Below are 142,322 nucleotides of genomic sequence, written 5' to 3'. Positions count from 1 at the left end.
CTCTTTCCCCAGAAACAACATCACCAAATAAATGTGGCTGAGGAGGGATCTGACCAGTGAGGACGTGTGCCGTGCACCATTACACAGACACGCATACAAACAAACTGATGTTAAGTTTATTTTCCTTATTGAATAAAATCAAGTAGCGGCCTATTACTGTTGTGTGTGTAAAGAATGTTGTTGTTGCTTTTGACCCTGAATTTATGTCTACAATGATTATAATTTGTTATTTACATACATTAAAGATTTGACATGACTTTGTCTGGTTTGTTTACAGATGTTTGCAGCATGTGAATGCTTGCAGTTGAAGGTACATATCTGACTAGTAGTGCTGAGCGATTAGTGCTTTTTGAATTTGGATTTGGTTAGATTCTTTAAAAAAATAATGTTTTTCAGTTCTTTTTATTTTTGTACACATGCATTATGAAATGACATGTTTTGAGCTTCAAAATCCCCAAATAGTGAACATTCAATTGCCAATGTATTGCATTGTCTCTGTCAGGTCCATATAGGATTTACTATAAAATACAATTATTTCAGTTGTGTATATTACGTAGTTTTATTTAATGACATTGGTTGTGTTTGTAAACTCAATCTGGAGCGTGCTCTGGGTTTACGTAAATTCAGAGCGTTCTGCTCTCGGAGCGTTCGGAGCGCACACTGGACGCTCTGCCTGGGGAGTAGGGTTGATAGCGTTCTGACCTCACAACGGCAGTCAAGCGCCCAAGTTAACTGGCTAACGTTGGCTAGATTGCTAGCTACTTCCAGACACATGAGAAAACCCAGTGGTGGAAAAAGTACCCAATTATCATACTTGAGTAAAAGTAGATACCTGAATAGAAAATTACTCAAGTGAAAGTCACCCAGTAAAATACTACTTGAATAAGTCTTTTGTTGAATAAGTATTTGGTTTGAAATATACTTAAGTATCAAGAGTACATGTAATTGCAAAATATATACTTAAGTATCAAAAGTAAAAAATCACTTAAAATTCCTTATTAAGCAAACCAAGCGGTGCCATTTTACATTTTACGAAGCGGTGCCATTTTACTTTTAACGGTCCCAGACCATTATTACCCCTCCACCTAACTTTACAGTATGCATTCAGGCAGGTAGTGTTGTACTGCCAGATGTTGAAGCGAGATTCATCATTCCAGAGAACACGTTTCCACTGCTCCAGAGTCTAAATGGGGGCGAGCTTTACACAGCCGGCGCTTGGCATTGCGCATGGTGATCTTAGGCTTGTGTGCGGCTGCTCTGCCATGGAAACCCATTTCATTAAGCTCCCAAAAAACAGTTATTTTGCTGACGTTGCTTTGTGAGGCAGTTCTGAACTCTGTGAGTGTTGCAACCAAGGACAGACAGTTTTACACGCTTCAGGACTCGATGGTTCCGTTCTGTGAGCTTGTGTGGCCTACCACTTCACGGAATGAGCTGTTGTTGCTCCTAGACATTTCCACTTCACAATAACAACACCTACAGTTGACCGGGGCAGCTCTACCGGGGCATACATTTGATGAACTGACTTGTTGGAAAGGTGACATACTATGCCGGTGCCATGTTGAAAGTCCCTGAGCTCTTCCGTACGGAACGTTATAATGACAATGTTTGTCTATGGAGATTGCATGGCTGTGCGCTCAATTTTATACATCTGTCAGCAACGGGTGTGGCTGAAATATCTGAATCCCCTGATTTGAAGGGTGTCCACTTTTGGACACCCCTTTTGGGCCTCACAATTGGCCTCGGGAACTCATCATAGTATTTTTGTGCATTCAAATAGCCATCGATAAAATGCAATTGTGTTCGTTGTCCGTAGCTTATGCCTGCCCATACCATAACCCCACATCCGAGATGGGAATCTCTATTATCAAAATGTTATGTCAGGGTAAGCCTACACAAAACAGCCCTTATTTTAAGTTTCTAAAATCCCCTATGAGCAAAATTAATGGTTGAAAAACAATTGGAACCATTTCCCTGTTTGACCGCTAGGTTTTATGGGTATTATGACACCACCACTGAGGGCCTGAGCTTGGATACTGCTGTTGAACATCACTCAACGCTAGCAGCTGATGGCGATAGAGCTCGCCAGCTTGTAGTCCTAAAACCAGAAAATAAGTTGTCTCCGGTTTGTTCAGCCAACCCTATGCGCAAAATGAATGGGGACATAATACGGTTTTGGAATAAACGCCTAAAATATGGTCTGAGGTTAGGAGATATTATGCTTTTTGTTCTATGAGATACCAGTTAACATGACCTTTATGAATTATGAAGCCTTTGTGATTTGTTTTTATTATTACTTAAATTCTTCAAAGTGGCCATTTGCTGATGAAGAGTATCTCAAAGAACAAAACGTATAAGATCTCCTAAACCTGTTTACCACAGACCTTATTTTCGGTGTTTATCCAAAACCGCCATGAATTTTCCTCATGGACTTTGTCCAATGAACCATGGCGGAGTTTCTACCTACTAAAAGACGCAATTACTATGTAGTGGACTTTGTCCAATGAACCATGGCGGAGTTTCTACCTACTAAAAGACGCAATTACTATGTAGTGTCGGAGGGGTAAAAGTGTATCCACAGTCTAAACCCATAAGCGCAGCATCGTGAAACAGACCGGGTGGCGTTTGGGGTTGGAGAACTGAAACATTATTCTTTAGTTATTAATTTTCTCGAAATCTAAAGGCACAACCTAGATTCGAGCCAATATCTTAACCAGTTGAACATGTTATTACTCCAACCTCGTGGTAGTGACAAACTGACACATTTTCGTCAAAAAAAAAAATATAATCTGAAGAAGTAGGAACATCCGTGAAAATGGAGAAAACCTCGAAAAAATGGCCCGCTGGAGGACGTTTGTGAATTACCAAGTATGCTCCCCAAAAGGCAAAAGGTTGAGATTTATTTGCTAAATGATTATTATAAGTATATTTACATTATACAATATGGGAAAGTGGAAAATTAACATTTATGAAACATTTTTTAAATTGAACTTCATGAACCATAACAAGAAGTAACGGAATCGGAAATAGCACAACGGACGGATAAGGAAGTGATATTGGAATTTGTGAAAACGTACATTGATCTCATACACAACCAGTGAGGTAGCTACCGTCTTCGTGGTTGGAAACGGGTACAACCCGTATACCTTCAGAAACAAGGTAATAAATCAACCTTGATCTTGCTTTGTTCAAGAGAAGCGATTTAAAAAAACAAGTATGCTATTGTTTTAATGTTGTAAACGTCTACGCTTGATCTAAATCTCAAATTGGTGGCACAGGAGGAGACCGCGGTGCAGGTTAACGTTAGGTAGCTAGTTGGCACACAATCAGTTTTACATGAGTAAACATTTAATAGCCATGCGAGTTTCGATTTAAATTGTGATCCAAACATTTGCGTAGCTAGAAGCTAGTTATTTCGGACTGTTATCACACCCATTTGTTAGCTAGCTATGCTAGTTGTTGTGTGCTTGCTAGTTAGCTAATGTTAGCTAGCTAACTCTTTTTGTTCGGCGCGCAGTTTCAGACTTTCAAAAAATGTGCGCATGCTGACTATTTAGCAAACTAGCAATATAGCTGTGCATGCGTTTAATTAGATATTGATCCTGGGCCCGGTGTTTCCCATAACCATCGTTATTAACGTTGCACGTAAACGCTCGGAATCTAACGCTTGTTTCAGACCACTCGTAGAACAGCTGTCATTAGATGTTTTTTTGCCTTCCTGCGCCACATTACGTACAGATCTCCGCTAAACAGCACAATATTGGATTGAAGGAGCAGGGCCGGTTCCAGGCATAAGCTGTCGCTTAAAAGCGTCCTCATGCTTCCCAGTCAAATGTCGGGTTTTTAAGGCGGTTGGCATCCAATGTTAATGGTGCATTACCGCCACCAACTCAAAAAAACATTGCGGGAAAGGGGGACAACGACATCATACAAAAACCCATCCCACTTATTCAATCACAGTCCACTCCCAAATACATCCCGAAGGCAGCACATTCACCAACAGGATCTTTTGCACAGCCTCGGCTGTGAAATCACGGAGGCCCCAAAAACCTCATGCAGCATTCAATGATTCCAAATGTCTTATTCTCCGCTTGGGCTGTACAGTTTATGACCATTGCAATAAATAATAAACTTCACATTTTTAACATAGTATTTCACTATCCCTCTGTTGGTGAGAGCCCTTCACTGGTTGTGGTGGCTCTATCATTGTTTCTTCCCTGTCACTTGTTCCTTCCAATCTTTTCACTGTCTCCAGATAAGAAACATGTTGGATACTCCTTACCCTTGCCACCTCGTTCTCCTTCACCCTAATAGGGCACTCCAGGAATTTAGGTGCATGTTCACCTTCACAGTTGCAGCGTTTCATTCCATCTGGCATACAATACTCTGCACACACTCGACACATGACCAAATCTTCTACAATTATGTTGCTGAAGGGGCTTGTGCACAAAAGCTCTTACAGGGCATCTCATGAATCCTAACATTATATGAGAAGGGAGAGACTCTTCATCAAAGTCCATCCACCATACAGGTCAGTTGACGTGCACCAACCACTCCATCAATGTCTTTAGTAATATTCTCTGCCTTGTTCCTTGTGCCACCCCAAATAGCCCCTTGATAGGTGCCCAGCTACGAAAAATCCATACAGGAAACATTCCACTCCGATATCTTTGAGTCTTAACACTTGCTGCTCTGCGGACACATAAATAAATAAGACGAGCACTTGTGACTCTTGCCGACTACACTTTCCTCCAACACATTCCAGATTTCCCAAGTAGCATTGATCCAAAACCACTACTCAGACTAAAAACTAGTCTAATGGTTTCCAATTTTCCGCCACAGATTTACTTGTGTTCGCCATTCATTCTCACTTTCGGTACTATTAGCAACACCCGACTCACTTTCCGTTTCAAACTAAATCAGTTTCTGTCTTCTCCACGATCAACGTCTTCTAGCCAAAACAGTTCGGAGGAGTTTGTGCATATATTGTGGCGTGTTTGAACTTCAGTACGGGTTTTTTGCACTGTTTGGGCACTTTTCTTGGGGTAAATTTAAGCCTACACCTCTTCATCAGGGATTAGTCAACAGTAGGGATTCTTAAGTCAGTCAGTCAATGAGAGTTGACACTTCATGACTTTTTTGAGAAATACGCAATTTTAGATGTAAAATTGCATGACAAAACTCTAATTTTGAAATATCTTAGATTAATTGTAACTTTTGAGTGTATACTGGCTACAGGATTTCAATGAATAAACAGTACCATTGCTGCTTTTCCCCTTGTTTTTCAAGCGAAAGTTATGAGAGTATGCGAGCACACTCAGTTCAGCTGCAACATGCTGACACCTCAATCTCCACACAATATCCCATAATGGCACAGCAAAAACAGGTTTATTTTTGTGCTAATTTCTTAACTTACGGATCATTGGGACGCTAGTGTCTCGCCTCGACAACATCCTGTGACATTGCAGAGCGAGAAATTCAAATTACAGAAATTCATGAAAATACAAGTGTCATACATCATTTAAAAGCTTAACTTGTTAATCCAGCCGCCTTGTCAGATTTCAAAATGGCTTTACGGAGAAAGCACACCATGCGATTATCTGAGGACAACGATCCCCGCACACAAGCATTATACATTTCCAACCAAGCAGAGGTGTCACGAAAGTCAGAAATAGCGATTAAAATAAATCACTTACCTTTGAAGATCTTTTAATCTGGTTGCAATCACAAGGGTCCCAGCTACATAACAAATGGTCCTTTTGTTCGATCAAGTCCTTCTTTATATCCCAAAAGTCAGTTTCATTGGTGCGCTAGACTCCGTAATCCACCAGTTTCCCTCGTTCAAAAGTGCAAACAAATAGGAACTAGGAACTGCAATCTTGGAGGTCTTCCTTTTTATATTCCCATTGATAGCCATAGCATTCAAGGCTGAATTTTTATTTTTTCTGGATGGATTGTTCTTGCTTTTTGTCTGCCATATCAGATCTGTTATACTCAGGCATTATTTTAACAGTTTTGGAAACTCTTTTCTATTCAATACTACCAATTATATGCATATCCTAGCTTCTGGGCCTGAGTAACAGGCAGTTTACTTTCGGCACCTCATTCATCCAAACTTCCAAATACTGCCCCCAAGCCCAAAGAAGTTAAATAAAACTACTTTTAAATAAGTATTCAGACCCTTTACTCAGCATTTTGAAGCACATTTGGCAGCAATTCCAGCCTTGAGCCGCCTTGGGTATGTATTTGGTGAGTTTCTCCCATTCTTCTCTGCAGAGCCTCTCAAGCTCTGTCAGGTTGGATGGGGAATGTCGCTGCGCAGCTATTTTCCGGTGTCTCCAGAGATGTTCAAGTCCGGGCTCTGGCTAGGCCACTCAAGGACATTCAGACACTTGTCCCGAAGCTACTCCTGCATTGTCTTGGCTGTGTGCTTAGGGTCATTGTCCTGTTGGAAGGTGAACCTTTGCTACAGTCTGAGGTCCTGAGCACTCTGGAGCAGGTTTTCATCAAGGTTCTCTCTATACTTTGCTCCGTTCATCTTTTACCTGATCCTGACTAGTCGCCCACATTTACATTACATTTAAGTCATTTGGCAGACGCTCTTATCCAGAGCGACTTACAAATTGGTGAATTCACCTTATGACATCCAGTGGAACAGCCACTTTACAATAGTGCATCTAAATAATTTAAGGGGGGGGGGGGTGAGAAGGATTACATTATCCTATCCTAGGTATTCCTTAAAGAGGTGGGGTTTCAGGTGTCTCCGGGAGGTGGTGATTGACTCCGCTGTCCTGGCGTCGTGAGGGAGTTTGTTCCACCATTGGGGGGCCAGAGCAGCGAACAGTTTTGACTGGGCTGGGAACAGCGGGAACTGTACTTCCTCAGTGGTAGGGAGGCGAGCAGGCCAGAGGTGGATGAACGCAGTGCCCTTGTTTGGGTGTAGGGCCTGATCAGAGCCTGGAGGTACTGCGGTGCCGTTCCCCTCACAGCTCCGTAGGCAAGCACCATGGTCTTGTAGCGGATGCGAGCTTCAACTGGAAGCCAGTGGAGAGAGCGGAGGAGCGGGGTGACGTGAGAGAACTTGGGAAGGTTGAACACCAGACGGGCTGCGGCGTTCTGGATGAGTTGTAGGGGGTTAATGGCACAGGCAGGGAGCCCAGCCAACAGCGAGTTGCAGTAATCCAGACGGGAGATGACAAGTGCCTGGATTAGGACCTGCGCCGCTTCCTGTGTGAGGCAGGGTCGTACTCTGCGGATGTTGTAGAGCATGAACCTACAGGAACGGGCCACCGCCTTGATGTTAGTTGAGAACGACAGGGTGTTGTCCAGGATCACGCCAAGGTTCTTAGCGCTCTGGGAGGAGGACACAATGGAGTTGTCAACCGTGATGAAAAACATTCCCACAGCATGATGCCGTCACGAAAGCTACAATGTAGGGATGGTGCCAGGTTTCCTCCAGATGTGACGGTTGACATTCAGGCCAAATAATTCAATATTGGTTTCGTCAGACCAGAGAACCTTATTCTTCATGGTCTGAGAGTCCTTTAGGTGCCTTTAGGCAAACTCCAAGCGGGCTGTAATGTGCGTTTCACCGAGGAGTGGCTTCCGTCTGGCCACTAACATAAAGGCCTGATTGGTGGGGTGCTGCAGATGTTGTCCTTCTGGAAGGTTCCATCTCCACAGAGGAACTCTGGAGCTCTGTCAGTGACCATCGGGTTCTTTGGCCTTGGTCAGGTAGGTGACCTTCCCTGATTGATCAGTTTGGCCAGGTGGCCAGCTCTAGGAAGAGTCTTGGCGGTTCTAGATTTCTTCCATGTAAGAAAGGAGGCCACTGTGTTCTTGGGGACCTTCAATGCTGCAGAATTGTTTTTGGTACCCTTCCCCAGATCTGTGCCTCGGCACAATCCTGTCTCGGAGCTCTACGGACAATTCCTTCGACTTCATGGCTTGATTTTTGCTCTGATGTGCACTGTCAACTGTGGGACCTTATATAGACGTGTGTGCCAATGCAAATCATGTCCAAACAACTTTACCACAGGTGCCTCAAGTTGTAGAAATGATCAATGGAAACAGGATGCACCTGAGCTCACTTTGTGTCATATCAAAGGGTGTAAATACTTAAGGTATTTCTGTTTTTATTTTTTATAAATTTGCAAGCATTCCTAAAACAAAGTTTTGCCATTATGGGTATTGTGTGTAGATTAAACTCTGTGGATTCAACATGGCGAATGACAACTTCGAGCATCGATTTGACCGAGGAAACTACTTCTATACCTCACATTGCGATTCTAGCCACGCACTATATAAATGCCAATTCATGTTGGGAGATTGCGGAGACGCTGGAGTCCGACCCAACCACTAGTTTGAAAAAGTGGGGTAGGGTCCGCGACCAAGTTGGTCAAGACAAAGAAAAGAAAGGGCTGCAGTGGAAAGAAAAGCTACTCCAGAAATGTTGCTGCTGGCTTGTTTGGCACGTGGAGCATGAGAAGACTGAAAGCAACATGCCGTCTTCACCAAAGAATGAGGTATGTTGTATTTTATATTGTTGTCGATGAAAAGAGTTGCTAACAATAGCTAGCTACTTGGCTGGCTAGTGGCTAGCTAGCTTAGCTGCATACTGTATGTGTGCAGAGAAAGCAAGCCAACCAACTAAACTAAAGATATTTACTACTTTTGATCAAACATTTTGTCATAAAGAAAATCATAAGCTTCCCACATGGGTAACACAAGTTAAAGTTAGCAAGGTCCAGCAAGTCAATGTTTCTAATGTTTGAGCAGAGTTGAGTAGCTAGGCCAGGCCTACTTAGCTCAAACCTTTGCAACATATGATCAATTGTCGTCTCTGTTAATGATTTTAGGTTAATTGTTAATTTTGGATGGTTTGGATATGTACTGAATAACCCTCAACTTTTTTCTTTCTTTGACAAGGCTCAAACATCAGTGAATGGAGACAGCACCTGGTTTTGCTGCGCCCAAGCACTACCTCAGTACTGGGGACAGACTTTTCATTGGCCCCTGCACTAAGCTGCAGTGTAAAATTAGAAGCCATCTCCATGCAGGACCCGGGAAGCTCTATCCTGGGCTCACCTCCAATACCTATTCCACTGGCTTGCTCCTCACTGATGCCACAGAGCAGTAGCAGGGGTGTGAGAAGGGAGAAAAGAGCTGCAGCCCCTTGACACATCGTCTGAGACCAGCCACCTGGACAGCTGATGGAACAGGAGTATTTCCATCTAGTTTTTCAATTGACTGATTTTTATATGAACAGTAAAGTCAGTAAAATCTTTAATTGGTGCGTTTAATTTTTTGTTCAGTATAGAAAAAAAATACAAATTTCCAGGAACTATAAACTAAGTTAATAAATGGATTCCAACATTTTAAGGGCGCATGAGGTTCTCATGTAGGGGGAAAGCTGCGTCTCCCAGGAAAACAAGGACTTGGCGTTGTGGTACCTGACAAGACAGCTGGTGGTAAATTGAGAGTCTTCGGTGGCAATTTGTACCCAAAAAGAACTCTTGAAACACCTCACCATAGCTCACTAGGCCTTATGCCCCTACATCCACCACTGTGAACCTGTAGCAGGCATCTTCTGTCTCTGTATCTCACCTATCCATATGTATTGCTAGGTACATAAATCTAGTAGATCCCGGGCAATTCACACAAGTTTAGTTTTGTCACCAGTCAAGTGTCTCTGTGTACACTTTTTAAAATTCTCCCACACGTCTTTCTTGTTTGGCCATAGATGGCTATTACCAGCTCTTCGCCCTCTACTGTCCTAGAGTAATATTGACAATTGTTTTTATTTTTCAAGCAAATGTCTTTTTCGGTAGCATGCGAGTGCACTCATTCAGTTTGCCTAGCCGCCAGTCGAACTGAAGCATGCTAACGCATTTATGGCCCCCGGCCGCTATGAGATCCTGCTAGGTACTCTGTCTGGGTCTCAAAATTCGGTTGTGCATCACCAGTTTCTCTCATGTCAGTCACTGACAGTCACTCAATTATCCATGTCACAATTTTTGGATTGGCAGTTAGCTGGCTAGACTATCTAAACTTGTAGTAATCATTTCCAAATACCGACCAGGCACATGCCCACCCCCCACCCATCTTGATGTTAGTCATTCTCACTATCATATTAATATGGCATGTCATGGCAAAATGTATAAAATTGCAGGAAATTAGCTTTAATACTGCACAATAAATAAACTCAAATGTTTTGACGTGGTGGTGGAACTGACAGTCATGATCAAGGCTACGCTGAACATGGCTACAATTACATGGTTTATTTGTATCTCTGACAGCGATAACTTAAACAAAGTTGACCACAAACCCGAAGTTGCCAATGTCTTTGCAATTGATACAAACAAGCGGCGTATAATAAGATGTGCCGATTCGGTGCATTGGGTAAGCATTTAAATAAGCCGCCTCAATATTTACAACCGTAGGTGGTAGATAACCCCCTCAGAGCTGATCTGTCATCAGTATTGTGAAATAATGTTAAGGTAAGATTTGAATGGAGAAGGTTGATCCAAGAGCAGCACTCCCTTTCTTTCGATCCTATCATTATCGACACATGCTCCAACAAAACACTTAGAGATCGTTCTCTCTGGGTGATGTGTCATGGTAATTTCCTGTATTACTGAATGAGGAGAGTTTACTAAACACAAGTCAAGAGTTATATGTTCAACTTCATCTTTAATCAAATGAGCTTCACCATAGCCCTTTGACTCTCAGTTCAATTCAGTGTGTCTAAATGAATTCTGAGTCCCAACATAATGGCAACAGATCTTTTTATAGCAAAGATCCACCACTCTCAACTTACATGACAAACCACAGATCTCAGGAACTCTTCACAAAGGGCCGTTTACTTAAGAAAGGAGTATCCCATAGCCAGATAGCATTGGCTATAAATTATCGTTCAGTTTGGTCTCTAAAACGAGATTCTAATCTCGTTCCTGGTACTTCATAGTGAAGTAATGTTTTGGTACAATCTGGAATACTCTTTAGGCTTTATTGGCCAAAGACATTGTAAATATCCTCTGTCAGTGCTATCTTAGAGGCCCATCCTCAGTGGAACACTGAACACACAATAGTCGACCGATTCTATTCTGTCGACTAAAACAACCATTCTAATGCAATACAAAGATTATAAAATAATCTTACAAGCACTATAACAATCTTGCAATTTTCCACGACATCTCCCCATCACATGGTTTAACAGATACATTCACATATGAAAAAAAGTTCAAATCTGACTTTTCCCTTTCTGATAATCTGCATATTAACAGACATGTAAAAGACAAGCCTGACCTCTCCCCTCTCTGGGCTCCAAGTGACTTTTCCCTAGAGAAGAAAGGAAGATGCAACTGCCGACAGTATAGTCCCAAAAAAGACATCCTAATGACAAGTATCTCACACAAGCATATTATGAAAGTAAATAAAACATCTTATCTATTTTACCGAACTAATGATTCAGCTATGACAGGTGTTATGGGTAACATGGAAAGATTTTGGTTTCAGTTTTTTTAGTTGATAATGTTACTTTGGGGTCATAGGGCACTCCAGTCCCAAATACTGTGTGTTCTAAACAAATTGTGACACTACTGTGAATCATGTTTACCTGATGTATCCTGTTGGATACAGCTACACCAAATATGATTGTTTCCTCTTTCTATGGTTACACCATATTGGTGTAGATAAATTGTGTGCCTCTGCCTCAACATTTTCAAATAAAAAACGTGAAATAATAACCAAACATTTTAGTAAATTGCTTAATTTTCTATTCAGTGTCCTGTGTGAAGGTACTTAAGGTGTTCACTGACTGAAAGCAGGCATGTCGTCAACATCCCAGAAACACAAAGAGTTTGTGGCAGAACCCATGGGGGAGAAGCCAGTCAATGCACTTGCTGGCATTGGAGAGGTGCTTGGCAAGAGACTGGAGGAGAAGGGCTTCGACAAGGTGATGCAGATTTTTTACTTATTTGTTGGAACTTTTATAATGGAACATTGTTTTGTGAATTTCTACATTTTAGTCACGTCATAGTAAGGACAGCAAAGTGAAGAGGACAATGCAGTTGTGCAACTTTTACCTAGTGTTTTAAGTTGGTGTATTGTCATTCATGTTCTTTTTCACTTTTCCTACTCCGTTCCCATTTGCATACATCTCCAGGCTTACGTGGTCCTGGGTCAGTTCCTGGTGCTGAAGAAGGATGAGGAACTATTCCGGGACTGGCTGAAAGACTCATGTGGGGCCAATGTCAAACAGCAGGGTGATTGCTATGGCTGTCTGCGTGAATGGTGCGATTCTTTCCTGTAGAGAAGGTTTTGTTTTTTTCCATTTTATATAACGTTTTCCCAAACATCTATTTACTTCTGGTCTCACATTAAATTTCACTTCATATGGGAACACTGCACATGAGGCAGTTGAGCAAAGTCATACATTGGAACACCTGGTTATTTTATTCGAGTCACAATTCAGAGACCTATGGATGCTTAAAAATTAGTAAGACATACTTTGCTGCAGTCATCCATGGGGTTGTTTCACCCAACTGTGTAGATCTGTAATCCTGACCTTTTCTATGATTAATATCTTTGGCTGTACAGAAGCCTTGGATGAGTTAATTTGTTTTCCTGCACTTTATATTTAAAATTTGTTCTGTCAAATAACCACTTTTTATAATTACTATCCCTTCATAAATGTATAACTAATGCTTGTACTTATCTCCAACTCTGACAGTTTGCCCCTGCATTTAGTTAAATGAACTTGTCGCTAAATTAATTAATAGCATTTTAAACCATTTGACACCACATGGCTTTGACATCTATAAGATGTTGCACTGTTCATTTTACATCTGAGTTTACAGGAAACCGTTTTAAGATTTACATTTGTAATTGCCCCATGTTATCTTATGTGTTTGTTTTAAGAGATGTTGAAGCGATGCCTTAACGTTGTAATGCTCAAGCAACATGTATCTGTAATGTACCTTGAGTTGTGGAGCAGTGCATGCGGATTAAGAAGCTAGCTACTACAAATCACCTCATTTTCTAACTTCACACAAATGAAAGCCTGAAGTAAAACCACAGTAAGTAGCACTTTTTCAGGAATTCATTTATGAGCATACTTGTGTTGCTCTCTGTTTAATTGTTGAAGGATGGTTTTACTGAAACACTGGTTCATGTTTTTGCATATTGACAGTGAAAGCATGTTAGTTTTTTTCTTTTCTTTTGAAATAAGCAACTGCAAGATCTGGACAATTCTGACTTTGTTTTGTTTTTTGAAGAAAAAAAAACAATAAAATTACATGCACAAATATTTTTGGTGATAGGAGTGTTTCATTTTGTCTTTGATTCCCAAGTCCCCTTTTATTCAAAGCTCTTAATTTGTTTTGGTAAGAAATATTGACAGTAAAGGTTTCAGTAACACTGATCTAAAAATAGTAATAACATTTCTGAACTTGATCAGATAAGCAACCAAAAAAACTGGTCTCGACAAGAATACCATACAAATTGCTGTTATGTATTTATTAAATGTACTGCTTATTTTTGTTAATGTCATATAGCCTTAGACATCCACCTGACAAAATTAAACTACTTATTTATCAAAACAACATTGATCATTGTATTTGGAAACCCGTCATTATAGACCGCTGATCTTAAGGTGGCTGACCACCTCTTGTACATACAGCGCCAGTGGAATTATTTGGATTAGTGTGTATTGACTTGTCCTCATACTGTCCTACTGGTCCACAGTGGCGCTTACACCTCACGCACATTTCTGCAACAGCTTAAAGTGACATACAGGACTTTCAAGACATCACACACATTTTATTTTTTAACAAACTCAGATTAGGCAATGACTAGTGTGTATTAAAATAATTACAATTTATGTGTAGTTGTCACCCCTCCATCTATTTGAAAAATGAGCTAGGACTATGAGCTGTTTTACATATTGTATGTATATCCACTTTTATGTTGTGCTACAGTTCATGATTCTATAAGCTTCGATGTGTTTTAGGTATGTATACGCATAACTCCAAATATGTTTTAATGGTGTATGTAGATCTAAATGTACATTTTGGTTGAATTAGTCTTGATTTTACTTAGGAGGATATGTACATCTGCAGCCTTTCATAAGATAAAGCAGGCTACATGAATAAGTTATATTTAGCTTTGTGTATGTGGTGAATGCATGTACATACACTGAGTATACAAAACATTAAGAACACCTGCTCTTTCCATGACAGACTTGACCAGGTGAAAGCTATGATCCCATGTTGATGTCACTTGTTAAATCCGTGTGTAGATGAAGGGGACGAGACCGGTTAAAGAGATAATTGAGACATAGATTGTGTATGTATGCCATTTAGAAGGTCAAAGGGCAAGACAAAAAGTGCCTTTGAACTGGATATGGTAGTAGGTGTCATGCACACCAGTTTGTCAAGAACTGCAATGCTGTTGGGTTTTTCACGCTCAACAGTTTCGCGTGTGTATTAAGAGTGGTCCACTATCCGAAGGACATCAAACCAACTTGACACAACTCTGGAAAGCATTGTAGTCAACATGGGCCAGCATCTGTGGAGAATGCTTTCAACACCTTGTAGAGTCCATGCCCTGACGAATTAAGGCTGTTCTGAGTGCAGGGGGTGGGTGCGTGCAACTCAATATTAGGAAGATGTTCCTAATGTTTGGTATACTCAGTGCACGTTATGTTCTATCTGGACAGTATTTTTCCCAACCATCCTGTGGTTTGTCTCAAAGGAGTGCACAGAAGAACTTCTTCTCCCTGAATGGGTTCTCCGAGGTGGGCACAGGGGTGATGAGGGGGTCCTCAATAGCGTGGGCATCACAGTATGCCATCAGGTCTGCAGCTGCCTTTGATACCTGAGGATGGCAAGTAGTGGGAATCAAGACTGGAAATGAGGGTGTGGATATTTAGCGGAGACTTACCAAGGCGCGTACAATGTTTCAATGGACATGATGCCTCTGGCAAGGCTTACCTTGATCCTGCAGAAACTGGCTTCAATCTTCAATTGCTCCACCAGCTTCCTGGCTTGGCCGACACTCATGGTGCTGTTCACTGGGGTGTCTCCTTTCATCCTGTCAAGAGAGCCAATGAAACATATGGCGCATGAGTCACACTAACACATTCAATCATTTTATTTTAGAAAAAATACACCACTGACAGCTGGAAAGGCAGATGTACAGCGTGCTGTATTGCCTGACATTAAACAATTTCACTGTATTCGTTCTAGGTAACTTACATTTGTATGGATTCTTATTAATGGAAAATATACACTGAGTATATAAACATTAAGAACACCTGCTCTTTCCATGACAAACTGACCAGGTGAATCCAAGTGAAAGCTACAGTATATGATCTGTTATTGATGTCACTTGTTGAATCCACTTCAATCAGTGTAGATGAATGGGAGAAGACATGTTAAAGAAGGACTTTTAAGCCTTGAGACAATTGCGACATAGACTGTGTATGTGTGCCATTCAGAAGATGATTGGGCACGAGACAAAATCTTAAGTGCATTTCAATGAGGTATGGTAGTGAGTGCCAGGTGCACCAGTTTGTGTCAAGAACTGCAACGCTGCTGAGTTTTTCATGCTCAACAGTTTCCTGTGTGTATCAAGAATGGTCCACCACTCAAAGCTAATCGAGCCAACTTGGCACAACTCTGGAAAGCATTGGCGTCAACATGGGGCCAACAACTCAATATTAGGAAGGTGTTCCTAATGTTTGGTATACTCAGTGTACATTTTTATGAATCACTGACTGTGTCCAATTTCACCCTCCTAAATTTGACACACTTATTTTTTTTCAGCTCATTCACTTCAATCTTCCTCTGCTCTCCTCCTCCCCCTCCTCTGTCTGTCTGTCTGTCTGTATCTCTAGGGACCAATGGTGTAATTTACTACTTACTTGTTAAAAGCTCTCTGCCCAAGAAAAACTATATCTCACCTTGATATAAAAACATATTTAAACTATAGGACCATTTATACTGTATACATTGATTATATGGACAATTTGATTATATGGACAATTTATTTGCCTTCTTAGTTTGTTCGTTAAAATGTTTTTATGCACTGGCTAGAAGAGAAGTACAATACACTTATGTCCAGAGGCCAGGTATGATTTTCTCTACCATACCATGCCACTCTAACTGTAATCTATGAATAACATAAAAGTGGTTACATTCTAATAAATTCCGTCATCAGTATGTCTCTTACGTGTTCAAGCAGACCGAATTATGACCTTCAATGGCAGACATAAATCTCTAGAGCTTGTAGAAGGTACAGGAAAAAAAAACTTGCTGAAAACGAATAGTTTTAGGTCAGGCTAATAGTATGATAAAGACACGTTTTGTAAATCTATTGGATATGGTCAGCTTTTTATGGAACCTCGTTTGATGGGAGCACACTATTTGAATGGCTGAAGCAACCAAAAAACTGGGAGAAATGCACAGATATATACACTTGCCTCAGCACACAGATACACCCAATGTGAGTGAATATCATCAAATCACATCAAATATGCAAGGGATATAAAGCAAACCACTGCCTGCTTAATACAAATTCAGTTGAACTGACAGCATACAGAGAAGGTTCAACAGAAAATAAATAATGAATGGACAAGAAGTGTGAGGAGAAATGGATAACCGGAGAAAGAGAGAGAAGCAACAAGACCAGTCCATATAGGAGTCTATTTCTACCATTCTGGTCCTCTCTCTCCCCTCTTAATATTCCTTTCCTTCATCAGCTCCTTCTCATCTTCTCCCTTACCCTTGTTGTATTCCTCTTCAGGTGCTTTCTCTCCCTCCTCTTCTCTCCCTCTCGCTCTCTCACCCTCTATCTGCCTGTGTTTGTGATTTTAGTGTAGCTGAACCCCACCCCTCATAGACAGTGTATGCTACACTGTTCTGTACAGTCCAGTGCACTGCAATTCTGCTACAATGAATATCAGACTCCTGGTACATGCATAAGAACCCCCTCTGCAGTGAGTGGAACATTCCAGGCAAAGGGAGGAAGACTCCATTGGAATCGTTTTTCTTCTGAGAGCTGGATCATACCATCTTTACATGAAAATAGAGGGTAATTAGGCAGATATGGAATCTCACAAAATAATTCCTTGTCATAAGAAAATATGAGCATGCAGTTTTATGTTGTGTGTCCAAAGGGAAGATACAATGTTCACTATGTTTGATATGCACTGTTGGAATTTAAATGATGTTTGTTATTTGCATCAGTTACCCCCCCTCCCTCTCTCTCTCCTCTGTTGCCATGGGAACTGCTGCAGTCTCTAGCTCCTTGTCTTTTACATTCTGTCATCATACTGCCCTCAATGGTTTCTCCCACCTTGGCAAGATACAGTATCTTTGTAGTCCCGCAAACCATTACTGCCCATCACTTGCCCCCTCTTGTCTCCACTCTCTCTCCCTTCCCCCATCATGCCCTCTAATGTTACAGTCTCTCTCTCTCTTCTCTCTCTCCAGACATCTTGATTTAAACTGGAGAGAATAGAATAAGTGAAAAAATGACATGATAATAACATGGATAAAATCTCTTATCATAATGGGAAATTCAGTTGAATCATTTTGAGTAATTATGAACAAATTAATAATAATTTATTTCTACACTAGGAAGCAATGAGATTGTAGCATAGACCATGGTTTTGACCACATAATTTCCCCTTTTCTAATCTATGCTATTTATCTTGTTTGAAATGTCTACACCAATCTCCATGGATAAAACCTTTCATGGTTACAGGTGGAGGTTTGACATCATGTTCTTCTCAATGTCAACCTCTATGTGCACCCTTTACTTATGAACGCGTTGCTTTGCTCTTGAAGTTTGTCCTGTCGTCCGTATCGTAGTTACAGGTTTCCTGTAGTTTTTTTCCTTTAGGAAGTAGCAAGCTAGATAGAGTAAATATAATTGTGTATGTCCATAACTATTGTAAGACTTTTTAATTTTAATGATCACAATTACGTGCATGTTAATTGTTAATATATAGTGCTGCAGCTTTACTATAGACGAAAATGTGAGTATGAGGAGTGTTGCAATTTTGGATACATTCTAGCCAAGCACTTGCACCACTTGTCTTGGGCGAGTTAGCCAGTTGTTAGCATGTAGCTAGCTAGTCAGCTAACGTTAGCTTGCTACCTTTGCAGGTGTTTTACTATAAATGTAGTTGTATGTCAACTGAATCTCAGCTCAAATGACATTCTGTTGAAATATATTGTTAACTAGCAATGGCATTCGTCGTCATTTTGAAATGTCGTTGTCATCCTCAATGTTTTAGCTAGCTAGCAGCAGATGAGCCTTCTAATAATGTTATTAAAAAGGTCAAATGGCTCAGGCCAGCAGCATAGCTAACTAACGTGAGGAGGCTGGCTGTACTATTTTTTTGTGTCATTGATAGATTAAGTCCTTGAAGCTTTTACAGATTACTCTGACATACGTATCTCTAAATGTTCTCTTACGTTTCCGTTGGCAGTAAAGAAAAAAACTCGTAGAACACATTGTTTGAGACACTAGAAATAGTTTATTGTGAATGATGTAGATTTGAATGGTGCCTTTGAACTCAGAATTCATCTGCATTAAAGTCTCAATGCTTTTCTCTTCTATTTTACAGCTTGCTACAGAAATATTAAAGGCCCAGTCAACAGCTCATTATCAGATATGACCCGCAGTAGACAAAGAACGTGAATTAGCTAAGTAATTAATGTCAATTTAAGGGCATGTGGAATAATATATATATATTTGTCACAAGGGGTTTTCTTCAGGATGAGCAGGCCAATGTTGGAATTGTTAAGTGGGCTTCCTCCAATTAACAGGGAGCCATAACCCTCAAAAGAAAAGCTATTTTTTTCCAAGGAAGCAGAGAGAGGGGCATTTGGCAGGAGCCACAGGAATAGGGCAGTGCGATTTCAGGGAGTGGTGTGAAACGTCAGGACCAGAGTCAGTGCTAGGTCAGTCACCATGGGTGGTGTAACGGGACCAGTTTTCCTGTGGCTACAGGATGTGTTAGGGGTAACTCTCCTCAGAGCCCGCAGGACTCTACTGCAGGCTGCCATCCTCTCCTGCGTTCTAGTGCTGCTGGTCTGGGTGGCTATCTTCCTCTATGGCAGCTTCTACTACTCCTATATGCCCACCGTCAGCTTTTCTACACCAGTGCACTACCACTACAGGTACCAAGAGACATTGAAAGTTTGTTTTGTGCCTTTTTGTCTTCAAACTGAAGTTAAATCCACTCTTTACTCTCCTTTCATTCACCTTTTGAATGGTTTATTTAAAAAATATATAATTGCTTTTGCATGAGCATTTATCTACACTTAACAAAATACTCATATGCTGTTGCACCTGATTTTTGTTTTGAGCTATTAGTACCATGACAAGGTAAAAAGTGGAGGCCCATAACATGTCACACTTTTTTTCCTGACTACTATTTGTTCTAGTACCGATTGTGATGCTTCCAATTCAGTCCTCTGCTCTTTCCCCATGGCTAACATCTCGCTGCTAAAGAATGGCAAAGACCAGGTATGCTCTTCACATATTAACCATTATTTTCCTCACCCCCTCTATCCTGAGCTAGATGCTAATATAATTTTAATATGCAAAGAAATTATCGCTGTAGGCAGGTATGCTCACTGTCTCACAGTATTCTACCCCTCATTGTCTTTCCTAGGTTATGATTTATGGTCAGCCATATCGAATCTCTTTAGAATTGGAAATGCCTGAGTCGCCAGTCAACGAACATCTTGGCATGTTCATGATTAAGATGTCTTGCTACACCAAGGACGGCCAGACAGTTGCAGCTGTGGCGCGCTCTGTGAGTGATACAGTGCTATGTTGATTCTGTTTGGCCTCCTACTACACCAATTTCTCTTCTGAGCTTCTCCAAACATTTCAGTGCCAGTTTGTGCCATGTGGCACATAACTGGATTCTCGACATAGCTCACTGTAATACATCTACTGCTGTGCATACCATTCTTAGTATATCGTTTTGGTATATATACGCATAGATTGCATTTGGATTACTGAGTGTTATTTGGGTTGTTAATTGGATTTGTTCTGACGTTTAAGATTTCTTGTTTCTAGTTTTTGACTATTATTTGTGTACGTGTTTGACATTTTGGCTGCACTGTTAGGAGCTAGTAACACAAGCATTTCCCTGCACCCGCTATTACGTCTGCTAAACTGTGTACGCGACCAATACACTTTGATTTGATTCCTTGAGTTTCCTCCAACATAATATTTCCTCTATTACTTTACAATGTTAGAAATAAACATGGACATTTTTGTTATTTGATGATTGTGTGGCCCTCTGACGGTGACTGATTTTATTTTCTCTACCAGGCTATGCTGCACTACCGATCTGGTCTCCTCCAGACATTGAATACTCTACTGTTCTCTCCTCTCCTGCTGACTGGGATGACGGAACAGAAGCAGCTCGTTGAGGTTGAGCTCTTCTCAGACTACAAGGCCAATTCTGTAAGTGCTATTTGTGGTTGCCTGTACTTATCAAATCCATTTCTCTCCCACAGAGCGTGCACTTAGTTCCTGTCACGCTCTCTGCACTGGGCCTGCTCAATGAGTCAGATTGTCGTGATCTTGTGATCATCATTATTAGCATGTTATCTGAATCATTTAATTTTTATCTGATGTAATTCGATTTACCAAGCATACTTCCCTTTCAGCAGCATTTGATGTTCATGTGCTTTCAATTAAAAGTACTTGGACAGAACTAATTTATTTAGAAGCAGTCCAAACAAATACAACCTGAGTAAAATGTCCTCTTTCAAAGTGAGAATGAGTTTTAATAATCTTGCAAGCCAGACCACCTAGTCTCGCATTTGTTCAATTCTGCAAGACTGGCCAAGTCAGACTAATCTTTTTTAGGTAATAAGGTCCAAATATTTTTCTCACTACAGTATCAACCCACTGTTGGTGCGGTCATTGAGATCCAGTCTCGGCGTGTGCAAATCTATTCAGCTCAGCTCAGGATCCATGCTTTCTTCACTGGTATCAGGTATAGACCTCCTGATCGTATCAATTATTTTGGTTTCAAATCCAGATTATTTGATGCCAATGAGCCGAATACATAGAATGCCATTCATTTTTTGACTGTTGTGTATTTTGTTCTTTTGTTTTCATCCTATTGTCCATCCATCCTTCTCTTTCTCTGAACCTTTTGTCTTAATAGATACCTCCTGTACAATTTCCCATTGACGTCTGCAGTGATTGGAGTGGCCAGCAACTTTGCCTTCCTCAGTGTCGTTGTGCTCTTCGGATACCTACAGTTTATATGGGGGGGACTTTGGCCTCCTGAGCAGGTCAGGGTAAGATGCTGTCTCATTTTCTCCACTGTAATATGATGTTCCCCATCCATACAGTACATCTAATCTTACATTAAAATATCTGTTTGGAACTGATCCTCAACTTAAGCTGTGTTTTGTTTAATATGTCTGTAGGTTATGATGGGAGATACGACTCGCCTGCAGCGTAGAAGAGAAGAGGCTCGGAAGCGCATGTCCTTCTCACAGAGTGAGTTAGTACTACTCTACAACACCATCAAACCCATTGTGTAAAACAGACATAACATGGTTAATCTGAATGTGTTTTTAGCTCAAATGCCTCAGAAAGATAATGATCGTGTGGCTGAGCAGTTGGAAGAACCTAGACAACAAGCATCAGAAATAAAGAAAGGTGAGGGTATTATGGTCTTTCTATAAATAATGGGGCCAATGTATGACATTGGGATCGAAATTTTAAATTGGTTTGAAACTAAAAATAAAAAAGATTTTCATGCAGTTCCACATGTGCTTAGAGTGAATATATGGAAATTGGCCCATAACTCCACCTATACAACAACATAGATATTTAATTTATTATTACATTCTAAAATATGTAAGAATAATGTGGACATTGCCTGACTAAAATAGACTGAATGCATGGCGATTTCTTTGTAGTTTGTGGCTAACACAGCCACGGGAAGTAGTTTGGGGGTGAGGGGGGTGTTTCCCCACGCTGCAGGCGGCTATATTGGTCCGCTCATACAGGACTATTAAAGGCCCAGTGCACTACTGTTGTGGGGAAAAAATGTTTTCTAAAATATATAGATATTTACTTTTCCGATTTTCTCGGGGTGCTACTTTCTGCGACTATGCGCAGGTGTAACAGTACTCTTCTTGCGTTGTGTACAATCAATCATCGACAAGAAATCCAACTTGTAGCACCAGTCATGAAGATTTATTCTGATAGGAACAGCACAAAATTGCACGTCATGCAATGCACGGCTCACCATCCAAATCTGCACTCACGCACGCTGGTTTGGTGCTTGTTCACTGGGACTGTAGTTACCAAAATAATACAATTACAATATACAATATAATATCTTTAACAATGTACCTGATAGGAACAGCACAAAATTGCATGTCATGCAATGCACGGCTCACCATCCAACTCTGCACTCACGCACTGTACAAAATATACGAACCCCCCCACCACACAGTAAGTTGCTAGCTAGTATTAGTGGGAATTCTCTATAACAAAATGTACTACAAATATTCACCAAAAAACGCTGCATCTTATGTGATGTTCGAATAACATTTACAAACAAATTGATATAAATTGTACATTTTAAATCATCACTTGGGAGTATAAAAATCACCTTTGACTTACAGTGCTTTGCAACCAACAACTTAACGCTAGTTTACTGGGACGATTCTAACTGAAACAGCCTCCTTCGTAAGCAAGCCGCGCAAACCAGCCAATAAAATCCCATGTTGAGTAGGTGAAGGCAAGACAAAACTAAAACCAAAAACCCATTGGCTTAACAATAAAGTGGCAAGGGGAATCACCAATATAACTCTGTTACACAGGTACACATTATAAATCCATGAATAGCGGTAGCATTAATTTAACCATTTGAATCTCACCATCGTTGTTTTATGATGAACAAAAACAAGGTTCCCTTTGGAAAGCCAACATTAGATGTTGTCGTCCTCATAATAACCGCAAGTGGTTTTACCGGAAAAAGAGTAGCGCAGCACCCTTCAATTGAAATGGCGGGAAACAAATGAAAGTGGACACATCTCTCACAAAAACGGATCAAAAATTAAATTGCGGAAAATTATAAGGGAGCAGGAGAAATTAAAAATTGGCTACAATAATTACAAGGATTTGTCAAGCACCAAATTGAGGAAATGTCTGATGCTCAAGGTAGGCCTTTACCAGTACTTGATTTTCTGAGCTCTAAATTCTAGTAAACTACTTCCAGCCCCTTTTATTGTTTAACATTGCAGGTGTAACATGGAAAACAAAATGTACTTTTCATGGTATTTTATTACCAGATCATGTTGTGAATAAGTCCACTAGGCGATGTAATTTGTTTTCATTATATCCAGAATAATTAATAGGAATAGCGTTGGGTGTTGCTCAATAGTCTATCCTATACAGTTGACCACAGTAGACTCGGTGTCCAATACATTCTGTATGAAAACATTAACTCATTATCTTGATGTTTTTCTGTTAAGTCTGATGAGACCCTACTGTAAATCAAGCAGACCACAACAGATGATCAACATCAATTCGCTAGGGATATTAAATCCAAAGTGGATCCAGGCAACTGTCTTCACCAGCGTAATGGATGAGACACCAAAATATTCTGTACATTCCTTGCGAACACCATTTTTCCAGCACTTGAGCTGTTGTTATGTCACATGCGCTATCACGACAGCCGTTCATCACTTGACTGTCATTTGAAAAATTCCTCCCTGGATCAGATGATGATGTGTGAAAATGTAATGGTTTAACTAATCAGCTGGTACTAAATATGCATCCAACAAGTATTGTGCATAATTATTGACCGTATCTATTTAGAAGCAATCGATTTTGCAATTGTGTAGATCATTTTGGATTTGTGTTCATGAAAACTGTTTTCACCCGGTAACATAAGGAGATGAGATGTTACGTAGTTACACTGCATTTCTGTTATCTCTATACAAAAAACAGCTAGTTCCAGGATTCTTACAGGGTTCAATGTCTACTTTAACTGATTAATGCTTAATATATGATATAATGACAACTTACACTGGCATAAATGCAAGGACAGAAAAGTAATGTGTTATGTCACACGATTTTGGACAAGTTCCTCAAGACACCAACAATGATAATGTGTGTTTAATGTTAAGTTTTAAATCAATTTGTGATTTTTATTGAATATAGTTAGGATCCCCCTTATATCTTAACGTAATGACATGAAGAAAAAAAATGTCAGACTATTATCAATGACTTATCAACAGCTGTAAAAAGTTGTCCAGTGTAGGAAACTGGTACCTTAGTTTATAGAAAGATCAAATCAAATTTTATTTGTCACATACACATGGTTAGCAGATGTTAATGCGAGTGTAGCGAAATGCTTGTGCTTCTAGTTCCGACAATGCAGTAATAACCAACAAGTAATCTAACTAACAATTCCTAAACTACTGTCTTATACACAGTGTAAGGGGATAAAGAATATGTACATAAGGATATATGAATGAGTGATGGTACAGAGCAGCATAGGCTACAGTAGATGGTATCGAGTACAGTATATACATATGAGATGAGTATGTAAACAAAGTGGCATAGTTAAAGTGGCTAGTGATACATATATTACATAAGGATGCAGTTGATGATATAGAGTACAGTATATACGTATGCATATGAGAAGAATAATGTAGGGTAAGTAACATTATATAAGGTAGCATTGTTTAAAGTGGCTAGTGATATATTTACATCATTTCCCATCAATTCCCATTATTAAAGTGGCTGGAGTTGAGTCAGTGTCAGTGTGTTGGCAGCAGCCACTCAATGTTAGTGGTGGCTGTTTAACAGTCTGATGGCCTTGAGATAGAAGCTGTTTTTCAGTCTCTCGGTCCCAGCTTTGATGCACCTGTACTGACCTCGCCTTCTGGATGATAGCGGGGTGAACAGGCAGTGGCTCGGGTGGTTGATGTCCTTGATGATCTTTATGGCCTTCCTGTAACATCGGGTGGTGTAGGTGTCCTGGAGGGCAGGTAGTTTGCCCCATGTGATGCGTTGTGCAGACCTCACTACCCTCTGGAGAGCCTTACGGTTGAGGGCGGAGCAGTTGCCGTACCAGGCGGTGATACAGCCCGCCAGGATGCTCTCGATTGTGCATCTGTAGAAGTTTGTGAATGCTTTTGGTGACAAGCCGAATTTCTTCAGCCTCCTGAGGTTGAAGAGGCGCTGCTGCGCCTTCTTCACAATGCTGTATGTGTGAGTGGACCAATTCAGTTTGTCTGTGATGTGTATGCCGAGGAACTTAACTTGCTACTCTCTCCACTACTTTTCCATCGATGTGGATAGGGGGGTGTTCCCTCTGCTGTTTCCTGAAGTCCACAATCATCTCCTTAGTTTTGTTGACGTTGAGTGTGAGGTTATTTTCCTGACACCACACTCAGAGGGCCCTCACCTCCTCCCTGTAGGCCATCTCGTCGTTGTTGGTAATCAAGCCTACCACTGTTGTGTCGTCCGCAAACTTGATGATTGAGTTGGAGGCGTGCGTGGCCACGCAGTCGTGGGTGAACAGGGAGTACAGGAGAGGGCTCAGAACGCACCCTTGTGGGGCCCCAGTGTTGAGGATCAGCGGGGAGGAGATGTTGTTACCTACCCTCACCACCTGGGGGCGGCCCGTCAGGAAGTCCAGTACCCAGTTGCACAGGGCGGGGTCGAGACCCAGGGTCTCGAGCTTGATGACGAGCTTGGAGGGTACTATGGTGTTGAATGCCGAGCTGTAGTCGATGAACAGCATTCTCACATAGGTATTCCTCTTGTCCAGATGGGTTAGGGCAGTGTGCAGTGTGGTTGAGATTGCATCGTCTGTGGACCTATTTGGGCGGTAAGCAAATTGGAGTGGGTCTAGGGTGTCAGGTAGGGTGGAGGTGATATGGTCCTTGACTAGTCTCTCAAAGCACTTCATGATGACGGAAGTGAGTGCTACGGGGCGGTAGTCGTTTAGCTCAGTTACCTTAGCTTTCTTGGGAACAGGAACAATGGTGGCCCTCTTGAAGCATGTGGGAACAGCAGACTGGTATAGGGATTGATTGAATATGTCCGTAAACACACCAGCCAGCTGATCTGCGCATGCTCTGAGGGCGCGGCTGGGGATGCCGTCTGGGCCTGCAGCCTTGCGAGGGTTAACACGTTTAAATGTTTTACTCACCTCGGCTGCAGTGAAGGAGAGACCACATGTTTCCGTTGCAGGCCGTGTCAGTGGCACTGTATTGTCCTCAAAGCGGGCAAAAAAGTTATTTAGTCTGCCTGGGAGCAAGACATCCTGGTCCGTGACTGGGCTGGATTTCTCCCTGTAGTCCGTGATTGACTGTAGACCCTGCCACATGCCTCTTGTGTCTGAGCCATTGAATTGAGATTCTACTTTGTCTCTGTACTGACGCTTAGCTTGTTTGATAGCCTTACGGAGGGAATAGCTGCACTGTTTGTATTCAGTCATGTTACCAGACACCTTGCCCTGATTGAAAGCAGTGGTTCGCGCTTTCAGTTTCACGCGAATGCTGCCATCAATCCACGGTTTCTGGTTAGGGAATGTTTTAATCATTGCTATGGGAACGACATCTTCAACGCACGTTCTAATGAACTCGCACACCGAATCAGCGTATTCGTCAATGTTGTTATCTGACGCAATACGAAACATGTCCCAGTCCACGTGATGGAAGCAGTCTTGAAGTGTGGAGTCAGCTTGGTCGGACCAGCGTTGGACAGACCTCAGCGTGGGAGCTTCTTTTTTTAGTTTTTGTCTGTAGGCAGGTATCAGCAAAATGAGATCCATGAGAATGTGTGAATTGGTGTATACACAAGATATACACAACAGTATATTAAATCAACTGATCTTGATTTAATTTATACGGACTCGTACTTTGGGGCTGCAGGTAGCCTAGTGGTTAGAGCGTTGGACTAGTAACCAAAAGGTTGCAAGATCGAATCACCGAGCTGACAAGGTAAAAAAAAAAAATGTCGTTCTGCCCCTGAGCAAGGCAGTTAATCCATTTTTCATAGATCGTCATTGAAAATAAGAATTTGTTCTTAACTGACTAGTTAAATAAAGGTAAGATTTAAAAAAAAAAAAAAAAATAAAAAAAACACATTGTGGATTTGTAGGCCTACTTGAGTAGTTGTGGATTATGATGACAGGTTATTTTTATGTTTTGTGTAACATCATGCTATGAATGTTACCGTACTGTTTTTTTGTTCAGCATATTTGCTGTTTACATTATATTCTTGCATTCTGTCTCTACTACAGTTGTAACGGCTGTTTGTTTTTGTAGTGGAGCTGGAAACACCGGATGTGATTGGTTCCCTGAACAAGCCCTCTGGTTTGCCAGAGAATCAAACAGGTAAGACTATTTCAGACGAAGATTGTTGACACTCTGTCTTTTTCCTGAACTACTTGAGTCATTTGTAATAACCTTTCACTGTTATAATCATTTCCTTAGTCTAACTCAACCTGTCTCTCTATCTGCCTCCCTGTGTTCGCTCTAGAGTCGTCATCAGATGTGCCCCTGGAGGCTCCTCAGATTAACAAGACCGATGCAAGTCAGGAGGAGCCTGCTGATCCGGAGGATAGAGGTGCAGGAGCAGTCCTGTTGGAGGGACCCCAGGTACCTCAGCCAGGGGAATCTACGCTGCGTCAGAGACAGGGACCCTGGATGAGTCTCTGAACCATGGATCATCGCTCAGACATTCAAACGCTCACAGGTCCCTCAATGTGCCTTTCACCGACAGGCAAAGAGAGAGAGATTGATGTATGAATTGAAGCAGATAGATTGACAGACTGACTCCCACAAACACCCTGCACAGATATTCCCTATAGCCTATCACTTTACTTAGCATGTACCGTAATTTAATAATAATCATATAATATAATAATATATGCCATTTAGTAGAGGCTTTTATCTAAAAATGACTTTGGACTGTGGCATAATAGCTATGCTCTTTGATTTTTCAAAGATCAACCAGTGTCAAGGTTATAAGCCTTCTTTAGTTAGGCAAATATTTGTAGGATTAAGCTCAATCCTGACTCTTGCATGTCCTTCAGAGCAATGAAAATAATCACTCCGGTCTTTAAGCACTTATTTAATTCCCTAGCCTGCATCATTGTAGCAGAGACAGTTGTTCAGCCTTTTTGTTTTACGAATGAGTCTTTAAGGAATGTGATTGAGCAGGTACACAAGCATAGTTGAGAATGCCTTTTGTGCCTGTGATTGAAGCCTACGGTTACCATAAGAATCAGAGTGCCCTGAGCTGCTGAATGATGACCCTGCAGATTACACTGTTACACATTTAAAGTTTCTCCAGAGTTATTCATCTTAAATGCAAGGAACATGCATTATGTTTACGCCTCTGTAGAAGGTTATTGTATGATTTTCCTTGAGGAAATATGCCTTTTAGAGCTATTACAGGGACCACCACATGTTGAATTTAATTTAATTGGGCCGAAACATATACAGCAAGGTGTACATTCTATTCCCAAAGGATAGCACTTAAAAGTATTTATTAAAGCACTTGTTTCCAAAGTGGTCCTTAATGTTACTTTGTTTTTAAATTAATATGTATTTTTTTCTGTTTTAGATAACTAAATGTTTCAAGGAGCAATGAAGGATATGTTAAGTTGCAATTGGAAGTTTTGTTGAAATGTACTCATATGAAAAAAGTGTTGTAGAAAATAAATAAGATATGGTCTGTGATATGGTCAAATGTCATTTGTGAGGTTCATTCAAATGTGAATGAGGGTAATGAATGGAAGGTGATTTGACTTAAGTATCATTAAAATGTTATTTGAGAACTATTCAAGATCATGAGAATTGTATCAGTATATGAATGATCAGAAATAGTTAAGTCAATTCATACAAATTTCAAACTGAAAAAGATGTTTGACGCAACTGATGAATGCTCTGGTTCTTTACAACTTTTAGTTTTATTGACTTTGATATCAAATCAGTCATAGTTTTGTTTGACTCATTACAGTGCATGTGAATTGTTTTTCTTTACCTGCAATTGTGTACATGCAATCACTGTCAAGCAATGATTGTTTTTATGATATTTAAGATTTACTGCCCGAGTTTAAAAAAATGCTGTGCACAAAATATGAATACATTCAATATTTTGTTGGTAATCAGGTAAATGGTTGTATGCTGATGATAACATCTGAGGTTATTTTCTGGTGAAGTGGTTCTTTAAGAGTTAGTAGTGTCCTAACAGTAAGTAGACAGTTTTTCACACTGAAATATAACAATGCAGTGACCGTGCGCTGTAACGTCCTGGCTTTTGATGTGAAATGTGTTTATGACAGGGTTTTCTTTGTGCCCAGTTCACACCAATGTTGGAATAAGCAGCCTCTGACTTACAGTATCACAACAGCCCTATTCTACACTGAACAAAAATATAGACGCAACATGTGTTGATCCAATGTTTCATAAGCTGAAATAAAAGATCCCAGAAATGTTTCATATGCACAAAAAGCTTATTTCTCTAAAATGTTGTATAGAAATTTGTTTACATCCGTGTTATTGAGCATTGCTCTGTGGCCAAGATAATGCATCCACCTGAGAGGTGTGGCATATCAAGAAGCTGATTAAACAGCAGGATCATTACACAGGTGAACCTTGTGCTGGGGTCAATAAAAGGCCACCATAAAATGTGCAGTTTTGTCACACAACACAATGCCACAGATGTCTCAAGTTTTTAGGGAGGAAGCAATTGGCATGCTGACTGCAGGAATGTCCACCAGAGATATTGCCAGATATTTTAATGTTCATTTCTCAACCCTGAGCCGCCTCCAATGTCGTTTTAGAGAATTTGGCAGTATGTCTAACCGGCCTCACAACCACAGACCACATGTATTGCGTCGTGTGGGGGAGCGTTTTTGCTGATGTCAACGTTGTGAACAGAGTGCTCCATGGTAGTGATGGGGTTATGGTATGGGCAGGCATATGCTACGGACAACAAAAACAATTGCATTTTATTGATGGCAATTTGAATGCACAGAAATAACGTGACCAGATCCTGAGGCCCATTTTTGGTAAGGTATCTTTGACCAACAGATTCATATCTATTCCGTCATGTGGGCCTAATGAATTTATTTCAATTGACTGATATCCTCATATGAACTGTAACTCAGTAAAATGTTTGAAATTGTTGCATGTTGCGTTTATATTTTTGTTAAGTATATTTCATGTGGAAAGTTTTGTTTCTCGGCATACACATCATGGACAAACTGAAATGGTCCACCCACACAGACAGCGCAACAGCGCCTCTTCAACCTCAGTAGGCTGAATAAATTTGGCTTGTCAGCTAAAACCCTCACAAACTTTTACAGATGCACAATTGAGAGCATCCTGTCGGGCTGTATCACCGCCCTCACCACAAGGCTCTCCAGAGGGTGGTGCGGTCTGCACAACACATCACCGGGGGCAAACTACCTGCCCTCCAGGACACCTACAGCACCCAATGTCATAGGAAGGCCAAAGAGATCATCAAGGACAACAGCCACCCGAGCCACTGCCTGTTCCCCCTTCTACCATCCAGAAGGTGAGGTCAGTACAGGTGCATCAAAGCTGGAACCCGAAAGAAACAGCTTCTATCTCAAGGCCATCAGACTGTTATACAGCCATCACTAACTCAGAGAGGCTGCTGCCTACATACAGACTCAAATCATTGGCCACTTTAATAAATGGATCACTAGTAACTTTACATAATTCCACTTTAATAATGTTTACATATCTTACATTACACATCTTGTATGTATATACTGTATTTTATACCATCTATTGCATCTTCCCTATGCCACTCGGTCATTGCTCATTTATTTATTTATTACAGGTTGATTTGTTGGCCTACTATGGAACAAAACACTTTTTTTTTTAAACTTCACACTGTGAGATTCAACATCAGAGGACCACACACAAACAAATAATACGTACATTTAAGAAATATATCATGAAAATGTGTGAGAACTGTTTTTTCACGTTTGAGAAATAAGTGTCCATGAGGTCATTACCAGAGGGTCGTGAGCAAAGCGAGGTTGAAACCATTGCACATGCTCAGACGGCGGGGCCGTAAAGCTACATTGCATGTTACGAACAAAGCGAATGTCTTTGCTAACTATTCACGGACGATAAACGCACATTTGCTGTACATATAGAACTAACTATACCCACTATTATTGGAGTTAAGTGGGTGTTCGGTTCCTGACTATGTCAACAGCCGACGATTCACGTTACAACGGTACGTTGATGTTAGCTAGCTATCGTTAACGAACGTAGCTAACTAGCTACCTGTAAACAACAATGTTATTCCTTGCCAGCAATTTTTCTTTCGTAATACGACATGTGTTCTGAATAGGATAACTAGGAGTTGACACTACCTGTAAATGATTTAGCTTGGTAGGTAGCTAGCAATATAAAGTAATTAGCTAGATGTGGTTAAACTTTAGAAGCTAGTTAGCGCATTGTTTTACTCAGGACCATGGTGCGTGTGCGGATACATTTTTATATGACAACACACCTAGTTGGCTAACATCACCTGTGTTATAGACGTAGGTAACTAGTTACTGTAGCCAACATCAATGTTGAGTAATTTCACAACTAGCACTCTAGCTACATCACAACATTGAAATTTGGCTGAAAACGTGTCTGCGTAGTTCAGCGAGAATTGGGCGATTCCACACCACGAAGGCCCATATATAAATTAATAAACACCAGAGGGATAGGGCTGGAGAAATGTAACTACTCTTAAATTCATAGACAAGGAATGATCAAGCGTCAAGTTGATGGTTTTAACCATGTTTTGAGGCTAAATAGTGTTTGTTTACATTGGAGTGAAAAAAGCTTATGTTCTATTGTGATGGGGTACGACAGTTGAAGCTATTTTTAAAATGTATTTACCCTTTTATTTAACTAGGCAAGTCGGCGAAGAACAGATTATTATTTTCATTGACGGCCTAGGAACGGTAGGTTAACTGCCTTTTTCAGGGGCAGAACGACAGATTTATACCTCGTCAGCTCGGGATTCGATCTTGCAACCTTTTGGTTTACTAGTCCAACGCTCTAACCAGCAGACAACCTGCCGCCCCAATGGGGCATGTATGTCATATTTTTCAAGATTTAATGGATACATGTAATTATTTCAGAAACAACTGCAGATTGCCCCTTTAATAAAACACAATTTTCCCACCACCATGAAAGAGGGACTAATGATACAGTACTTCCTGATATTGCATACTATGTTCAGCCAGTGGTAAATAACAGACTGCTGCAACCTGATTGGCTTAAAGCAGTGCGCAACATCCAGGAATTGTCTGAAAGTGGTGGTGGAAAATTGTGTTTTATTAACCCTTTACGCACATGGGAATTGGCCTATATGGATAAGGCTAAATTGAAATGTTTCTTACAGAAGAAATATGAAATGAATAACCATGGTAGCAATTGAAAGGGAACAGTTTGGAGATTATTAGAAAATTATTAGACTAAAGGTGAGGACACAACAGTTCACCTGACATGACTGAATCCAGACATTACACTGTTGCATTTGTGTTTCACAGTTACTGTACTTTTTGCCACATTTGTTGATCGATAAATCTGAAAATATTCTGGATACATTCAGTAACATTAGAATATTCCTGGGAAATGTGGGGTAGTTGCAACAAAAGACAACAAAGTGACAAGGGTTTGAGTGAGAGTACTAATGGTGCCTCCAGTGTGCTCAGGTCCTAAGTAATTTCAATGCACTTTCATGGCTCATGTCTTCAAGTATGAGCTTTTTTCCCCCACACAATTACTGTTTGCGCAATCCAAAAACGGTCTGTTATAAATCGCAATCTCGGTGTTATGAAAGCTTTTTAATTTGAAAGCTTGTTCTATTGGCACCATGATTAGCTACAGTTGAAGTCGGAAGTTTACATACACCTTAGCCAAATTTATTTAAAGTCAGTTTTTCACAATTTCAGACATTTAATCCTAGTTAAAATTCCCTGTCTTAGGTCAGTTAGGTCACAACTTTATTTTAAGAATGTGAAATGTCAGAATAATAGTAAAGAGTGATTTATTTGAGCTTATTTCTTTCATCACATTCCCAGTGAGTCAGAAGTGTACATACACTAAATTAGTATTTTGTAGCATTGGCTTTAAATTGTTGAACTTGGATCAAACATTTCAGGTAGCTTTCCACAAGCTTCCCACAGTAAGTTGGGTGAATTTTGGCCCATTCCTCCTGACAGAGCTGGTGTAACTGAGTCAGGTTTCTTGGCCTCCATGCTCGCACACACTTTTTCAGTTATGCCCACAAATTTTCTATAGGATTGAGGTCAGGGATTTGTGATGGCCACTCCAATACCTTGACTTTGTTGTCCTTAAACCATTTTGCCACAACTTTGGAAGTATGCTTGGGGTCATTGTCCATTTGGAAGACCCATTTCCGACCAAGCTTTAACTTCCTGACTGATGTCTTGAGACGTTGTGTCAATAAATCCACATTATTTTGCTTCCTCATGAGCCATTTATTTTGTGAAGTGCACCAGTCCCTCCTGTAGCAAAGCACCTCCACAACATGATGCTGCCACCCCCGTGCTTCACGGTTGGAATGGTGTTCTTCGGCTTGCAAGCCTCCCCCTTTTTACTCCAAACATAACGATGATCATTATCGCCAAACAGTTATATTTTTGTTTCATCAGACCAGAGGACATTTCTCCAAAAAGTATGATCTTTGTCCCCCAAGTGCAGTTGCAAACCGTAGTCTGGCTATTTTATGGTGGTTTTGGAGCAGTGGCTTCTTCCTTGCCGAGTGGCCTTTCAGGTTATGTCGATATAGGACTCGTTTTACTGTGGATATAGATACTCGAGGAAACACGTATAAAAGTATCTTCACAAGGCCCTTTTGCTGTTGTTCTGAGATGGATTTGCACTTTTCACACAAAAGTACGTTCATCTCTAGGAGACAGAACGCGTCTCCTTCCTTAGCGGTATGACGGCTGCGTGATCCCATGGTGTGTATACATGCGTACTATTGTTTGTACAGATGAACGTGGTACCTTCAGGCATTTGGAAATTGATCCCAATGATGAACCAGACTTGTGGAGGTCTACAATTGTTTTTCTGAGGTCTTCGCTGATTTCTTTTGATTTTCCCATGTCAAGCACTGAGTTTGAAGGTAGGCCTTGAAATACATCCACAGGTACACCTCCAGTTGAATCAAATGATGTCAATTAGCCTATCGGAAGCTTCTAAAGCCATGACATAATTTTCTGAAATTTTCCAAGCTGTTTTAAAGGCACAGTCAACTTAGTATATGTAAACTTCTGACCCACTTGAATTGTGATACAGTGAATTATAAGTGATATCTGTCTGTAAACAGTTGGAAAAATTACTTGTCATGTAGATGTCCTAACTAGAGGTCGGCCGATTAATCCGAATGGCCGATTAATCCGAATGGCCGATTTCAAGTTTTCATAACAATTGGTAATCTGCATTTTTGGACACCGATTGTGGCCGATTACATTGCATGAGGAGCCTGCGTGGCAGGCTGACTACCTGTTACGCGAGTGCAGCAATAAGCCAAAATAATTTGCTAGCTACCATTAAACTTATCTTATAAAAAACAATTCATCTTACATAATCACTAGTGGATGATATTACTAGTTTATCTAGCTTGTCCTGCATTGCATAAAATTGGTACGGTGCCAGTTAATTTCTCATCAAATCAAAGCATACTTGATGATTTAACAAGCGCATTTGCGAAAAAGCACTGTCGTTGCACCAATGTGTACCTAACCATAAACATCAACATCGCCTTTCTTTAAAATCAATACACAAGTATATATTTTTAAACCTGCATATTTAGTTAATTTTGCCTGCTGACATTAATTTATTTTAACTAGGGAAACTGTGTCACTTGTCTTGCGTTCCGTGCAAGCAAAGTCAGGGTATATGAGGCAGTTTGGGCCGCCTGGCTCGTTGCAAACTATGTGAAGACCATATCTTCCGAACAAAGACCGTAATTAATTTGCCAGAATTGTACATAATTATGACATAACATTGACGGTTGTGCAATGTAACACCAATATTTAGACTTAGGGATGCCACCAGTTAGATAAAATACAGAACGGTTCCGTATTTCACTAAAAGTATCAACATTTTGTTTTTGAAATGATAGTTTCTGGATTTGACCATATTAATCACCTCAGGCTTGTATTTCTTTGTGTTATTATGTTTACATGATGTTATAATTAAGTCTGATTTGATTAGAGCAGTCAGACTGAGCGGTGGAAGGCAGCAGCATGCTCGTAAGCATTCATTCAAACATCACTTTTGTGCATTTGCCAGCAGCTCTTCGCTGTGCTTCAAACATGTTTATGACTTCAAGCCTATCAACACCCGAGATTAGGCTGGTGTAACCGATGTGAAATGGCTAGCTAGTTAGCGGGGTGCGCGCTAATAACGTTTAAATCGGTGACGTCACTCGCTCTGAAACCTTGAAGTAGTTGTTCCCCTTGCTCTACTTTTGTGGAACGATGGGTAACGGTGGTTCGAGGGTGGCTGTTGTCCATGTCTCCCTGGTTCGAGTACAGGTAGGGGCGAGGAAAAGGACAGAAGCTATACTGTTACACTGGCAGTACTATAGTGCCTATAAGAACATCCAATAGTCAAAGGTATATGAAATACAAATGGTATGGAGAGAAATAGTCCTATAGTAACTACAACCTAAAACTTCTTACCTGGGAATATTGAAGACTCATGTTAAAAGGAATCACCAGCTTTCATATGTTCTCATGTTCTGAGCAAGGAACTTAAACGTTAGTTTTTTTACATGGCACAAATTGCACTTTTACTTTCTTCTCCAACACTTTGTTTTGCATTATTTAAACCAAATTGAACATGTTTCATTATTTATTTGAGGCTAAATTGATTTTATTGATGTATTATATTAAGTTAAAATAAGTGTTAATTCAGTATTGTTGTAATTGTCATTACAAATAACAAATAAATATTACAAATAAATAAATAAATTGTCCAATTTAATCGGTATCTGCCTTTTTTGGTCCTCCAATAATCGGTATCAGCGTTGAAAAATCATAATCGGTTGACCTCTAGTCCTAACCGACTTGCCAAAGCTATAGTTTGTTAACAAGAAATTTGTGGAGTGGTTGAAAAACGAGTTTTAATGACTCCAACCTAAGTGTATGTAAACTTCCGACTTCAACTGTAAGTTATAAAATACTATATTACAGTGTTAGGTTTTCACAATACAATTCAGGGAAACAGATCATGATTTTGGTGCACATAGAAAGTGGTCTTGAGTGCATTCAGTTGCGTGTGCCATGGCAAATTGTCTTCACAATAGACAAACACAGAGGCTCATTCTGTTCAGATCAACCCAGGGTATGACACCATGTCATCTTGTAACTGTACATCAAACATAGTAAATATAAATGTTGTCACTATTTATGGTATGGAAATATGAAGTGCACATTTGGACTCGCAGGTGTTTGGCTTGCTTGTATGAGATCAAAGCAGTATTTATTATAATCCTCAACGTCTCATCTTTCTAAATACATAGTCTCTTAATTTACAGCATTTCCCTCGCTCAGACAACCAAAATGTTGCAATACTTACCCAATTTGCAGGAGGAATGGGGGCAACTTGTTGTTGCGCAAGGGAATTATTTTATGCACAAAAAACGGTCGCTAGGTGACGTGTATTACCGGCTGTGCAGATTAGGGTAGTGTACCCATTAAGCCCACATACCCATTACGCCCCCTTCCATCTTTGAATTACAATAAAAAACTTTATGTTCTACTGTTTAATGTTTTAACCAATTCATCTGGTTGTTATGGCCATATGTTTTTATTCTAAGCTAATCAATGTTTTATGTTATGTTATTGATATTTTTTTGTAAATTCGCACTGGTGGTCAATTTTCAAAGCGACAAAAAACTTTGGTGTGGAGGCGACCCTCGAACACATTTTCAGATATTTTTTGTAGCTTCTCAAATAAGTGATCATACTTTAGGTAAAATTAAGGAATTCATTTGCTGATATATGCACATGATGGCTTATTTCATGGACATTAATTACCATCTAATGCCAATTGAAAATATGGGTTTCTCATGCTATCAATTGTGTGTGTGCCTGCATGTCAGTCACACAGTAGCAACATAACTTGGTGAACTACAACAAGATAATATATTTCAGGAATTCACAGCTTACATTTTTAAATGCATTTGATGTTATGTTACTGTTAAATGAACTATGCATTGTTTGACATAGATTCAATTTTTGTAATTTTACATTAATCTCAGGTGGGCTTAGGTTACAGTAGCACAAAAAGCACCTTTATATACAGAATGTAAATGATAAAGAAATATTGTTCAATATGAACTTTGCATATATTGTATTCTATAGTGTATATTTCTACCCCAATATTTCCAAATATTTAGTGAGTAGATTGATATTTTATTTTTACTTCAAGGGGTTTTAAAATTTGTGGCTGTGTTATCTAGTGGAAATCGAGTCAAACGGCCAATATTAACCGAACCAAAATATTAATGCAACATGTAAAGTGTTGCGCCCATGTTACATGAGCTAAAATAAAAGATTCCAGATTTTCCACACACACACAAACACTTCTCAAAAATACACAAATTTGTTTACATCCCTGTTAGTGAACATTTCTCCTTTGCCAATATCCACCTGACAGGTGTGGCATATCAAGAAGCTGATTAAACAGCATGATCACTACACAGGTATACCTGTGCACTCTAAAATGTGCAGTTTTGTCACATAACACAATGCCACAATGTCTCAAGTTTTTAGGGAGCGTGCAATTGTCATGCAGACTGCAGGAATGTCCAACAGAGCTGTTGCCAGATAATTGAATGTTAATTTCTCTACCATAAGCGGTCTCCAACGTTGTTTTAGAGAATTTGGCAGTACGTCTAAACGGCCACACTGCCACAGAGCACGTGTAACCATGCCAGCCCAGGATCTCCACATCTGGCTTCTTCACCTGCAGGATTGTATGAGACCAGCCACCTGGACATGTGATGAAGCTGAGGAGTATTTCTGTCTATAATAAAGCCCTTTTGTGGGGGAAAACTCATTCTGAATGGCTATTCCTGGCTCCCCAGTGGGTGGGCCTATGCCCTTCCAGGACCACCCATGGCTGCTCCCCTGTCCAGTCATGTGAAATCCATAGATTATGGCCTAATTCAATTTTCCTTATATGAACTGGAACTCAGTAAAATCGTTAATTGTTGCATGTGGCATTTTTGTTCAGTATAGAATTTGCTCTGTAGTTTCCTGGTTGCTAAAATTCTACACTGTTCGCTCAATTTAAGTATATGTGAGAGAAAAAAACAAGCACTGAATAGTTTATGGAATCATTGTACCATCTAAATTGCTGTGAAATATATTTTCAATAACAAAAAATATCATTATTAGGGCTGTTTGAAGCTGGTGGACCAAAACTGAAAGTAAAAGGCTCAAGTGTGAGTCTCTGCGATTCTCCCTAGCTTCCCACATAGGGGAGAAATTCTGTGTAGCACTTTTAAACAATATGTCTCAAATTAAGCAAAATCCAAAAAGTACTTTTGAGATATTAGTATTTGTAATGTTGAATACATTTGTGACATTGTATTTCATAATAAAGCATATCAAACATCCTTCCTCCCAATGAAGTTTATATGTGAGAAATGCCAGAAGGGCCTTCCTGGTGTGGAATCGCCCAGCTCACTCTCTTGCCAGACCAGATCTGGACCATTATTTGGCTAATAATTGCTGTAGTTAGGTTAAATTTCATTTTCTGTGAACTCAAAGCTTACTATAGTGACTCTTTGTCCATCAGATCACGATGACCGAGTTGGAGGACAAAAGGTTCGCAACCGTAAAGGCAGAGGGCCTTTCAGGGCCCCTATGTATAGTGACCAGGGGCCAGTAGGGCCAAGACCAAGACATCGTGGTAGCCAAAGAGGCGGCGGCGGCCCGGGACCCAGAGCGAGATTCGACGATGAGGATGGAGATGTGGCAATGGCGGACAGCAACTCCCAAGATGGATCCTCCCAACACAGATTGTGAGTTTGTCAGGCTGAAGACAGACTATTTCACTGAACATGTTTTTAGGTTTGATCTTAGAAGTTATCCTTTATCCACCCTCATGTTTTTTCCCCTGCTAGTAACCCTTATGGAAGGCCAAATCGGCGTGGTGACGACCGATTTGACCGGGGCCGCAGAGGTGGTGGAGGAGGTCACAGGGGTCGTGGGAATAACAAAGGAGGGGATGGAGGTGGAGGTGGCCGCAAGAACTGGTTCAAGATGTCTGTGAGTCCACATTGTAAAATAATAGGGTAGCTTTACAGATTCACTAAACTGTCATTGATTGGATTGTACTTAGTCATGATAAATTGTGACTCTTGCAGGTCCCCTATGGAAAGAAATACGACAAAGACTGGCTGATAACAGCACTGCAGAATATCTGCTCCATGCCCTTCACCCCAGTACATGTAAGTGACTGCTGCCTAGGGGCTCTTTTTGTTTGTCAATCTAATCCAGAAATAGACTGAGCAGTGTTTCCCCTTTATACATTTAGCAGCTGTGCCTCCACTGCAACTAAAAAAAATATGTAAAAAAAAAAAAAAGTTTTATTTACCTCTGCCACCACTGCTGAAATAAATTATAGGGGAAACACTGGGCTTAGTTTCATTCCCCTGAAATAGCTTCATTTTATTGGCATTCTCTTTTTTCACCTCTGTTTTCTAAAGTACCACGTAGAGGGAAACCGAGCAGAGTTCTTTATTGACGATTCCACGACTGCGAATGCCTTGTTTAAGGTATCACGGAAGATCACTGACAAAGAGGGCTACAAGGTACTATTTTTTTTTCTCCACCAAACCGACCTCTGGTGGTTTTATCAAATGGTGTTAAGCGGGATATTTCTGGCAGACTGGACACCAGACATGAACACATTAATAACACCAGCAGAAGTTTTAAGCAACAAGGCTGGCGTCAGAGTTAAGTTTGATGGCAATCAATAAGGACGGGACCATCAATAAATAGGACCTTGAGAAGGGGTCGCGGTAAGGCTGTGGTTAATGATTAGGGCTTCGTAAAGGGCTTTCAATTGAAATTCTAGGACATAACCATTTCCCCCTGGGGATAGTCATTAAAAAACATGTCATTCACTCCTCCATCCTCCATCTTGTCCAGGTGACTGTACTGATGAATCCCTGTCCTCCACCCTCCTTTCTTCAGTCTGAACTAAAGCCAGCTGATCTGGAGCACCTGAAGGTAAGACGAGGAGACCAGCTCTCGAACAGGAGGAGTGATTGTTTAAATAACATTATTGTATTGATATTAAAGCCATCAGCAAGGTTATTACTTTTCCTTTCCTTCAACTCTACTTAGTAATGCCTCCTATTCTTTCAAGTACCCGCTAATGATAATAGTGCAACATTCATTATTTAGTTTCATGTATAGAGAGGTGTAAGGGCTGAATGCGTAAAACTGTCTTTCCCTCATTAGCAATGCATGGCTAAACGTTTTGATGGCTCTCAACAAGCGCTGGACTTGAACAACATCCGGATAGACCCAGGTACACGGCAAGAGCAATTAGTCACATCAAATGTTTTTCAATGTTGTATTTGCGTTATACGACCTGTATTCTGGTAGTGCCATCCAACACTCCTATACTTCCCTGATTTCCACAGACCTGGTGTCCCAGAACATTGATGTGACTTTGAACAGAAAGAACTCCATGCGTGCTGTTATTAAGATAATTGAGGAGAATATTCCAGAGGTATGGATGTGGTCAGTCCTTGTAGCTGAATAATGAAAGAATATGGATGCCTTCCTCTCCACTTATCCCTTCTCCTTTCCTTCCACAGCTTGTTTGTCTGAACCTTAGCAACAACAAGCTATTTAGGCTGGATGACCTGTCAGAGCTGGTCAACAAGGTTCCCAACCTGAAGACACTCAACCTTTCTCATAACGAGGTGAGGAGACTGGGTCTGGTTGTGGCTCAACGGGACCTAACCCCAGCACTGACCTTTACTGGGACTGCACAAAGTCTCCTCTTACTTTTCAGTTATCCACATAATTAATTTAGTCAATTGACTGGGACTAGGAGTTTTCTCTCTGTGTCCGGTCTTGTGAGTAACACCTGGCTGTTTGATTGGATGTTCTTTTCCTGCCATCATTCCAGTTAAAGACAGAGCGCGAGCTGGACAGGATCAAGGGTCTTAAGCTGGTGGAGTTATGGCTGGAGAGGAACCCCCTTTGTGACTATTTCAAGGACCAGGCTTCATACATCAGGTCAGTCTGTGCTCAGGATGGCTGGGTGGGAAATGGTAGACTGTTGATGGTGTGATGTGCTCAGGATGGCTGGGTGGGTAATGGTAGGCTGTTGATGGTGTGATGTTCTCAGGATGGCTGCGTGGGTAATGGTAGGTTGTTGACATTGTGTTGTGAGATCGTTGGCTGGGTGGGTAATGGTAGGTTGTTGGCAGTGTATTGTGAGATGGCTGGGAGGGGGGATAGTTCATTCCATTCTGTGTATTTCAGGGGGTAACTTGACTGTATTCAGGAAAGCCCTACTCTGTGGGATATCACATGTTGTTTATGGATTATATGAGCCAGGAAGGACATGTTTGGTCTGATACTACTGAATAGCAGCATAACGCTCAACTTCGAAGGAACCAGAGTGACTTGTTGATCACCATGCTATCAGAGAGTCTCACTGAGCCCTCTCACATTACTACAATAACGTAGGTGGTGATTAAGTTGTTAAGACATGACATTATCTGTTCTTGGGCAAGTGTTGAAATCGCACAAATAGCCAACTCGATGCTTTTGGGGCTGCACCTCAGCTCAAATGTAAAGCCACGTTTATGATTATTTTAATTTTAGGTGCATGCCATATGTGCCCATGTTGACATGATCAAACCATGAACCTCTTCATACTATATAGCTCAATATTAATCAGCCAACAAACGCATGCACAAGCATTTCACTACACTCGCATTAACATCTGCTAACCATGTGTATGTGACAAATAAAATTTGATTTTATGGTTTTAGTTGAGGAAAATGGCTATCATTTCAATTGTTTCTACACCCCTGCCCCCTTCTAGATGCAGGTTTAACTGTCTGTCTGGGTACTCTCTTTTTGTCTGTCTCAACTGATCTCACGCTTTCCCTCTCTGAAACTCAGCAGCTGATCTTTCCTCCATTTGTTTTCTACCGTGAAGATGGACCTGTGCCCCCTACAGGCACCCCTGTATAATTTTATTAAACAAAATCCTGACAATTTAAATTCCAAGAGCCACTACCTCTAGCATACATAACTTGGCATGGAAAATACTGACCACAGCATTGTGAATGAGACTCATACTTTGGGAAGAACTTGGATCACTAAAATGGCATTTTGGAAAGGAATCCTTTTGTAGCTCAGGTGATAGAGCATGATGCTTGTAACTCCAGGGTAGTGGGTTTGATTCCCGGGACCACCCATACGTAAAATGTATGAATGCAAGCCTGTAAGTCGCTTTGGATCAAAGCATCTACCAAATGGCATATAGTGTGTGTGTTTATATATTAAAGATTCATATGGGAACATGGTGTTGGTACATCCTCTCATCCTCCCCTATATGGGTCATGAAATGTGGCCAGTGAAGAGGGCTGGTTAGCCAATGACGGGTAAGATCCCACCTTTGATACCGGGACAACCTAAGACAGGCACAGTCGTGCATCTGGCCACATCATACCTACGTACGTATGCACTTTGATACGTACAGTATATGCTGAACGAAGAAGACATTGAAGTAAAGAACAAAGATTTGAGCTACAGGCCTGGGGTTGGTGCGGGAGAGAGGTTTCCAAAAAGCCATGCAGAGTCCCCAAATACAAGCTTTCTCATAATTCCCTTAAATCTAACATGCCTTCAGGGCTTGTTTGTGCCACAAGTTGGTAGACACATCTCAGAATGTAACAGCTGGAGTGAAGGAGAGGCTTTGAGAACGAGGGACACAAAGATGTATCAAGAGACCCTCAATTAGTGGGATTTCTAAATATGTTAAGTTGATTTCCGGTTAAGGATATAACACTTAATGTTTATTCTGTGGTCATAAACACATGCAGTGCAGTGTGTCCTCAGATATCCCTCTCAACATGTTTCCCTAAAAAGAAAAATGTTTGTTTAATAGGGCTTGGATGCCCTATTTGTTTAACCACCCCCAAAATGTTAAAGTTGAAGTGGGGTCCAAAATTGTATTTATTTGTGGCACCAAAAATGTTGTGTAAGATATATGCAGTATCATTCTTGCATTAATCAGTGCTAGCAACAGAGGTTCCTCCTGTAGTGATCTGTAGTGGCGCTCAGGGCCCAGCTCTTTCTGTTTCTTTTCTTTTCTATTTGTCTTTTCTTCATCTGAAGGGGATGCTTTGCATGGTCTCCTCAAATAACACATTTTCTATTCCTTAAGGCTGGCTAACATACCACTCAATCACCCTAGTGGAATTGCATCTTCTATCAAAGCTTTTTGTGAACTCCTCTTTGCTGTTTTGGTTTGATCGAGCATGCCTGTCTTTTCTATGTTACCATAAGTTTTCCCTCTTCCCTTTCTACCTGAAACGACATGGTGTAACTTTAACTAGCCTTAATGTAATGGATTAACCCCCTCGTGTATACCCATGATTCATGTCAATCTTTCATCTCCAACAGTCTCCATCACCTCCTCTACAGTCTTTAGATTCCATTTCACTGTCTCTTGGTCCTGTGACGTGTGTGTGTGTGTGTCAGACACCTCAAACATGCAACATTTGAGTAGTTTGACCATAATCTCACTCTTGTGGTCTCTACCAAGTACATTGGTCACACCACGGGCCCCTCCCAATCACCAGGCCACTCCCCTATACGTGTGAAAAGCACTGATTTGTCTCTTGTTGGTATGGGGCGCTCACAACCAACGTTCACACCCCTTCCAAGACAACGTGTGTTTCGGCGTGTAGGGGGGGACGGTGAGTATCATCACAAAGGGGTGAGTACATTGCCACAGGAAAGGGGGCCCGAGGCCCACCGAGTGGCACAGCGGTTTAAGGCACTGATCAGTGCTAGATGCGTCACTACAGATCCAGGTTCGATCCCGGGCTGTGTCGCTGCCGGCCACGACCGGGAGACCCATGAGGCGGCACACAATTGGCCAAGCATCGTCCGGGTTAGGGGAGGGTTTGGCCGGCTGGGATGTCCTTGTCCCATCGTGCTCTAGCGACTCCTTGTGGCTTCTGGGCACATGCACGCTGACACGATCGCCAGGTGTACGGTGTTTCCTCCAACACATTGGTGCGGCTGGCTTCCGGGTTAAGCGAGCAGTGTGTCAAGAAGCAGTGCGGCTTGGCAGGGTTGTGTTTCGGAGGACTCGTGGCTCTCAACCTTCGCCTCTCCCGAGTCCGCATGGGAGTTGCAGTGATGGGACAAGACTGTAACTACCAATTGGATATCACGAAATTAGGGTAAGAAGTACAAAAAAAAATACATAAAGGGGCAGTCGTCATAGATTGATTTGGTATTGGTTTATCTGTATTGTACCGTTCATATTAGTACAAGAGGATGTGTTGTTGTAACATTGAGAACCTCTCCACTGATATGCAGAGCTGACTATGTCATGTTCAGGAATGGGTGTGTTCTATTCTGAACAATCAGTTCGAACCAATATATGCGGTTATAATGACGAATCAAGTCCATGTTGGTGTTTACTGCCTAGTTCCGCCCCTCATTTCAGTTAACTGTATGGACAGGGATTATATCAACATTTGGGTGGCTATTAGAGATCCTTATCCATGGGTGAGACTGTGAGTGCATGAGCATATACTTAAAAAAATATATATATATTTTTACCTTTATTTAACTAGTCAAGTCAGTTAAGAACAAATTCTTATTTTCAATGACGGCCTAGGAACAGTGGGTTAACTGCCTGTTCAGGGGCAGAACGACAGATTTGTACCTTGTCAGCTCGGGGATTTGAACTTGCAACCTTCCAGTAGTCCAACTAGTCCAACGCTCTAACCACTAGGCTACCCTGCAGCCCAGTGGGGAGAACAAGTATTTGATACATTGCCGATATTGCAGGTTTTCCTACTTACAAAGCATGTAGAGGTCTGTGATTTTTATCATGCGTACACTTCAACTGTGAGAGATGGAATTTAAAACAAAAATCCAGAAAATCACATTGTATGATTTTTAAGTAATTAATTTGCATTTTATTGCATGACATAAGTATTTGATCACCTACCAACCAGTAAGAATTCCGTCTCTCACAGACCTGTTAGTTTTTCTTTAAGAAGCCCCCTGTTCTCCACTCATTACCTGTATTAACTGCACTGGTTTGAACTCTGAACCTGTATAAAAGACACCTGTCCACACATTCAATCAAACAGATTCCAACCTCTCCACAATGGCCAAAACTAGAGAGCTGTGTAAGGACATCAGGGATAAAATTGTAGACCTGCACAGGGCTGGGATGGGCTACAGGACAATAGGCAAGCAGCTTGGTGAGAAGGCAACAACTGTTGGCGCAATTATTAGAAAATGGAAGAAGTTCAAGATGACAGTCAATCACCCTCGGTCTGGGGCTCCATGCAAGATCTCACCTCGTGGGGCATCAATGATCATGAGGAAGGTGAGGGATCAGCCCAGAACTACACAGTAGGACCTGGTCAATGACCTGAAGAGAGCTGGGACCTCAGTCTCAAAGAAAACCATTAGTAACACTCTACGCCGTCATGGATTAAAATCCTGCAGCACACGCAAGGTCCCCCTGCTCAAGCCAGCGCATGTCTAGGCCCGTCTGAAGTTTGCCAATGACCATCTGGATGATCCAGTGGAGGAATGGGAGAAGGTCATGTGGTCTGATGAGACAAAAATAGAGCTTGTTGGTCTAAACTCTACTCGCCGTGTTAGGAGGAAGAAGATGAGTATGAGTACAACCCCAAGAACACCATCCCAAACGTGAAGCATGGAGGTGGAAACATCATTCTTTGGGGATGCTTTTCTGCAAAGGGGACAGGACGACTGCACCATATTGAGGGGAAGATGGATGGGGCCATGTATCGCAAGATCTTGGCCAACAACCTCCTTTCCTCAGTAAGAGCATTGAAGATGGGTCATGGCTGGGTCTTCCAGCATGACAACGACCCGAAACACACAGCCAGGGCAACTAAGGAGTGGCTCCGTAAGAAGCATCTCAAGGTCCTGGAGTGGCCTAGCCAATCTCCAGACCTGAACCCAATAGAAAATCTTTGGAGGGAGCTGAAAGTCCGTATTGCCCAGCGACAGCCCCGAAACCTGAAGGATCTGGAGAAGGTCTGTATGGAGGAGTGGGCCAAAATCCCTGCTGTATGGAGGAGTGGGCCAAAATCCCTGCTGCAGTGTGCAAACCTGGTAAAGAACTACAGGAAACGTATGATCTCTGTAATTGCAAACAAAGGTTTCTGTACCAAATATTAAGTTCTGCTTTTCTGATGTATCAAATACTTATGTCATGCGATAAAATGCAAATGAATTACTTAAAAATCATACAATGTGTTTTTCCGGATTTTTTTTTTTAGATTCCGTCTCTCACAGTTGAAGTGTACCTATGATAAAAAATTAGACTTCTACATGCTTTGTAAGTAGGAAACACTGCCAATTTTGCAGGTTATCAAATACTTGTTCTCGCCACTGTATATGTGTTTGTGGTTGAATAGTGTTTAGGGGGATGACTCTGTTTATTTATAATCAGCACTAACTCCTGTCTCTTATCTTCTGTGTTTTTGTGAATGTCGGACAGCGAGGTGAGAGAGAGGTTCCCCAGGCTTCTCAAACTGGTAAGGATTCAATCAAACGCTTTTAGGATTTCAACAATTGTTTATTCAGCTCGTTTTGGATATTATTATTATTATTGTATTTGTGAAGAATTTAAATCTCTTCAATTAGTCATCTCTGTCTTCTCTTCCTGACCTCTCTAACTCTCACTAGGACGGTCAGGATCTCCCCCCGCCCATAGTCTTTGATGTGGAGGTGACTCCTGCCGCCCTTCCACCTTGCAAGGTAATACATGCACACCATTGGTTCTCATTTAGGGGCTTTGCATGTAACCGTGTGTCGAAACAGGAGTGTTTTCTTTTAAATTCTCACCCTTTGACTGCTGTCACAGCCCAGCTACTTCTGCTCTGAAGAGATCAAGACTCCCATCGTTGGCTTCCTACAACAGTGAGTTTTATGTTGAATCCACAGACAAATGCATACACATTATTGAACAAATACATACGTACACTACACACTGTTATAGATGCGGTGAAGAGGTCAATGGAACTCAACCAAAACAATGGAAATGCCAAGGAAACTCTTGGTGGAAAGATTACGAATGACCGCATTGCCCCCCAGCAAAATTATCCTACATTTAGTCTATTGTTTATGTGTATTTCACACAATGTTGATATAGAAATCATCGCGTAATGCTTGTATAGGGGTTGGCATCCATACATGTTCATGTCATCGTCACCAATCAACTGCATTACAGTTAAAGACTACTTTGAACATCACCACTGATTTATGTATGCTAGTGTTAGCAGTTGATGTTACTATTCAATAGCACAGACCCCAAAGCATCCTATTTCAGGCTCAATGTATAAACAAGTTGGACCAATGAGAACTTGCATGTAGCTATGAGTCCCGGACTGAAATCCCTCCCATGTCTCTAACCCATTGATCATTAATCCCTTATTACAGAAAAAACACTATTTCCATTGATCGTTAGTACTATATTGACTTTTAGAACTCTATTGACCTATCGTCCTCTGCGTTGTGTATTTATCTTCGAAATATTCTTACACTAGCTATGCTACCAGCTTATACAAACGGAAGTTAACATTTTAGCAGTAATTTCTAAACCCTGAAAAGGGACAACTTCTAAATGTTATGCAGTGAAAACAGCCAAATATATCAAAATCAGACTGTACATCAATCATGACGGAATTGACAAATATCCACTGTTAGAACAGATTTGTTAAATGTGAGCCAATCCGGCGTTCCATTCACCTCTTTACCGCATGTATCCTTTCCAAATCTCAACTAAGCCGGAACCCAAAATGATCTGATGCACTACAACACACCTTTGTTTTTGTTTAAAACAAAAATGCAGCATGATTTAAAAAAATATTATTTAAAAAAAAAAAAAGATACATTGATCTGCTTTGATAGATACTATCTGTACTGATTGGAAATGTAAGTTGTTGTGTGTTTCTTATGATGTAAGTTTTTAAAGAATAACTTTTTCCCCCAGATACTACAGTGTGTATGACTCCGGAGACAGACAGCCTTTGTTAGATGCCTACCACGATGGAGCAACCTTCTCCTTGAGCATGCCCTTCACCATGCAGAACCCTCCAGGTACCCCTTGGCTAGTTATTAATGTTCCCTGTCTCCAGCAGCATGCATAAACGGTTTAAAATAAAGTGTCAACAAAAAAAATTAAAGATGGCGCCGGGGGAGATGGCTACCGTTTTACGGGCTCCTAACCAATGTGCTATTGTGTTGGGGGTTTTTGCGTTATTTTCAACTTATTTTGTACATAATGTTTCTACCACCGTCTCTTATGACCGAAAAGAGCATCTGGATATCAGGACAGTGATTACTCACCTCGTACTGGACCATGATTTTTTTTCTTTAATGAGTTGGACGAGAAGGGTTTACTTCACACACCCCGACAAGGCCCAAATCCACATCATTCACATGAAGAAGAGACGGAGATATCGGGGATGTAGGTCGGGGTGCCTTGTAAGGATCCGACGGCGAGTGAGTAATCCCCCTCTACCATCAGTCCTATTAGCCAACGTGCAATCATCAGGTAACAAAATGGATGAGCTCCGATCTAGACTATCCTACCAACGGGACATTAAAAACTGTAATATCTTATGTTTCGCAGAGTCATGCATGAAAGACGACATGGATAACATACAGCTGGTGGGGTTTTCGGTCCATCGGCAAGATAGAACAGCTGCCTCAGTTAAGACCAGGTGTGGCGGTCTGTGTCTATTTATAAATAACAGCTGGTGCACAAAATCTAATTTTAAGAAAATTTCAAGGTTTTGCACGCCTGATGTAGAGTATCTCATGATAAGCTATAAACCACACTATTTACCGAGAGAGTTTCCATCTATATTTTTCGTCGCTGTCTATTTACCACCATAAACCGATGCTGGCATTAAGATGACACTCAACGAGCTGTATAAGGCCATACGCAAACAAGAAAATGCTCATCCAGAGACGGTACACCACATCAGTCACGGACTTCATCAATAAGTGCATTGATGACATCGTCCCCACAGGGACCGTACGTACATACCCCAACCAGAAGCCATGGATTACAGGCAACATCCGCACTGAACTAAAGGGTAAAGCTGCCACTTTCAAGGAGTGGGAGTCTAACAAGAAATCCCACAATGCCCTCCGACAAACCATCAAACGGGCAAAGCATCAATATAGAACTAAGATTGAATAGTACTACACTGGCTCCGATGCTTGTTGGATGTGGCATGGCTTGCAAACTATTACGGACTACCAAGGGAAGCACAGCCATGAGCTGCCCAATGACACGAGCCCACCAGATGAGCTAAATAACTTTGATGCAAGCAACACTGAAGCATGCATGAGAGCATTAGCTGTTCAGGACGACTGTGTGATCACGCTCTCCGTAGCCGATGTGAGTAAGACCTTTAAACATTCACGAGGCCGCAGGGCCAGACGGATTACCAGGACGTGTACTCAGAGCAGGCGCTGACCAACTGGCAAGTGTCTTCACTGACATTTTCAACCTGTCCCTGACTGAGTCTGTAATACCAACATGTTTCAAGAAGACCACCATTGTCCCTGTGCCCAAGAACACCAAGGTAACCTGCTTAAATGACTACCGACCCGTAGCATTCACGTCTGTAGCCATGAAGTGCTTGGAATTGCTGGTCATGGCTCACATAAACATCATTATCCCAGAAACCCTAGACCCACCCCAATTTGTATACCACCCCAACAGATCCACAGATTATGCCATCTTGCTTGCACTTCACACTGCCCTTTCTCACCTGAACAAAAGGAACACCTATGTGAGAATGCTCATTGACTGCAGCTCAGGGTTCAACACCATAGTGCCCTCAAAGCTCATCAATTAGCTAAGAACCATGGGACTAAACAACTCCCTCTGCAACTGGATCCTGGACTTCCTGATGGGCTGCGCCCAGGTGGTAAGGGTAGGTAACAACACATCTGCCACGCTGATCCTCAACACAGGGGCCCCTCAGGGGTGTGTGCTCAGTCCCCTTCTGTACTCCCTGTTCACCCATGACTGTATGGCCAAGCACGACTCCAACACCATTAAGTTTGCTGACGACACAAGGTAGGCCTGATCACTGACAACGATGAAACAGCCTATAGGGTGGTCAGTGCCAGGATAACAAACTCCTTCACCGGGATCAAGACAAAGGGGATGATTGTGAACTACAGAAAAAGGAGGACTGCGCAGGTCTCCATTCTCATCGACGGGGCTGCAGTTCAGCAGATTGAGAGCTTCAAGTTCCTCTGTGTCCACATCACCAACAAACTATCATCATGGTCCAAACACACCAAGACAGTCGTAAAGAGGGCACGACAACGCCTATTCCCCTTCAGGAGACTGAAAAGATTTGGCATGGGTCCTCAGATTCTCAAAAAGTTCTACAGCTGCACCATCGAGAGCATCCTGACTGGTTGCATGACTGCCTGGTATGGCAACTGCTCGGCCTCTGACTGCAAGGCACTACAGAGGGTAGTGTGTACGGCCCAATACATCACTGGGGCCAAGCTTGCTGCCATCCAGGACCTCTATACCAGGTGGTGTCAGAGGAAGGCCCCAAAAAATGGCCAAAGACTCCAGCCTCCCTAGTCAGACGGTTCTCTCTGCTACCGCACGGCAAGCGGTACCAATTCTTGTTCCAAAAGGCTTCTTAACAGCTTCTACCCCCAAGCCATAAGACTCCTGAACAGCAAGTCAAATGACTACCCAGGCATTTTGCTTTGTCCCAACCCCACCCCCATTTTTACGCTGCTGCTACTCTGTTTATTATCCATGCAGTCACTTGACCTCTACCTACATGTACATATTACCTTCACAAACCGGTGCCCTCCGCACATTGACTGTACCGGTAGGCCCTGTATTTCGCCACGTTACTGTTTTAATGTTGCTCCTTAATTATTTATTTTTCTTCTATTTATTTATTTTGGTTTATTTTTGTAAATACTATTAAATAAGTGTTAACTGCATTGTTGGTTAAGGTAAGTAAGCATTTCACTAAGGTCTACACCTGTTGTATTCGGCGCATGTGACAAATAACATTTGATTTGAGTCACTCAGTATCACCGATTTGTCACCTGTTTCTAAGGTAGTCAGTTGGTCTCTGTCTCCCTTTGTGTCTAGGTGCAGTCTTGGAGATTACCATAAAGACAGTCGCAACCTGAAAAAGCTCAAGGATCCAAGTGAGTCTCGTGCTTCTGAATCGCTACTTCAGTTTTCAGAAGTGATGGTTGTCATGATGTCATCTCTTGCAAATGTAGTAAACCTGTTGGTAGTGAGTCACCATGATTGTGTTTGCTCATATGCACAAAGTAAATTATTTGAAAACCTTTGCTCTTTCAGCCACACGATTCCGCTTACTGAAGCACACTCGTCTGAATGTGGTGGCTTTCCTGAGCGAACTGCCCAAAACGCAGCATGACACTGCATCTCTAATTGTGGACGTCAACACCTTCACCGTGAGTGGAATACTTTTAGAACCATCAATTCACATTCAAAGCCCATGACCATCCTTGATCTCCTGTCCCTCTCCTACTCCTGTAGAACACATTACTGTCGTTCACGGTCACTGGAGTGTTCAAGGAAGGTATGTTTGTTCAACTTTTCTAACTTGGTTAACGTATGTAGTTTTGTTTCCCACATTTTCATTCTCCAAAAAGTCATGAAGCATGTATGTTGCATTCTCCTTCTGTCACGCCAGTTGAAGGTAAATCCCGCGACTCTGTGAGAGCTTTCTGTCGGGTGTTTGTCACAGTGCCAGCTGGAGGGACAAGGTAGGCCCTACAGCTCGCCAAAACTCAGCCAGATATGTATTTTGTCTTGATCTCAATAAAAATGTTGATACTAATGGGGAAAACATTTCCTCGTGTATTCCTCTCGTTTCAAGTCTTTGCATAGTGAATGACGAGCTGTTTGTGCGCAATGCTACGACTGAGGAGATCCGCCGGGCCTTTGTGGCACCTGCCCCCACCCCATCCAGCAGTCCTGTCCCCACCCTCTCAGCCCCCCAGCAAGAGATGCTCTCTGCCTTCTCACTGAAGTCTGGCATGAATCTTGAATGGTCCCAGAAGTAAGTGGGAAACACTTACTTTGCATTCGATTTTAAGTGGGCTTAGGTAGTGACAAACATTGTCGCGTTGCTTTGTTTTTTAATGTACAGGGTTTTGTGGGTGTAATGTTGCATTCATATTGGTTCTAACCTACTTTATCAATGTATATCAGGTGCCTACAGGACAATGAGTGGGATTTCAACCGGGCAGGGCAGGTCTTCACAGACCTCAAGGTAAATAACTCCTTATTTTACTCTAAACATTCCTAGATTCAAATCTTCATCCTAGTAAAGTATCTAAGGGAGAAATGTGTGTTGCTTTAGTTGACAGAATGTCGTTTTACCTTGAATGTTATGCACCCTTTTAGGCTTCAAATGGTAAAAACAACTTCTACTGTTTCTCCTCAGGCTCATGGAAAGATCCCAGATGTCGCTTTCATAAAGTGAACAGGAATGGCTGTGAAGCTTTTTAATTATTGTCATTGGTCTTATTTCTGTTGATTCTTATGCAGTTATCCTCCTGGATTACAAGATCACATACTTCATTATTTGTATAATTAAACATGATTTAACGTGTTCAAATAGGCTTGTTATTTCATCACACCGAACATCTTCCTAATATTGAGTGGCAGCCCCCATTTTGCTCTCAGAACAGCATGGACTATGCTAGCCCATGTTGGCTGGATTTCCTTTGGGTGGTGGGAAACGGAGTGTGAAAAACCCAGTATTGTTGCACCTACTACCATACCCTGTTCAAAGGCGCTTTTGTCCTGCCCATTTACTCAGAATGGCACACACAGCTGTCAAGGCTTACAAATGTTTGAACTTGTCTACACTGAAGTGGATTTAACAAGTGAAAGCTATGATCAACCTCAGAAGAAGAGCCAGTGTTCCTAATGTTTTGAATGGAAGTAGTTTTGCGTTACGTTGATTGCAAACATTATGAACTTACAAGGATTCAAAAGAACTGCCATGCCTTTTACTTAACAGCATATCAGAATCAAATAATGTAAGCGATTCAGACAAGGTTATTGCTCTTGCAGGAAATTTTATTAGGTAACAGATTTGAAAGTATACAGAAAGGATTTAATTGTGCGTTTAAATTCGGCTTCTCTCTTGCCTCTGGGATAATTTTTAGACAATCTCTCTGAGCAGCCAGTAATGACGTCAAGTAGGACTGCCCTACCATCATCCATAAAGCCCGGTGGAAAAAACCAGCACACCTCTTTGCAGTCTTGAGCACATCTATTTTTTTTATATTTAAAAAAAAAAAAATCGGTTTTGTACTCCAGTTTACGAAGCATACAATGGCTGTACATTAAAACCACATCTATTTCCTGCCTCTGCCTAAGATCATGGTTGCACAGACGTGAAAAGAAGGATCAGGTAAACTAGAATGATAGTGAGTAGTAAATAGAAGTTAGACTTCTGTGGTTGAAGTGCTCTGGTCCCAACAGGCCTACACCAGCTCAGAGAGCATGTTGGAAGCCAGGCTGCAGCTGAGGCCGGTGCCGTCAGGCTCCACGTTGATCTTCTTCACAACTCCATCCTCCACCACCATAGCGTACCTGAGAGAGAAGACATGTGACAATGCTTTTTGCAAAGTAAAATCCAAATGTTGAGAGAAGTGAGTTACCCACTCTAGTGTGTTGCAGCAACACTAAGAGAAGACCTCACCTCTGGGAGCGCTTGTTTCCAAGCGCAGCCACAATCTGATCGTTGTCTAGCAATAGGTCCACTGCCTGTAAAGAAAATAAAATTGGTGTCACATTCACACGAGAACTCTTAAAGATCCAATGCAGCAGTTTTCAGCAAATCATTTCTGGGTAACTATTAAGTACCTTACTGTGATTTTATAGTCAATTCAAAGCAATTTCTCAAGCAAGAATTTTGCTAGGACTCAGTGGTATGAGTGGGAAGGGGAAAACTAGCCATTATTGGTCTGTTCACCAGGCTGTAAATTGGTGGTCACCCATCAGGGCAAAATTCCATCCCACCAAAACAAGCTGAAGTTTCAGGCAGTTGTTTACCCTGCGAATCATTACTGGGAGAAATGCAACTAAAAGAGCATTCTAATTTTCAGAATTTCATAGTTATTCCAACCTCTGTGTGGAAATATAAAACACAGACATATCATGTTTGACTGCACTGGGCCTTTAAATAAAAATCAAAGCTTTGAAGACATATCCGACCTTTGTGAATTCTCCAGTAGAATCAGCTAGCATTCGCACCTGCAAAACACATGCAATAGACATTAACATGCAAGTATAAAATCTGTACGCTGTTGCACACATTTGATTAAACTAAAAAGGTATTACTTTAATAAATCTTGTGTGTATGAAACTCCTGCAACCGAGGTAAAGACCGTTTCAAGTTGGATATTCGACGGATATTTGCGCTTTCAAACCACTTGAGCCACAGACTCCAAATAAGTGTCATGTTGGAAAAATTGCATAGGTCTTATTTTCACGATTTGGACATTAATTCACTTTCCAAAGCTAATAAACATGTGGAAATATGAGCAGCATTTTGTATTCCTAGTTGAATTAGTTATGGAGTGTAAACAAAGTACAATTTTTTTTTTTTTTTACATTCGAATTTCAATTGCTCCTTGGTCATGTGACCTGCTGACTTCAAACAAGGTTCAATGCCCACCGACTACCCTTCTATATTGCACACCCTTTAGTTTGTCCATTTATCTCAAGATTTTACATGATTATTTCAATAGCTCCTTGGACATGTAACCTAGTGACTTCAAACAAGGTTCAGAATGTATACACATTGCATACACAATCCCCACCCTTTAGTTTGTCCATTTTCATCTCACATGAATTTTCTACATTTTAGAGTAAGCTTGCAGGCCTTCATTTTGCACGGGTGTTCATTTTTTATTTTTTAGATGTTACATTTTCCAGCCTCGCAATAACTATCTTTCACCTGGACACTGAAAAGATCCGCAAATGGCTGTATGTGGTATGGATCAAGGACAGGAGAGGTGTTCGAACAGAGGTGCTTGTAGGCCTCATGAAAAACAATGTTTCATGTGCTCTTTTTTTTTAATCGCAGTGATTTGTCAGTCAGAGTCAACTTGATAATGTGAAAATCCTTTTCATAGCATCACTTTCATATACTTTACATTAAGACAAATCCTACGTTGAGTATTAGAACACAGTTTACATAACCTGATAATGACTTGATATGAGTGCATTCACAACAAGCCACCTGCAGACAACTTACAAAATGCAATAGTGCATTTGAAAGGTTCGTTTTTCTGATAAATAGTTTTATGCACGGCCTATTTCTAACTGGAAAATTAATTCCTACGTCTTTGTAAAAATCCTTTTTCCAAAATCGATTTAGGTATGTTTTTGTGAAGAGGTATGCTGTGATATGGGTCATTTAATAGTGAAATCATTTAAGGGATCAATACATTTCAATATTGCTTCCTCAGTATCTGCAAGAACCATCAGGACAAGTGTTTTTGGTTGACCCTGCTGGACAGAAAGAGAAGGAATCGGAACATGCTGAATTCAAATTCAGGTCTTAGTTATTCCATTGTACTGGATCTAATACATATTAGCAATTTACATACACTTAAGAATTTATGACATACTGTGAAAAACTCTTGGCTACTGGCTCTGTCACTTTCAGACATGCGCAGAGCAGACTGAAAGGGGAAGGGTAGCTCTTGACTTGAACCACAGGGGTTCTCTGTAAAGAGGGAGTAATCAAAAAAGGCACAGACACACCCCTTGACTTTCTATTGGCACTCTTGACCTGTATGCATTCTCTCCTTTTTTGGCTCTGTGGTGCACAGTCTGGCAGTCTGACTAAAGTGACAGAGGTATGAGGAGAGACATCCTCCTTTGTATTTATGGGAACAAATATTTCATAACACTTTGGATCCTATTCTTGGACAGTTAGAAGACAATGCATTGATGCAAAAAAATAAAAAATTACTGTCCATGAGTAACCTCAACCTTGTGGGTCTGTGGATTTTTGGGCCAATAAAGTACCAACTCAATTCTACCACGGACTAGTCTCTCATGCCCCTATGAATGGGGACACAGGGCAATAATTTTTAATCTAAACCAGACCTTTTTTATCTGGAGTACACTAACCCCTAATTTGGCCTCTTTTCTTGACACACAGTAGCAGTTTACCAGATAAGTCAAGATCAAAAAGTAGATTGTTGTAAGGGTGTATTACGTCCTGTGCTGGCCCCATTGTCGTATCCATTCTGGATTCTGAGTGGTAAAATGATAGCTGAAAAACACCTCTTTGCATGTGTGTACTGTATGTGGGAATGTCTTATGTCCGTTCTACATGTAGTGTTGGTACATGGAATATTCCTCAACTGCATCTATTGCAAATAGAAGTATTATGTTCAACTGACATTTTCAGATATTATTTTGACAAACACACTTTGGTGCTTACAATTCATTCTCCATTGTCATAGATATGGTGGGCACGGTCATCTGTGATCTTTGTGATATGACTTTCTTGTGAGATGAAAATTGACAAACTAAAGGATGTGCAGTGGGTAGGCCCACTGAATGGACATTCTGCACCTTGTTTGAAGTCAATAGGTCACATGACCAAGGAGCTATTGAAATTGTAAATGTGTAAAAATTCATGTAAAATCTTGAGATGAAAATGGACAAACTAAAGGGTGTGCAATATAGAAGGGTTTTCAGTCGACATTCTGAAACGTGTTTTAAGTCAGGTCATATGACCAAGGAGCTATTGAAATTCAAATATGTAAATATATAATTTAAAAATGGTGTGATATGTAAAATCGACAACAAAAAGTGTGCAATGTGTGTCTATGCCATCGGGTTAGCTACAACCAGTTTTGAAAGTTTTAGGTCTAATGGTTAAAGAGCTATTGAAATGAGAAAATGCTGATTTGTCACTATGTTGACGGTCCCTAACTGCTGTTGGTGAACGTAAGGAAAACTACAGGCGAATATCTGTCGAATATCCAACCTGAAACTGTCTTTTACCTCGGTACTCCTGGACAGTTAACGGCCGCGAATACATTCAATCCGAAACCGCAAGCTTGACATTTAAAGGTCATTTCCATTTGAGCTGAAATCTGCAGCGTTTACCTTGAATGCGATCGCCGTGAATGTGATAAACCTGCCATTAAAAGACGCATTGTCTAGAAGCGCAACTGGATGAATCCCGGCAAAACACTCTTAAGATGCAACATGTTCAAGAACAGGTCCTGTAAGTGACGGGGATAACACTCAAAGCCACAACCATATGTCAGGTCAGACTCGGGCTGTGGAAGTCACGAAATTGTCAGCCTGTGATTGTCAGGCAAATAACTGTCGGTCTCACACTAATCAACATCTCCTGGCTACCACACAGCTTACTAGCCACTGAAGCAGACCTTTGGAACATCTACATTTTAAAAAGTCTAATAAATCCATGTAATATAGCCTACACCTTCAAATTCTTTATTTTAGACAGACCTCAATAAGCATGATAGAAACGTTAGTCCATTTCAGAAGAACCGAATAGCATACGGAGTTTTCCTTATGTTATATCCTGAACTGGCTATGCCAAATGGCTGTGGGCTACACTAGTTCGTGTTATGGTATGAAGAATACAATTGAACAAAGCTGAATAAAATAGAAAGTACATTTTCTCCAAACGATTTGAGGAAGTGCGCACATACAGCTATTCTGTATTTAGAGTTTAACTTCATTTCTTGAAAGGTTGGGCTATATGTTTTGATTTTTGATGCATTGTAAGGCTGCATGATGCGACTAATGATGATTTGATAAAAGTCGCTTAAAAAGCATGAGCTCTGCTTTGTTTTTTTTGCACAGGCTGTACACACCATCTCATTCACAATTTGACAAGCACTTGATTATGCCTCGAATTTCACGGCTGCATTTTTTTAGGGCTATAATGTGCCCTAAAAAAATGCCTTTTGCGGCCAGTGGACGTTGTGCCCTTCTCCCAGAGTGCTGCGAGCTCTGAAGCACCATTCACTCGCATGGCTCTCCATCACGTGATCGGGTCTTTTCTCACTGGATACAAGTGAAGACAGACAGTCCAGACGCAACTGCGAGGGTCCTATCCAATTCTGAGGTGCACTTTGAAGATCTGTCCACATTTACTTTTCGTCAGCCAACAAGATGAGTAGGCCTAACGAACAGCAAAAGCACTATACTATGTCAATCTACTATCCCCCATAGTACAAAGTTGACCTATTCTGTGCAAAAAATAAATATTCCAAACAGTCTGGGATGGTTGTGGGATGCAATAGATCCCCAATTAATACAACCACTAGCATCAAAACATGTTTTTTAACATTTAGCTTTAAATGTTGATAAACCATTAGGCTATTTCTTCACATTGTAAGCGCAGAATTGTGCACATGGTAGTTGGTTATAAGCACGACTGTTCTATTAGCGGGAAAACACCATTATCAAAAGTAACCGCAAATGAGATTATACATGTAATGCTTTTATTATAAACGGTGCATTTTTGTGAAAATTATCTTCCCCAAACTTGAAACTCAAGCGCTGCTTATGTATGACAGTTAGGCTCTACACCCCTTATAAAGCAGATTAATGTGATTCATTTAAAAAAGTTATTTGGCCACTATAGTGATATATACCTTATCAAAACATATAGGCCCGTGGGCTAGGCTACATGTGGTGTGCGACTATAATTAGAAAAAGTCGCAAAGAAAGGCATCGTCTCATGCCTTATGCTGGGCATCATTCACAAGTCATAGGCTAATAGAGTCAACCATCAGACGATTCTTGATTTAATTTTATCTTCACATATACTATGTAATATGTGTGAAATTTGTTTTGATTTAGAATGGACCATTACCATGTACCCGTCTCGGAACAGGGGCAGCAGGAAAAAATACATGTCATCTATGCACTTAAATAGAGAATGGAGGACACTTTTCCCTTGGTTCGTTTTCATGCCAGCCAGGTAGGCTATACTCCTGTTGTAAAGAGAAGCAATGTTCTTAATATTAGGAAAGTTGAGAAATAAATATAGTAGGCCTAACCTATAGAAAGCTAATGGGATCCTCTTTTTAATAGAGGCCATCACTGTTTTCATGCGCAATTGCATAGCCTAAAAAAATGTTGACAACATGAGCTCATGGGCTCCCATGAAGTCTTTGATTAGATTTTCAATCACATTTGCATTGATGTCAGAGTAATTAGAGGGACATTAGAGTGCGGAGTACCAGGCAGTTAGAAAGTTTGGTAGGCTACTAATGACCATCAGCAGTATCAGAGCTTGGAGAAGCCTAATTACCGTGACTAAACGGTCAAGTGGAATTTGAACACAGCAACAGCCCTGGGTCCGACCAATGATATAGAGATATATAAATCATTGGGTCAGACCGGTCTAGACTGAAGAACCACACTGTCTGAAGTATCTCTCAATATAAATCAACGAGTTATGGTCTTGATGTAGTACATGTTTCTGTTTGGGAGATAAGATCTGTCCAATGACAACGCTGCAATCTGCAGTTCAAACAACAAAGCAGACACCAGTAGCCACTGTTTTGAGGAATTGGGCTTGGGAAATGTAACCACTCAATCTCATAGATAAAGCTATGGATGCAAGGCCTGACCGTCTATGAGATCAAAATTATAGTTAAAGTTTCCCACCTATACAGTGTTTGTTTACAAAAAACATGCTTACATTTGGGGTTCTGATAGTTCAACTGTCGTAGCCTAAGCTCATGAGGCATTTGTAAATTATATTGTTCAAGAATCAATGGATTTCATTCATTTAAAAGTCTAAAAATGTATGTAGCAACTTCATATTGATTTCTCAGGACAGATACCTGCAACCAGATGAAAATGTTTTCCTGTACCAAGTAAAATGCTGGAAATCATCATAACAGAACAGAGTTTTTCAGCCATAGCCTGAGGAATACACTGTAGACTACATTTCAATTACTATTCAGAAGGCTGAAGGCCAAGGTATCAGCTTGTCATTTTCAAACAGCATTCTGCACCTTGCCTTCTGCTCCATGTTCCTTTCCCCAGGCAGCCATAACGAATGCGTCGTTAACGGAGACGCAGGCGACCTCCTGTACACCCTTGCTCTTCAGCTCTGCTGCCTGCGCCACAAAGCCTGGAAGGTGAGTCTGAGGGATACAGGAGCAAGAAAGGATGCGGGATGTGAAACAGTGATTTCAGATGGTGCATAAGGGACGTACATGGGCTGCGTTTAGACAGGCAGTCCAATTCTGATCTTTTGACCAAATCACATCAGATCTTTACACATCAAGTGCCGATTTGATTGGTCAAAAGACCAATTCATGAAAAAAATAATTGGGCTGCCTGTCTAAACGCAGCCATGGTGAAAAAAAGTGTGATGAAGAGAAACGCACATCCAGGTCCATTCATTGAAACTAGGATGATCTAAATCAGGGGTAGGTCCTGGAGTGCCAGGTGTGTTGAATTTAGGCAATCACTGACCTGATTAATTAGCTCAGTGTGGTGCCTAGTTGGGACAAAATCCCATTCAAAATCATGGTTTCACAAACTCTGTCCTGAGGCCCACTACACAGCTGATTCAATTAACCAACTCATCATCAAGCTTTGATTATTTGAATAGTACTAGAGCAAACCCCCCCCCCCCTGCTCCAAAGGGACATTACCTTGGAACACCCAGGAGTGAAGGCCCCTGGCACAGCAAAGAGAACTCCCTTCTTCCCCTTGAAGAGTTGGTCCATAGACACCTTATTGCCTGGCTCATTCTCCTGAACCTCCACCGCAGGAAGCTTATCCCCAACCTAGTGTGTGTAAAGGGGAGACAATAGTTCAATCAAACACTGTTGAAGGTCAATCAAATGCTATGGAATCACATGAAAGCTGAAAATCATTTGAAAGTAAACCATGGTTTTGTTGAACATAAATCGCAACCCCTATTTAGTTAGAGGTACATAACTATGCACTTGACTAATTCCGTACTCATGTACAGCAGAATTTGGTGAAGAATGTATTGGACCCAGGCAGTGGTTAGGGACAGTCTGCCACCACAACAGCCTTGAAGTTACTACTGGAGCATGAAGACTTTGCTTAATGTTAGAGCAGAGTCCTTTCTGGGGCACTCACTGTCAGCAGTATGTTTAGCCATGCGCAGTGTTGGTGCATCTACCGACTAGCCTCGTACAAACAATCTTGATCGCAGAGGTGTAACCAGACCTCACCTTCTTGAGATATACTCGCTTAGTCCAGTTCACGCTCCAGTAGGAAACATGCGTTTCTCCGATTGTGTGCTTTATTTCAAAGGGATTTTATCTATTCATTCTCATAACTACTGGAATACATTTGTCAATAATATCAGTTGGAAAAATGTTTGATTATTACCACACAAATACCTGTGTGTTAAAGTAGAGGTCTTTTTCAGAATTATCCATAACTATTACCCAGTGAATCATTACATGAAGAAACACAAAACAATTAACATGAACTGTACTTTTTGTGTTGAGCATCAATGAACGGTTGTGCATTTATTTTGGCATGGTCTACATGTAAAGAGATTATGGCAAGATATTTGTAGATAATGATAATATTCTTGATGACTTTTGTTTATTATGGGAGAAAAAGTGTGGCTTGGTTTCCTTAACTACAATAAGGATAAAGATTTTTTTACCGCAAATTAATGGGGCCAATGGAAAAACCTCATGTTCATAAATGTCAATTCACTAATAAAAAATGTAAAAACACTAACTTTATTTCAATAAGGAGTTTGAGCAGTACATTAGGATCATTCTAGAAATAGGAAAGCTGTAAAAGCAGTCAATGTGTGTCTTTTAAGGTCTTTGTATAATCTCTAATTTGTTATAACCCTAGCATATAGCTTATACAATGAATGTACAAAATGTTAGGAACACCTTCCTAATATTGAGTTGCACCCCCTTTTGCCCTCAGGGCAGCCTCAATTCGTCAGGGGCGTTCCACAGGCATGCTGGCCCATGTCTCCAATGACTCCAATGCTTCCCATAGTTGTATCAAGTTGGCTGGATGTCCTTTGGGTGGTGGACCATTGTTGATACACATGGGAAACCGTTGAGCGTGAAAAACCCTGCAGCATTGCAGTTCTTGACAAACTCAAACCGGTGAGCATGGCACCTACTACCGTTCAAAGGCACTTAAATATTTTGTCTTGCCCATTCAACTGTCTCAAGGCTCAAAAATCCTTCTTTAACCAGTCTCCTCCCCTTCATCTACACCAGGTATTCCCAAACTGGGTTAAGCGTATCCCGCAATGCCGTCGGGGGTATGCCAAATAAAAATGTGATTTATATTTTATTTATTTTTTCCTCACATTTTCAAACAGTCCATTTATATTTTCCAACGGGGCTATACATTTGGGTGAGGTTTTTTTCTCGCCTAAGTAGCCTCGTTTCATTGGCAAAAATCAAATTAAACCATCTAGTGTTCAGCGAAATAACAACACAATGTCAAATACAGGTAGCCTAGTCAAATAATTAACCGTTACTCTCTCGCAGGAATTCCACTAACGGTCCGTATGTAGCCAAACATAGCTGCCGCTCATTCAGTTTGCTCGAAAATGGATAAAATGACTAAAAAAAGTAAGGCCCGCGTCCATAGAGACACATACCAGCTCTACTGGTAGTACTGCTACTACCAGCAGTACCTACACCTGCACCTGTCCGCGACACAAGTTGTTCTGCTTCCACGAGCACATCCAATGCTAGCGTCAGTAATTGTTGTTAGCCCAGCTAGCATGGACACTGACAGTTGTGAACCTGATGCAGCCGAAGAGCTACTGCCCCCTTACCCGGAAAAGCGCCGAACAGACAGGGATGTTGGACCATCGAAGAGGCGCAAATATGATAACTACAATGATTTGGGGCTCACTTATATTGGGAGTAGTACCTTTCCACAGCGTGTTATGTGCAAAAGTACTATCCCCCAACTCGAATTAACCTTCACTCTTGCACAGACATTTAGAAACAAAACATGCCAATTTGAAAAATAAGCCACTGGAGTTTTTTTTTGCAAGAATTAAGATAACTAGTAGTAAGACATGTATAAAGGCAACAGATACCATTAATAAGAAGGGTGTAGAAGCGTCTTATATAGTGAGCTACCGAGTGGCTAAGACAGTCAAGCCCCATACTATTGCGGAGGACTTCATTCTTCCTGCTGATGTGGATATGGCTGGAACAATGCTGGGGGAAAAGGCCCAAAAAAACTATACAGACAATTGCTTCATCAAACAACACTGTTTCACAACGCATCAGTGACATGGCAGGAGATGTTTTGAAACAATTACTGCTTCGCATACAAGCCAGTGAATGTTATGCATTACAGCTGGAGGAGTCAACAGATGTGGCGGACCTGGCACAGCTCCTGGTATATGTCCGTTATATTTATGGGGAGGGTCAATTAAGGAAGACATCCTCTTCTGCAAACCAGGACAGCATGAGAGGATATTTTTAAAGTACTGGACAACTTTGTGACATCAAATGGACTTTGGTGGTAAAGATGTGTTGTTATCTGTTCTGATGGTGCAAAAGCCATGACAGGGAGACATAGTGGAGTGGTAATGCATGTGCAAGCAGTTTCTCCCAATGTCACTTGGGTACACTGCAGCATCCACTGAGAGACTCTTGCTGCAAAGGGAATACCTGACAGCTTTAAAGACGTTTTGGACACTACAGTGAAAATTGTTACTTTGTTAAAGCAAGGCCCCTGAATGCTCATGTATCTTCTGCAATATGCAATGATATGGGCAGTGACCATGTAACGCTTTTACAACATACAGAAGAGCACTTGTTTTCAAGGGACAAAGTATTGACACGTTTTTTAAAAAATTGATAGACAAGCTTTCTTTCCCCACCATAATTTTCACTTGTCTGGCTGCTTGCACGATGACGAGTTTCTCACACGACTGGCCTATCTGGGTGATGTTTTTTCCTCACCTCAATGAACTGAATCTAGGATTACAGGGACTCTCCTCAACTATATTCAATGTGCAGGACAAAATTGAGGCTATGATTAAGACGTTGGAGCTCTTCTCTGTCTGCATTAATAAGGACAACACACCGGTCTTTCCATCATTGTATGATTTTTGGTGTGCAAATGAACAAGCTTACGGACAATGTCAAATAGCGAAGCACCTGTGGGAGTTGGGTGTGCAATTATGCAGGTGTAGCCAATGTGAAATGGCTAGCTAGTTAGCGGTGGTGCGCGCTAGTGGCGTTTCAATCGGTGACATCACTTGCTCTGAGACCTTGAAGTAGTGGTTCCCCTTGCTCTGCAAAGGCCGCGGCTTTTGTGGAGCGATGGGTAACGATGCTTCGAGGGTGACTGTTGATGTGTGCAGAGCATCCCTGGTTCGCGCCCGGGGCGGGGAGAGGGGACGGACGTAAAGAGTCTCATCGAAATTGCAACAAGCGGTTCTGTGAAAATTGAATTTAAATCAGAAGCCACTGCCAGATTTCTAGAGAGGGCTACGCTCAGAGTTTCTTGCCTTTGCAAATCGCGCTGTTAGACACTGATCCCCTTTGTAACCACGTACCTATGTGAGAGTGGATTCACGGCCCTCACTAGCATGAAAACTAAATACAGGCACAGACTGTGTGTGGAAAATGATTTAAGACAGAGACTCTCCAATACAACCCAACATTGCAGAGTTATGTGCATCCTTTCAAGCACATGCACCCTTCTCATTAACCTGTGGTGAGTTAGTCACAATTTTCAATGAATGAATACAGTTTTAAAATGTAAGATGTTTAAATAAAGAGCAACACTTTTAATCATTATTTGTTCCCTGGTCCTATAAGAGCTCTTTGTCACTTCCCATGAGCCGGGTTGTTACAAAAAGTAATTCTTATGTTTAATCAAATCATGTATAGTGTGTGTGGCAGGCTTACAATGACGGCAAAAAAAAACACATTTGAGAGTGCGCTGACCCTGGTGCTAGAGGGTTTACACAACTGGAGGTTGAATGTTTGAAGGGGTACGGGACTATAAAAAGTTTGGAAACCACGGATCTTCACGGATTGAAGTAGATTTAACAGGTGACGTCAATAAGGCATCATAGCTTTCTACTGGATTCACGAGTCTATGTAATGGAAAGCGCAGGCGTTCCTAATGTTTTGTATACTCAGTGTTTGTTTTTCTTTTATGCATACTGGTGTTTCGTGCAATACAGGTTTTTCAAAAACCCATCCTGATCTCGCGAGCATACATTACATTTTGCTTCATGGATAGCGAAAAATAATGTCAATTCGCGAGATGAGGATATTTCTTCCGAGGTTATCCACCTACAGCCACAAATAATAAATAAATAAGTGGATGTAGGAAAATCTATGGATAGGGGTCTGCGGTGGTAACTGTATAGTAATATGTATTTGATAGAAAACGGATTTCATGTTGTAAATCCTTTATGTATACTCCCTTCATGCGTCAGATCTGATTCCCTACAAATGAAGTGGACAAACCTTCCCAATCCGGTTATCTAATCTTGCCGACTATAAAAAGCAGACTTCGCTTGAATGCAACGGCCGACCATATTCATGTTTTTACCCCAATCAGGACAAATGCCTAGTTGCATCATGGACTCGAGAATGGCGGCTGTATGAGTCATGGACTCGAGAATAAGTATAATAACACGTTTTACAAACCTCAAAATTGTCTACAGTCAAGGTCAACAAGGATCATTATTTTCTAGATTTAAACATTTTTGTTGACAGCATTTCTTACCTTGATAGGCATGTTGACAATGATCGTGGTGTGTAGTGGTCTGATGCACTGGACAAAACCGGTCTCTTTGAGAATCGCTGAGCTGGAAATCATTGGCCTATGTTGAGGCGAGCCCCTTTGACGCCGTTCATTGGTAGCAGACGACGTTCAGTGCGGATGTCACAAAAAAAAATGTTTACACAACTGTTACCCCACCCCCGCCCCAAGCGTCCGTTTGCAACGGAATTTACAATCCAGAAAATACCAGTTTACTACAATACTTATTTTGTAAACTTTAACACAGTTACCACCTTAGGAGTAACTGGTGGTAGTGGGTGAGGCCGCAAACATTTTTGGGCCTCCCGTGAGAATTTATTTTCACAAAAAATGTGCCAATCAGCGTTGAGCTAAATTGTACGAGCTAAACTGTGAATAGTCCTGGCGCACCAAAAACAAGTGTCAAGGGAAGCCAGCTTTGGTTTTGACATCACTGCTATCAAATCGCATTGAGAGCATAAATCATTGACAGGAACAGCATGAATTGTTGCATCTCCTTGTGTTGTCCTCCTGTGGCTAGTAGCTAGCTAGCTATTTTAATTGTGCCTTTATTTAACTAGGCAAGTCCATTAAGAACAAATTCTTACTTACAATGATGGCCTACCAGAAGGCAAAAGGCCTCCCGAGGGGACTAATATAAAATAACAATATAGGACAAAACACATCACGACAAGAGAGACACCAAAAGTTGACCCTTTCCTAAATAAGCCATGGAATACTGACCAATGATTATGATTATAACTGCGATTCTGTTCCAACCATTAATTCATACAATGTTGTGCCCCTGGCCTGAGAGGATGGAAGTTCAATATGTAGATACGTAGAAGGCTGATGTTAACTAGATAACCTTGCCCATTAATGGAAGTTAGGCTAGTGAGCAAGCATTTTAGCCGGGTAGCCGAGGACAATAAAAAATTAAAGTGTGTACTGTAGGACCGAGTGATAGACAGTTTCATCAACATGAAAGAGAGGAGGATGGCACTGGTATTTCTCTACAAGTAGGGTGAGTTAATATATTTTCTACTTGAAGGAACACGCATGCACACGCACACAGAAATCAGCACCATAGACAGCCATGTCATATTTAGCTTACGTTGAATGGACTAAATCGTTTTTGGTATCTTTTAGTTGTCACTGTATTAGATTAAGCAGTGGTGATTTGATGATGTTGAAATGTTGAAGCTAAAATTGTATTCTTATTGTCTTTTTATTGTCTCAGCCTTTAGGACTATATATACTACCGTTCAAAAGTTTTAGGACACCCACTCATTCAAGGGTTTTTCTTAATTTTTTACTATTTTCTACATTGTAGAATAATAGTGAAGACATCAAAACCATGAAATAACATATGTATGTAGTAAATCAAAAAAGTGTTAAACAAAACAAAATATATTTGAGATTCTTAAAATAGCCACCCTTTACCTTGATGACAGCTTTGCACACTCTTGGCATTCTCTCAACCAGCTTCACCTGGAATGCTTTTCCAACAGTCTTGAAGGAGTTCCCACCTATGCTGAGTTGGCTGCTTTTCCTTCACTCTGCGGTCCGACTCATCCCGAACCATCTCAATTTGTTTGAAGTCGGGGGACTGTGGAGGCAAGGTCATCTGATGCGGCACTCCCATCACGCTCTTTCTTGATAAAATAGCCCTTACACAGCCTGTAGGTGTGTTGGGTCATTGTCCTGTTGAAAAACTACTGATAGTCCCATTAAGCCCAAACCAGATGGGATGGCGTATCGCTGCAGAATGCTGTGGTAGCCATGCTGGTTAAGTGTGCCTTGAATTCTAAATAGATCACAGACAGTGTCAACAGCAAAGCTCCCCTACACCATAACACCTCCTCCTCCATGCTTTACGGTGGAAAATACACATGCAGTGATCATCCCTTCACCCACACCGCATCTCACAAAGACACAGCGGTTAGAACCAAAAATCTCCACTTTGGACTCCAGACCAAAGGATACATTTCCCCCGGTCTCATGTCCATTGCTCGTGTTTCTTGGCCCGAGCAAGTCTTTTCTCAGTTCTGGTGTCCTTTAGTAGTGGTTTCTTTGCAGCAATTCGACCATGAAGGCCTGATTCACAGTCTCCTCTGAATAGTTGATGTTGATGTCTGTTACTTGAACTCTGTGAAGCATTTATTTGGGCTGCAATTTCTGAGGCTGGTAACTCTAATGAACTTATCCTCTGCAGCAGAGGTAACTCTGGGTCTTCCATTCCTGTGGCGGTCCTCATGAGAGCCAGTTTCATCATAGCACTTGATGTTTTTTGCGACTGCACTTGAAGAAACTTTCAAAGTTCTTGACATTTTCCGTATGGACTGACCTTCCTCTCTTAAAGTAATGATGGACTATCATTTCTCTTTGCATATGTGAGCTGTCCTTGCCATAATATGGACTTGGTATTTTACCAAATAGGGCTATCTTCTGTATATCCCCCTACCTTGTCACAACACAACTGACTGGCTCAAATTCATTATCTGGGAAAGAAATTACACAAATTAACTTTTAAGAAGGCAGACCTGTTAATTGAAATGCATACCAGGTGATTACCTCATGAAGCTGGTTGAGAAAATGCCAAGAGTGTGCAAATCTGTCATCGAGGCAAATTGTGGCTATTTGAAGAATCTCAAAATATATTTTGATTTGTTTAAAACTTTTGGTTACTACATGATCCATATGTGTTATTTCATAGGTTTGATGTCTTCACTATTATTATACAATGTAGAAAACCCTTGAATGAGAAGGTATTCTAAAACTTTTGACCAGTAGTGTATATCACGTTTGCAGGGCATATGAATTTACAGGTTATAGAGCAATCAACGCAATTATCACAACACATAGGTTGTTATACAGTGCATTCGGAAAGTAGTCAGACCCCATGACATTTTCCACATTTTGTTATGTTACAGCCTTATTCTAAAATAGATTCAATCATTTTTTCGCTTCATCAATCTACACACAATACTCCATAATGACAAAGCGAAAACAGGTTTAGATATTTTTGAAAATGTTTTAAAAATAATAACAGAAATACCTTATTTAGTATTCAGACCCTTTGCTATGAGTCTTAGGTGTATCCTGTTTCCATTGATCATCCTTGAGATGTTTCTAAATCTTGATTGGTCCACCTGTGGTAAATTCTATTGATTGGACATGATTTGGAAAGGCAAACACCTGTCTATATAAGGTCCCACAGCTGACAGTGAATGTCAGAGCAAAAACCAAGCCATGAGGTCGAGGGAATTGCCTGTAGAGCTCAGAGACAGGATTGTGCCGAGGTACAGCTCTGGCAAGGGTACCAAAAATGTCTGCAGCATTGAATGTCTCCAAGAACACGGTGGCCTCCATCATTCTTAAATGGAAGGAGTTTGGAACCACCAAGTCTTCCTAGAGCTTGCTGAATTTGTGGAGTTTCTTCCATTCTTCTCTGCAGATCCTCTCAAGCTCTGTCAGGTTGGATGGGGAGCGTCACTGCACAGCTATTTTCAGGTCTCCATAGATGTTCGACCGGGTTCAAGTCTGGGCTCAAGCTGGGCCACTAAAGGACATACTGAGACTTGCCCGAAGCTACTCCTGCATTGTCTTGGCTGTGTGCTTAGGGTCGTTGTCCTGTTGGAAGGTGAACCTTCACCCCAGTCTGAGGTGCTGAGCGCTCTGGAGCAGGTTTTCATCAAGGATCTCTCTGTACTTTGCTTCATATATCTTTCCCTCAATCCTGACTAGTCTCCCAGTCCCTGCTGCTGAAAAGTATCCCCACAGAATGATGCTGCCACCATCATGCTTCACCATAGGGATGGTGCCAGGTTTCCTCCAGATGTGACGCTTGGCATTCAGGCCAAAGAGTTCAATCTTGGTTTCATCAGACCGGAGTCCTTGAAGTACATTTTGGCAAACTCCAAGTGGGCTGTCATGTGCGTTTTACTGAGGAGTGGTTTTCATTTGGCCACTCTACCATAACGGCCTGATTGGTGGAGTGCTACAGAGATGGCTGTCCTTCTGGAAGGTTCTCCCATCTCCCCAGAGGAACTCTGGAGCTCTGTCAGAGTGACCATCGGGTTCTTGGTCACCTCACCAATTTCTCAGTTTAGCAGGGCGGCCAGCTCTAGGAAGAGTCTTGTTGGTTATAAACTTCTTCCATTTAAGAATGATGGAGGCCACCGTGTTATTGGGGACCTTCAATGCTGCATACATTTTTTGGTACCTTTCCTCAGATCTGTGCCTCGATACAATGCTGTCTCGGAGCTCTACGGACAAGTCCTTCAACCTCATGGCTTGGTTTTTGCTCTGAAATGCACCGTCAACTGTGGGACCTTATATAGACAGGTGTGTGTCTTTCCAAATCATGTCCAATCAATAGAATTTACCATAGGTGGACTCCAATCAAGTTTTGGAAACATCTCAAGGATGATCAATGGAAACAGGATACATCTGAGCTCAATTTCGAGTCTCATAGCAAAGGGTCTGAATAATTAAGGTATCTTTTTTTTTGCAAAACTTTCTAAACACCTTTTTTCACTTTGGCATTATGGGGTATTGTGTGTGGATTGATGAGGGGAAAAATATATTTAATACATTTTAGAATAAGGCTGTAACATAACAAAATGTGGACTGTAACTCTATGGCAGCACCGAAGGGGCTTGAATTTCCGAGCTCTCCCCGTAGATTTTGCAGTGACGTAGTGTCTCCATGAGTGACAGAACACTGAGGCAATTTGTATTATTATTATTTGCTAAACAGGTGGGGCTCAAAACAGGTGAGGCTCTGAATGACAGGTCGACACTCGTTATTACACAAGTGCACCTTGTGCTGGGGACAATAAAAGGCCACTCTAAAATGTGCAGTTCTGTCATGCTACATAATGCCACAGATGTCTCAAGTTGAGGGAGCATGCAATTGGCATGCTGACTGCAGGAATGTCCACCAGAGCGATTTCCAGATCATGTAATGTTAATTTCTCTACCATAAGCTGCCTCTGTTGTTTTAGAGAATTTGGCAGTACATCCAACCGGCTACACAACTGCAGACCACATCAGGCCATGACCTCCACATCCGACTTGTTCACCTGCGGGATTGTCAAAGGGGGGAGGGCGGGTGCTGAGTATTTCTGTCTGTGATAAAGCCCTATTGTGGGGAAAAACTCCTGATTGGCTGGGCCTGGTTCCCCAGTGTGTGGACCTGGCTCCTAAGTGGGTGGGCCTATGGTCTCCGACACCCACGTAATGCATAGAGCATTTAATGTAAAGAAAAATGTGCAAAACTGAAATCAAAAACCGTGATATTTTTTTTATAATCAAACCGAAACGACTTCAAAAAGCATGATACACTCAGCACCAGATGTCATAATAAAACTGCAAATATTTCTCTCCGCATCCATGGCAAAATGTGGAGAATTGCAGCAAACTTGCTTTAAAACGGCAACATTTTCTTTACGCCCCATGGCAAATAATGAAGAATTGTAGGAAATGTTTTGCTTGCAAGGGAGGGACAAAATGTAACTTAGGGCCCACATAAGGCTAGGGCTGGCTCTGACTGCGTGTATGGATGTGGGTAGCAGACGCACATCCACTGTAGCCCCTCAAGATGAGTTCAGATTTGCCCACCCCGCCCCTGCCCTAACTGAACAAAACGTGCACAAGTATTGGACACGCAGATCCTTAGATCAGAGCTGTGAAGGATTGGGCCGTGCAACAGAACATCAAAAAGCAGGACAAAGGCATAGAAACCCTGCCACACGTATTGATGCATCAGGGAAATTGGAGATGCATAAGCTTGTACAGGTAGATAAGAACAGAACACATTGGGCCTCAAGCAGATATGAGCCAGTCCAGATATGAAGCTTAACTTCAGGTGAAGAAGAAAAAAAATCTACAGCCTTCCACACAAACAAGATCATTACATGCTGCACCCACACAGTGAGACTACCTTTCTCATGAAGGATGCACCAATTGTGCCTTTTGGGCAGTGTAATTTGTAAAATATTTAACTGCATTTAAAAACATGTTTTTCCCATCTCAAGAGGTTAATTTAAAAAAAATACTATTGTAAAGTGCCAATGAACTACCAGATAAAGTAACAGAGTTGATATTTTCATCTTATGCGATAAATCCCCCTTGTGACAGGAGGAATGAAAGCTTGTTGTCTACAACAAGGGAGGGGCAATAGAATGCAAGTTTCACAAAAATGTGTTAATTGTTCAAACATTTCATGCCCATCTATGAGTAACAGGGTTGATGTGTTGTGCTCTAATTCGTTGTTTTTTTATACCATGAAAACAAAACAAAATGGCCAAAGAGTAGAACCAGTTCACCTATATTTACACAGATTTCACTATATGTCCAATGTTACTTTTGAAACAATTTTATTATTAAAACAAGATTTCAGTTCATGTTAACAGGGTTGACCTTAAAATGAGGAACAGACGTAAATGAATCACTAATCACATGAAATGAATAATAATCTTCAGACATTACAGTCAAAGCAACACAATAACGACTGCTTTGCAATGATCTTAAGAGAAATTTAGGGGCTGAGTAGGATAAAATTAATTAATATTAATAACAAAATTGAACAAATTCAATAACCCAATCCCCATATATGAGCCAATGGAGACGCAAAAATGTATCTGTAAAAGAAGGGAAGATATTACACTTCTGCAGCAGCTTTCCACAAGATAGGCATGAGAATCACAGTACACTTTGGTCTCCGAGCAACAACGCAATTACTGGAAGTACAAATATATATACCATTTATATAGTAATATAGTTTATAGAGCATTATATTTTATTATGTGACCTGAAATTGAACAAACTTTGCCATACTACACACACACACACACACACACACACACACACACACACACACACACACACACACAAATAATGATTGAAATAACCTAGAAAATGTATCCCATTTACTATAACAGCAGGTCCTTGGATTGAATTGTGGTTGACCACTACTCTGTCTTGTCTTTAGTACGGCTATTCCAGTAACAAACCACCTGGGTCAGGAGCAGGCAGCTGAGACAGGCAGCCACTACATGGGTCACAGTAGAGACAGAGCTCCAGTCTCCAGTTTCCTACAGAGAGGGATAAGGCCAGGGGAGGAGGGATGAGAGGGGGATAAGGGAGGAGGATAAGGGAGGAGGGATGAGAGGGGGATAAGGGAGGAAAGGTATGAGAGGGGGATAAGGGAGGAGAAGGATGAGGAACAGAGGAGTGACAAGGGAAAAGAGATGGTAGAAGTCAAATGAGAAGGCAGGGTAGAATGCAAAGAGGCATTGAAAGGGAATGTAAAGGTACAGATTTTTTTTTATACCTGTAGAGAGGTGAAGATAAGAGCCAGGGAGCCAGTGAAGACCAGGAACACAGACAGAGCTGACAGCTGGCCCGTGTTGCCATGGTAGTAGTTAGTCCCTGCCTGGATCACCTGGATAAGCATCCAACATAAAACAATCAACAGTCAGTCTGTACAAGTCAATATAGGCAAATGTTTATTATGACCTAACATAAGCAGTTCTCTTTTCTCTTGATTGACAAAGACCTAAATGATAACAGCAGACTAATCCAATGTTGTACTTCTCCTGCTGAAGTTTGAGATAAGCATGCTTATCTCCTCGGCCAGAGGGGTACACAAAAAGCAAGATCAATGACCGAGCCAGCGAACTATTCTGAAATAATGTTTTTTTCCAAAAGATGAGCATAAAATGGACACGGTCTAATTGACTCAACAACCAAAAATGCATATCTAAGCGTTGCTTTCTTAAATGGACCAGAAAATCAACCTTTGTTTATCAAAGTTAGCTGGCTAACTCATTAATCCTGCTTTGTAGTATACCCCTCTGCTCCTATAGACGGGTTGACTGACAGCGGCACGGAAATGAACGGCCAGGTAGCTAGCAACAATGACAAGAAGCTGCCTAGTGATCTCTGGCCGCCCAACAAGCTGCCCACTTGACCCCATCCCCTCCTCCATCTCTGTAGACCTTCTCCCATTCCTCACTTCCCTCATCACTGACCGCGTTCCAACTGACTTCAAGATGGCCAGAGTCGCTCCTCTCCGTAAGAAACCAATACTCAACACCTCTGATGTCAAACTACAGACCTGTATTCCTTCTTTATTTTCTTTCTAAAACACTTGTGTGCACTCTGGCCAATTCTCTCGTTATCTCTCTCAGAATAATCTTCTTGACTCTAACCAGTCAGGCTTCAAGACAAGTCACTTAACCGAGACTGCTCTTCTCTGTGTCACAGAGGCTTTGCCAAAGCTGATTCTCTCTCCTCTGTTCTCATCCTCCTAGATCTATCCGCTGCCTTCGACACCGTGAACCATCAGATCCTTCTCTCCACCCTCTCAGGGTTAGGCATCTCAGGCTCTGCACACTCCTGGGTTGCATTCCTACCTGACAGGTCGCTCCTACCAGCTGTCTTGGAGAGGATCTGTGTCTGCTCTCACTACTGGTGTCCACCAGGGCTCGGTTCTAGGCCCTCCTTTACGTTTCTTTTTACACCAAGTCACTCAGCTCGGTCATTTCCTCACATGGTCCCTCCTATAAATAACTGCTAAGCGGATGACACTCAACTACTCTTCTCCTTCCCCCCGTCTGACACCCAGGTAGCGACACATCTCTGTGTACCCGGCATACATCTCAGCTTGGATGTCGGCTCACCACCTCAAGCTCGAAAAAACTGAGATGCTCTTCCTCCCGGGGAAGGCTTGCCCAGCTCTCCATCACAGTTGACAACTCCACAGTGTTCCCTTCCAGAGTGCAAAGAACTTTGGCGTGACGCTGGACAACACCCTGTCCTCTGCACACGTCAAACCAGTGACTCACTCTTGCAGGTTCATACTCTACAACATCTGTAGAGTACAACCTTTCCTCACACAGGAAGAGGTGCAGGTCCTAATCCAGGCACTTGTCATCTCCCGTCTAAACTCCTGGAATCTGTTGGCTGGGCTTCCCACTTGTGCCATCAAACTCCTGTAACTTATCCTGGATGCTGCAGCGTGCCTGGTGTTCAACCTTCCTAAGTACTCCCCGCTCCTCTGCACATTCCACTGGCTTCCAGACGAAGCAAACATTATCTTCAAGACCCTGGTGCTTGCCTACAGAGCAGCAAGGGGAACAGCATAATCTTCAAGCTATGCAAAAACCTACATCCCATCCGAGCACTCCGTTCCGCAGCCTCTGGTCTCTTGGCCCTCCCACCCCTTCGGGAGGGCAGCTCCCACTCAAAGCTCTTCTCTGTCCTGGCACCCCAATGGTGGAACAAGCTTCCCCTAAAGTCAGGACAATGGAGTCCCTTCCCATCTTTCCAAAACGTCTTAAACCCTACCTCTTTGAAAAGTATCTTAAATAACTATCACGGCGCCCCCGACACCCCTTAAGATGAAATGTAAAAATAATCTTAGGTAGCTTTTTTCAGCCTCTTTGTAATCTTGTTATTGAGACCATGTCTTGTTTTGAGGTGTTTTGACTGATGTCATGTCTATGCTAATATGGCTAGCTAAACAACAACTGGAACTATGCATTTGAGACCTGTGCTCATTGTGCAAATGTATTTGTTTTCAATAAACATTGAGACAAATTATAGTTTACATGCTGTCAAAAGTTTAACCAACCCAGTCTGTTTTGCTCCATAGTTTCACAAGCGTCGGTTTTGTTGCTAAACAACCAACACTTCTACACCATCTGCTGACTGTACCTTAACTGCTATAAGCCTTGCAGTTGATTACATTTCCATGCAAATTGAAAATAAAAGTATTGTATCATACCCGGCTAGCAACAACAGCCAGCATGCTGGAGGCTTGCATCACAGAGATGACGTGTTCAGGGACCAGAGGAGAGGTCAGGAGCAACATAACACCACCGTAGGCCAAGAGGAATACTATACCTGCAGGAAACAAGGACAGTTATGACACAGCCCTGGTACAGACCATACACTCATATTCCTGTGAACTGTTGAACTACTTTGTCATAACATTGCCTAATTTGCTCCTTTTACCAAGGGGGTGGTGACTTACCAAACAGTAGCTAATCAACGTGTTTAAAACATTTAATCTCGCTACTATTGTGAGTATTGATGTAAAATGAATCTATAGGCAGGGACTCAGCCACACTGGAAGCACAAGTATACACAGAGAGGAGTGGTCAAACCTTTGAGGGTGTTACCACTGTAGTGTTGAATGAGGAAGCCCATGGCCAAACCCTGCATAAACATGAACAGTCTCTCTGACCAAGCTCTGTGCAGACAGACAGACAGACACACAAATGTTGTCAATAACAGGCTTTGTCCAATTCACTGGTTTGCGCTCATCAGCGTCACACTGTTGGCTGGATTAGTGTAAATCACTTTTGTTAAAAAGGAGTGTGTAATAAAAAATATGAATTGATCATACTCAAGCGGGAAGTTGTTGTTGATGCAGTAGACCACAGGACCTGTGATGGCATAGACCTGCAGTAGGACAGACCACCAGCTAATCCCTGATGCACTCCTGGCCCTCAGTACCTTCCACAGCTGAGGGAGCTGCGCTGTTTGGTAGACCGACAGGTGGAGGAGAGGGAAGGGCATATGAGAGAGGGGGAAAAGCAAAAAGGCATAGCAACAGACAGAAAGTGATATGTAGATATAGAACCTCTGCGTAACAGAGGTTTCCCGATTATTAATCCTTGCATAATGTGTGAGAGCAGTCGAAAAGACAGAGAGAGGTTTTTCTCACCCATCACAGTCCCAAGAATGATCCACACTCCCACAGTTTTGCTCAGAACTATCTTCCAGCATGGCACTATTATTACAACAAAAAAAGTATCGTCAGACCACCTAAACCAGTATGAAGCTGTGACCCAAATTTCCAGATGAACATCTGGGGTGGAGGACTTGTTAAAATACTAGAAAATATATACTGTTGGCTTTACAAGACCTTCGGCCAGGCTTATAAAAATACTGTATACAAAAGGTGCTGAAACATTGTAACACTTTTAACAATCACGCATGCAACAATTTCCTCAGCTTTGCTCTACGTAAGCATCTAAATAACACATCTGAAATGAATATCACGTCAGCAGCACATCTTTTCCGGACCAACAGGACAGCGAACCTCACCGTGGAGAAAGTTTAAGTCGACAAAAAAGTAGTTGTAACATTTCTCTGGCAAAAAGTACGTGAGTAGAAACTCTTTAGTTGGAGACAGCAATTCCTCCACCTCCGAAGTGTCCATCGTTCTACAACTGTGTGCCCTTGGAAAGTTTTCCCACTGATTTTAGGGAAACAGCGGCAAACAAAGAGCCTTCCCAAACATCCTTGCCAAGTATAATGCGGAACTAATGTCATTAAAGCGCAGCAAACGGGAAGCAAAAGCTGTTGCACTTTTTCCAGTGTCCAATGAGAAGACAGTTTTAGCAAGATCCTCTCTGATCCAACCAATCAAAACCGAGAGACCAGAGCACATCGTTCGGTTCCATTGGTGTCAGTGACAGTGGCAGCGTTTGGCAGATAATGTGCTGTTTTTATTTAATTTAAAAAATGCCTAGGTTTTTAGCTGAAGAGGGCTAATATAATCTTCCACAGGTGACCCAGGTTCAAGCCCATTGACCATATAGATAGATAATGTGCCTCCTGCTGTAAATGGTGATGGACTGAGCTATAGCCCTAGGTCATAGAGATCACTGTGCATGAGGTTGTGCAGGATACATGTCTAATGTGTTGATGGTAAACTGTTGGTATGGGAGTTAGTTCTAAATACAAAATGTTCACAAACTGACTGTCTTTCAAATGGAGGTTCTTAATGAAATCTGATATGATACTGTACCTCTGCAGAGGGGTACATGTTTGCTGAGAATCTGCATTATGCAGTTATGTCCATAGACTTACATATTATAACTAATGTAATAGGATATCTTTGGTTATATCTGACCGATGAACCCTTGGTGAGCAGGACAGGAAATATTGTTTAACATGATTGGGAAACAGGAAAGCAGCAGACAGACAAACATTCTAACAAACAGATCATGACAGAAGACGTACGAGACCAATGATATGTGATGGTGTCTGCTAATTTATTACAAAACACAAAGCACCTACAATATTTAAATTGACCCCTTGTTTCCTGCAGTGTAGCATTTGTCTTCACAGTGATTTAATTATGAACATTTTGTTTAGACAGTCACATCAAATTAACCATTGTAGCTTACTGAAAAACAGTACAAACACAAACATTCACAGCCATTAGACTAAAACCCACACAAAAAATTAAACGAGTATTAACAAACATCAGCAAATTGAGTGAAAAATAGAATTTAATATTTTAAATACAGTATTTTTTTAATACAAATATCGATTAGAATTTTTTCCATATTATAAGCTTTAGTACTACTATTAATTATTTTTATTACTGTTGATGTTTAATTTACATTATGCGACTATACAAGGAAATGTGAAACTGAGTTTTGGTAATTTCTTGTATTGCTCATTTACGTCAATGTACACAAACATACTAACAACTAGCAATGACTTTACATCCTCTACATTGTGATCTAAATCCCCCCCACCAACCGTACCTATATATGACAGACAAAGTGGCATTACATATTGCATATCCCTATGAAAACACTACCTTTGTATTATTATATTAGAGTTAATATTGACACAAACATTAACTTTATTAAACTGTACACATTTTTTTTTAAATTCAGTCTTTGAGAAACAAAATACAAAAATTATGATAGAACACATAACAAATCAGACAGCAAGATATAGTACAGAGTTGAAACAATTGTTGCCTGGTGTTACTTTTTAATTTAAAAACCTGAATTACAATAATGGAGCCACAAATGGTCATCAAACGCAAACATCCACAGCCACGAAGAACAGAACTAAATCTCGAACATTTGTTTGGGAGTTTCCAGACTGCAAAACCTCCTCTCACAACTAGGTGGGGTAATTGAGAGGATAGTATGTTAATTCAACATGGTTGAATTGATATACTAAAGAACATGGGTTTTCTTCAATACATTATCAGAAAAAAAAATCTATTTCAGTAATAAATTTGAAACATAACATTCACAACATTCACAATGGATTGCCTTATTCAGGTATTTCAGTACCAAACTTTCAGAGTTTAACCGTCTTATTTCAGTACCAAACTTTCCAAGTTTAACAACCTAAACTCAAGATTAAAATCCTGTAGAAAAAACAGATACTCAAGTATGAATTTCAATTAACAGTGGCAATTAGTTGAATCTATCCCATCATTCATGTCAGGGACAACCACATTTACCGGATTCAGCTCTCATGGGCTTTTTTTACCATGCTTTAAAAGTTCTCAACAGTGACAATACACAGTCATAACTTATTTATAGTAATACAGCACCCAACAAGTATGATTTAGAGTCTACATCATACATGTTGGGTGCTGTATTACTAGAAATGTTATGACATTGTAGACTGAATTAGCATTTTGCTGCTCTGATTGATTTACAATCACATTCTTCCTCAGCAAGTGGCCAATGGACCAACAGTCCAGGACCTTTACATTTTGCCATTTCTGGTAGCTTACAGACACTGTAGCTTACAGAAACTGTAAGAGCTCTGAATAGATAAATGTAGTTCACAAATCAAGCCCATAAAACAGAGTAAACAGACAAATAGAAACTATGAGAAGGATTAAAAGGAGGGTCTCAGTCAGAGTGGCTGTAGATTCCCATATGAGGCTGAATGTGTTGCATTTCATGTTGCTCTAAACCCCATTTGGGCACTATTAGGCTTGCAGTTCAAAGGTCATACACAGTACGAAGACCTCCAGGTCAAAACAACAGAAGTCCCTTTCTTCAGTCTTTCAGCGGCTGCAAGAGGAGAAGCAAACTGTTCCGCTGAAACAACACCTCATATATATATATTATATATATATTTAAAAAACAGTTTAAATTCCTAATTTTAGCCCCAAATCGATTTGATCACTAATAACGGCAGTCAGTTAATCAAACTAATGGTTTTAAACAGCACATTCCATCTGAATCAGAGGGGTTGGAGAGGACCAGTGAAGAGATCTGGAGAATCAAGAATCCAATGAAAACATGCTCAGGAGCCATTGTTCCCCTCTGACCCAATCTTCTTTATTCACTGTTATGGCCAGGCTGACCAAGAAAGTAGAACTGTTACTTTTTCCCCTGATCTTGCCGCTTCAGTGTGGTGCCAACACTGCAAAATGACAGCGCACCTTCTCTCTCTCACATACACTCACACAAAGGCTTGCGCATAATTCATTTTTTTTGTATGCCTATTGGGACTACTTACAGTATAAATAAAATCAAACAACTTCCAAGTACAGCGACACTTCAACACTTTGTTGACAATCATCGTATTCCCTTTTCTTGGACTAATAACCATTTGCACAGCTTTTTATAAGCTGTTTTTCCACACCCACCCTGCCACATAGGCCTAAACGTATAGCCAGTCATTGCCTAACCAGTTACCACTATTATTTTCTTTTGTATGTAAAGTATTGTATTGCTTTAAAAAATATTGCAAGTAATTCCTATGAGTAAATTGTAAGACTGTGCGTCTGTGTATGTAGACTAACCTACTACTCTTATGGGTGCATGGTTGGTCTGACCCTATACTGCAGTCTTTGTAAATGGTTGTTTCTTTGCCTGGTATTTTAGTATGGCTTTTGTGTGGAGGGAGATATTGCATTTTTCACAATCAAGACTCAGCCACAAGGTTACAGTCTGGTCTTAGATATCTAACTGCAGTTCTTCAGTAGTTTCTGATGTGAAGCTTACCCACTGGGCACACACACTGGTTGAAATTATGTTGAACCAACATGGAATAGTCATTGAATTGATGTCTGAGCCCAGTGCTACAAATGAAAAACCTTAGTGATACTGGAAATCTAATATGATTCTGACCTTCAAACTGACTATGTCTTGGACTCTTTCAATGAAGTTTGGCAGTCAAGTATTAAGGTGTTAAACTCCACCATCAACCTCCACTGAGGGCATCTACAACATGTATACATGTTTTCTCCATTTTTTAACACCATTTTGAATCTCTGAAGAGGCCAGAGATTATCTCCACATTCTTCATGGTCAAAATCTAAGACAAACCTCTCCGTTCACAGCAGCCAGCCATTCACTCTGCAGATTGCCCGTCTCTCATCGTGCCCTTGCATCCGCTCTCCTTGGCTTCTCCTCATCCTCCCTTCTCTCTAGGGCGAGTCCATCATGGCTTCCAGCATCTCTAGGAAGAGTTTGTGCATGGGCACGCCACCTCGGGTCTTGATGCTGTAGAAGGTGGTGAGGGCGCGACCAGCTGTCTGGCGGAGGAGGGGGAGGGTGAGGAGGAGGCGCCCCACTCGCTGGGGGTCCTCGGGATGTCGCTGGCACTCCATCTCCAACAGGGTCTGGTGGAGGAGGTCCCTCAGCTTCTGCACTGCCTCCATGTCCTCTATGTACACAGAGTCTGGCAGAGGAGAGGGGGAGCATGGTCAGACTGTATATCAGTGGGGGAAGAGAGTGTTTTTTTGTAAATGATTTATTTTATCTTTTGGAGATATGGTTTTGTAAGATTGTGTTTGGCAGAAAATGTGGATGATTAAGGAACAGGACACACCAGTCCAGACTAATGACCATCTTTGTATTTGAATAACACATTGTGCCTTTGTGGGTTAAGCAGACCATGGGGGTGAATCTTCTGTTTACAGTAATTGTCTGTCAGTCCCTCAGGGCTGGAGTTATTTTCATCAACAATCTCTTCAAAAATGGAGACTATGACACCGATCTTGAGTTAGTTGTACTTTCCTTTAAAGAAACGGTTGGACATAAACTGTTGCTTAATGGAACAGAAAGTGGAATAGTGCTTCAAATAAAGCATGTCATCATATTAGCAACTAATTGTACATATGGAGGGTTTGGTATTTCAGACTCACCTACTGCTTTCATCACATGTTCATGTTGTGACACTCCACATAATGCTGATTGTAAAGATATTCTAGGATTATACTTTTGTATAGCTAGTTTACCGGAGTTGGTGAGCGCGATGGCTTTGAGCATGACAAACTCCTCCCGGTCCAGCTGCAGGGAGCGGAAGCGTCGGGCCAGCTGGCTGATGGCTGCATTGAGCTCTGTCAGTCCAGCCACGCGGGACATCTCCTCGTCAAGGACAAAGTCCTCAGCGAACACTACCTCATCCTCACAGCCCAGGGAGCGGAAGGCCACACCCAGCACCAGCACCTCCAACCACACGGACTGCAGCACCGACATCTGGTCTGCCAGAGACAGCGACAGGAAGCCTACAGTGGGGGACAGGGTAGACTGACTGATCAATCACTAGGCTAAAAGCTGATACAACGAGACAGCATTCCAGTCCCTGATCAAGGCATAATGAACCACTGCAGGGCTACTGATAAGAGTTGAGGGCTAGTTCCCACTAACTTATTTCACCTTACTTTCCATACTTTCCGCCATTCTCTTCTCATGCCGATCTCCCTCCCCACCAATCCCTCTTCCCTGTCCCCCTTACCGGGGATGTGTTTGGCCCAACCGATGATGACGACCAGTTCGCGGTCGGCGAGGTCACAGAGGGTGGTGAGTGTGCGCTGAGCCGTATCAGGTTGCAGGGGGTCAGGCATGGCAAACAGTTTCTCTGGCTCTGCCACCAGGAGGTGGGACACGATGATGTTGGAGGAGCCTGGGTCACGCACACAAACAGAAAGCAAAGGTCATGGCACAATTGATGTTACATTTACCATAAAACAAAGGACAAAGGCACTATGTTAATCTAAACTCATCCTTATGTGGAAATAGTTCCATGATGTTACTTGATGCTTCTGTTCAGAAATGAAGGCTCTCTGGAAAAACCGACTGCACAGTTAAGAGTGTTTCTTAACTGAAAAACTCTGAAAATGTCTCCTGAACAATCTCCTACCTTTCTCCCCTTCCTTCCTAAGCGGTAGAGGGGCACTCTGGTAGGTCGCATTCTCCACCTCTGGACGCCTTTTATACTTCTGTCTCCCTCCTCTGACCCGGTCCAGACGGACTCCTGCAACACACAACACCACGACAATGAATAGAAAGTGATAAGGAGAGTAGGAGAGTGAGAGAGAAAAAGAGAAACAAATTCCCTTTGTTTGGAGAAGTATGGAGATAAAAAAAAAGGCAGATCTTAATCAAATAACTACTTTCCACACTGCATCAAACAGTGTCTCCAGACCAGACCAGTCCAGACCACTAGTTAAGGGCTATGGGTCATACGCTCACCCTCTTTCAGCATGCCTACTTTAAGGCACTTGGTGAAGCGGCACGCCTGGCAAGCCTTTCTGCGCCTCTTGGTGATCTCACATTCGTTTGACGCAGGACAGCTATATTCGATGTTACCTTAGGTAAGGCAAGGAGGTGAAAAGAAGGACGGAGGGAAGGAGAATAAACCAACAATAGCGATATGAGACTTCTGTCAAAGCAATCAAGGTCTATCCCATTTCATTCACTATACTGGATTGCAGAAATGCACAAGACACACACTCAACTTCATCCACACACACACACATCCTTACCCTGGATGGTTCTCTTGAAGAAGGCCTTGCAGGCTTCACATGAGGCTACACCGTAGTGGTAGCCAGATCCTACATCTCCACACACTAAACACAGTCTCTTGGGTAGTGTGCTCAGGGCATACTTGCACCGCCCTCCTCCACTACCTGTGGATCCCTCCTCCGCCCCATCACCACCCTCCTCCTTGAAGTGGCACCGCAGGGCCGGTGTGTACAGAGGGGGTGAGTAGCGCCCAACCCCGTCTCCTCTTGTCCCACCTCCACCACTCTGGGAGGAGTCTGAAGAGGCTCCCCCTGGGCTGGCCCGGCCCCCACCACCTCCCTCTGGACTGCTGGGCTCTGCCTTGATGTACAGGTCTGACCGACGCTCCCTGGAAGACATGATCACTGCAGACAGAGGGGAGAAAGATAGGGGGGGTGAGACAGAGGTATCAGACTGTCACACATCCATTTCTGAGTCACCTTTTCATTACATGTTAGTATCAATACACCCCTCCAGACAACCAGGACCAACATCAATCCTAAGGAGACAACATTAAAATAATCAAAGCTGTTGCCTCAATGCTGAATTATATCACTTGCTTGACATCTGACAAGTCACGGCGAAGACACCTTTGGCTTGATTGTCAAGCACCAACAGAGAGCTGCACAGACTGAACATAATACACAATGTAATATGCCTCCTTTTCCCTTTTTAAAAGCAAAAAAACTGTAGGCTTTCACAGTGTTGGATTCGAGGTTAAACTTGGAACACTTATACTCAGAAGTATAGGAACATTAGTTACAAAAGAGACATGAGGGGTGCCATAACGAAGCTTGGGAGGGGCTGAGCGCAGGGAAAACAATCGCACGTGACAGTACTGACAAGGGGAGAAACCGTTAAAGGCTCATATCACTTAGTTCCCTTCTTAGCAAGAATTATGCAATGTTTAGCGATAAGGAGGAAACTCCACCCAAAGTGGGGTATGAATACCACCACGGGGGAAGCCATGCCTTTGTCTGAATTACAACTGATCTGGACTCTTTGGTTTGATAAAAAAATCATGGTGAATCCTGCCGACAACGCCAACTGTTAGGTTCTAATTTTCAGAGTAAATAACTCACGGACACTAGAAAAGCTTAACCAAGTTGAATTCTTCCCAAAGGGTTGATTCAGCTGTAATTCAGACAAAGGCATGGCTTCCCCCATGGTTGTATTCATACCCCACTTTGGGTGGAGTCTCCTCCTTATCGCTAAATATTGCATCATTCTTGCTAGGTGATGGGAGGAAAAACAACGACAGTTACATATCGTAATATTATTTTGGACAATATTACATTGGAGTCAAAGTACGTTAGCTAGAGCTTGTCGGCTGCATCTGCACCAAAACTCTGGTATTTTTCCTAATCTAGCTTGTTCTCCATCCTCATTTTAAATAGTGAGCCAACATGTTTTCAGCACTTTAATTTCAATGACTGATCAAACTAATGTTCTCATGCTCTCATCTCTCAGCAGTAGACATATTTGGAACATGAAATCACAATGTTGAACAGCAATAAATATAGAATCGTGGAAATCGCAATACATATCGTATCGGCACCTAAGTCTCGTGATATTGTATCGTGGGGTCCCTGGCGCTTCCCAGACCTACTGCAGTGTGGGTGCCTATTGCACCATAGATATGCAACAACCAGTAGCCTATAAGACAAATGGCTGCACACCAGCAGAGAATAATTTGACATAACAATAATGGGATATTTTGAATTACGAGATAGAGAGAGAAATAGGCGAGCGAGATGGAGACAGAGAAGGGGAAGGGAGAGCGTGTTCAAGCATGCATGCGTGTGAGAGTACCGTATGTACCGTATTTGAGCGCTAAAATGCTAAGGGATGTGAGAGAGACCATAATCCCAGCTCCAACCTACTCTGACCTCTCCAGATTAGGGTCATTAATCCAGAGCAGAGTAGCAGCAATCCCTTAACCCCATAAGGAATCCCAGTAAGGAGATGGACGACACTCCCAACACTCTCCATTGTGATGCACTGAACCTACAAACAGCATTAGAAACAGTTGTGCATGGCCGATTATCACTTAATCATCTGTACAACTGTAGAAAGAGAACACTTTCAAAATGTAATGCAAAAATGTTACTTAAAGAGATTCTGGGATTATGACAGCACACAGCACACAGACAGGGATTGTGTAAAAAGGGTATCCTGTCTCTGAACTCTACACTGTAGGCCACTGGTCCTACCCTTCTCCTCCTTTCCACAGATCAGCAGGAGGTGTTGCAATGTGGGCCAATGTACTTTGGTTGGTCCAGTGGCCAAATGCTTCTCACACGCCGTTCACTATGGCCTGTAATCTTTACGCCTTTACGTAACACGTCAACTATGACATTACTACCCTGACCCCAACCCCACCTCTCTACTATTTGTAACAGGAGTTACAGTCCAACTGCAAAGGAGGGAGAGAGACACAGGCACAGATGCTTTCTAGTAAAATATATCCATGCCAAGAATTTCACACGCTGTTCTAGCTCCCATCTTTGGCATAAGTGACCATTTATTATTTGTGAAGCTATTCAATAATTACAATGTTCTGATAATGATGATCCCAACAGGTAAATAAGAATCTCCTGACTTTTATGAAATTAACATATTCAAGAGTGATACAATGAAGTGGTAAAACAGAGATTTCAATGATCTGACAAATGCTGAGTTCTTCACGCCTATTTGTCAGAATGAGCCTTAACAATATAATCGGTCACCATCGCTGAACTCAAACTCGAGAGACAACCGGAAGAAGCCCCCGCAAGATTCAATAAAATGTGCAGTGCATGTGAGTTAGCTAGCTAGCTAGCTGTGTTAACAGCTATGCATTTACTAACTATTTTTCGTGTACTTTAATTCGGGCAAAGCCATTCGTGGGACGGTGAGAGGCAGGTTGGTCAGGTAAAGGAAAACGTGTAGGTAATAAGAAAATGAATGCCACGTCCCTATTATTCTTCCTGGCTTTATGAGGAATTTAGCTAGCTAGCTAACGTTAGACAGTATCACAGTTAGCCGTTATAGCAAGTGAAGTTCCATGTGTGGCGTTTGCACATTCTCAGATATAACGAGCTAGCCTTCCAGCTAATATTCCCTATCTAGATCTGTGTTGGATGTTCAGTTACCTAGCTGAATGGAAAACGTATATTTAGATAACTAGCTAGGTAATCCCAAACTGAAGTCTAAAGAAAATATACTAGTAACGTTACTATAGCGAGCTAACTTTAGCTAGCAATCTATGTGTATTGTTGGCTTTCCTCATCAGGTGACATCAACTTACCTCTAGCCAGCAAGCTCTCTCCCTCAATGTAGCTTGAGTTCCCCAAGTATTAGCTTTCCCTCGACGATATTATCGCGCAGGTTTGTGTTGTTGAGAGGCTACACAACGTAGCTAACATGTTATAACGCGTCTAAAACGTGTCATGATCCTCAAACGTGTCGAAATCGAATGTTGGTTTTCAGACAGGAGGAGATGGGAAGTCTGATGCATAATAGGAAGTAGTCAATGTAAGTCATTCAATGAAAGACTGAGACAAGGGTGACTGTCTACGCCAGCCTACTACAGTATGCCTTAGTAGCATAGCTAAAAGTCTTTACAAAAAGCAAACACATCATAAATAACAACTTTAATTTGACAAATAATGGCAACTTTTTGATCTGTGAAATCATTAAACCCTTCAAACTTTTATCAAGCATATCCTCCACAGGCTGAGTGTATGTAGTCCTACACTTTGTCAGTGCTTAAAGTCAATCAGTTTGACCATATCTTAAAATAGTTTCAGCAAACTTCACAACCGCATTAATAGATCAGATCACTATTGAACATCCATAATTACTGTTGGTTCAGATTTGATTGAAAGATATAGAAGACAAAGCAATTACCTGTGTTGCTGTGCTGCTGTAAAGCCGTATTCGTCTCCTCTCCTGGTAAACACACTCACTTTTTATTTTATTGGTTTAGAATTGTGACTATGGTCTGGGTAGAACAGTCTGATTATCAGGAAACCTAAGAGGAAAGACAAAACATTTCTGATTTCTTCTCAGGTCATGTATTTTTATGTGCGTGTTCAAGATTATGTCATAGGACAGGGACAAAACACATTTCATCTTGGTCTCCCAATTGTTACTTTATCTATATCTTAACCCCCCCCCCCCACACACACACACACGCACATGTACATACAGTATGTACTGTACACCAAACATAATGGTTGCTTTAACCAACATAAGCCCGAAGATGTTGATATATTTTCTTGTTATAAGGCTCAATCATATTTTAAGCACTCTGTCTAGGATTTTCAAGCTTATTAGGGTATTGAAATGTATAGCCAACAAAACCTGTGTGTGTTTGTGTGTGTGTGTATATGAGAGAGAGAGAGAGAGAGAGATTTGTCAAAGCTTTGTAAAACTACTAAACTACTCCCTATCTCTAAACCAAGTTGTATCAAATGACTGAGTGACTGTCTATCATACACTGTGTCCTGTTATCTTCATCAACACCATTTGGTAGAAATTGCTGACAAAGGGGGAAACCATTTTTGTCTTTCTCACAGACACAATTTGGATCATTGCAGTCACTTTTCCCATTCCCACACAAGCACACATATACACGTTTCTGCACACTACACCCAACCACCCCTCCCCCAACTCTCTCCCTCTGTGACACATTCCAAAGGTCAAAGTCACAGGAAAGCTTGAAGGACAGATAGAGTAACTGCAATTCGGCCTCCCTCAGACACAAGCACACAGAACATGTTTAAGTTGGATGAATGTTTTAAGACCGGTGGACAAAAAAATATTGGAAGAAATGTTAGGGGATAGGATGACTAAATTGGTATGTTATAGGGGAAAAGTGAAAAGAATCTCTGATTTACATGCCATATGTATAAAATAGTGCATAATTATTCATATACATTTTCCTATTTTAAGTTGAAAATACTGCACCATAACTATTGTTCACATGCATCACAAATAGTTTAACCTGAAGTGAAGCTCAAAAACTGACAGACAAATTTGTCTAAAACTGTTTCTAGATAGCGTCATCTTTTTACTAACACAAGTTCAGCACGATGATAGGCACCATCTTCTACAGCATCTAGCACATTATAAAAAGGCTTTGAATGACCATCATGATGAGCTCTGAGCCAAGAAAATCTATCTTGACAATTGACACTTTAAACTCAACTCAGTAACAGCATCAACAAAAGACCCAATTCTGTCTCCTTCCTTTGTCTGATACCAGTATTTGTTTTTAGTTAACTATCTCTGTAAATGTTCCTTATCTCAGATTAAGAACTGTTAGAACACAATTGGTGTTTCTTTGTAAAGGACTGAGGATATCTAAAGTTCAATTTGAAAGCTTTGCATGCAGCACTGTGGAGAGACAGTGAGAGCAGCAGAGGTGACCTTGCCAACTGATCTCAGACCGGTGAAAGGTTAATTGCAAAACTGGATTATGGCTTCTTAAGATCAGGAATCTCAATCCTGGTCCTGGAGGGTCATAGTTTGCACAGGTTATTCCCTTGGGAGACTATTCACCTGCATTCTGATGATGAAATGTACTAACCGAACAGTGGTTGAGAAACTGGACTGTGTGAGTGTTTAAACTGAGTTCATAAAGCATAAAAGTCTCTTTAAATTATGGTTGTCACTCAGTATGCCATCAAAGACTATTGGTCAGGCCTTTACCTGGAGAGATAAGGGTGGCAGGTAGCCTAGCGGTTAAACACTTTTGGCTAGTAACTGGTTTGAATCTAGTCAAAAATATGTTGATGTGCCCTTGAGCAATACATTTAACCCTAATTGCTCCTGCAAATCCCTCTGGATAAGTGTCTGTCTGCTAAATGGTAAATATATATATATTATATATATATGTACAATGTATGACTTAACTGTGGTAGCCAAAGTCCAGAAACAAGAACTAGTCCACTGCAGACCAAATGCTACAGTAAGGATAATTTATTTGGTTCTATTTCATACCAATCTGTTTGGATTAATAAAAGCCTACATTAAAATGTGTAGGTAACTACATTGCGCTGATGAGCGAGGGTAAAGCTATAGCTTGATGTAGGTTAGAGGGAATTGACTGAACTCTTTGGGTCAGTCATGATGTCCCAGTGACACAACACACATGCCAAAGCATTCGGTATCTTATTATTACAGAAACTCACCGTTACAATTATCGTTAGCGCGTCCCACTTCAATAACGTGGTCATGCAAAGTTAATCAGCTGCAGAATAGAGAGGAACCGCGCGTGCAAATGATTCAGACGGAATACAGACTACAGTAGGCCTATATTTTGACAGATTTACAATGTTGACCATTATCAAGCACTTACTTGTATTTGTGTGAACATCGCAGGAAAGAGGTCTTAGACCAGGCAGTACTGTCGCTACGGAAGCCACAGAGAACTCCACTACAAGCCACGGTTATACTCACCGGGGTTTCGACATGGCCACAAGAGTGGATGCAGCTCGTGGCCAAAATAATAGCCTATAACGTTTATTTATGTTTAAATTGTAGGATCTGAGCTGCGATCAGTCGTCGTAGCGCAAAATGTTTCTAAAATGATTGCTTGAAAATAGAAACTGCTGCGACAATGTATCAAGGGACACAGCGTCGAAAGACTGATTGCAGCTGATGAAAAATGGTCAACCAAATGTGGTATTTAATCCATAGGCTATTCTCTTATCAGGCCTGGTCCTGCATATTGATGTTACTGGAGGTTGTAGATTATCCTCGCTGCTACAACTGAGGTTTTAGTTACGTATAGCCTATCCCTTGTCCATTCTCCTCCCTCTCTCAATTTGCGTCTGCGGTGTCTCCGTTACGTCCGTGTGCGCCCTCCAATCCGGCCTCCTTCCATCAGCGTCATCTGCGTTGCAACAATGAAAAAATGACCTACTGTAGTCTAGCGTCAGCCTGTAGCCTCACTGTTTTAGGTTTTATACATCGCATATAGAAACAAACATGTCGTGATCATTACCTATGGTATTTAGATCGTGCTCACTACCAACATACAGAAAGCGCAGTAAGAGTGACTGGTTTATTATTGCATCGAATAGGCTATGTGCTGCCTCTAAACTCCAATGCCAACCAGTAATATGCCATAATTCCTTTTACAGGTTCAAGGATTTCAATAATTTACAGTAGGCCCATCCTATTATAAATAGTTGGACCAATAATAGGTGATCTTTATTACATGTTTTATTTTACCAGGAAGGCCAATTAAGTTAGGCCTACTAACTTCCATAAAGGCTGCTTTTTGGATTGCTTATGCAGTTTGATCATTTGTTGGTCTAGGTTGAGCCTACTTCATTTCAGAAACAGCTATATGATTATGCAATCCAAATAGCTTCGCAATATAAATTCTGAACTATTTCCTAGTCCTGTCATACCTGAGTTTCTAATGAACAATAACCAGTTAATTATGGGCCAATTTGCAAAATACATTATATTCGTACATGTCTGTAATGCAGTGGAATTCATGTCCCCCAATGGATCAAACGACACCATAGTAAACATAGCTTTAGATGGCATGGAAAATGTTTGCAACCGAGCTCAGTCGACTCGGTCTTGTGACTCTGACCCGGCTCACTGCGCTACGTAGGCAACACTCGTCAGCTGGTACGCGGAGTTTTGGATCGATGCCAAGGAAGTGGGGGTCAGTGGACGACTGCAACGAGATGAGAAGAGGAAAAACCGAAGTCTAGAATCCGCTTGTTAACTTGACTATAACAGCTGGCATCGATAGAGGAAGGGAGAGGGGTGCGTGTGCAGTGCTATCGCAGTCATGGAAAGAGCCGACAACCCATTTCCCCTGTCCGCGGAAAATTCATTTTAAAACACAGAACAGTTGGCAACTGGAATTATCTAAGTAGTGTGTTTGTTAAAATAGCTTAGCATGAGGAAGACCACGTCTCCTATAATACAAATATGTAACAGTAAATATTATTTAATCAAACCTATCAATCATAAAATACTTAGTTTATAATAATGTATTGTATGTTCATGTGTTAGACCTATGACGTCTGAGAATATTTTCAGAGACACTGCAGAGAGATTGGAGACTGATGGCAGTGTTCCCGGTGTCATTGAGAAAAACATCGACCTTGAATTGAAGGTCATACACGGATTCCGCATGCGCTGCATTTCAAACGGTTTGCATGTTGCTGCAGTCAGCCTCCACACCAGCTCCACACGCATTATCCCCTATTGCAAAAACGGGGTTTCACATACACTATATTCTGGGCGATTGGTAGGTTTAGGAGCTTGAAGTGAATGTTTTTATTTATTATTGTTAATTAAGTTGTTAGAGCATAAGATGCCTTGCCTAGTCCTTTAAACACTCCTCTTTTGAGGAGTCACGTGAAACATTGTACGACTTTAGAATAGGTATGAACGAATGTGCTGTATGTCAAAGGAGGCCATGGCCTGGGATGGTGGCATGCTGACAGGTCATATGACCAGAGACAGGTGTGAACAACAGACACACAGGCACTAAAACAAGCAACCACACAGATAATGCTTTGTATAGTGAAAAGTGTATGCTGACTATAGCTTCCACAAAGCTAGGTTACTCTCTTTGTGATCCAGTTGTTGTGCATATGTGTATCTTACTACTGTAGCCCACTCATCTAATTGTTTTGCGTACTTTTAATGAGATGGCTTTTTATTGAATTATGCTTTTTCATCCTGGCGTTGGGGGTCTGCTGCCAAATGGTTGCAGAGACGGATATAAAGGGAGTTAATTATTTAGGGTGTCCTCAGCCTGTTCTTGTCCATCTAAGGTTAAGTAACCAAGAGTGAACTGAACAAATAGGGAAACGGGACATGGTCGAAATGGGAGAAGGGGTGAAAGAGAGACCCTCAGTGATATAAAAAATAAAAAGTAAGCCTTGTCATATCAGGAAATGTTCCACCAGCCAGCCGAACATTACATTCTAGTACTGCCATTCTTCCGTGGCATTGCATCTCTGAAGACCAACACCCTCTATATAGTAGACAACCCTATCCTGTCTGAATGGAGAAAGCATACTGGTATCTTAATTTTACTCATCCAATAGCCAAACACACATAACTGTTAGGCCGCATGGCATGTCACATGACGTGTTAGTTATTGTGTTAGTTATTACTGGGTCATTGTGGAATAGGACACCTGTCACCTGTTAGCATTGGTTTTGAGTCGCAATATTTTAGCATACATAAATGGTATAGATTTAGAAAGAGGACAGACATATTTGATCAATATACATTTATTTTTTAGCTTTTCAATGTCAGGGGAATCTGAATTGTCGCATTTCATTAGTTGTTGTATTGTAGCGCTCTCTAGTGGTGTTTTTATTACATTGCCAATTACAGTACGTGCCTGCCTGTCTGGTGACGTCTGCTTTCGTGTCCTCGAGCACAAGGTCACAGAGTCAACTGCGCATGCAGGCTTGATGGTTTATCAGAACCATAGGTGCAGGTGACAGCCGATTGACTGAACTACAAATCACCTTGCATCATAAATAAATACTCATTATTATTTGTAGATGAGTCAGTCAGTCACAATTTATCTATACAGTGCTTGACTTGGACTGGAATAGCTGCCAGTACTCATTTTGGGTGCCGGTATGCCTACTGTTTATATTTAGGTGCAGGAACACCACAATTCTTTTGAGCTAATATTCTATAAGAGGAACAGGAGCTCAAGCAGAAGAACATTTGAGGTGCTGATACTCAGCTCCGGTGAACTCCCGCCCAAGTCAAGCACTGGATATATCACAGTTTGATGCTCTCAAACTCGCCTGCACTGCAATGTAGAATAAGCTCATTGAGATCCTATTGAATTACTAGAGAGGCTATGTCATGACCCCTCAAAGTTCCAGAATGGTATGAACATAGCAACCATAGATGCGGTAAAGGAGTGTAGACTGTTCCATTGACCAGATTGGAGCACATTCCACACATCTGATGTAAAAATATTGGATATTCATCAAATCTGTCATGATTGATGTATTGTAACAGGCCCACAATGTGGTTACTAAAGTCTGATTTGGATAGATTTGGCTGTACAAGTTGTCCCTTTTCAGGTTTAGAAGTGACTGCTAAATGCAAAGTCCTGTTTATGTCAAGTAGTTAGTATACAGAACTCGGTGGTGGTAGTCAGTCGCCTTTTACTGTAATGCAGTTGATTGAGAAAGCTGATAGTCAGTTGGACAACTGAATGCATTCAACCTAAATGCTTCTTCCACATTTAAGCTCTGAGTCAGAGAGGTGTGGGTGGCGGCCTTAATCAACATCATTGGCACAGTTGTTGTTAACTGCCTTGCTCAAGGGCACAACGGCCTATTTTTCCACCTCGCCGGCTCAGGGATTCAAACAAGCAACCTTTTGGTTACTGGCCCAACGCTCTTAACCACTAGGCGACCTGTGTTGGGGTTGACATCTATACAAGCATTATACTCTGCATTTTACCGCAACATGTGAAATACACATATGAACAATAGCCTAAATGTAGACACATTTTTCTGGAGGGCAATGAGGAGACTCAGGAACATTCCCCCATGGCCCTTTCTCCCATGCGATTCCATGGCAATTCCGTTGTTTTGGTCGAGTTTGATTAACCTCAACCTTATCTAAATGGCTGACCTATGATACCGTCATCCGGTGCATAGGAACAGGTGTGTGAGACTGTCAGAGACCCACATAGGGAGGTGCTACCAGACAGGCTTATGCTTTTTATCATCACTTTGGGTCAACATGCCTTTTAGCAGAGGGATTACTGCAGCAACCTCATCCAGTATGTCAGATTACATGGTTATGGGATCAAAACTATTTTCTATATATGTTAAACAATGTAATACAATAAACTATAATTTAACTATAGTAAACTAACTATTATCTGTAGTTTATTATTTACTATTTATAAACAACTGTATACTCTTTATAAATGGTACCTTTGAGGAATCTACTTTGAAGAATCTAAAATATATTTGGATTTGTTTAACACTTTTTTGGTCACTACATGATTCCAGATGTGTTATTTCACAGTTTTGATGTCTTCACTATTAATCTACAATGTAGAAAATAAAGAAAACCCTTGAATGAGTAGGTGTGTCCAAATCTTTGACGGGTACTGCCACACCCTGACCATAGTTTGCTTTGTATGTTCTATGTTTTGTTTGGTCAGGGTGTGATCTGAGTGGGCATTCTATGTTGGATATCTTGTTTGTCTGTTTCTGTGTTTGGGCCTGATATGGTTCTCAATCAGAGGCAGGTGTTAGTCATTGTCTCTGATTGGGAGCCATATTTAGGTAGCCTGTTTTGTGTTGGGTTTTGTGGGTGATTGTTCCTGTCTTTGTTACACCAGATAGGGCTGTTTTTGGGGGTTTTTCACGGTTCTTGTATATTGTTCTATTTTCATCTTTATTAAAGATGTATCTAAATAACCAGGCTGCGTTTTGGTCCGCCTCTCCTTCCCAGGAAGAATTCCGTGACAGGTACTGTATATATTTTTGTACTTTTACCCCTTTTTTCTCCCCAATTTAGTGTTATAGCCTTGTCCCATTGCTGCAACTCCCGTATGGACTCGGGAGAGGCAAAGATCGAGAGCCATGCCTCCACTGAAACACAACCCTGCCAAGCTGCACTGCTTCTTGCCACACTGCTTGCTTAACCCGGAAGCCAGCGGCACCAATACAATTGCCAATCAAAGTCAGCTTGCGGGCATCCCGCCCACCACAAGGAGTGGCTAGAGCATGATGGGACAAGGACATCCCGACTGGACAAACCCTCCCCTGACCCCAAACAACGCTGTATTGACGCTGTCATGGCTGGGTGTCACACAGCTTGGGATCTAATCTGGGTTTGTAGTGATGCCTTAGACCGCTGTGCCACTCAGGAGGCCCTAAATGGTACCTTAATGTAAAGTGTTAGCCTACTGTTAAAAGTAGGGGTTTATTTAGTGACAGAACATCCACAATGGACTCACTTGCTGAAAACTGAAGCATTTGGACCATTAGGGCTCTATTCAATCTGTATCGCTTGAAGTGTAACAGAGAGCACGCTAGAAATGTAAAGGTCATTTCCTATTAAGCTGACATCTGCAGCATTTACCATGAATGCAGTCTCTGCTAACACAGGAACATTGCCTCTAAATTTCAATCATGTTGTAATGCTGAATTTTAGCAGTATGGAATAAATAGAGTCCTTAATCAGTCTGCGTTACAATACAGATTTATGTTAAATTCAAAGAATCTTTGTAATATATACAGCACTTAATTTTCTAATGGATTCTATAAATTTGCTCTTTGTGTGATATTTTAATGTCTTAGTATGTGAGCTTTGCCAACTCCGTACTCCCATATGTCCAGCTTGACTTATACATTGTAGATGCCTAGGCCTACTATCTGTAATCAGATGAAGATTAATTAGAGCTAAGATTATTCATGAAAAACAGCTATCACTCTACCTGCCCTTGTAGATGTATCATGAGTCAGTGACTGAATGGATGGGTGAGGTTACTGTACTAATCCCTCTTCTAAAATACTTGTTTTAGGCTCCTCGTGTTGACATATGGCCTGGTGGTCCCTACCTGTGTGGCTGTATAAAAACTATGCTCTGTCTCACTCACACCTGCTTCCACCTTGAGCATCTCCACCCGCTAAAGGAGCACGGACCAGAGTCTCAACTTCGCCATCTTCACCTTGCTCCTGCTTGGTCTCTCCCAGGCCCACTCTCCACTTGTAAAAGCTGGAGCCCTCAGCACGGCTGTGCTCCTAGCTAAACTCTCAACTCACTGTAGTGTTCAGAATCACTCACACAGTAATTGTCTCCTCTGCAAGAATGGCCTGTTGAGGAAGGTAAGTTTTCACTTTAAATGCACAATACTGTGCAGTGCTATATAATAATCAAGTCTACTGTATATTGAAAAGGGACATATTATTTGTGCAATTTACAACACTAGCTAGAAACACAATGCTGAACTAGCAAGAAATATTTAAATACTGCAGTATGGCAGCTGCCATGTAACTGTACACTCCTGTTCAGATGTCATTACCAAATAATCTAATACTTTAGACATCACGACAAGGATCCTTGAGGCAAACAAAGGTACATAATTGATTTATAAGCTCACAAGTCAGTATCTGATTAACATAACGAAGATATGGATTGTAGATGTTATGTGATCCACTCGACTCTGCACTAAGGGATGAGCCGCCCACTCGACTCTGCACTAAGGGATGAGCCGCCCACTCGACTCTGCACTAAGGGATGAGCCGCCCACTCGACTCTGCACAAAGGGATGAGCCAGATGCTGATGGAGGGAGATGTAGCTGTACTCAGGACCAGAAATGCCATGAAGTGTTGGGGGAAACAGCAACTACTGCAGATGGACCAAATCCTCCTCTGGACTGGTGGAGGTGTTATATCATAAGACAATTACTTCTATAAGTGAAAATAATTATTTTATTTATAAATTGACATAGCACATTCATTATTTCTTCTTAAGCCATGAACACATATAATCTGATGTTATGATGTGAGACAGAAGTCTTATTGGTCTTCATCACAGATGACTCCGAAAAGGCTATGATTTGAGACGTCCATGAAATTGTTTCACACAAGAACCTGCATTCGATTTGGTCCCTGGAGTGGCCAGTTAGACAACATTGACATTCACACACTGGGCATCTACCATGAGCACAACAGGAGTGACGGAGAACAGTATGTCAAGCTCTATTGGTCAATTTGGGGAAAACTATCCCCTCACTCTCATGGTCAAGTGCCCATATATCAAATCAAATTCATTGACACCTTTTAAGAATTGCACCATCTTACCTCAACAACATCAGCAAGTATCAGAAGCACTTTCATATATATTTCCAGAAACGGGACACCAACAATCCAAATACGCCATATGACAATTCATCTGTTATGCATTACCCAATTTGGATTTCAAGCTTTGTAAGACATGATGGCACACTTTTTAAGAGTCAACTACCTACTGTTTTGATACTGTTCTTTTCTCATAAAATGTGCCCCTCTTCCATTTTAGGACCTGCCTTCTCAATTGAGAATGGAAAGGACACCATCACTCCTGTTCCTAACCTGTCTGTGAAAATAGGATGTTGATGTTCAGAGGATCAAATCAGATTTAATTCATCACATGCTTCATATACAACAAGTGTAGACTAACAGTAAAATGCTTACTTGCAGGCCCTTCCCAACAATGCAGAGAGAAAGAAATGAGAGGAATAATAGAAAAGTAAAACACGTAATAATAAATACACAATGAGTAACGATAACTTAGCTATATACACGTGGTATCAGTACAGAGTGGATGTGCAGGGATACGAGGTGATTGAGGTAGATATGTACATATAACTAGGAATAAAGAGACAGATAGTAAACAGTAGCGGCAGTGTATTTAATGAGTTAAAGTTTGTGCAAAAAGGGTCAATGCAGATAGTCTACGTAGCTATTTGTTTAACTATTTAGTAGTCTTATGGCTTGGGGGTAGAAGCTATTCAGGGTCCTGTTGGTTACAGACTTGTTGCATCGGTGCCGCTTGCTGTGCACTAGCAGAGAGAATAGTCTATGACTTGAGTGGCTGGAGTCTTTGAAAATGTTTAGTGCTTTTCTCTGACACCGACTGGAATAAAGGTCCTGGATGGCAGGGAGCTGTGATGTACCTGGCTGTACGCACTACCCTCTGTAGCGCCAAGCGGTCTTATGCCGAGCAGTTGTCATACAAAGCGGTGATGCAGCCAGTCAAGATGCTGTCAGTGGTGCAGCTGTAGAACATTTTGAGGATCTGAGCGCCCACGCCAAATCCTTTCAGCATCCTGAGGGGGAAGAGGCATTGTAGTGCTCTCTTCATGACTGTTGGTGTGTGTGGACCAAGATAGATCCTTCGTGATGTGGACACCGAGGAAGTTGACTCTCTCGACCCACTCCACTATAGCCCTGTCGATGTGAATGGGGGCGTGCTCAGCCCTTCATTTCCTGTAGTCCACAATCAGTTCCTTTGTCTTGCTGATGTTGAAGGAGAAGTTGTAGTTCTGAAACCACACTGCCAGGTCTCTTACCTCCTCCCTATAGGCTGTCTCATCGTCGTCCGTGATCAGGCCTACCACTGTCGTGTTGTCAGCAAACTTAATGATGGTGTTGGAGTCGCGCATGGCCAGGCAGTCATAGGTGAACAAGGAGTACAGGGCCCCCAGTGTTGAGGGTCAGCAGTGGCGGATGTGTTGTTGCCTACCCTCAACACCTGGGGGAGGCCCGTCAGGAAGTCCAGGATTCAGTTGCAGAGGGACGTGTTCAGTCCCAGGGTCCATAGCTTAGTGATGAGTTTTGAGGGCACTATGATGCTGTTGTCAATCCTTTTGTCCAGGGGGCCCCCCCAAGTGGCGCAGCAGTCTAAGGCACTGTGTCTCAGTGCTAGAGGCGTTCCTACAGACACCCTGGTTCGAATCCAGGCTGTATCACCACCAGCTGTGATTGGAAGTCCCATAGTGCGGTGCACAATTGGCCCAGCGTCGTCTGGTTTTGGCCGGTGTCATAATTGTAAATAAGAATTTGTTCCTAACTGACTTGCCTTGTTTAATAAAGGTTTAATAAAAAAATAAAAACATCCTGCAAGCGTCAGTGCCAGAGTAGTAGGATTCGATCTTAGTCCTGTATTGACTCTTTATCTGTTCGGAGATCATAGTGGGATTTCTTATAAATGTCTGCATTAGTGTCCCACTCCTTGAAAGCAGCAGCCTTCAGCTCAGTGAGGATGTTGCCTGGCTTCTGGTTGTGATATGCAAGTATGTGATATGTAAGTACAGTCACTGTGGGGATGATGCCATCAAAGCACTTATTAATACCACCCTGCATACCACTGCTGGCTTGCTTCTGAAGCTAAGCAGGGTTGGTCCTGGTCAGTCCCTGGATGGGAGACCAGGTGGTGTTGGAGGGCCAGTAGGAGGCACTCTTTCCTCTGGTCTAGAAAGTATCCCAATGCCCCAGGGTAGTGGTTGGGGACACTGCCCTGTGTAGGGTGCTGTCTTTCCGATGGGATGTTAAACAGGTGTCCTGACTCTCTGAGGTCATTAAAGATTCCATAGCACTTATTGTAAGAGTAGGGGTGTTAACCCTGGTGTCCTGGCTAAATTCCCAATCTGGCCCTCAAACCATCACAGCCACCTAATAATCCCCAGTTTAAAATTGGCTCATTCATCCCCCTCCTTTCCCCTGCAACTATTCCCCAGGTTGTTGCTGTAAATGAGAATGTGTTCTCAGTCAACATACCTGGTAAAATAATGGATAAATGAAATTGTGACTGATGTGGTAAACTCTATGCAATCGGATGAATCACAGAACATATTCTAGTCTGCGCTAGTGAAACAGTCTGACCACTTCCATATTGAGCGCGTCACTGGTATTTCCTGTTTGAGCGTTTGCTTGTAAGCAAGAATCATGAGTATAGAGTTATGGTCAGATTTGCCAAATGATCAACAACCTGTGTCAGTGCAGTGAGTATGAACTTTTTTTTTCAATTTATTTCCCAATTTTAATTTCCTTAAGTGTTCTTAAGTGCAAAAGGTTGCAAAATGCGTTGATAAGACATATTACATGTTTTTCTCATTTCAGGTATGTAGTTTGTTAATTGAAGAACTGAGAAAAGATGGTTGTATGCAATATAATTCTAAATGACTGTTATTCATTCTCAGTGTGCCACTGTATCTTCATTGTCCTTCATTTACTGAGTCATCTTTCCTTTCCTCAGATAAACAATGCAAATGCTGGAAAATCTCTCACATGCATGCACACAAAATATTCTGATTATTTTAAAAATGTGTTGTTTATTTTACAGGACAGTTGTGTGTAATACATTCAAATAATAATACTCAAATATATACAATGGCATATGCTGTACACAGTAATAACGTCACTAGTGTAATACTTAGGCTAAGGTCATGCAAGACCAGATATGGTTATTGGCAGAGACTGGATTTACTCGTGCCTTGACTTAGAACTTTCCTATTATATACACCAAAGCTTTCTTCTCTAAAGTTTGGGCTCTAGACATTCAGGGACAAATTCATTATGGGAGAGTTATTGTCATAAGGCTTTTTTCCCCTAACGGCAAAAAATATAAATTGATTCAGAGTATTAAAAAAAAATACAATGCATGTTGGTGTGCTTCACTGCTTATTATATCCAGAGAAAACAGGGTTTTGCAGTTTCATGATTGCCCAGTAGGGAGTGCTCACTCCATAAGCAAACATGGATAAATGGGGCACATAAGATTGTGTTCCTTATTAAAACACTACGAAGGCAACATCAGGTTAAAGTGACATGGTTAAGTTTTGTTAGGATTATTTGAATAAGTCAATCTGCTATTACATCAAGGCTCACTCCCTATTTGAATCAGGCATACACACACTCAAACTATGTTTATGAAACATGAACAGTGTTGTGAATAAAACATAATCAATCAGGTTCAGTTCTTCCCACAACTTCTTCTTCCCTTCACCCCTAAAAAGAGCAGAGTCTGGGATTTTCTAGTTTGACAGTTTCATAATTTGTCTTTTTTTTCCCATATGTTTATCCATTTTCAACATGCTCTGAAAAAACATACAAACTCACCTTTGAGCATTTGGTTCATCTATCCTTCGGTGGCGGTGGATTTTCAGGGGGTTTTATGTCTCCATTGGGCTCTTTCTTCTCAGGCTTGGTAGGGCTAATTTTAGGGCTCTTCTCTGGGGGTGGCCTTCTGGGCCGTCTCCTCTTGGGCTTTCGTGAGCGTGTAGAGACGGGCTGTGTTGGATCCAACAGGGGATCCAAATGTAATTTTCCACTAACTGCATCTGAGGACTCATCAATGTATGCCAGGTTCTCTCCAAAGTAGTCCAGAGGCTGGGAATACAGGGATTCTGGGAAGACATTCTCCTTATCGACATCCTTCTCTTTTTCCTCTACTACCTGCTCATGCTGCGAGACCTCTGACCCTGTCGCAGATCCAGACTCTGACTCGTTGGATGAGTAAGAGTATGAGGACGATCCAGTCTCTGATTGGCTGTTCAGCTGGCCATTCTCCATCACTCTGCCCCCCTTCCCAGGGGTCCCAGACACGTGGCCAGCCCCATTGCCTCGGCTGCGAGGGCCATGTCGACGCTTTCGTCGTCGTCGTTTGAAGGGGTCGTCCGGCATGCGGAAGTCCACGGACATGTTCTGGATGTTCTGACCCCAGTCAGTGGTACGGGCTCTGAGCTCCTCCATCTGGGAAGAGAGAGGAAAGAGATCAAATCACTATTTAAAGAGAATCTAATGAAGTCACAACACACTTGAGAGTTGATAAGAGAGGAAGGGAGGATCATTGAGAAATAGAACAGGTGGCTATAGGTGACAAAGTGTAGAGTGCAGCCCATTTGCTTGTAGTTTGTACTCTCCCATTTTGGGCCCGATCAGTTTTTACACACCTCAGCCCTGGTCTTCTTGGACAGGACCCGAAGCCAGTTTGCAACCATGGACAGGATGGAAGCAAAGTAGGCCAGGCCCAGCAGGATCCAGAACCACACCAGGGGCTTGTACCAGTGGTCTTTACCACCATCTCCACTATCACCTGACAGAGATAAGCAATAGGATAGGTATAGATAGGGGTTTACAGGTGTAGACAATGGAGAATCAGCAACCTTACAGGTCTAAAGGTTAATTTACACATGACAGATCTGCTGTTAAAACCCCCTAGAATCTAAGCCTGGGTGGGAACCAAATAAGGGTTTTCAAAGGGTTCTCCTATGGGGACAGCCAAATGACCATTTAAGGTTCTAGATAGCATCTTTTTTTCTAAGAATGTACAGTCTAATAAGCATGAACCAATCACGTCTCATTGGAGCAGACGAGCCTATTGTTGATTTTTGGTGGCATCATGTTTTAAAAAATAATAATTTAGCTATTTGATTTTGAATTTTAGGACCCCTTTAGGTATAAAAAAAAACATATTTGATGAAACATTGAATTTGGCCAAACTGTGATTAGCCCATAGAAACACATTGAATAACAGATTTATACATGGAAAACAGTCTCATCTTTCCATAGCGGGGTCATAATAGTTTGTAGGCCAAAACCGCTAAAGACGTTTTCGCGAGGCCGACATCGGCGGATGAGGTGAATTAAGACGCAGCCCATGCAGAGAGATATCTCTAGATTAAACCGTTCTCCCGAGTGGCGTAGCGGTCTAAGGCATTGCATTGCAGTGTTAGAGGTGTCACTGCAGACCCTGGTTTGTTCCCAGGCTGTGCCACAACCAGCCGTGATTAGGGCGGCGCACAATTGGCCCAGCATTGTCCAGGGTAGGGTTTGGCCGGGGGGGTTAGCCGTCATTGTAAATAAGAATGTGTTCTTAATTTACTTACCTGGTTAAATATCATTTTAAAAACAGATTTTTATATGTTTTATTATGCTAATTAGATTTCAGCGGGGGCGCAGACATTGACTCTAGGGGTTTATTAAATTAATCTCACATTAGTGAACATTACAGACTGAGCTGCCGGAAAACTCTATGGGGTTAATAATTAAACTTTCATTCAATGATTAAATTATTCACAAAGAGTAAAATAAATGTCCAGTTTAATGAGTGACTGTATTTTATCACTCAGGCCTCCTAAACTACATCAATCTGGAGTAGCAGGTGTTTGTGTCTGTTAATGTGTCTCAACACTGAAAGAGAGAGTTTCAACACTGAAAAAGAGTTTCAACACTGAAAAGAGTTTCAACTAGGAAAAGAGAGTTTCAACTAGGAAAAGAGATTTTCAACTAGGTAAAGAGAGTTTCAACAATGAAATGTGTGTTTTGACCTTTTGAGACAGATTCCTTGACCTAATCCTAAATGCAGTGGCGGAAGTACCTGCAACATAGTCTCCAAAACCCACTGTAGTCAGGGTGATGACAACAAAGTAGGACGCCTCCAGGAGAGTCCACTTCTCCACCTCCTGAAACACCAGCGTTGGCACTGCAACGAAGAGTGCTACCCCCAACAGGATGGAGAGTATGGCTGAGATGACTCGAACAATAGTAGGACTCACCTTCCATTTCTGAGAGGGAGACAGCAAAACATGAAAAAGAGGAAAGAAGGAAATAGAGGGACTGAAATACTGACAGGCCGAGAAAGACAGAGGAAACACATTAAACCAAATATTTAGTGTCTCACCGCTAAGAGAAATTCAATTTTGAGGATGGCCTTCCTCAGCCCGGTCCCCAGATGGTCTCCAACTCCAGCCAGCAGGATACCAAACAGAGGGATCCCCACCAGGGCATAAAAAATACAGAACAGCTGCCCCCCTTCTGTCTTTGGGGAGATGTTCCCAAAACCTGAGGGTGATAGTTTGTAGAGCATTAGGATTGGGATAGGTAGTGTCAGTGTGTAACAATGGATTAAACATAGGGGAGATCAGCCTGCTGATTTACCAATGGTGGTGACGATGGTCCCAGAGAAGAAAAAGGCGCTGGCCAGGTCCCATTGGCTGGTGAAGGTGGAGGAATTGCTGCTAGGATCCACACCCGCACCCACAGCATCTGCCACCTCCTGGGATGGGACAGTCAGAAAGTTAAAGTGATAAGAGAGAGAGAGAAGAGAAACAGTGATTGTAGTGTTTGGACCTGAATATTTCTGTATTTGCATTGTATAACTTGTAGACTTGTTTACGTGCTGCTGTGCGGTTTGTTGCTTACCTTACTTGCTACCTGCCAACTTTACGTTTCTTTATTTTTTATTACCATTTAGTTCCCTGAATTCCTATCAGACCTTGTAGTCATTGCAGATAATATTCCAATTTTTGGTGACTTTAATATTCACATGGAAAAGTCCACAGACCCACTCCAAAAGGTTTTCGGAGCCATCATCGACTCAGTGGGTTTTGGACAACATGTCTCTGGACCTACTCACTGCCACAGTCAAACACTGTACCTAGTTTTACCCCGTGGAATAAATGTTGTGGATCTTAATGTTTTTCCTCATAATCCTGGACTATCGAACCACCATTTTATTACGTTTGCAATTGCAACAAATAATCTGCTCAGACCCCAACCAAGGATCATCAAAAGTCATGCTATAAATTCTCGGACAATCCAAAGATTCCTAGATGCCCTTCCAGACTCCCTCCACCTACTCAAGGACGTCAGAATACAAAAATCAGTTAACCACCTAACTGAAGAACTCAATTTAACCTTGCGCAATACCCTAGATGCAGTCGCACCCCAAAAAACATTTGTCATAAGTAACTATCTCCCTGGTATACAGAAAATATCCGAGCTCTGAAGCAAGCTTCCAAAAATTGGAACGGAAATGGCGCTACACCAAACTGGAAGTCTTCCGACTAGTTTGGAAAGACAGTACCGTGCAGTATCGAAGAGCCCTCACTGCTCCTCAATCATCCTATTTTTCCAACTTAATTGAGGAAAATAAGAACAATCCAAAATGTATTTTTGATACTGTCACAAAGCTAAAAACTAAAAAAGCAGCATTCCCCAAGAGAGGATAGATTTCACTTCAGCAGTGATAAATTCATGAACTTTTTTGAGGAAAAAAAAGATAATGAGAAAGCAAATTACGGACTCCTCTTTAAATCTGCACATTCCTCCACAGCTCAGTTGTCCTGAGTCTGCACAACTCTGCCAGGACATAGGATCAAGGGAGATACTCAAGTTTTTAGTACTATATCTCTTGACACATTGATGAAAATAATCATGACCTCTAAACCTTCAAGCTGCATACTGGACCCTATTCCAACTAAACTACTGAAAGAGCTACTTCCTGTGCTTGGCCCTCTTATGTTGAACATAATAAATGGCTCTCTATCCACCGGATGTGAACCAAACTCACTAAAAGTGGCAGTAATAAAACCTCTCTTGAAAAAGCCAAACCTTGACCCAGAAAATATAAAAAACTATCGGCCTGTATCGAATCTCCCATTCCTCTCAAAAATGTTAGAAAAAGCTGTAGCGCAGCAACTCACTGCCTTCCTGAAGACAAACAATGTATACAAAACGCTTCAGTCTGGTTATAGACACCATCATAGCACTGACTGCACTTGTGAAGGTGATAAATTACCTTTTAATGGCGTCAGACCGAGGCACTGCATCTGTCCTCATGCTCCTAGACCTTCGTGCTGCTTTTGATACCATCGATCACCACATTCTTTTGGAGAGATTGGAAATCCAAATTGGTCTATAGGGACAAGTTCTGGCCTGGTTTAGATCTTATCTGTCGGAAAGATATCAGTTTCTCTTTGCGGATAATTTGTCCTCTGACAAATCAACTGTAAATTTTGGTGTTCCTCAAGGCTCCGTTTTAGGACCACTATTGTTTTCACTATATATTTTACCTCTTGGTGATGTCATTCGGAAAAATAATGTTAACTTTCACTGCTATGCGCATGACACACAAGCTGTACATTTCGATGAAACATGGTGAAGCCCCAAAATTGCCCTCACTAGAAGCATGTGTTTCAGACATAAGGAAGTAGATGTTGGCAAATGTTCTACTTTTAAACTCGGGCAAAACAGAGATGTTTGTTCTAGGTCCCAAGAAACAAAGAGATCTTATGTTGAATCTGACAATTATTCTTGATGGTTGTACAGTCGTCTCAAATAAAACTGTGAAGGACCTCGGCGTTACTCTGGATCTTGATCTCTCTTTTGACGAATATATTAAGACTGTTTCAAGGACAGCTTTTTTCCATCTACGTAACATTGCAAAAATCAGAAAGTTTCTGTCCAAAAACGATGCAGAAAAATTAATCCATGCTTTTGTCACTTCTAGGTTAGACTACTGCAATGCTCTACTTTCCGGCTACCCAGATACGGCACTAAATACCTTTCAGTTAGTGCTTAACACGGCTGCTAGAATCTTGACTAGAACCCCAAAAAAATGATCATATTACTCCAGTGCTAGCCTCTCTACACTGGCTTCCTGTTAAGGCAAGGGCTAATTTCAAGTTTTTACTGCTAACATTACATGGGCTTGCTCCTACCTATCTTTCCGATTTGGTCCTGCCGTACATACCTACACGTACGCTACGGTCCCAAGACGCAGGCCTCCTTAAGGGAGCTGGAGGCAGGGCTTTCTTCTATAGAGCTCCATTTTTATGGAATGGTCTGTCTATCCATGTGAGAGACGCGGACTCGGTCTCAACCTTTAAGTATTTTATTGAAGACTCATCTCTTCAGTAGGTCCTATGATTGAGTGTAGTCTGGCCCAGGAGTGTGAAGGTGAACGGAAAGGCACTGGAGTAACGAACCGCCCTTGCTGTCTCTGCCTGGCCGGTTCCCCTCTCCACTGGGATTCTCTGCCTCAAACCCTATTACAGGAGCTGAGTCACTGGCTTACTGGTACTCTTCCATGCTGTCCCTATGAGAAGTGCGTCACTTGAATGGGTTGAGTCACTGACGGGATCTTCCTGTCTGGGTTGGCGCCCAACCTTGGGTTGTGCCGTGCTGGAGATCTTCGTGGGCTATTCTCGGCCATGTCTCAGGATGGTAAGTTGGTGGTTGAAGATATCTCTATAGTGGTGTGGGGGCTGTGCTTTGGCAAAGTGGGTGGGGTTATATCCTGCCTGTTTGGCCCTATCTGGACGGGGCCACAGTGTCTCCCGACCCCTCCTGTCTTAGCCTCCAGTGTTTATGCTGCAGTAGTTTATGTGTCGGGGGCTAAGGTCAGTCTGTTATATCTGGAGTATTTATCCTGTCTTACCCGGTGTCCTGTGTGAATTTAAGTGTACTCTCTAATTCTCTCTTTCTTTCTCTCTTTCTCGCCGTTCTTTCTCTTTCTTTCTCTCTCTCTCGCCTTTCTTTCTTTCTCTCTCTCAGAGGACCTGAGCCCTAGGACCATGCCTCAGGACTACCTGGCCTGATGACTCCTTGCTGTCCCCAGTCCTCCTGGCCGTGCTGCTGCTCCAGTTTCAACTGTTGGGGGCTATGGAACCCTGACCTGTTCACCGGACGTGCTACCTGTCCCAGACCTGCTGTTTTCAACTATCTAGAGACAGCAGGAGCAGTAGAGATACTCTGAATGATCGGCTATGAAAAGCCAACTGATATTTACTCCTGAGGTGCTGACCTGTTGCACCCTCGACAACCACTGTGATTATTATTATTTGACCCTGCTGGTCATCTATGAACATTTGAACATCTTGGCCATGTTTTGTTATAATCTCCACCCGGCACATCCAGAAGAGTACTGGCCACCCCTCATAGCCTGGTTCCTCTCTAGGTTTCATCCTAGGTTCTGGCCTTTCTAGGGAGTTTTTCCTAGCCACCGTGCTTCTACACCTGCATTGCTTGCTGTTTGGGGTTTTAGGCTGGGATTCCGTACAGCACTTTGTGACATCAGCTGAATTTAAATACATTTGATTGATTGATTGATTGTACTGCAACCCAACTATAGAGGTCTCATTGGATTTCATGACCGTTGCCTTGGACACCCCTAAGTCTAATATCCCAGTCATTCAGTCATTTTAACCTGTTTGTTCTGTAGGTGTGTGTTTAGCCTATGTAGAGTACCTCTATGAGGGCCTGCAGGATGTCTGGGCTGACGCAGGTGTAGTTCTCCAAGAAGGCTCTGCGTGTGTCCTGCAGCTGTATGTGCTGGCCCTCCTCATGGGGAGCCTCCAGGGCCTGGAACACCACGGCCCCCAGCACTAGGTAGAGCAGCACCCCCGTCAGGATACACAGGAGGGTGGAGCAGCGCATGCTTGCACCTTCGTTAAGCCCCAAAGAAGCACGCTTCTTCCCCCCGCTGCCAGTACTGGAGCGCTCTGGGGCCCAGCTGCAGAACAAACAGACCAAACACAGACAGAAAGCCTAGCTAAACTGCAAGGTAATCATTAACCGGAAACTAAAGGTAATACAGACTGTAGCCCCCACCATATTACTGACCGGAAACTAAAGGTAATACAGACTGTAGCCCCCACCATATTACTGACCGGAAACTAAAGGTAATACAGACTGTAGCCCCCACCATATTACTGACCGGAAACTAAAGGTAATACAGACTGTAGCCCCCACCATATTACTGACCTGAAACTAAAGGTAATACAGACTGTAGCCCCCACCATATTACTGACCGGAAACTAAAGGTAATACAGACTGTAGCCCCCACCATATTACTGACCGGAAACTAAAGGTAATACAGACTGTAGCCCCCACCATATTACTGACCGGAAACTAAAGGTAATACAGACTGTAGCCCCCACCATATTACTGACCGGAAACTAAAGGTAATACAGACTGTAGCCCCCACCATATTACTGGCCGGAAACTAAAGGTAATACAACTGTACACCATATTACTGACCTGAAATGGTTACAGACTGTAGCCCCCACCATATTACTGTGAAACTAAAGGTAATACAGACTGTAGCCCCACCATAATATGCCCCCACCATATTACTGACCGGAAACTAATATAATAAGACTAATACCATATTATGATGAAATTAATTATTATTATATAATTATAATTAATTAAAACATGTTGCTGATGGTTATACTATATGTGTAGGCTGCACTCTTTAAAAAAAGGGTTTCAAAGGGGTTCTTCAGCTGTCCCCATAGGAGAACACTTTTTGCTACCTGTAACCAAAAATGGGTTTTCAAAGGGTTCTCCTATGGGGACAGCCGAAGAACCATGTAAGGTTCTACACAGCATCTTTTTTTCTAAGAGTGTACTGTATACAGTCTAATAAGCATGAAGCAATCATGTCTCACTGGAGCAGACAAGCCTAGTGTTGTTTTTCGGTGGCATCATGGATGTGGTATGAGTTGAAACCAGGAATGGACTTGAATTCTACCAGAGATGTGTCTAAGTAAAGGCTCATTACTATCTACCACACTACGCTTCATCACTTGGTTACCTCTCTCTCTCCTTCTCCTCCTCCCTCTTCCTCCTCTTCCAGCTGCTCTTCCCTCTGCGGCTGAGGATGGAGATTCTGGACCCGTAGCTGCGGGGATGGCCGTCCTCCTCACAGCCCGAAGGTGGGGACACTGGGTGGGTTTTACCAAGACGTTGGTGTTGAACAAAATAACCATTGTTATTGGACCACTAGTTACTGAAGAGATTACTCATTAATGTTTGACAACATTACAAATATCATGTTAAAGGTTAGTTATTATGTATGAGATCAATCAACTTTGAACACGACAATTCCCTGTTGTTCAGAATTATTTGTTGTTTGTTTTCCATTGATGAGAGGTTCCCTGTGTGACAATGAAACATGTGGTTCAGCACTGCTACATGATGCTTTTGATTGTAAACGTAACGTCACCAAAACGACAGAAAATGAGCTGTCAACCAAAACCCTGTGTGAGAGAGAGAACATACAACAGATGCACATCTCTAATGGATCACATTGGGGAGAAAAAAAAATCATCAAGGTGATATAATGGTGGATGGAGCAAGGTACACAAACATACAGAATGCAGAGTCAATATACATAAAAAAGGCTGTGTTCAAGAAAACTCGCAAACTCTGAATCTCAGGTTAAAGTTAGATACGTTTTTGTGGCGTAGAGCTTCCTATTGGTTGACTCAGTTACTTTCCAAGTGGGAAATTATGACCTTATCTTTCTACAATGAACTTCCAAGTTCCGAGACAATAGACAAATAGAGGTGTGCTTCAGCCAGCAGAGTGGGTTAGAGCCCGAAAAAGGTGTGTGTGTGTGTGTGTGTGTGTGTCTGCACGTGCCTCCGGCCATGTCTGTCCATTAACACAGGGGAAAACATTATTCTACACCAGATATACCACACTAGCAGGCTCGGCTGTGTGAAGAATTAATACCCCATGATTCTCAGGTCCCAGATGTGATGAGACTGAGCTGAATTACACATTCAGTGTAATGTCCTTTCCAAGCTGCTGAGTGATTGGGTAGTTTAGTCCTTGACACAGCTTTAGATTTTTAGTCAGCCCAGGTTCAAGACCCCAGGGACACACTAATGCTGTATATTTACATGTAGGTGTAATATTGTCTTCTGTCTGATTTTCTGTATTGATGTTGTGCAGTAGGCCTACACTGTATGTACTGTGAGTGTGTGACAGGTTACATCTGTGCTTTTTCTCTGTCATCGAAGATATAACATTGCTTTTGCAGTCAGCAACTCCTCTGGGCCTGATTTAACCTGAGACCAATAACCTGTCACCCACACAGTGAAATTTACACTACCCAGCCAAACAACCTCAGCAGCTGCTAGGGATACACACAAAATGCATAGACAGACAAGCCTTTCATCCTAACGTGCAGCTATTTTGCACATGCTCTCAGATCAAAATAACTGCCCTTCAACCTCCCTTTTAGTCATGTGCATTAGCTGACATCAATCACTAGTGACAGTCAAGTTATCTTTTTATAAAATTACAAAAGCTGTCAAAAAGGCCTTTTCAGTGCCACCAAACAATCATTTGAAACTTTAACAAGGTTTCATTTGAATTGTTCTTAATTACAATCTCTCCACTTTAACATGGCTGCACAGTTATAGAAAACCATGAACAGATTTAATGCCTAACTGTCGTATAAAGACGTCATCCTCACGCTCAAGTCATGGCTCTTCTAAGGTACAGATACTTCACACAACAGAGTCAAAATGCCTGAGAATACATCCTTCGATTACACAGAATGAAGTTAATATGGGGTACTTTATCTGTAGCAATGAAACAATTGCAATGTTCATTATCTCATCCAATGGAAGCAGGATTTGTGGTCTCTCTAACACACAGGGGGTGAAGCCTGTGGACATCTCTTACCTCAAAATGAACGATCTTAAAAATCCAGGAAATCAGCAGCTATAGGAAGGGTCTCTTTCACACACTCACACTAGACGCGAGGAGAGTAAACGTGCACGAGCGTGCATGTGCATGAGCGCGTGGGAGAGGCTGTTGCTGAGTGTCCAAGAAATGAAAAGCTACTCCATCAAATTGACTTTGAAGAGAGAGAGCTAGGGAGAGAGGTGGAATCAGAGGGAGAGGTGGAATGAGTGAGAGAAAGGGAGTGGGAGAGATGGAGGGAGGGAGGGGTCAATGCAGATACACTGAGCTAGAATTAGCTTATTGCTTTTTTTGTTGTTTCCTCTACCCTGATTTGGATCACTCAGTTTCTCCAAGGCAATAAGTGGAGAGGAGGGTAGGGACTAACAGTGTCTCTTGTGGAAATCGGACACAGACTTTTGGTGGCACCTTATTTGGGGAGGAAGGGCACCTGGAATAGGTGGAAAGGTATCAACAACATAAACCACATGGTTTCCATGTGTTTGATGCCGTTCGATTTGCTCCATTCCAGACATTATCATGAGCCGTCCTCCCCTCAGCAGCCTCCACTGGTATCGACATTGTGGTGTAGGCTATATCATGTATGTGTGATAGTGAGCAATTCCACTATTCAGACATACAGTGTAACACTTTTTCATACTCCTACAATATACTGTAGTCGTGTAGCTCTCTCTATGGGTATGAGTAGCAGAGTATCAGTGTCTTAGTATGACAGTGCCAGGATCAATTCCTCTAGTGGAGTTTACGAGGTCTGCTGGCGTTACACTGCCGACTCCGCAATGGGCAACAGGCTCCCCCTCCCTCTGCTACCCTCAGCAGAGCCCGTCAAAGAACCTAGCCGCACCCTGGAACTGCTGCTGCTGTGTGTGGTGTGTGTGTGGGCATTTGTGTGTGTGCAGCAGTAAGGTTGTGGTTATGCTTCCCAGGGCTATGCAGTTGATGGGAGTGAGCTCCCAGAATATCCCAATCAAAGATGTGATGGGGGGGCAGGTAGCCTAGTGGCTAGAGAAGCAGGCCAGTAACAGGAGGATTGCCAGTTCAAATCCCAGGTCTGACGGAAACAATCTGTCGAGAAGTGAGCTGGCAATTGGAGGGTTGCAAGGCACTTAACCCCACACAACAGCCCCCAATGTGGCAGCCCCCTGCACCTCTCCCAAAACCTTGATGTGTTTTTGGGTAAAAAGTGGAATTTACATTTTGGTTGGACCTTGTGTGCAATTGGCCAATAAAGTGATCTAATGCCCCAAGCTGGACATGCTTACCACCCTCCTATCTTTCCTGTGTATACATCTTCTTCCATACTACTGCTTTCCTTCCTCTCTTCCTCTCCAAACCAACTTGAGAAGTGCCAGTTTATTTCTGCATCCACACAGCTAATGAAACATTTGAAATGTATGAGGTATGTATTTTGTACTACAGTTGGACTTTCTACACATACAGCTGCCAGGTAGCATATTAGGTATCTAGAATACCTTTAACTATTTTTCAGAACTATGCTGTATCAAATAGATGTTATTGCTATCGCAGCACCAAACAGAATGGGTGAAATTGGTTGGAACCACAAGGAGAGGGCATCAGGAATGGGACTGGCACAATTTACCAAACCTACAGTGGCTTCATCAACTTTATACACTTCAAATATGGACTTCTACGCATGACCAATGTTGTTTTATTATTCATGACTATACCAGACTGTTTTGGTGTGACAGCAACAACAAGATCCCCATTGACATGCACTTTAATCACCATTAGCACTCTCTCTCTTTCTGTCTCTCTCACTGTTGGGTCAAATCAATGTCAATTAACTGATGATTGAATAAACAAAATGTATTTGACTAATGATGTGTTTAAACATTGAATTTGAATAAATGTTACTATATTTTGAGGGAATGAAAATTCTGTACTGTGTTCTCGTACACTCTTCCAAAAAAAGGTGTTATCTAGAACCTAAATGGGTTATTCGGCTGTCCCCATAGGAGAACCCTTTGAATAACACTTTTTTGTTCCAGGTAGAACCCCTTTGGGTTTCATGTAGAACCCTTTTCACAGAGGGTTCTACACAGAACCGAAAATGGTTCTACCTGGAACCGAAAAGGGTTCTCCTATGGGGACAGCTGGATAACTCTTTTGGAGCCCTTTTCTAAGAGTGTATGATTCAAATCCTAAATTCCCGAATGGACTCTTAGCTTGGTCTCACTAACCAAAAAGACCCCTCTGAGGAAATCTGGATGAAGCATGAGACACCTTCAGAGACTGTGTTACTCAGAGTGGCCCTGTTTGTCAGAGAAGGAGTCTCTAAGATCAAAAAGCCCAGTTTGCAATTAACTGATGTACCTATACGCTGTTAATTCTGGGCCTATTGCCATCATTGTCAGTGAGTATGAAATATATTAGTCCCCTACTCAGTTATACAAGGCTTTGACAGGAAAACATAAACTTTCTCTCTCTCTCACTGGCCAGATCAGCTTCCCGGGGAGTCTCTTCCTTTGTCACTACATATACAGTAGTCATTTAATCAATGTACACTATGTTAAATTAAACTGTTTTAAGGCAAAATAAGCATAAATATAATACTTGCATGCAAATGATAAGACGGTCTATCAAGAAAATTCTTGGAAGTTATACCAATCTTTCTTCTATACTGTACTACTGGTGCCCTGGCAGACAAGGATCATTTGATTAGCTATATACACCCACCAAAGGAACTTTGAGACACATTCAGCTTCGTCAATTCAATCTGTGAGAGAGCCTACAGATCCCCTTTGCTCACAAAAAAACTGAACTGAGTCCAACTGCTATGAAACAGGAGTCTTGTTACTCAGAGGGCTGGGAGTCGGTAAATCAAGGCCAAGCACAGACAGAGGCATACAGGAGATATACTGCATATACTGAGAATCTTGAAGTAAACATAAAAGAGGAACTGATTACTCAGACAAGAAAACAGACAGGAATATACAATAATTAATAAAGTGCTGACAAGAATCAGAATATCTGGTCTGAGTGGAAACTGGACATTTGACGATGAAAGTACAGAAGAGGGAAGGGGTGAAACTAAAGAGTTAGAATTGTTAGAATTGCCTTGAGACAACCGGTGGCCAGAAGACCATCAACCAATATAGACACCCTTCAATAAACTCTGGAGATTCAATGGTGTAGAAATAGTGATATATTGCTGACAGATTTGTCACAGCCCCTGATTCATTTCAAGACATCAGCATGGAAATAATAACTGAATTGGAAGATAATTTTTTTTTCAATTAATTAAAAATCATTCTCAAAATGTCAATACTGTCAAACACCATTTTTGTTGTCATCAACATCATTGCAACTTACCTTGTAATTTCTAAGAGGAAAAGATAAGAAAATGTAAATGTCCTTACTTATGTTCCCTCAGAGATGACTGCAGGACTCAGATTCTCATTTGTTCTTCTCCTTGGTTTCTTAGTATTCTCTGTCTTGGCAAGATGTTTACCTAAACAAAGACAAGTGAGACAAAGCAGCAAGAATACAGAGAGAGAGATGAAGAGAGAGTTGATCAGAGAGATAAGGGGCAGATTTACAAGGGATGGGCAATGGAGTGAAAAACAAGCTTCATTGGGATGAAATGTCTACATTGATTTAACTGATGGCAAATTGACCGGCAATTACATGTGAAAAGGAGAGAGTGGGTGGTGGCGAGGGGAGAAACGAGGAAAGGGAGGGATGTGAGAAGTAAAGAAGAGGTGGATGATGACTTGACTTCCATCATGAGCACTTTTTTCAATTAGGGCCTTTTTACATCTAAGCCCCCTTTCTGCCATTTTTGATGATGCATGGACTTCTGGGTCTGGAAATGGATTTGTTTGCAAGCGTCTGCAATTTTGTCCCATTTAGTGGAAGACGGGCTTGCCACAGTGCACTGATAACAAGAAGTCAAATATTGTTACAAGGCGGCTTAGCAAAAAAGTACAACAATGTAGTAACTACCGTGTGGGTTGGTCGTCTCATATAACTTGTGATAATGTTCTCACACATGTTCTCACACTCAGAGACTTCATTTCACCATTTCTATAAAATTTAAGCTTGCCAGTGACAATTGATTTAAAAACATTACAGTCAGTATCCAATAAATACATTTTACTATGGTTTTCTCATATTCCTCCAGTCTATACAGTGTTCAGTGCATGACATTACAGAATTGTGGCCATGTATGGTAGCTGAATGAGGCTGAAAGACGTTTCCCTATAGGTCCAACACACCACCTGCAAACCACCGGCATACTCTTATACTGTAATCGATATGCCTAGGAACTTTACACTTTAATCTAATCGCATCTTGTCCAGAAAGGCTTTTAAACAAGGGTAAGAGGGAGAGAGAGAGAGAGAGAGAGAGAGAGAGAGAGAGAGAGGGAGAGAGAGAGAGAGAGAGAGAGAGAGAGAGAGAGAGGGGGAGAGGAGAGAGAGAGAGAGAGAGAGAGGGGGGAGAGAGAGAGAGAGAGAGAGAGAGAGAGAGGGGGAGGGAGAGGGAGAGAGAGAGAGAGAGAGGGAGGGAGAGAGAGAGAGAGAGAGAGAGAGAGAGAGAGAGAGAGAGAGAGAGAGAGAGAGAGGGGGGAGCAAACAAGCCGCTGTTGAATCAATTTACAGCGGCCAAGGCAGGAACCATCTGTTTGCCACCATGTGTGAGAGGCTGGGAACGCATAAGATCGGCATGACGCCACTTCAGCCACAAAGCAATGGTTTCGTGGAGGGTTTTAATAATCTCTGCCAAACACAGCGTGACTAGGAGAAACATCTGCCCATATGGTTCTCATGGCGCGCTTCTCCGCTGTCCAGGATTCCACCTTCGCAAGCCTGTCCTACTCATGCTACTTGGTCGGCCCCGTGACAGCCCTGCCGTCCCCCCGGGGCCGGGGTACGCCAGGAGACAGCCCACTTCATCAGCAGAGAGAACAGCTGATGAACGCACGTGTGAGGCAGAAAATTACCCATGATGTGCACACCAGGGGAAGGCACTTTGAGGCTGGGGAGCTGATCTGGGTCTTCAGCCCCCTAAGAAAGAAAGGACAATGCCCCAAGCTGGACAGTCACTGGTGGGGCCCTGCAGGTTCCTGGCGAGGATGGGAGAGGTTGTGTACTGGGTCCAGCTGTTTCCCGGGGGGAGAAAATTGGCACTGCACCTGGACAGGTTAGCCCCATACAGACGGGCCTCTAACCCCAGGAAGCCCCACAACCCCTCCCTCCACACACACGTCCAGGCCCCGCAGACAGGGCTCGAGGTGGCCCACTCACCCAGTCTCTCCTGTGCCACTGCATGGTTCCCCAGAGCCACAGACTGTATCCCCCGTGCCCACATCGATTCCCTCCATTTCTCTGCCTTCATCTCGTGCATCAGAGGGACAGCCCCTACCACAGACTGAGCCCCCTGTGCCCACGAGTGGACACTCTGCCCCCATCACTCCTGCACAGACAAATGAGACCTCTGGTTCGCTTCCGAGACTTTGTGTGTTCTGTTGTTTTTAATGTAGTCATGATTTGGCCTTAACCCTGTACATGTGGTGGTTTGGCTACTAAAATGTTATTTATTTCTATTCTAAAATCCCCCTAATAAATAAACTGGAGATGGCGACTGTGCTTCTGCTCAGACAGTGGCAGTTATTGCCAAACTGAATCAAGGCACATTAAGCTGCCAGTGACAGTGGAAATGCTGATCACATCAATAAGGGGCTCACACAGAGTTCTATTAACAGCGGATTAGAATTTAGACACACGCTTCTGTATTCACTGAATAGAGGCTATCACAGGATAAAGTATACTGTCATACATTGTCTCCCATTGGATCAGTCACTTATTCTTAGTTACTCCTGATTATTTATATTAATTGGACATTTTTATGGTAAGAACACTCACTTTAATTGGATCAAAAAAATATAATGACTTGTTCCATCAACATAATTATGATTCTACTTATTTGTTTATGAATGTATTTCAAGATAGAACCATATTTTGATCTGTGGCCTTGTTTGTAAAATACATGTAATTTGGGTAAAACTGGTTGGAACTTTTACCTGTTTTGTTCTCCTGGCAAACATACCCTATCTACTCTGAACTATCAGCACACTGTGTTCACTTAACACTCTCCTCTAGTTTGCAACCTTTCCCTTTCTCCTCAGATGTTCTGCTGGACATCTGTGTTCTCCTCCACAGAGCCAACCACAGTCCCAGCCCAGCATTTCCCAGAGGAGCTGGTCGCCCACACCCTGATGCTGGAGTTTGGAGCCCTGCTGAAACACACTGACCGTCTCCACCAAGAGAGGTTGACAGAAATATGCAGACATTTACTACAGCTGACTAGGACCACACCCGAGGGAGACATACACTGTTACCCCTGGGAAACTAATGGAGCTCCAGGACCTTTGTCTGTAATGCAGTTATGAACAGTAATTAATGCAGAATGCAAAGCGCTATGTCTGCAGGAACCCATGCACAGCTCATCACCCATATAACACCATCTCTACCGTGAAGCTTTGTGGCAGCATCATGCTCTGGGGATGCTTTTCAGCAGCAGGGACTGGGAGACTGGTAAGGATAGAGGGAACAATGAATGGAGCCAAATCAGAGGTAAATCCTTGATGAGAACTTGCTTCAGAGTGCAAACGACCTGAGACTGGGGCGAAGATTTACATTCCAACAGGATAAATGACCCTAAGCATACAGCCAATGCAACGCTGGAATGGCATCAGAACAAGAATGTGAAGTCCTTGAGTGGCCCAGCCAGAGCCCAGACTTCAATTCCATTGAAAATCTGTGGAAAGACTTGAACATTGCTGTTCAACGCCGCTCCCCTACTAACTTAAGAGAGCTTGAGAAAATCTGTAAGGAAGAATGGAGAAAATCCCCAAATCCAGATGTGCAAAGCCGATACAGACATGCCCAAGACGACTAAAAGCTGTAATCGCCGCCAAAGGTGCTTCTACAAAGTATTGACTCAGGGGTGTGAATACTTATATAAATGAGATATTTCTGTATTTCATTCTCAACAACATTTGGTAAAATGTCTGAAAACATGTTTTCACTTTGTCATTATGAGGTATTGTGTGTGTGTGTGTGGATGGCTGAGGGGGAAAAAACCTGTTGTATTTAGGTTGTAACATATCAAAATGTGGAATAAGTCAAGGGGTATGAATACTTCCTGAAGACACTGTATATGTTCTGTTTCTTAATGGAAGATTTCATTATTCTGAAAAACAAGGCTATGTAAATAAACTGTTTAGCTTCCAAAGAATGCAAACAAACTGTTTTGACTAATTTAGAATGAACCCTAAACTTGATAACAATACACCTATATGTCAGTGTTATGGTGGTGACTACACTAAAACAAACACATTCCTGTTGACAATGAAAAACAAAACTTTTAAAATTATTTTTAATTTTTGCTTACACATTTGCAGTTTCTACAACAAAAGCTTATGATAAAATACAGAAATTAGGGGTATCAATAAAATTAGCAGTGACCTACAATACTTCCTCCAAGATATCCAGAGACAGAAGAGAGCAAATGTGTGAAACAGTTTAAAAAAATGTCCATTCCAATATTTCTGGGTTCCAGAATATTAGCTTAGCAGATGAGTTTGTACATTTGAATATTTTTTTGGTGTCTCCAAGTCATTCTCTTGAACAAAAAGGAGAGACATAACAAATTTGAATTACAACTAATTTACCTTTACAGATACCTCAGAGACATAGATAAAACAGAGATTTAGTCCCCAAAAAATGTGTGAACATTGAACATTTATGAAGTGTGTGTGTGTGTGTATGTGGGTGGGTGGGTATTAGGGGAGAGGCAGGGGGTGAAAAATGTGGAACACCTGTCTGTAAAACACCACTCATTTGGTGTTATGTGCAGACTCTGATTGAACATCATTTAAATAACCAGTTTATTGAAAATAATGTATCTTAATTCAAAGATATTCTATGGTAGCTGTAAAAGGCAAAGCAGTTGTGCACATACAGTTCAGTATCTGACTAGAGAAAATAAAAGCACCAGAAGTACTGGCAATGCTTCACTTACACAGTACATTCATCTATCTAAGGTCAACCACGGCAAGTTGACTGTCATGATGGATGTCCTTTCATGTGCATGATATCATTGTGGAACACAATGCATGTACAGTTTAGGTTAAGAGTGGCCAAACATTTCCTATCAGCTTTCCTAACCATCAAAGAAGAGATTGAAGGTCAGAGGTCATTCACATGGCCTTGTCAATCAGCCCTAAAATCCTAACGGAGGTATTACTGCTGGCAGTGAGGTGCATTGTGAGGAGTAACGTCCCTCAGAGATTCAGCATACAGGTCTTTTAAGGCCAAATGAATCTACCAGTCTCCTATTCCGACTCAATTTCTCTTTGGATTGACCCTGTCCTACAAGAAGTAGGAATGTTTTCTACAAATTACAGAAACAACGCATGAAGACAACAGAAGAGAGTTTCAATCCAACTGCAATAGTCTTCTATCGTGCATTATCGATTTCATCTATTTACTCCATTTAATGGATGGTAATAAGAATAATCATATTTTTCAACTTCTTTCTACCATACAGCTATTCATTATCAACATAACCACATCTTAGCATATGCAGAATTGTGTGTTAGTAGTGGTATTTTCTTTAAACCACAAGGAGAGAAAGATTGAAACAAAGGAGAAACTGCTCTCATCCAGCACAATCCCTCCCTCTCTCATCCTTAGCCAAGTTCCCCCCTGCTCCTCAAGCAAAGAAGACCACAAAGACGATGAAGAAGACTATGAGGACGAGGAAGATTTTGACCATGAGCCAGCGGTTGGATGAGACAGACTGAAAGTACTTGAGGATCTCGGAGTGTGCCATGTCCACGTTGAGCTGGGTGTCCTCCACATTGGCATCAATTCTGCAGGAAAGAGGATGGGAAATGGGAGGTCAATGAGTGTCAGAGGTTTCATTAACCGGCTTACCACTGCATGCCCTGTCTGATCATTGCTGGATATGCAAGCTCAACAAAACATCAGAACAACAATGTTATATCAGGGGAAAAGCATCTTAACTAGTGGCTTGATCATCTCTGGCTCTCTCTTCATCTCTCCCTCACCTCTGCACTGTCTCCTCCTGCTCCTTCACCATGTGGGCCAGCTGCTGGAAGATGGAGCCCAGCTCTACAATGGTGGTTTCTATGTTCTGCATGGTGTCTGAACGGCTCTGGATGTACGAGTCCTATACAAACACACCATAAGAGTGACACCACTTAGAATGAATGCAAATTATTAAGCAACAAACAGTATTATTGATTGACACATGACTCCAGAAACAAGTCTCAGTCAATAAAAGCATTTGTATCGAAAGAGGACACTGCGTCAAAGTGTGTTTTAAATGTCACTGTTATTGTCACAATCATTATAATGCTTCTCATCATCAAGAGGATTGGAGGTAATACCTGTTCATTGACAAGCTGCAGCTGTTGGCTGGCACGGAAGTTCATGTCTATAGAGACTTCAGCTGTCCTTTTAGAGTCGTCCTGCATTAACAATGAGTTACCTGCAAGAGAGAGTGAGAGAAGGGAGGAGAGAGAGAGATGAGAGGAGAGAGAGAGAAGGGAGGAGAGAGAGAGAGAGAGAAGGGGGGAGAGAGAGAGAGGTCAGGTTGTACTGTTTAGTGCTTGTTGTGAAGCTGATGAGATGATAATAGTTTATCTCACCGAAGTTGCTGGCATGTAGATGGGAGGAGGATGCTGGGGCTTGAGAAAATTGATCTCTTCTACTCTTCTGCTCTTTGAGGTTCTACAGAAGGAAAAGAGTGTGGGGGAGTTGAGAAGAAAATCTGTATAAAACGGTTTATAAATCAACAAATATACATGGAACATCCAATCAAAACTAGTCTCGTCAAAATATTTACTGTAAAAGATGTGTGTCTGTCTTACCTCTGTCCTGACCTCCAGCACCGACTTGAAGTCGTTTGACATTGATGCCAGTTGGGACTAGAACAGAAAAGGGCTGTTATAAAATGAACGCTACATGGAAAAGTGACACGCACTATTCTTCATTGGATAAAACCAATGGACATATCAGACTGTCAGAGCATGGAAGTTACCTGGAGGGAGACAACGATGCTGTTGGAATGTGTCTGTAGGTGTTTGCCATTCTGACTCTGTCTGGAGCGCACAAGACCCTGCAGCTGTGCTATCTGTTTATTCAGACTGTTTATGTCCTGGACAAAGACAAGAAAAAACAGACAGCTTGCTTTTACCTTCACATCCCAATGGCCATCTAATAAAGTGTTCCTGAACAGCATCCTCTACATATAAACTCTGTAGTGTAACAACAAAGTATAGCAGCTAAATCTACTATACATATCTCCTCACCTGTTTAACAATGTAGGTTAACTCCTCAATCTCCACAGCTTTGTCATCAAAAAGAGATTTCCTTTTGGCAACTAGACAAGATAAGAGTCAGTGAGTTCCAGATGCACAAATCACATTGTGGACGCAAAAACTAAAAAAGTTGCTTCCTTACGTATTGTGAGTTTTTCCAGTTTGGCGAAAGTGTTACTCAAGTCCTTCCCAATCCTCCTGTTAAATAGAAAGAAACATAACGAACAGTTGAGTATACGGATACCAATAGAAGGCTATACATCAAATGTATCTGTTCTCAAAATCATCTACTATTCTCATTCAATAACATGTTATTAACACAGTGTAATGTCCTAACTTTGCCATGAGTGTAAAGTCACTGCGCTGTCTGACTGCACTGAGGGCTGGCTTGCTGGACTGGACCGCATTCTGAAGAAAACAGAAAGAATAAGGAACAATCAACCAACATTGATCAGTGTGCAAATGTCAAGCACAACTATTTTGGTGTGCCTGAATGTTATGATTCGACAGTTGGTGCTCGTTCAAAACATACAGTACCAGTCAAAATTTTGGACACACCTATCTATCAAGGGTATTTCTTTATTTGTACTATTTTATACATTGTAGAATAATAGTGAAGACATCAAAACTATGAAATAACACATATGGAATCATGTGGTTCACAAAAAAAGTGTTAAAAAAACATTTTAAATTCTTCAAAGTAGCCACCCTTAGCCTGGATGATAGCTTTGCACACTCTTGGCATTCTCTCAACCAGCTTCACCTGGAATACTTTTCCAACAGTCTTGAAGGAGTTGCCACAAATGCTGAACACTTGTTGGCTGCTATTCCTTCACTATTCCTTGTGAAGTAAAACTCATCACAAACCATCTCAATTTGTTTGAGGATGGATGATTTTGGAGGCCAGGTCATCTGACGCAACACTCCATCACTCTCATTCTTGGTCAAATAGCCCTTACACTGCCTGGAGGTGTGTTGGATCATTGTCCTGTTGAAAAACAAATGATAGTCCCACTAAGCACAAACCAGATGGGATGGCATGTTGCTGCAGAATGATGTTGTAGCCATGCTGGTTAAGTGTGCCTTGAATTCTAAATAGATCACAGACAGTGTCACTAGCAAAGCACCCCCACACCATCACACCTCCTCCTCCATGCTTCACGGTAGGAACCACACATGCGGAGAGCATCCGTTCACCTAATCTGCGTCTCAAAAAGACGAGGCGGTTGAAACTAAAAAAACTCTAATTTGGACTCATCGGACCAAAGGACAGATTTCCACTGGTCTAACGTCCATTGCTCAAGTTTCTTGGCCCAAGCAAGACTCTTCTTATTATTGGTGTCCTTTACTAGTGGTTTCTTTGCAGCAATTCGACTATGAAGGCCTGCTTCACAGTCTCCTCTGAACAGTTGATGTTGAGATGTGTCTGTTACTTGAACTCTGTGAAGCATATATTTGGGCTGCAATTTCTGAGGCTGGGAACTCTAATGAACTTATTCTCTGCAGCAGAGGTAACTTTGGGTCTTCCTTTCCTGTGGCGGTCCTCATGAGAGCCAGTTTCATCATAGCGCTTGATAGTTTCTTAAAGTGCAGTCGCAAAAACTTTCAAAATACTTGACATTTTCCAGATTAACTGATCTTCATATCTTAAAGTAATGATGGACTGTCATTTATCTTTGCTTATTTTACCTGTTCTTGTCATAATATGGACTTGGTATTTTACCAAATAGGGCTGTCTTCTGTATATCCCCCTACCTTGTCACAACACAACTGATTGGCTCAAACACATTAACAAGGAAAGAAATTCCACAAATTAACTTTTAACAAGGCACACCTGTTAATTGAAATGCATTCCAGGTGACTATACCTCATGAAGCTGGTTGAGAGAATGCCAAGAGTGTACAATGCTGTCATCAAGGCAAAGGCTGGCTACTTTGACAAATCTCAAATATATTTTGATTTGTTTAACAATTTTTTGGTTACTACAAAATTCCATGTGTGTTATTTCATAGTTTTGATGTCTTCACTATTATTCTACAATGCAGAAAATGGTAAAAATAAAGAAAAACCCTGGAAAGAGTAGTTATGTCCAAACTTTTGATTGGTACTGTACATAACAATAATAAATAAACATCTCTATATGGTGCTAATCTGTCACATCTATTTTGGTAAAGCTAGTAATTGAGAACATACATATTATTATTAAAAGACATACGGTCTCTCCATGTTGCTCACCTGTCTCCCCTGTAGTGACCTGCAGACTGACTGGAACTCATTGGTGCGGTCCCTGCCCGACATGTTGCTTATGTCCACCAGTGGAGCAGGTGGCGGTGGACTGGGGGCTGGGAGTTGTGGGTCCTGCAACTGGATCAGTGGTGACTGGGTCTGGGCAGGCCCTAGGTACACCCCTTCCTGGCTGTTCCTAGGACCGTGGCGACGACGCGTGTTCATGGATGCTCAGGCACATCACCTGCTGGAGGAAAAACGGAGTCAGATTTCAGTATGAATAATGTTGAAGATCCATCAAAAACACTTGTGTACTCAACAGGACAAGCTCTTCAAAAACTTTCCCGGAAAGCCCTGGGTCTGAAATGAGACAGTAGCTACTAGGCAGACAACAAGGAGATTGTTTCACTTGAGTTCCTGAGGATAGAATAAGCCCACAGACCAACTGGTGTGAATGTATACAGACACTCTGCAAAGAAAGCAAAAGAGACATCCTCTTCAAGAACTTTCTGGGTTTGAGAGTAGCAATCAATACACTGATAGACTAGTCTACTAGACTTTTCTCAACTTCTAGACTTTTCTTCATGTTCTCTTGTTTACTAAAAGATAAAAGAACAGAGTAGTCGATGAAAAATGTGATAACCAATGTTTAGGGTAAATAACTGTTAGGTAAAATCGTTTTTTCTTAGCTACCACCAAATCCTGATTCCCAGAAAAAGCATCATGTACTGTTACATAATGTGCCCGATTGTAAACATGCTAATAGCTTGAATGACCCATAGCTAAATTCAATCATTACAATCAAGGTTTTTACTCACAATTCAACCAAGAATCTTCTGGTCAAGAAAAGTGTGCTTGCTTAAAAAATCTACAAAACCCAGGATTGCAAAATGAACAATCCAGCAAACCTATACTGGTTGAGGTACTAGCTGTTTATTCACTGAATGCCTTGCACATGTTTGATTGTTAGTTCATTTTTTATTTAACCTTTATTTAACCAGGTAGGCTAGTTGAGAACAAGTTCTCATCTACAACTGCAACCTTGTCAAGATAAAGCAAAGCAGTGCGACACAAACAACAACAGAGTTACACATGGAATAAACAAACATACAGTCAATAACACAATAGAAAAAGTCTATATACAGTGTGTGAAAATTAGGTAGGATAAGGGAGGTAAGGCACTAAATAGGCCAAAGTGGCAAAATAATTACAATTTAGCAATTAAACACTGGAGTGATAGATGTGCAGAAGAAGAATGTGCAAGTAGAGATACTGGGGTGCAAAGGAGCTAAAAAATAATAATAAATAACAGTATGGGGATGAGGTAGTTGGATGGGCTATTTACAGATAGGCTATGCACAGGTGCAGTGACCTGTGAGCTGCTCTGACAGCTGGTGCTTAAAGTTAGTGAGGGAGATATGAGTCTCCAGCTTCAGTGATTTTTGCAATTCGTTCCAGTCATTGGCAGCAGAGAACTGTAGAGAGAACAGGATCACATTCATTGGGCACAAACAAGAGATAAGTGGACTAGCATCCCTAACCAGAAGCAGACAAGAAAGGAGGAATTGGTTTTGGTGATACCTGCTTGCTATGGGTGGGTGCTGCTATGGTGACCAGTGAGCTGAGAAAAGGCGTGGCTTTACCTAGCAAAGACTTCTAGATGACTTGGAGCCAGTGGGTCTGGCGACGAATATGTAGCGAGGGCCAGCCGACTCGAGCATACAGGTCGCAGTGGTGGGCAGTATATGGGGCTTTGGTGACAAAACAGATGCACATCTTCTTCTGCATCCAATTTGCTAAGTAGAGTGTTGGAGGCTATTTTGTAAATGACATCACCGAAGTCAAGGATCAGTAGGATAGTCAGTTTTACGAGGGTATGTTTGGCAGCATGAGTGAAGTATGCTTTGTTGCGAAATGGAAAGCCAAGTCTAGATTTAATTTTGGATTGGAGATGCTTCATGTGAGTCTGGAATGAGAGTTTACAGTCTAACCAGACACCTAGGTATTTGTAGTTGTCCAGATATTCTAAATCAGAACCATCCAGAGTAGTGATGCGGGACGGGTGCTAATAATGTGTAATAATAAATAAAAGTATGGGGATGAGCAGATGGGCTTTGCACAGGTGCAGTGATCTGTGAGCTGCTCTGACTGCTGGTGCTTAAATCTAGTGAGGGAGATATGAGTCTCCAGCTTCAGTGATTGGCCAAACAGTCCAAAATAGCTCAGGCTACTCTCAGAATCCAGTAAAGTATTGTAATGAAACAAGCAGGGAGCGCGAACCCTCGACCTTCTAGCCCGAAGTCCAGCGCGCTATCGAATGTGCACCAAAAGTATGCTCAACTGGTAGAGTCGATATCCGCGCTTATAAACCCAGGGTCGTAACAGTATATTATATCGGACAAACGGCATCAATATTGATAAATAATGTTATACATATGTAGGAGAATATAGGTAACACGCTAGCACTAACAGAAAATTGAAAGATTTTGTGGATGGTGAGTGAACGGCAAATGGGCTAGTTCATTTCACATGACCCGGTGCCCAGGGTGGGTGTAGATTTCACTTAAGGACCAATGGAATGGTTTAAAATGTTCCAACCCGCACACCCGAGGCAATCGGGCCACGCAAAACGAATACGCCCAATAGTCATAACAAGCCTGCTGCTATTAGTAGCTAGCGTTCTGTCTTCCAAAGCTGAATAAGCTTAACGTTAGCTATAAAATATTGGCACGACAAAAACAGAGTAGATACATGACTAAACAAGTGTTATCAGGATATCTTTTCGAGACATAATTAAGTTTTAAATACCAACAATCTCTTACCGGTAAATAAATAATATTTATTTGATCACTCCACTGCCTACGAAGGAACTGGTCCTTCCGCTAAACGCTGACGTCAGCGCCACGTATACGTCTAGTTTAGCGCATTACGTTGTAAGGGTGCCCAGTTGGACAAATTCAGACCAGTCCATTCGTCATTTGCATGTCTTTGCTGTAGATCCCAAATAGAAAACAGAGAATAGCCCTTATGAGAATTCAACCTAAAATCATACATGTGATCAAATAATTCTGTACTAGTTTGGATATTTTTTTCACATTATCAAATGGTTGTAACCAGGACCTTTGCAGCTTGAATGGCTCGGCTCATTTGTGTGAAATGTCAATGTGATGTCTGTGTATAGACTGGTCACAGGTCAAAGAGGTGATAAACACCAGAGAAAAAGGGGCCTAAATAAGGCTTGTTCGATATTGCAGGCAACAGCCAATTGACTGGTCTACATATCACATTGCATCAGAAATAACTACTTATTGTAATCACATTTTATTGATCACATACACATTTAACAGATGTTATTGCGGGTGTAGCGAAATGCTTGTGTTTCTCGCTACAACAGATTTGTCGCTCAGTCAGTCACCATTTACCCACAATGCATCATGGATTTGATGGTCAAGAACACGGCTCGTCTTGAAAATGGACTTGTTCCACATTGCAGACAACTGCCGACTGACCTACAAAGAACCTTGAATCATAAATGTAAATAAATAACTGCTCATAATTTGATCAATAAGTCAGTCAATTTATGAACAACTATACATTACGCTTATGATCCTCTTGAACAGGGCCATTGACAAAGAGAGAAGGGAAATTACCGCTTTTATTGGACAGCAGACCAAATACTCCAGAGAAGAACATACACATGATACTAATCAACAAAACAGCAATGACACTTAGAATTTTATTGATAACTGTAGGGGAGTAGAAGCATATTGTTTACTTCATTACACCGAAAGAAATAATGGAAAACATTTGTAGTTTGTATATACATTGAAAGTGGAGTTCCACCCAGGTTCTAGACATCAGCAGGTGTGTTTGTGTGCAATCACAAGTTCTTGATCTTAAAGAGGTTAAGGATCGGCCCCTTTTTTTCCCCGCCTAAAATGACATACCCTAATCAAACTGCCTGTGGCAAGGATATGCATCTTCTTGGTATCATTTGAAAGGAAACACTGAAGTTTGTGGAAATGTGAAAGGAATGTAGGAGAAAAACACATTAGATCTGGTAAAATACAACATATTTTCTATACTGTATTTTTTTGTACCATCATCTTTGAAAATGCAAGAGAAAGGCCATAATTTAACCAGCCCAGGTGTAATCTGGATATTGGCCACTAGATGGCAGTGTATGTGCAAAGTTTTAGTCTGATTCAATGAACCATTGCATTTCTGTTCAAAATGTTGTATCAAGACTGCCCAAATGTGCCTAATATGTTTATTAATAACTATGTTCAAAACTGTGCAATCGCCTCAGACAATAGCATGGTATTCTTTCACTGAAATAGCTACTGTAAATTGGACAGTGCAGTTAGATTAACAAGAATTTAAGCTTTCTGCCAATATCAGATATGTCTATGTCCTGGGAAATGTTCATTACTTACAACCTCATGCTAATCGCATTAGCCTACGTTAGCTCAACCGTCCCGCAGGGGACCCACCAATCCTGAAGAAGTTTTAATGATCAATAGGAAATCAAGGCATTCAGACAGCATCCCTTTAGAATCTAAAATCCTGACAATAATTCCTTCATACAACAGGCCAGCTCATCCAAAGACCTAATTATGAGGCCTCCTTAAAAACATTAGCCTAGTATCGCAACCCTTAAGCAAAGATAGTGTAAAAAAATAACTGCAAGGTGAAGTAATTTTAAAATCTTGTTTTAAAAGAAACCAAACAAAAAAACAACCCAAACAGTTGTAAAAACATATTACTACTTCAATGAAATGGTTGATGAAAGCCTGGTATGGTTACTACAGTTGTTTAAGATTTAATACCAGTCTGTCCATTACACACAGAGGATGAACATAATGGTCAATATAGTCATATCAGAAAAAAAGAAAGCTATAGAATGCAGGTTATACATTTCACTAATAACATTGCTGGTGAAGTTTTTGCTTTTCTGCAGAACAGACTTTGGGACTTTAACCCAAGGTTTATGGTCATCCAAGTATTCATCAACATCAGTCTTCTCCCAATCAGCTGTTGTAATGGCAAGAAAACCAAAAGATATCAGTTCCCAAACTGATCAGAACAGCTTGATCATGCTTTCTCTGGATTTCCCAACTCCAACCCATTTCACTGAAAATCAAATCAAATTCACAGTGAATATATCATCAATATCAAAACAAGGTTTGTTTTCAGTAAGGCTGCTTAATCACCATAAATACTTGTTTCTTGACTAACCTGGCACTTGCAAGAAGTCCTCGATGAAGTGGATGTAGCTCTGTGCCTGAGGGGGCAGCTCCTCAAAGCACCGCACATCCTCAGTGCTGCAGCACCATCCAGGTAGCGTCTCATACTTCACTGACACCCGCATCAGCATGTCCATATTGGCTACAGAGGGAAAGACAGGGAATAAGATGGAAGTCAGCATGCAGGGCAAGCCAAATCAAATGTGTAAGGTTAAAGTGAACAGAGCAACTATACAATAAGTCCCCCTAGACAGGTAGAAACTTACCAGGAAAACTGGGAAGGGATTCGTCATCTACAGTGTAGGACACACCCACTTTGATCTCTGGCAGCGTGTCGAGGACGTCAAGCTTGGTCAGAGCGATGCTGTCGGAGAGAAACAGTGGTGTCAAACACAGTTATGCAATAAATAGACAGCAACTGAACATAGTGGAGGCATACACAAGTACAACAGACTGAACACGATGATCCAATAATTACAATGCATACAGTATGGAACACATCCAGAAAGAAGGACAAGCAGGAGGCGAGACCAAGCCTTACGCAGTGAAGCCATTGACCATGTGGGCATATCTGACAAGGATCAAGTCAAGCCAGCCACAGCGGCGCCGCCGGCCCGTCGTCACACCAAACTCCCTCCCTCTGGACTGCAACAAGTTGCCAATCTCCTGGACCACAATCAACACAGCAGTCAGATCTGGGATTCACTATAAACTGAATGTAAATATGAAGTACTAGAAGAGATGGTTCCTAGACAGTAAGTTTACACCCCTAGAAATTCATACTGTATGACTTAAGACAATTCTGCAAAACACAAACACTATCCACTCACATTGTCCTGCTCAGTGGGGAAAGCTCCAACGCCCACCCGGGTGGTGTAGGCCTTGACCACACCATACACTCTCCCCACATAGGACGGGGGCACACCCAGGCCAGTGCACACCCCCCCAGCAGTGCAGTTAGAGGATGTCACAAACGGGTAGGTGCCTGAAAAAGACAAATTATTTGATTTCCTTCAAATTATATTCCAATGGCCATCACTAAATAGCATAATAATTTACCCCCCCTCAAACCCTTCTGTTCTCACCAAAGTCAATATCCAAGAGGGCTGCATTGGCTCCCTCCACCAGAATCTTCTTACTGGGACCAGTGAGGGCCTTGTGCATGAAGTACACCCCATCGGTGACAAGGGGCCGCAACCTCTCAGCATACACCTGGTTGGAAAAGAGGAAAAAAAAAAAAATTCAGTGACCACCTACCTACAGAGAAACATCTCAGTATCTTAAGTTTTCTAGCTCCCCCTGAAAGACTAACAAGAGCTGTTCTGCATGGAATCAGCTCAACTGAGACAGTAATTGCCTGTAGAGAGAACAGGATCACATTCATTGGGCACAAACAAGAGATCAGTGGACTAGCATCCCTAACCAGAAGCAGGCAAGAAAATACTCATCCAGAAGCGGCGCTCCAAATGGTCAGGGACTTTATCCGCAGGCAAACTTATATCCGTTTGAACCTAACTTCTACCAGCATATCACGTGTCACAAAAATTTAAAAAAAATAATAATAACTCTAGACCACGTTTACTCCACACACAGATGCATAAAGCTCTCCCTCCATTTGTCAAATCTGACCATAATTATATCCTCCTGATTCCTGCTAACAAGCAAAGGTAGGAAGTACCAGCGACTCACTCAATACGAAAGTGGTCAGATGGCACGGACACTACAGGACTGTTTTGCTAGCAGACTGGAATATGTTCCGGGATTCATCCAATGGCATTGAGGAGTATACCAGTCACTGGCTTCATCAATAAGTGTTTCGACAATGTCGTCCCCACAGTGACAGTAAGTACATATCCCAACCAGAAGCCATGGATTTACAGGCAACATCCGTGCCGAGCTAAAGGCTAGAGTTGCCGCTTTCAAGGAGCGGGACACTAATCCAGACACTTAAAATAAATCCTGCTATGCCCTCATACAAACCATCAAACAGGCAAACCGTCAATAGAGGACTAAGATTGAATCCTACTACACCGGCTCTGACGCTCACCAGATGTGGCAGGGCTTGCAAACTATTAGGGGCTACAAAGGGAAACCCAGCCACAAGCTTCCCAGTGACGCAAGCTATATTCATTTTATGCATTACCAGGGTGTGTACTCACAGCAACTATCTCCCTGACCAAAGCTAATACCTACATGTTTCAAGCAAACCACCATAGTCCATGTCACCAAAAATGCAAAGGTAACCTGCCGAAATGACTACCGCCCCGTAGAACTCACGTCGGTCACCATGAAGTGCTCTGAAAGGCTGGTCATGGCTCACATCAACACCATCATCCCAGAAACCCTAGACCCACACCAATTTGCATACCGCCTAAACCAATCCACAGACGACGCAATCTCACTCCACACTGCCCATTCCCACCTGGACAAAAGGAACACCTGTGTGAGAATGCTGTTCATTGACTACAGCTCAGCGTTCAACACCATAGTGCCCACAAAGCTCATCACTAAGCTAAGGACCCTGGGACTAAACAAGAGGTCAAGAGAGCTGGCAGTATGGTGCCCGGACAACAACCTCTCCCTCAACGTGATCCAGACAAAGGAGATGATTGTGGACTACTATGTGCTAACATAATTGCAAAAGGGTTTTCTAATGATCAAATAGCCTTTTAAAATGATAGACTTGGATTAGCTAACAACGTGCCATTGGATCACAGGAGTGATGGTTGCTGATAATGGGCCTATGTAGATATTCCATAAAAATCAGCCGTTTCCAGTTACAATAGTCATTTACAACATTAACAATGTCTACCCTGTATTTCTAATCAATTTGATGTTATTTTAAATGGACAACTTTTTTGCTTTTCTTTAAAAAAACAAGGTCATTTCTAAGTGACCCCAAACCTTTGAATCGTAGTGTATATTGGGACATTAAAGCAGTGTTCTTTTCACCTTCAGTTGTTGCAGCTCATTGTCAATGTCAACATTTAGGTCGGGGTACATAGTCAGGAATTGCCCTGCCAACACACGGAACCTGTGGACGAAGAAATGCCATCAGCTACCAATCAACATCAACTTTTTTAGTGATCATTAAAAATCATTAAGGTTCAAAAGTTTATTTCAGGTAACTTACATGCATTCTTACAAACAATAATTTTGGTACTAACTTCTCCGCAAAGACAGTGAAATCAGACACAAGGTCACAGACTCGCAGTCCATTGCGAGCAGCTTTGGAAGAATAGGCAGGTCCAATGCCCTTTTTGGTGGTTCCCAAACTGGAAAACAATCAATCAAAATCAGAAGAATGGACATTCAGGAATGCCACAGCATTAATGAACACTGCCAATGCAGTAGCCCTAAAAGGCTACAATGACTTCAATATTTTGTTGTTGTTGCTACAACCACTTTCACCACATTGTAAAATGAAGAACAGGGCGTCGTCTTCAAAGAGTCTCAGATAAGCACTCCAAATCGGAGACGCTTTATGAACACAGTCACCATCACTTCCTCATACAATAAAACCCACGCACTTGTTTCCCGCCTGTAGCTGTCTCTGTTGTTCCTGGATCCCATCAACAGCTTGGTGGAAGTTGAACACTAAAAGCAGATACACACAAAAAAAATAATCATAAATTAATAGAATTGCAAGACACTAAACCAAAGACTTGTAAATCAAACAGTCATGTCTTACCAATGTGTGCACGGTCAGATATCTTTAACCGTGTCTCCCATCCTTGCAGTCCTGGACAATGACAAATACAAATAGCAGGTCAAGTGTTATCAGTGGAATCCACTTCCTTCATCCTTTTTATCACCATCATCTTTCCTGCAGGCCTCTTCAATTGCCAATACTCACCGTTGCCTTTCTGCAGGTTCTTTTCAGCCTCCTCGAATAGGCCAGGCAGGTGTATCACAACCCCGTTCCCTGTGGAAGAGCAGTTCAGTTACAGATGGTTTGAATAGGAAACCAAACCAATGAAAACATTGTGGAGGCTGAAGTGTAAGAGGGTCAACTCACCAATAAATGAGACAGCCTTCTTGTTGAGCACTCCACTGGGCAGTAAGTGGAAGTCGTACTCCACAGAGTCCACCACCACTGTGTGGCCTGCGTTGTTGCCTCCCTGAAAGAGACAATATTTACATGAACAACAAGAAGGAGCAGAAATTGAGTACAGCCCACAGTGAACGAACATGTAAGTATCAGTTAACTGGCAACATCTGTTTTGCACCATTGTTTACCAACCTTCAGGAAAAAGGCATTGAAAGTACAGAGAGCATGAATTTGTTTCACCTCCACCGGTGATAAGTGTATTCACGTTTTTGTTTTTTTACAACTACATCAGAGCACAGACAAATGACTGGAAAAGCTTTGTTTCAACAGCTATAAAACTACAGTTTAGTACAAAATACGGACACGTTTGTGTAGTTAACAGGAGATAACGGTTTACTACTCACCAGTCAGAACTAGTCGAATGAAACCAATGTATGCAGTATTTTACCAGGGAAGCCGACAAAAGAAATTTAGCGAACTGCAATTGTTACTGTAGGGTGGGCATCATTTGTGGAACTTTCCAACAGGAATCTGTCCAAAACTTAACACGGATGCCAACAGCACAGCACGTACAAAGTAGGATGATCAATTCACCTAGCTAAATAGCTGCCGAATAGGCATCAATTCACCACATAGCTTATACTTAAAGCTTGTCCATAGGCTACTAGAGTGATACATTTTTCCGAATAAAACGTGGTGATTGAAAAATGTAACAAATGTACCCACTCCCTACCCGGTATCTTATTCTGCCCACTATACAACTTTGTATGCGTTGTTTGTTGGCAACCTTATTATTTACGAAGTGTTTGGAACAGATTCGGGTTGAAACGTCCCAAACTATACCGACTCGTTACTGTAGCTAGATAACCCACAACAACAAATGGGTTGTTACCCACTACCACCAGATAACATGTTTAGCTAGCAATGCTAACGTTCGCATGATAAGTTGCTAAATAGCTAAAGTTATCAAGTAAGCACATTTCCTAAATATTATATACACTAACTAGAATTGGTTTTGCCCAGCCAACGCAGCAGAACGACTGGCGTACTTTTGTCAAGTTCAAAATGCCTTGTTTGCTAGCTAGTTAGAGTAGCTACGTACCTGACACCTGCAGACTAAATCCGCGTCCAGTGCTAGCAGGTCAACCACTTTCCCCTTTCCCTCGTCTCCCCATTGCGCACCGAGGACCACGGTTACTTTATTCCGAGGTTCCTTCGGAATCCGCAGGGACTCGACCTGTCCACTCTCCCGATGTCGCTTGAAAGATGGCTCTCCGTTCACGGAGGCCGTTTCTTGGCCATTACACATCGTGCTATCTGCTGCCATGAGCCTTGCTTAAATCCGGAAGATAAAAATAGCGGGAAACAAGGTTGCCAGGTTTGGTTAACAAAAAAAGTGCGTATTGTCCATACAAAACCCACCAACAAGCCCTGAAAACTAGCCCCTTTATCGTAGTAATAGGGGAGTTTGACACATTAAACCTAATAAACTCTCTTTTCCATAACATAATACAGCGAATTAAGATCTACTTAACTTGTAACGACGAAATGATCAAAATTCAGTTTTCCATCAAAATAATATTGCGAGTTAGCGTGACATAATACATTCATTTGAATATGTTGCAAGACAAAATAGAATTCGACATGTATTGATGTGAAATTTACTCGTTTGAACGCTGTTATTATAAATAAATCAATTTTGGCATGTACATAACTACATCAGATTTACAGGTAACATTGCTTTTGTTGCTGGAATTTCAATCACCGAACGTATATTAATAATATGGATATGAACTGAATATTCTTGAAAAAAAAAACATTTGTTTTGTTTTACCGTCAATCTAATGCATTCTAACAACAAGCTGGCAATTGCGATAGAGCTGTGACTATGATCACGAATGATAACTTACAATTCTATTAACTAAACAAACACAGCCATTAATAGTTTGCACAAATTGATTTGCAATGACTCCAGAGATAACACAATTTCAACATATATATTGTGGCAAATGCTAGGATAAGGCTACATTAGCATATAAATTAATAGGCTAGGCTACTTGTTGGCCAACATATCCAAATCCAATTTTGTCACATGCGCAGAACACAACAGGTGTAGGTAGACCTTACAGTGAAATGCTTACTTACAAGCCCTTAACCAACAATGCAATAACAAAAGAAATACCTACAAAAAGTAAGAATAAGAAATAAAAGTTACAAATGACTAAAGAGTGGCAGTAAAATAACAATAGAGAGGCTATGTACAGGGGGTACAGGTACAGAGTTAATGTGCAGGGGCACCGGTTAGTTGAGGTAATATGTACATGTAGATAGAGTTATTAAAGTGACAGCGTAAAAGGGGTGAGGTGGGGCAATGCAAATAGTCTGGGTAGCCATTTGACTAGATGTTCAGGAGTCTTATGGCTTGGGGGTAGAAGCTGTTTAGAAGCCTCTTGGACCTAGACTTGGCACTCCGGTACCGCTTGCCATGTGGTAGGCACTCCGGTACCGCTTGCCATGTGTTAGCAGAGAGAACAGTCTATGACTAAGGTGGCTGGAGTCTTTGACAATTTTTAGGGCCTTCTTCTGACACACCTAGTATAGAGGTCCTGGATGGCAGGAAGCTTGACCCTCTGTAGTGCCTTGCGTTCAGAGGCCGAGCAATTACCTTACCAGGCACTGATACAGCCAGTCAGGATGCTCTCGATGGTGCAGCTGTGGAACCATTTGAGGATTTGAAGGCCCATGCCAAATCTTTTCAGTCTCCTGAGGGGGAATAGGTTTTGTCGTGCCCTCTTCATGACTGTCTTGGTGTGCTTGAACCATGTTAGTTTGTTGGTGATCTGGACACCAAGGAACTTGAAGCACTCAACCTGCTCCACTACAGGCCTGTTGATGAGAATGGGGTGGTGCTCGGTCCTCCTTTTTCTGAGGATCAGCGTTGCCGATGTGTTGGTACCTACCCTTACCACCTGGGGGTGGCCTGTCAGGAAGTCCAGGATCCAGTTGCAGAGGGACGTGTTTAGTCCCAGGGTCCTTAGCTTAGTGATGAGCTTTGAGGGCACTATAGTGTTGAACGCTGAGCTGTAGTCAATGAATGGCATTCTCACATAGGTGTTCCTTTTGTCCAGGTGGAAAAGGGCAGTGTGAAGTGCAATAGAGATTGCATCATCTGTGGATCTGTTAGGGCAGTATGCAAATTGGAGTGGGTCTAGGGTTTCTTGGATAATGGTGTTGATGTGAGCCATGACCTGCCTTTCAAAGCACTTCAAGGCGACAGACGTGAGTGCTTTAACGCACATGTATCATACTCCACATTTAATGTCAGTTTCATTGTGGACTTTTCTCCACAACAGAAGCATGCGAGGGAGTTCCATAACTTCCATTTCAAATGTCCACTTGCGCAGCGCTAGAACAGAGCATGCATAAACCCATCGCTTGGTACGATTTTCCATAAGTAAATTCGACATTAGAATGCAAATCACCTCCGACCGAATTCATCTAATGCGCTTACATTTGTATTCCATTAATGTCAGCGTTATGTCTTGATTGTGTTTATGGGAAAAGGTTTGGAAATAGGTGTCTCTATAATGTCAATCTAAATAACTTACCTTCGCGTGCTTTATTGTTGTCTCAACCTTGTTGCCCTATGTGCTGTTCTCTGTGCCCAATAATGTTTGTGCTGCTGTCATGTTGTGTTGCTACCATGTTATTTACGTTGTTGTTGTTTATGTAGTGTTGTGGTGTCTGTCTTGTCGTAATGTGTGTTTTGTTTGGAATCCCAGCCCCCATCCCCGCAGGAGGCCTTTTGGTAGGCCGTTATTGTAAATAAGAAATTGTTCTTAACTGACTTGCATAGATAAATACATCAAATAAAACCTACAACTGGTAAAACTTTTTCACGAAGTGCAAGCGTGTTTCTGTCTTCAGCTGCCTGCTGCAGCACTCTCTTAACACCACACCCCTCCGGACCTCTGATTGTACTAAAAGTCTTCGGCCCTCCTCACTCAATCAGAAACTGCCTGATAGTCAGCAGCAGCAGATCATATTGAAATACATTTTTTTGAAATGCCATGGGGGCCGCGGTGTAACCTAGAAGGAGCCCAAAACAGCGCAACCTATACAGACCAATTTTCTGGAACCTATATGGCAACTCTGGCGGGAAAGGAAGTGAAACAGGCACTTGTCTAATGGTGCACGGGTCAACTGTTTGTTCATCCGCCTGCAATTGCTTATAATAACCCAGCCCCAACCGCTTTATTCATTAAAAAAAAATGTTTTTTTAAATCCTCAGCAATGTACACACAATACCTCACAATGACAAAGCGAATAAAGGGTCTAGAAATAGAATACGTTTGCAAAAAAACATACCTTAGTATTCAGACCATTTGCCATAAGATTCAGGTGCATCCTGTTTCTATTGATTATCTTTGAGATGTTTCTACAACTTGATTGGAGTCAACCTGTGAAAAATGCAATTGTTTGGACATGATTTGGAAAGGTACAAACCTGTCTATATGAAGTCGAATGAATTGTCCGTAGAGCTCAGAGACAGGAGTTTGTCGAGGCATAGATCTGGGGAAGTGTACCAAAACATATCTGTAGCATTGAAGGTCCCCAAGAACACAGTGGCCTCCATCATTCCTAAATGGAAATTTGGAACCACCAAGACTATTCCTAGAGCTGACCACCCGGCCAAACTGAGCAATCAGGGGAGAAGGGCTTAGGTCAGGGAGGTGACCAGGAACCTGATGGTCACTCTGAGAGAGCTCTAGAGTTCCTCTGTGGAGATGGGATAACCTTTCAGAAGGACAACCATCTCTGCAGCATTCCATCAATCAGGCCTTTATGGTAGAGTGGCCAGATGGAAGGCACTCCTCAGTAAAAGGCACATGATAGCCAGCTTAGAGTTTGTCAAAAGGCATCTAAAGACTCTCAGACCATGAGAAACAAGATTTTCTGGTCTGATGAAACCAAGATTCTACTCTTTGGCCTGAATGCCAAGCGTCACGTCTGGAGGAAACCTGGTACCATTCCTATGGTGAAGCATGGTGGTGGCAGCATCATGCTGAGGGGGTGTTTTTCAGTGGCAGGAACTGGGAGACTGGATCGACGCAAAGAGGAACGTCCTTGATGAAAACCTGCTCCAGAGCACGCTGGACCTCGACCCTAAGCACACAGCCAAGACAACACAGGAGTGGCTTCGAGACAAGTCTCTGAATTTCCTTGAGTGGTCCAGCCAGAGCCTGGACTTGAACCTGATCAAACATCGCTAGAGAGATCTGAAAATAGCAGTGCAGCGATGCTCCCCATCCAACCTGACAGAGCTTGAGAGGATCTGCAGAGAAGAATGGGAGAAACTCAAACCCAAATACAGGTGTGCCAAGCTTGTAGCGTCATACCCAAGAAGACTCGAGGCTGTAATCCCTGCTAAACGCTGTGTCTCAGCGTGGTAGCATAGTAACGACGACCCCACGGCTTCCCTGTTCCATCTATTGCTGTTCACTGGACCTTATGATCACTTGGCTACATAGCTGATGCCTGCTGGACTGTTCACTAATAATGGTACTCCACTTTGTTTATTTTTTGTTTATCTGTTGGCCCCAGCCTCGAACTCAGGCTCTGTGTGTAGTTAACCGACTCTCTCTGCCCATTCATCGCCATTTTACCTGTTGTTGTTGTCTTAGCTGATTAGCTGTTGTCTTACCTGTTGTTGACTGAGCTAGCTCTCCCAATGCACACCTGTGTTTGCTTTATGCCTCACTTTATGTCTCTCTCAAATGTCAATATGCCTTGTACACTGTTTTTTAGGATAGTTATAAATGTTTTAGTTTACTGCGGAGCCCCTAATCCCACTTTGCATTCCCTCAGATACCTCCTTTTCCCACCTCCCACACATGCGGTGACCTCACCCAGCATAACTAGCCCGTTCAGAGATGCAACCTCTCTTATAACTCGGTGCCTGGGTTTACCTCCACTGTACCCGCACCCCACCATACCCCTGTTTGTACATTATGCCCTGAATCTATTCACCACGCCCAGAAATCTGCTCCTTTTATTCTCTGTCCCCAACGCACTAGACGACCAGTTTTGATAGCCTTAGCTGTACACTCATCCTACTGTGGAGGTTAACCCAGGCCCTGTGTGTCCCCAGGCACTCTCATTTGTTGACTTCTGTAACCGAAAAAGTCTTGGTTTCATGCATGTTAACATCAGAAGCCACCTCCCAAAGTTGTCGATGTCCTTGCCTTGTCTGAATCCTGGTTTAGGAAGGCCACCAAAAATTCTGAGATTTCCATACCCAGCTAGAACATTTTCCATCAAGATAAAACTGCCAAAGGGGGAGGAAGCCTGCAAAGTTCTGCCATACTTTCCAGGTCTATGCCCAAACAGTTCAAGCTTTTAATTAAAAAAATTAATCTCTCCAGAAATAGGTCTCTCACTGTTGCCGCCTGCTATCGACCCCCCCTCCGCTCCCAGCTGTGACCTGGACACCATTTGTGAATTGATCGCCCCCCATCTAGCTTCAGAGTTTGTTCTGTTAGGTGACCTAAACTGAGATATGCTTAACACCCCAGCCACCCTATAATCTAAGCTAGATGTCCTCAATCTCACACAAATCATCAAGGAACCCATCAGGTACAACCCTTAATCCGCAAACATGGGCACCCACATAGACATTATCCTGATCAACTTGCCCTCCAAATACACCTCCGCTGTTTTCAATCAGAATCTCAGCGATCACTGCCTCATTGCCTGTATCCGCTATGGGTCCGCGGTCAAACGACCACCCCTCATCACTGTCAAACACTCCCAAAAACACTTCTGCGAGCAGGCCTTTCTAATCGACCTGGAAGGATATTGACCTCATTCTGTCAGTCGAGGATGTCTGGTCATTCTTTTAAAAGTAATTTCCTCATCATCTTAAATAAGCATGCCCCTTTCAAAAAATGTAGAACTAATAACAGATATAGCCCTTGGTTCACACCTGACTGCCCTCGACCAGCACAAAAACATCCTGTGGCGGACTGCGCTAGCATTGAATAGTCCCCGCGATATGCAACTTTTCAAGGAAGAAAGGAACCAATACACACAGTCAATCAGGAAAGCAAAGGCTAGCTTTTTCAAACAGAAATTTGCATCCTGTAGCGCTAACTCCAAAAAGTTTTGGCACACTACAAAGTCCATGGAGAATAATAGCACCTCCTCCCAGCTGCTAACTGCACTGAGGCTAGGTAACACTGTCACCACTGATAAATCCACAATAATCGAGAATTTCAATAAGCATTTCTCTATGGCTGGCCATGCTTTCCTCCTGGCTACCCCAACCCCCGCCAACAGCTCCACATCCCGCGCAGCTACTTGCCCAAGCCTCCCCAGCTTCTCCTTCACCCAAATCCAGATAGCAGATGTTCTGAAAGAGCTGCAAAACCTGTACCTGTAAAAATCAGCCGGGCAAGACAATCTGGACCCTCTCTTTCTAAATAAATGTCCCTCAACCATTCGAGACCCCTCCCACAGAAGAAAATAAGTAAAAATAATGAATTCCCTTCCCCACCCCCAAGATCCCCCCCAATGCAACAACCAAGAGAATGAACTAAAGAGAAAAAAGAAAAAGACAGAAGAAAACAGCAAACAACAATGCAAAAATAAAATATATATATTTTTTTAAACAAAGGACATCAAGGGCGTCTGAAATCATAACAGCAATGCCTACTGTTTGTGTGCATGTCTGGCACTATTACATACATGTGTGTGTGTTCTTGTATGTGTTTATTTGAATGAGAGAGTGTGTATATGCATGTGTACAAACACTTGCACGGCATCAACACATAGCTTTCAACTATGCTATGATGTTTAACGTACAATTTAAATCTATCTAATCTACAGATTGCATGTCTTCCTCTTTTAAAATCTAATTCGTAGAATCATAGATGACGCCGTCTTCGGTAACGAGTTTCTGCAAATGATTTTTGTTAGATTCAGGAAGAATTTTGTGCATTTTTCTCCATATTCCATCCAGTTTGCTTTATTTTTGTAGTAGATTACATTAGATCGTCCTTGAATAATTTCAAGTTCTTTTTGTATCTCTGTAGTATCGTTTTTGCCATCTACCTGTACTATTAGTTAATGGATTTCCTTTGATAGTCTTGTTTCTTTAGCCAGAAACTGCTTTTTTATTATTGATGAATATTGAATTGAATGACCCCTGAAGGTAAATTTATTTAATCAATTTTAGAATAAAGCTGTAACCTAACAAAGTGGAAAAAGTCAAGGGGTCTGAATACTTTCCGAAGGCACTGTATATGACACGTATTAATGCCAAAATAACATGCAAAACATGCAACAAAAAACAAGTGTCTTTTATCTAAACAGGTGGGGCTCAAAATAGGTGGCTCTGCCCCACCAGCCCTGAATGACTGGTTGCCACTGGTATTGATACACCATCCAAAGTATTTTTAATATAATTAAGAACAATGCTCAAATGGATTTTGAATGTCTGCTTTAAAAAAAATGTTTTACCTATCTACCAACATCTACCCTTCTTTGTGAGGGATTGGGAAACCTCCCTGGTCTTTGTGGTTGAATCTATTATTGCACGTAAAGTGACTTGTTTAGTTAATTTTTCCTCCTGAACTTATTTAGGCTTGCCATATTAAAGGGGTTGACTCCAGAAATATCAGGTTTTCATTTTTAAATTTGTTTAAAAAATATTGAAATGCATAATTATTTTCAAATAAAATACAATGTTATTGGTCACATACACATGGTTAGCAGATGTTAATGCAAGTGTGGTGAAATGCTTGTGTTACTG

General features: G+C 41.8%; 11 protein-coding genes across 20 annotated transcripts in view; 4 read left to right on the top strand and 7 right to left on the bottom strand.

Annotated features, from left to right (window-relative positions):
• LOC135544305 (U4/U6.U5 tri-snRNP-associated protein 1-like) overlaps nt 1-256 on the top strand; it is a 6,950-nt gene extending 6,694 nt beyond the window's left edge. The window contains exon 20 of the mRNA XM_064971811.1: nt 13-256. Coding sequence (XP_064827883.1) covers nt 13-31 — 19 coding nt within the window. The 3' untranslated portion in view covers nt 32-256. The remainder of the gene's footprint in view (nt 1-12) is intronic.
• A 2,792-nt stretch (nt 257-3,048) lies between these two features.
• LOC135544303 (barrier-to-autointegration factor-like) lies at nt 3,049-13,309 on the top strand. Its single transcript, XM_064971808.1, has 3 exons — nt 3,049-3,159; nt 11,785-11,956; nt 12,167-13,309. The coding sequence occupies exons 2-3, from the start codon at nt 11,831-11,833 to the stop codon at nt 12,311-12,313; spliced, it is 273 nt and encodes a 90-aa protein (XP_064827880.1). The 5' UTR covers nt 3,049-3,159; nt 11,785-11,830; the 3' UTR covers nt 12,314-13,309.
• A 190-nt stretch (nt 13,310-13,499) lies between these two features.
• On the bottom strand, nt 13,500-16,960 carry LOC135544304 (guanine nucleotide-binding protein G(I)/G(S)/G(O) subunit gamma-3). Its single transcript, XM_064971809.1, has 3 exons — nt 16,786-16,960; nt 14,994-15,093; nt 13,500-14,877 (listed from the first exon to the last, which is right to left on the bottom strand). The coding sequence occupies exons 2-3, from the start codon at nt 15,090-15,092 to the stop codon at nt 14,749-14,751; spliced, it is 228 nt and encodes a 75-aa protein (XP_064827881.1). The 5' UTR covers nt 15,093; nt 16,786-16,960; the 3' UTR covers nt 13,500-14,748.
• A 908-nt stretch (nt 16,961-17,868) lies between these two features.
• Nucleotides 17,869-28,772, top strand: LOC135544301 (seipin-like). 7 transcript variants are annotated; one of them, XM_064971803.1, is made up of 11 exons: nt 17,869-17,958; nt 18,638-19,193; nt 19,461-19,542; nt 19,691-19,834; nt 20,362-20,496; nt 20,937-21,034; nt 21,209-21,344; nt 21,477-21,549; nt 21,631-21,711; nt 27,354-27,422; nt 27,568-28,772. In XM_064971803.1, the coding sequence occupies exons 2-11, from the start codon at nt 18,985-18,987 to the stop codon at nt 27,744-27,746; spliced, it is 1,206 nt and encodes a 401-aa protein (XP_064827875.1). In that variant the 5' UTR covers nt 17,869-17,958; nt 18,638-18,984; the 3' UTR covers nt 27,747-28,772. The 7 variants fall into 7 exon arrangements, with proteins under 7 accessions (XP_064827875.1, XP_064827877.1, XP_064827873.1 ...); XM_064971805.1 differs by having other exon boundaries at nt 17,876-18,043; nt 21,209-21,338; XM_064971801.1 differs by having other exon boundaries at nt 17,876-18,043.
• A 2,324-nt stretch (nt 28,773-31,096) lies between these two features.
• Nucleotides 31,097-53,672, top strand: LOC135544300 (nuclear RNA export factor 1-like). The gene is made up of 21 exons (XM_064971799.1): nt 31,097-31,311; nt 38,922-39,147; nt 39,250-39,394; nt 39,493-39,576; nt 39,835-39,939; nt 40,280-40,360; nt 40,595-40,664; nt 40,780-40,868; nt 40,957-41,064; nt 41,274-41,383; nt 46,893-46,929; nt 47,081-47,152; nt 47,259-47,314; nt 48,387-48,488; nt 51,543-51,607; nt 51,768-51,883; nt 51,969-52,011; nt 52,126-52,198; nt 52,312-52,494; nt 52,647-52,707; nt 52,882-53,672. Exons 1-21 carry the CDS (start codon nt 31,281-31,283, stop codon nt 52,918-52,920), a joined length of 1,896 nt encoding a protein of 631 aa, XP_064827871.1. The 5' UTR covers nt 31,097-31,280; the 3' UTR covers nt 52,921-53,672.
• On the bottom strand, nt 53,502-66,368 carry LOC135544299 (peroxiredoxin-5, mitochondrial-like). The gene is made up of 6 exons (XM_064971798.1): nt 66,216-66,368; nt 61,133-61,267; nt 60,485-60,616; nt 54,666-54,704; nt 54,151-54,215; nt 53,502-54,041 (listed from the first exon to the last, which is right to left on the bottom strand). The coding sequence occupies exons 1-6, from the start codon at nt 66,306-66,308 to the stop codon at nt 53,933-53,935; spliced, it is 573 nt and encodes a 190-aa protein (XP_064827870.1). The 5' UTR covers nt 66,309-66,368; the 3' UTR covers nt 53,502-53,932.
• Nucleotides 66,369-72,595: 6,227 nt separating this feature from the next.
• Nucleotides 72,596-77,581, bottom strand: LOC135544298 (mannose-P-dolichol utilization defect 1 protein-like). The gene is made up of 7 exons (XM_064971797.1): nt 77,354-77,581; nt 76,971-77,036; nt 76,650-76,782; nt 76,408-76,493; nt 76,026-76,144; nt 73,569-73,679; nt 72,596-73,329 (listed from the first exon to the last, which is right to left on the bottom strand). Exons 1-7 carry the CDS (start codon nt 77,466-77,468, stop codon nt 73,207-73,209), a joined length of 753 nt encoding a protein of 250 aa, XP_064827869.1. The 5' UTR covers nt 77,469-77,581; the 3' UTR covers nt 72,596-73,206.
• Nucleotides 77,582-78,287: 706 nt separating this feature from the next.
• LOC135544297 (steroid hormone receptor ERR1-like) lies at nt 78,288-90,801 on the bottom strand. 3 transcript variants are annotated; one of them, XM_064971793.1, is made up of 8 exons: nt 90,164-90,801; nt 87,709-87,832; nt 83,799-84,182; nt 83,506-83,622; nt 83,174-83,287; nt 82,769-82,936; nt 82,269-82,538; nt 78,288-81,709 (listed from the first exon to the last, which is right to left on the bottom strand). In XM_064971793.1, the coding sequence occupies exons 3-8, from the start codon at nt 84,175-84,177 to the stop codon at nt 81,456-81,458; spliced, it is 1,302 nt and encodes a 433-aa protein (XP_064827865.1). In that variant the 5' UTR covers nt 84,178-84,182; nt 87,709-87,832; nt 90,164-90,801; the 3' UTR covers nt 78,288-81,455. The 3 variants fall into 3 exon arrangements, with proteins under 3 accessions (XP_064827865.1, XP_064827866.1, XP_064827867.1); XM_064971794.1 differs by having other exon boundaries at nt 90,265-90,801; XM_064971795.1 differs by lacking the exons at nt 87,709-87,832; nt 90,164-90,801 and adding an exon at nt 87,107-87,478.
• A 10,659-nt stretch (nt 90,802-101,460) lies between these two features.
• Nucleotides 101,461-108,549, bottom strand: LOC135543895 (potassium channel subfamily K member 4-like). The gene is made up of 6 exons (XM_064971207.1): nt 108,361-108,549; nt 104,269-104,386; nt 104,012-104,172; nt 103,709-103,895; nt 102,282-102,424; nt 101,461-102,081 (listed from the first exon to the last, which is right to left on the bottom strand). Exons 1-6 carry the CDS (start codon nt 108,547-108,549, stop codon nt 101,464-101,466), a joined length of 1,416 nt encoding a protein of 471 aa, XP_064827279.1. The 3' UTR covers nt 101,461-101,463.
• Nucleotides 108,550-119,002: 10,453 nt separating this feature from the next.
• Nucleotides 119,003-127,124, bottom strand: LOC135544296 (syntaxin-5-like). 2 transcript variants are annotated; one of them, XM_064971792.1, is made up of 11 exons: nt 127,036-127,124; nt 124,223-124,457; nt 122,325-122,395; nt 122,130-122,185; nt 121,979-122,049; nt 121,708-121,824; nt 121,538-121,594; nt 121,316-121,397; nt 121,055-121,155; nt 120,713-120,834; nt 119,003-120,514 (listed from the first exon to the last, which is right to left on the bottom strand). In XM_064971792.1, exons 2-11 carry the CDS (start codon nt 124,436-124,438, stop codon nt 120,355-120,357), a joined length of 1,053 nt encoding a protein of 350 aa, XP_064827864.1. In that variant the 5' UTR covers nt 124,439-124,457; nt 127,036-127,124; the 3' UTR covers nt 119,003-120,354. The 2 variants fall into 2 exon arrangements, with proteins under 2 accessions (XP_064827864.1, XP_064827863.1); XM_064971791.1 differs by having other exon boundaries at nt 124,223-124,460; nt 127,036-127,118.
• Nucleotides 127,125-127,850: 726 nt separating this feature from the next.
• LOC135544295 (adenylosuccinate synthetase isozyme 2-like) lies at nt 127,851-134,871 on the bottom strand. The gene is made up of 13 exons (XM_064971790.1): nt 134,613-134,871; nt 133,478-133,580; nt 133,316-133,384; nt 133,151-133,201; nt 132,990-133,056; nt 132,627-132,734; nt 132,412-132,493; nt 130,545-130,671; nt 130,290-130,444; nt 130,001-130,125; nt 129,726-129,823; nt 129,452-129,601; nt 127,851-129,346 (listed from the first exon to the last, which is right to left on the bottom strand). Exons 1-13 carry the CDS (start codon nt 134,835-134,837, stop codon nt 129,294-129,296), a joined length of 1,413 nt encoding a protein of 470 aa, XP_064827862.1. The 5' UTR covers nt 134,838-134,871; the 3' UTR covers nt 127,851-129,293.
• Between the last annotated feature and the right edge of the window lie 7,451 nt (nt 134,872-142,322).

This window comes from Oncorhynchus masou, chromosome 8, assembly GCF_036934945.1.
Source record: "Oncorhynchus masou masou isolate Uvic2021 chromosome 8, UVic_Omas_1.1, whole genome shotgun sequence".
Lineage (NCBI taxonomy): Eukaryota > Metazoa > Chordata > Actinopteri > Salmoniformes > Salmonidae > Oncorhynchus > Oncorhynchus masou.
The sequence above is the reverse complement of the archived record's forward strand: the minus strand, read 5'-3'. Positions and strand labels throughout refer to the sequence as shown.

Bases quoted from the DNA above. Each gene is read 5' to 3' on its own strand.
- LOC135544300 (XM_064971799.1), top strand. From the start codon at position 31,281: ATGTCAACAGCCGACGATTCACGTTACAACG. The intron at 31,312-38,921 runs GTACGTTGATGT...TTTGTCCATCAG, and splicing joins CGACGATTCACGTTACAACG to ATCACGATGACCGAGTTGGA. The intron at 40,869-40,956 runs GTATGGATGTGG...TTCCTTCCACAG, and splicing joins TTGAGGAGAATATTCCAGAG to CTTGTTTGTCTGAACCTTAG.
- LOC135544304 (XM_064971809.1), bottom strand. From the start codon at position 15,092: ATGAAAGGAGACACCCCAGTGAACAGCACCATGAGTGTCGGCCAAGCC. The intron at 14,878-14,993 runs GTAAGCCTTGCC...TGCCATCCTCAG, and splicing joins CCAGTTTCTGCAGGATCAAG to GTATCAAAGGCAGCTGCAGA.
- LOC135544295 (XM_064971790.1), bottom strand. From the start codon at position 134,837: ATGGCAGCAGATAGCACGATGTGTAATGGCCAAGAAACGGCCTCCGTG. The intron at 133,385-133,477 runs GTGAGTTGACCC...GCTCTTCCACAG, and splicing joins GAAGGCTGTCTCATTTATTG to GGAACGGGGTTGTGATACAC. The intron at 129,347-129,451 runs GTTAGTCAAGAA...TTTGATTTTCAG, and splicing joins GGACTTCTTGCAAGTGCCAG to TGAAATGGGTTGGAGTTGGG.
- LOC135544303 (XM_064971808.1), top strand. From the start codon at position 11,831: ATGTCGTCAACATCCCAGAAACACAAAGAGTTTGTGGCAGAACCCATG. The intron at 11,957-12,166 runs GTGATGCAGATT...ATACATCTCCAG, and splicing joins AGGAGAAGGGCTTCGACAAG to GCTTACGTGGTCCTGGGTCA.
- LOC135543895 (XM_064971207.1), bottom strand. From the start codon at position 108,549: ATGCGCTGCTCCACCCTCCTGTGTATCCTGACGGGGGTGCTGCTCTAC. The intron at 104,173-104,268 runs GTAAATCAGCAG...TATCACCCTCAG, and splicing joins GACCATCGTCACCACCATTG to GTTTTGGGAACATCTCCCCA. The intron at 103,896-104,011 runs GTGAGACACTAA...TCTCCCTCTCAG, and splicing joins AAATTGAATTTCTCTTAGCG to AAATGGAAGGTGAGTCCTAC.
- LOC135544299 (XM_064971798.1), bottom strand. From the start codon at position 66,308: ATGATTTCCAGCTCAGCGATTCTCAAAGAGACCGGTTTTGTCCAGTGC. The intron at 60,617-61,132 runs GTAATGTCCCTT...TGTATCCCTCAG, and splicing joins TCACTCCTGGGTGTTCCAAG to ACTCACCTTCCAGGCTTTGT. The intron at 54,705-60,484 runs GTGCAGAATGCT...TGTGTTTTGCAG, and splicing joins AACATGGAGCAGAAGGCAAG to GTGCGAATGCTAGCTGATTC.
- LOC135544296 (XM_064971792.1), bottom strand. From the start codon at position 124,438: ATGAACACGCGTCGTCGCCACGGTCCTAGGAACAGCCAGGAAGGGGTG. The intron at 122,396-124,222 runs GTGAGCAACATG...TGTTTTCTTCAG, and splicing joins GGTCACTACAGGGGAGACAG to AATGCGGTCCAGTCCAGCAA. The intron at 120,835-121,054 runs GTATTACCTCCA...GTGTTTGTATAG, and splicing joins TGCAGCTTGTCAATGAACAG to GACTCGTACATCCAGAGCCG.
- LOC135544298 (XM_064971797.1), bottom strand. From the start codon at position 77,468: ATGGACACTTCGGAGGTGGAGGAATTGCTGTCTCCAACTAAAGAGTTT. The intron at 77,037-77,353 runs GTGAGGTTCGCT...TTGTAATAATAG, and splicing joins CGACTTAAACTTTCTCCACG to TGCCATGCTGGAAGATAGTT. The intron at 73,680-76,025 runs GTATGATACAAT...ATGCTTATCCAG, and splicing joins TGGCTGTTGTTGCTAGCCGG to GTGATCCAGGCAGGGACTAA.
- LOC135544297 (XM_064971793.1), bottom strand. From the start codon at position 84,177: ATGTCTTCCAGGGAGCGTCGGTCAGACCTGTACATCAAGGCAGAGCCC. The intron at 83,288-83,505 runs GTGAGCGTATGA...TGTGTGTTGCAG, and splicing joins AGTAGGCATGCTGAAAGAGG to GAGTCCGTCTGGACCGGGTC. The intron at 82,937-83,173 runs GTAGGAGATTGT...TGCGTGACCCAG, and splicing joins TAGGAAGGAAGGGGAGAAAG to GCTCCTCCAACATCATCGTG.
- LOC135544301 (XM_064971803.1), top strand. From the start codon at position 18,985: ATGGGTGGTGTAACGGGACCAGTTTTCCTGTGGCTACAGGATGTGTTA. The intron at 20,497-20,936 runs GTAAGTGCTATT...TTCTCACTACAG, and splicing joins CAGACTACAAGGCCAATTCT to TATCAACCCACTGTTGGTGC. The intron at 21,345-21,476 runs GTAAGATGCTGT...ATATGTCTGTAG, and splicing joins GGCCTCCTGAGCAGGTCAGG to GTTATGATGGGAGATACGAC.